We start from the raw sequence: 142,010 nt of genomic DNA, 5'->3' as shown, positions 1-142,010 counted from the left end.
TGTCAAGCTGTGGCTCAGAACAAGCTTCGTTGATCTGTTATAACGATGCTGCTTTTAAGCTCATGCTCGCTTGTGTATAGTCTGTCTTTGATTCCTTAGGGTTTGTTGTCCTTGTGTATTCTGTTAAGAGTCTTTCTTTGTTTGCTTGGTGTTGGGTTATCTCAGGTGAAGTAGGAGGAGCATGCAGTTTTGTGGTGTGAGAGGCGTATACTAGGGCTTTCAGTGACCTTGTTTTTTTGTTGGGTTGGGTTGGGTTGAGGTCATGTTTATTATAGAGAATAACGTGTTTTGGAATGGCTGCCTGTATATATTAAGATATATAGTATATCTATATATAGTCGAAGAAAAATCCCTTGTTTTCTTGAAAATGGCTATAAAACCTTTATCTTTATAATGCTGTCTCTATTCTGTTCTTCAATTATGCATACAGTTTTTTTCTATCATTCTAAACCTAATGCGTCTTAAAGCAGTTACTGACCCATCACTCACAAATTTAAAGTTCTGTTTATATGAACACGATATTCTTATATCGTGACAAATCATGAATAATGTATTACTAGAGGATCTAATGGACAAATTTTATACTGCATACGAGTAAAGCTAGATGGCTAACAAAGTCATTTGATCATAAGATTCATAAAAGAATAAGATGTTGAATTTGTGTATAAACAGGAGAGTTTCTTCCAGCTTGGTTTCTAACTTCCTGCAGATGATGCCAAGTACATGTTGATTATCTCTAGTTGCTTTCTAAACGAATTTATTTGCGCTGGTTCGAATGAGCTCATGGACAATGAGTCTGTAAGCTGTCTCTGTTGGGTGAAAACTATCCCAAAATATATATTTCGAGGCATCTTCGCAGGACAGGGGAGCCGACTTTGCACAAAGTACAGACGCCTCTAGGTTTCCAGTTCCGCAACATCCTTTGTCTACAACTTCGAAACCTAGCAAAAAATAAAGAAACACAGTACGCGTTATGTAGTAAGGAAATCTAAGCGCGTTCTCTTGTTTGAATGGAAAATGTTGCTTACCTGATTGAGAAGGATTGTTTATGAGATTGAGAAATGGGTTGTAGATGTCGAGGTACACGATTCTAGAATCCTCAAGCTTTTGGTTCAGAGAACTTAGCTCTGAAGATAGCTTGTTGTTGAAAATGCTGGAAGCTTCATTTTCTTCTTCCGCGCATGATCTTAAGATACCGCCATGTAATATTTTTTGTGATGGAAGACAACCACAAGGTGGTGCACTGAGCAAACCTATCCTTCTTGCTCCTAGACCATATAGTTCCTAAAAGTTTCAATAGTACAGTTACTATTGGCAACAAAATGGAGTAATCAAAACCTGTTCTAGAATTTAGAGACAATAACATAGCACACTAGTCAAAAAACGTATTGGTGTAACTTGGGTACGAAATCCTATGTGGTGCAATCAATCAACATCCTTTAATCAATAAAGTAATTTCAGAATCCGTTTTTATTTATTGTAATTTAATTCCGTAATAATTTTTTTTAAGAGTTATGAGAGGATTTTATAGCCACGTGGCACAATCGTTGTATAAACAATCTTCTATTACAGGTTTCCAATTCCTATGACAATAGCCTAACTACTCTGTAGTTCGTACCTAGGTGTTATTTTTATTTCTATACTCGTAATATTAACTCCTAAGTTATTGCCACAATACTCCAACACACCTAAGTCCTAATAATTTTCATGTATATTAAGTTTTATTAAAAAGAAACATCAGATTTTGGTGCAGAGAAAGTCGCGAGTAAATATTGTCCGAAATAATGGCTGTCCCTCGCAATTACCTGCACGAAAGAGGATGCCCAATTAACTAGTAAATCAGTATATGTGGAGATATCGTACTTAAATCTTGTGAATGGTAATAAGAAGTGTTAGTGATATCATTGCTTCCAGCACAAACTAGGTACACACTTTGGGAAATGATGGTCGATGTCACGTTTTCTCCTACTGCATCCTTGAGCTTGCTTATATACCCTTTAAATAAATTCAATTGGTCTTGCAATGTCATTACATTCTGCACTTGATCAAAACATTCATGTTAGTCACGCCATTTAGCTTAATTTCTCGAAGTTACGACTCTCTTTGTCTTAAAATAATTTAAAAAAAATGCTTGAAAGAGAGAAAGAAACCGCAAATTTAGCTGATGACGGATCATAACCAGCAAGACCAGACGCAAAACTAACACCAGTAAGTAGGTCACTAATTTGGAGGTTCGGATCTAGATATGGAGGCACTAGCTCTTTTATCCCAAGCTCTTCAGCTATAATAAACACAATCAATCAATCAGTTAGTTAACATGCTTATACAAACAACTAACTTTGTATTAGGGTATATAAATTAAACAAGACCTCTACTTTGGATTGTTAACCAACTTTTTTTAACTAGCTAAGAAGCTATTTACCAGATAATGTAAAAAGCCAAAAGCTATTTACCAAATAAGATGAATATCTAAAATAAAAATATACGCGTACTATAAGTAAAATTACCAATGAAATCGGAGGGGACTTTGCCATTGCTATATCTTCCGGTAGGTACACCACCAGGAAAATCCCTTCCGTAAGGTGGGAAATTAGCTTTTCCAATAGTAGCAAGGTAGTTGTTGTTTCCTGGATCTACTATTGAATCTCCAAATACTAAAAGGGCTGGTACTTTATATTCTTTTCCTCCCAACCTTATAGCATGTACAAAAATGTGTAAATGTGAGACCATGACTATACTATAAACCATAATATTATTGAGTTTTGAATAAGAGATAAATTCATTATAGCCCAATATATTATTCATTTCTATTTTCTGTTTTCTCTCGTTCTCTGTTTGTAATCAATGTTTTCAATTTTAAGCTAAGAGTGTACATTATATAGGCAAGCATATATTTGTATATTGAGTATATATACATAAAGGGTGTGTCAATTTTGATTTTTAACTCAATTTTAACTTGTGTATTATGTAGTCGACTACATTTACGCACCTTCCTAGTTAGGTGTAAAGTCATATGATTTGAGATTTATGTGAAATTTAGTGTGCATGTAGTAAATGCACTGCATATAACACTAAGCTAAGACACTGAGTGGAAGGAGTAAGGTCGCTGTATCCTGTTTGCCTAATTGCTTTAACACTACGGAGTATTTGAAAAATAAGTTCAGATAAAGTAGATCGATATAGAGTGGAGTAATATACTATATATTAGTTTTGAAAAATCCCGATAAAGGTTAATAAGGGTTACAAAAGTTGAATATGCATCTAAAATTTATTTTAAGTTTAGAAAAATTCTAATAAGTTCAATTAATTTCAATTAATTTCATTTAGATAACATTTAGGTAAATAAAAGGCATTTTTTTTCATTACATTTTCTTTTATATTTGTCTCTATTGTATTTCATTAACACACTTTGAACCCACTAAACGTTACTTTTCTTTTCACCCTAGTATAGTTTTACACCCACTCTGATTCAATTAAAAAAAAAAAAAAAAAAACCTAGTATATTATCTACTATCTCAGTATCTCCCACCACATTAAAGTGATCTTTCTTGGATTGAATGCCTTGATGTTTGATCTTCCACGTATTGAAGTAAATTTACCCTTTGATAGAATAGCATTACACAATTTGGGTTCAACCGTTCAATAAATGACAATCTAGCTCAAAATAAACCGATTCTCAACAATTTCCTCATCCAAGTTTGTATGTGCCAGATTTGTGGAGTCTTTAATATTGGAAAATTTACTCAAATTAAACCCGATCCTACCACATATTTGACAAGTATTATAACATGTCGAAAGGTACTTGTAATAAATTGAAACAAGTGATAACAAAAAGTACATAAATATTGGGACCAATATATTTATTGTAAACAATAAAGTCCAATATAATACGGAAAAACACACGATAAATATTTGTTGAATTTTTTATTTGAATCTTACTTCATAATAAATATGAATTTAGTAACATGAATAAAACAATTTTTTTTCCCACCGTTGTACGAGTAATTCCAATTTTGTACATGAATAAAACAATAAAGTTTCTTAAAACAAAATTCGTTTTTTCCCTCTAGAGTACGACTCTTGGGAGGGCTTTTCTAGGTTTCCTAGTTCTTCCTTCTTTGAAGGTGTGATCTCGATTTTTCGAGGCTGTGTGCAATGGCGAATGACGGGATTGTCCCGAATGTCAATCATGAGGTAATTAGTCCGAGCGATGATGAGGAGGGAGTTGACTGGGTGGTGGAGGGCGAGGAGGAAGAGGAAGCTAGAGTCTCTCTTGGGATAGTGGGAAGAATATGGACTGAAAGACATGTCAATTCCAAAGCTCTGATTGACCAAATGAATCGCATTTGGAACCCTAAGCATGGAATGGAGGCAAACTGCATTGAGAAAAACCTTTACGTATTCCAATTCCACCATTGGAAGGACAAGTGGAATGTTATGGAGGGCCAACCTTGGCACTTCGACAGACACGTTTTAATCTTGAATGATGTTGAAGGTAATTGTAAACCTTCTGAAGTCTCTTTATTTTTTGTTCCCTTTTGGGTTAGGGTCTATCATTTACCGTTTATGGGGAGGGGTAATTTGACGAATGCTAAGACTATTGGCGATAAACTGGGTACTTTCTTAGCAATGGACCAATCTGGTGATGCGGGTATTAATAAATCGCTGCGAATCAAAGTCAATATTGATGTGCGTTTGCCACTGAAAAGTAAGATTGGCTTGAAGCTGAGGGGTGGAGTGAAGGATTATGTGAACATCAAGTATGAAAAGTTACCTCTGTTCTGCTACGTGTGTGGATTATTGGGGCACGGGGAAAAGGATTGTGAGGATAGCAATGTTGCTGCTCCGATTGTTAGAAAATTCAGTGATGAATTGCGTGTGTCTTCTCCTTGGAAAGTTTTGAAATCGAAGGAGGGTGGAGGAGGTCGAGGTGAGGGTAAATGTGCAAAGCAACTCTTTGTTGCAAAGAAATCTCGATTTGAAGCAGGGAAGAATAAGGAAGTTGTTACCAGTGTTGCTGATGAGCTGAGTAGTGTGGTTATTTCTGATTCTGTGGCTAAGGAAATTATCACTGCTGAACAAATTTCCCCTGGCTTGATGCCCAATGCTAATGCTATTTCTGCGAACATTGTGCTTGCCAGTGTTGTTGGTGCGAGTGTGGTGAATGGTGCCCCTGCTGCAACTACTACAGGGTCTGAAAGTGTCAAAAGGAAGCTGAGAAAGGTTAAATTGCTGCATGGAGTTGAGGGGATGCATATGGAGAGGGATGACTGGGAAAATATTACGGGGTTAAAAAGGAAAGATGATAGCAGGGAGCTGGGGGAAGGAACAGAGTGGGGGGTGGATATGAGCAAGAAGGTTAGGGTGAATGAGGAGGTGAGTTTGATTTCTTCGATTCTTAAAGTAGCGGAGGTTGGCGATGACCAACCCCGCGAACAACAATGAAAATCATAAGTTGGAACTGCCGGGGATTGGGCAATCCTCGGACAGTTCGTACTCTCCAAAATTGGTGTTGGAGAGAGCGCCCAAACATAGTGTTGGTTATGGAAACAATGATTGATGCTAGGAGGTTGGAGTTGATTAGAAATAGATGCGGGTTCACGAATGGGATTTGTTTGAGTAGTGATGGTAATTCGGGGGGTATTGGGCTGTGGTGGAAAGACATAAATGCACATGTGTTGTCTTACTCGATTCATCATATTGCGGTTGAAGTGAGGGATGCTAACAATGTTGCTAAGTGGGCTGCAATTGGGGTGTACGGGTGGCCCGAGAATGGTAATAAACACCTTACTTTTGAGCTTGTTAAGAGTCTTAGGGACTCGATTTTGGTTCCTATGGTTGTGTTTGGAGATTTTAATGAAATATTATGCGAAGAAGAAAAGAGTGGTGGTGCAAGAAGAAGTGAACGAAAGATGGAATTATTTAGGGAGATGATGGAATTGTGTAGTTTTGATGATTTGGGATATTCTGGAAATGGTTTCACTTGGCAGCGTGGGACTGATCCCAATATGATTATCAGGGAGCACTTAGACAGATTTATTGCAAGTGATGATTGGTGTGAGCTGTTTCAAACTAGGTGTGTCAAGCACTTTCCTTTTACCATCTCTGATCATGCGGCCATCATGCTCCATACTGATTTTGATAAAAAAGGAAGAAGGGCAAGAAAAGGTTCCACTTCGAAGCGATGTGGCTGTCTCATGAAAAATTTCAAACTACTGTGAAGAGTGCTTGGGACAGCAATGTTGGTCTTGATATTTGCTCTAAAATTAGTGGATGCGCTGCAATGCTTAATAGGTGGGCGTGTGATACTTTTGCGGATGTTAAAAAGAAAATTGTGGCTAAGGAGGGGGAACTCAAAAGCTGGCAGCAACGTGTTCCTGATGGGGAGATGCTTGCTAGATGTAAACAGTTGGTGTCTGAGCTCGATGATTTGCACAGAATTGATGAGTCTTACTGGCATGCTCGTGCCCGTGTTAATGAACTCAAAGATGGTGATAGGAATACTTCCTATTTCCACCATAAGGCCAGCCATCGTCAGAGAATAAATAACATTGCAATGCTTGAGGATACTAATGGTGTACTGTGTGATGATGAGGGGAAGTTGGCTGCCATTATTGAGAGTTACTTTGCTGACATTTTTACTTCCTCTTTGCCTGCCAATTTTGGGGAGGCTCTTGCTGGGTTGAATAGGATGGTGACTGAGGATATGAATGAGGCGTTAAATGCTGAACCGTCGGCTGAGGAAATTCACTGTGCTCTCTTCCAAATGCATCCGAACAAAGCCCCTGGGATCGATGGTATGCATGCTCTTTTTTACCAAAAATGTTGGCACATTGTCGGGAATGATGTTGTTGCTTTTATTGCTAAGTGGTGGAGAGATGGTGGTGATCTTAGAGATGTGAACAAAACGTGTATTGTCCTCATCCCAAAGTGTGCGGAGCCGAAACGTATGACGGAATTTCGGCCTATTAGCTTGTGTAATGTCATTTATAAAATTATTTCCAAGCTCATGGCAAATAGGCTCAAGATTCTTCTTCCGGGGCTCATTTCACAACATCAGAGTGCCTTTGTTCCGGGGAGGTTGATCACCGACAATGCTATAGTGGCTTTTGAGATTTTCCATGCCATGAAGAGAAGGGGGGAAGGGAAGAGAGGTACGATGGCCCTCAAGTTGGATATGAGCAAGGCGTACGATCGAGTTGAGTGGTCTTTTCTTGAGAGTGTTTTGGAGAGATTGGGTTTCCATGCTAATTGGACTCGCCGGATAATGCAATGTCTTTCTTCAGTTAGTTACTCTTTCAAGTGGAATGGTCAGGTTTCGGGAAATGTGGTTCCAACTCGTGGGCTTCGCCAAGGTGATCCAATATCACCTTATTTGTTTCTCCTTTGTGCGGAGGCTTTCTCGTCCCTATTAGTTAAAGCAGCCAACGAGAGTCTTATCCATGGTGCTTTGGTGTGTCGGGGTGCCCCAAGAATCTCCCACTTGTTTTTTGCGGATGATAGTATTTTATTCGCTAGAGCGACACTTCAGGAATGCTCCAAAATTGCTGAGATCATCGGCATCTATGAGCGAGCTTCGGGACAAAAAATTAATTTTGAGAAATCTGAGGTGTCTTTTAGTAAAAATGTGGAGTGCAGTAGAAGACAGGAAATTTTGACGATCTTTGGGGTGAAGCAAGTTGCAAGGCACGAGAAGTATCTTGGTCTCCCTACCATGATTGGTAGATCCAAAAAAGCGGTGTTTTCGTGTATTAAGGAAAGAATATGGAAGAAGATGCAAGGATGGAAGGAAAGACTCCTTTCGCAAGCCGGTAAAGAGGTTCTCATTAAGGCGGTGGCCCAAGCAATCCCGACATATATGATGGGTCTCTTCTGTATCCCCGACGGTATCATTAAGGAAATTAATAGTATCATTGCAAGATTTTGGTGGGGGGAAAATGGTACGGAACGTAAGCTTCATTGGGTTAGTTGGGAGAAGTTGTGTCTTCCTAAGTCTCTTGGGGGGATGGGCTTTCGCGATTTGGGGATTTTTAATCAAGCCTTATTAGCCAAGCAGGGGTGGCGGTTGTTGTGTCATCCCGATAATATGGTGTACCAGGTTCTAAAAGCTAGATATTTTTAAAATGGTGATTTCATTTCGGCTAATAGAGGCTATGATCCGAGTTATGTATGGAGGAGTATTTGGGGTGCAAAGGCCCTTCTTTTGGATGGTCTTAAATGGAGAGTTGGTGATGGGAAGGATATTAGTGTGTGGGATGATACTTGGCTTCCGGGTGAGAGTGTGTTTCGGGTTCCTACTCCCAATATTGAGAGCCCTGCTGACCTTAAGGTTGCTGCTCTGATTGATAGTGTAAATGGGGAGTGGTGTGATATGGCTCTTTCTCTGCACCTTACAAATGATGATGCTGCTGCTGCCCGTAGTCTGCCATTGAGTGTTAGGAACGTTAAGGATGCTCGTTTCTGGGGCCCTACTGTTGATGGTATTTATACAACCAAATCTGGTTATTGGCTTGGAATGTTGGGGAACACTAGAAAGTGGGAGTTACAGAATGGGGGGGTTATTAAAGATGTGTGGAAAGTGATTTGGGGTGTTGGTGGGCCACCAAAGCTGCGTGTTTTCTTGTGGAGAGCCTGTTCTGGGTCACTTGCTACTCTGGAGCGTTTACATAGGAGGCATATACGAGATTCTGGCTGGTGTGGGCTGTGCAATTGTGCTGAGGAGAGTATTATTCATGCTGTCTTTTCTTGCTCGAATGTTAGAGGCATCTGGGATCATTCCCCTTTCCGTGATCTGCTACTTGATGCTCCTTGCGCTTCTTTTGCTGATAGATTGCTGTGGCTGCACTCTAAGGTTAGTAGTGAGGATTTTTTGTTACTGGTGTCCTTGGCTTGGGGTGCGTGGTCGTACAGAAACTCTGTTGTTTTTAATGAACCATGGAAGAACCGTGATATTGGTGTGATGGGGTTTGTGAAGTTGGTGCCTGATTTTAAAAAATATGTGGGAAAAGTTTCGGGAAGAGGGAGCTGTTGTTCAGCTGTTGGGTCTCGAAGCTCCTGGTTGCCTCCTGCTCATGGTGCTTTTCGTGTGAACTCTGATGTTGCCATTTTTTAGGGGAGGGGGGTTGGTCTGGGAGTTGTTATCAGAATGGGATTGTGTTGGCTGCTAAGGTGCGACGACTGAGCGTTGACCTCCCTGTCAAGCTTGCTGAAGGGTTGGCTGCTAGAATGGGTGTTTTATTGGCGAAGGAGCTGGGGCTTCAGGCTGTGGAGTTGGAATGCGATGCACTGACAGTTGCTAGTGCGATTCAATTGGATTCTCATGGCAGAACTCCGTTTGATCTGGTTCTTGAGGACATTAGGAATATTGGCACTACTTTCTCTTCTTTCTCTTGTTTTCATGTTCGGAGGGGGGGCAATTGTGTGGCTCATCTTGCTGCTAGAATTAATCCTTATAATGGTTTTGAACAGACCTTTGTTGATGTTGTTCCGCAAGGCCTAATTGCCTTGGCGGAGATCGATTCTCCTACTTAATTCTAATTAGGCTCGCTGAGCTTTGCCCTTTCAAAAAAATTCCAATTTTGTATACATGTACATATATGAAAGAATCATCTAGAAGAAATCGGCTACGTTTTTTGGAGGAGATCATGGACAATGATTTTGTAAGCTGCCTCCGTTGGATGAAAACTATCCCAAAATATATATTTTGAGGCATCTTTGCAAGTACCAACAGCAAACTTTGTACATAGTAAAGTCACCTCTATATTTCCAGTGCCACAACATCCTCTATTTGCAACTTCAAACCCTGTAAAGATAATTTTTTAATATATTAAATTTTTCGTATAAATAAGTTTGGTTAGCAGTCAAATCAGATTCATGTCCTATTGCCCTTATTAACATTAAACATGACGTATGACATGCATTTAGTAGTATGTATATTTAGCTATACATCACATGCATGTGCATTAAATAGATCAGGTCATGTTCATTTCATATTACTCCGTGAGAGTGAGGGTAGCTCAAATGGTTACTGATTAGAGCTTTTCTGTGTACAAATTACAAATGCTACAACGAGAGGTTGATTTAAATCCATGACATATTATACTCAGGTTTTCAGTCTTTGTCATTATTAGCTAGGCCAATATTTTATGAATATGTTCATTTTTAGCATAAAATATGATATAGGAAAACTCTAAACAATAGCTTTATACCTGATTGAGAAGGGTTGTTTATGAGATTGAGTAATGGGTTGTAGATATCAAGGTACACAAATTTGGATCCCGTTAGCTTTTGATTGAGATAATTTAGCTCGGAAATGAGCTTGTTGTTGAATAGAATTGAAGCTTCGTTTTCATCCTCAAAGCAAGATCTTAATAGACCGCCATGCAAGGTTCTTTGTGATGGAAGACAACCACACGGTGGTGCACTGATCACACCTATCCTCCTTGCCCCCAAATCGTATAGTTGCTGGAAGTTTCAAACATTTATTATCTATGTTATTAACACAATCTCAAGCTTTTGGAATTATATTCTTATTATATGTTTAATAAGGTGTGATCGAATAACACTTCACACAAACATACTATACCTTCGAGAGTTCTTAAAAGTCAACTTGTTACATGTAATGAAAAACAAATAAAGTATACAAGTGCGTGTATGTAATAAGTTACGTGTGCAAAAATTTTGCCACTATAAATGGGGTCAATATTCTATGGGAGTAAGAGCTCGAAGAGGACTGGCCTATAACTCTGGCTTGAAGGACCGTACCTTGCCTCAAGCTAAGGTACCGATGGGACCCACTACATCTTATGCATAAATAAATTCAATGTATGGTTTATATCTTTATTATGGAGTACTCGTATTTATATTGACTAGTCTATATCCTCTGAGTAGTTTTTAGTGAACTTATTTCATCGTTTGTAGTCTTTGTACTGTAATACTACGTACTTTACTTTTGTCTAACAAATTCAGGTGAGAAAAAAAAAATTATCTCTTTGATAAACAAAATATGTTAATCAAATGACAAAAATGTAAATAAATCAACTATTTTCTCCGTTTTTTTTATAAGCTAGAGTTGGGATAGTTAGACTATTATACAGTGTAGTTACCTGTACAAAAGAGGATGCCCATTTGAGCATCATACTAGTATATGTTGAGATATCGTAATGAAGTCTTTCAAATGGTAAAGAGAAATATGTGTTGGTAATGTCATTGCTTCCTGCACAAACTAGGTATACACTTTCGGATATGATAGTCGATGTTGTGTTTTCTCCTACTGCATCCTTGAGCTTCTTTATATACCCTTTAAACAAGTTCAACTGATCTTCTAATGTCAATACGTTCTGCACTCGATCAAAACAATCATATTAGTCATACATGTGATGACACTTAACAACTAACCACTAAAAATTGAAATCCAAAGCTGTCTTTTTTTTTTTAATTTATTTTATTTTATTTTTTTTATTTTGTTGTTGGAGGTTCACCCTTTGGGCTAATTCGGATTTGGGGATCAGTTATGGGTGGTTAGGTTCCAATCCCCTCCTAATTGTTGTTGCGGGGGATCAAACATAGGTTCTCCCTACCAAGTATAGTCCTAATTCCCACTACACCAACATCCAATTGATAAAGCTCGCTGTATGTGTTTTGTAAAACATAAAAAAGACAAATGGACAAGGGAGTCATAATAAACAAAAAATCAAGTCACACAAAGCTAAGAAAGTTATGTTTCTAAGATAAGCGAATTCTTAAGAGGGGGAGGAGGTGAATAGAGACCGCTAATTTTGCAGATGTAGGATCGTAACCAGCAGCACCAAAGGCGAAGCTGACACCAGTAAGGAGGTCACTGATATTGAGCTTTGGATCCAAATATGGAGGCACAAACTCTTTTATTCCAAGCTCTTCAGCTACAAGAAACAAATTAAGTTTAATTGCTATGTACAAGTATACATATATACTACTCATTTTGTACTAGATAACAAATAGAACTAAGGTATTATCAAATTATGTTTGTAAACCACATGCAATTCGCTAAAAGAGATTATCAATTAGGCCCGTTTAGTTCACCTTATTTTCAGATATTTCAGGTCTAGCTAATTAATAAAGTTCAGTTAAGTTCACTTTAGAAAAAATAAGTTTTAATAAGGGTTACCCAAGTACAAATTGCAACTAAAATAAGTTTTGATAAGTTCAGATAAGTTAAAGAACACACCCAATGGAACAAAGAATAATAAGTTAAATATTCGATTTTAAGGAGATATGCATGTTATGAATAAGTCAAGTCAATTAGGAAATCAAAAAACAAGGAAGCTCCAGTTTATATTTGTGATAAACAAAAAAACGTTTATCTCATGACGCTTTTGTTAATAAATCAACATAAAATCTCAGTCAGCGTGATAAATCAGTATTAATGGGCCCACATATAATAAAAATAAATTTGTTAATTTATTTACAACAATGCCACTATCTAGATAAACGTTTTTTTTTGTTTATCATGAAGATAAACTTGTAACTATCTATGGACGCTCGTTAGAAAGAACAGTCGGTACAATTACAAACCGGGCAAGAAGAGAAAAGCAGGAAGAAGGAGAAGATCAAAGTAAAAGCTAATGAATTCAACTTACCAATGAAATCAGAGGGAACTTTGCCATTACTGAATCTTCCAGTAGCTACACCTCCAGGAAAGTCTCTCCCATAAGGTGGGAAATTTGCTCTTCCAGAAGTAGCCATGTAATTATTATTTCCTGGATCAACAATTGAATCTCCAAACACTAAAAATGCTGGCACTTTTCCTTTTTGTGGAAATTCTATGGCATTTCCATAATTATGCATAAATATTGCTATAATCATATTATAAATCACTATTGTATTCATGATTGTTTTATAAGATATGAACTCATCATTTCCCGTGATTATCATCTTTGGTTTGGTTTCTCTCTCTATACTAGTCTCCTTTTTTTCGTATCCATTAATGTCACACATGCACGTATATATATAATGTACGTGAAGAGTTTATCTTTTACTCCTCACATTCCTTGATGTAGTATGTCTATGAAAGTATGAATGTTTCTATTTTCATTTTTAAATTTCTAAAACTAACTTTATTAACCACAAATTATCATTAATTAATATATACCAAAAAAATAGCTATGTGAGATATCGTTGGATATTTCTTTATACATAGTTTTATAATATCAACATTTTATAATTTTTCACTATGTGAAATTAAAGATATTGATGGTCAAAGACTATCTTGACACCGTATAATATGTATAATTAATTAAATATATACTATATTATGAGATGGAGGATACAAAATAAATACTACTTCTATTTCATATTATTCAATTTGAAACATTTGTCAAAAATGGATGTTTCTCCATTCTAATTTAGGGCCTATTCTCTTTAACTTAATTTCAGTTCAGTTCAGTTCAATTCCTAATTTCCTTCTCTCATAAACAATTCATTTGAGCTCAATTCAGTTCAATAAATCAGAAATAGGCCCTAAGTTGTTATTTCTCGTTATCTCTCTCATTATCATATGCAATTTTAGCTTTTTTTTTTTTTCTCCATTTAATACTAGATAAAATTTGCCTAAGAGTCCATGCAAACTCATTTGTTGCAATAATATGTAGTTGAGGTAGTAAAAAATTAAAATATATAAATAAAACAAAAGATAACATTTTATTCATTTTACCAAAGAGAAAAAGAAAAGGCTAAGTATTACGGAGTACCAAATTAAAGCAAATTTTCATTCAAAAAACGTGAAGCGGCTATTAAATTAAATTCAACAAGTACTTAATTAGGAATTCTGCTCTATGTGCCCAACATTTATGTAATTATTTTGATTTTTTTAATATTGGTGGACCCTAATATTATTCATACAAATGAATAATAGAATGACGAATGTAAACTTCATTATTGCCGTTATTGTCTACTTCCCATTATTAATATCTTTCTAGTACGTACTTTTATACAATTCATAAGCAAGAGTTATGATAAAAAGTTGGGAAACTATACTTTGTAGGTTTTCTTATCACAACTAATTTAATCAAGCTTTATATGGTGTAATTTTTTTAACTAGTACTTCATCGAAGAATGATAGATTTCGAAATTAACTGTCCGAGAATGGAGTGCAAGTATGTATTCCATTAATGTCTAATTATATGTAATACTTTTACAGGTTTTGTTTTATATAAAAGGCCAGTCGAGCAGGTTGCATTTTAGATTTTTGGGTGTTGAGACTTCCATAAGATCTCTCTATTACTTTGAGAAGAAAATCGTGGGTAAATATAATTACATTAGATGAATATAATGCATTTTAGCTAGGGTTCATTTTCGTAACTGCAACACTTTATCAGTCATGATAATGATTTTGGCCTGGATTTCAAGAAATTAATGCATGGCTGGAAAATGACGAAATTTTTAGAAGTTAAATATCCTTTTCACATTATTTAAGTTTGCAAAGACTTGACACTTGAGTTACATCTACATAATATTGTGATTGATTTGGATTTTTCATGCATTTATTACTGGACACTGGTGCTTAGCTGATTCTACTAGTTGTAGCTTTGACTTTCATATATGGAAATTATTTGACTTAAAGTTTTCAAATGCCTTTAATAAGCTTGTACTATTTCATGAAATATCAATAAGTTTTTCGGTTAATTGTTAATTAGTACAGTACGTCCAGCTTGACTCATCAATTAATTTAAAGAGACACAAAGTTTTTTTTTTTTTTTTTTTTTTTTAATTTATTTTTTTGGCAGAAGACACATATGTATAGTTGATTCAACCTATCCGTTCTTTTTTACTTGACCCGCTTTGACTTTTACACTATTCGCTACCCCTTCTTTGATAATCTTTTGTGAATAATATATAAGGAAAAACATATCCATGTGAGACCTTTTTGAATTCGTCTCAATAAATACTATCATAATATATAACTTTTATAATTTTTACTTATGGAGAGTTAAAGTTATCGAGCGTTAAAATTTTGCATTGGCAAACATGATAAAAGAAACAGGTCAAGTAAAAAAGAACAGAGGAAGTATCATTTATCGCTCTGTACGTACTTCATAAAATTACTCAACTGATCTATAATTGTCCTTAATTGGATCATGAAGTATGAAAGCTATAATTGAAAGTGAGGTTTAGTCTTAAATAAAGTTTTAAAAATAAATGAAAACTTATAATTAGTTAATATAATCCATTGAAAATGGGAAGAGTACTTCATCAAGCGTCCCAGATCCTCACCAGATCTTCTTTGACCACAATAAAATATTTCCTCCGTTTCTATTTAGTTGATACCGTTTTGTTTTCCCTATTTACAAACTACATTTTGACTAAGGGCCTGTTCTCTTACGTTGAAATTCAGTTCAGTTCAGTTCAGTTCAGCTGAGTTCAGTTTAGTTTAGTTTAGTTCAGTTCAGTTCAGCTCAATTCAGTTCAGTCCAGTTCAGTTCAGTTCAGTTCAGCTCCTAATTTCCTTCTCTTATAAAATATTCATTTCAGTTCAGTTCAGTTTAGTTCAGCTCAGTTCAGTTCAGTTCAGTTCAGTTCAGTTCAGTTCAGTTCAGCTGAGTTCAGTCAATGAGAACAGACCCTAACTTTTGTAATCAATAGCTACATACGATAAAACATTCAAGTAAGACCTTGTTTAAATCGTTTCAATGTATATTTTATTAATATTCACTTTTAATAATTTTATAATGTTAAGCATTAGAGATATTAATTGTTGAAATAGTGTGTTGACATGCGTGATAAAAGAAATGTGTCAACGAACTAAATAAAAACGAATGAAGGTATAGTATTACAATGCTAGCTTTTTGGGTTTGAAGTGATTTTTTTTTTATTTATTTTTTTTTCAGCTTGTGCTTGGTGGTAAAGATTTGTCATTTCAACCAAAATTTCATATTGTTTATTGTTGGCCCTATGCAATAATGATGAATTTATGAGTTTATGACACTAAAATCTATGAATAATTGAAGTCAATTGAAGATACAATAGTATCTCATGCCACCTTATTGATCTGCAAATACATGCCTTAAGCCTCGATGGCTCGATCCATTTGGCCCTTGTACAATATTTTCACAAGGTCATCACTCATCAAGAATAGAGGAGTATGTGTAATCGACAAGTTTGCTTAATGTGATGTTCTAGCCATTTTAGTTCATGCATATCCTCTAAATAATACAATTAAGTAGCTTGAGAAGCACTGAATAATAATGTTTTGATGGGATTGTATACAATGTGTGTATTTATGCCTTGATGTTAACTCGATCCTCCATGTATAGCCGCGAAAAGTATGTAACTTCACCCTTAGATTTAGTATTTAAAATAAAATAACAATACGCATTTTGGGGTCAATATACATGACAATCTAGCCCAAAACAAATTGAATCCAACAATTTCATCTAATTTAGTATTATGTATCTTTTTTGTGGAGTATATTATATTGGTACAAATTTAAATTAAAACCGTACGGAGTACTACTTGTTTCAGGTGAAACAATGGGACCTTACCGAAGGTCCTGAGAAGTGGTGAAGATTGGGCTCGGTCCAAGTGATGTTAGGCCAAGGATTTCCTGCACAGCAAACACACGTAAACTAGCCTCGGGGGTGTTGCCAAGGAAGACCCCTCCGATGCTAAAGTCAGTACAATGTGTAGAGAGAGAAAGCTATGCAAGAGAATTAATTGCTTGAGGCTTTATGTGAATGAATGTAAAATGGTGGAATTGATGGCTTTTATACCTTTGCACATATTGGAGAAGTGGGCCTAAGCCCAATTGACTTGCCACGTTTGACTGACCTTGACTTTAGCACAAATGGAGAGTTGAACCTTGACCTTGGGCTTTTAATTGGATCATTTATGGACTGGACTCAATTGGACTAAATTGGACCCAAACAACTTGCCCCCCAGACCCGATTCGGAAGGATGACGGGTCGGGTTTAATTAACCAGAAAAAACGAGGAAAGTAAATGATTTAATTAATCCAAAAAATTTGAATTTAAACCGCAATTAATGAAGTAACTGCAGTTGAACGGATAATTGAGGAAGTTGGACGGATAATGGGTAGTTAATTAGGAGGGAACGTGTTTAACGGTTACTTAATGAGGGATTTAAGAGAAAATTAAAGCGCGGACTCCCAAAATTCCCACTTTTGGAAATAAAACAAAAGGGGTGCACTATCTCTCCTCCTTTCTTCACAAACACGAACTCAAACTCGCGGAAAACCCCAGAACCCGCATCAAAACTTCACTGATTCCCCGAGAACTGAGCTTTGAAACTGAAATTCGTCACTCCGAACTTGTAGATCGACAAATTCCACCTCAGATTAAGGTAATTTTCCTTGATTTTTGTTTGATTTTCTTCGAATTTGAACACATCCCCCTTTTCCGACTTTTCTCTTCAAAAATCCGACAATGGTGAGAGGTGTGAGAGGTAGATCACGCCAGCCACGGCGAGCACGACAAACTTCGGATCCGAGAGACCGGATTGAAACATGGAATGGGGAAAGGGTAAGACCTGACCCTGCTGAGGGGATTAGAGCAACCCCGATCTCTTCGGCGCCTCCTGAGGGAACGGAGGAGCCGAGCGTCTCTGGGCAGGACGAAGAAGTCCCTGCCATGCTTTGGGATATACACCCCGACTTTGAGGAGTGGGAGAACCCCGAAGTGATCTCGGCGATGATGAAGAACATGCCTTACTTTTGGTGGGTAAGGCACGCCGAAGTGTATCGGTTCGCCGAGCAAATTGAGTTGCACTACGGCATTCTTGAAGCCGATGGGTACTGGTGCCGAATGCCTACGGCATCAGACAGGATTCATCGTCCACCCCCTGGGTATGTGGGGGTGTACACAAGGCAGCTTCAGTACGGGCTGCGTTTCCCTTTGGACAAGTTCGTTAGTGGTCTCCTGATTCACTACAAGATTTCTCTGTGCCAAATGACCCCCGTTAGCATCCGAAGGGTGATGACTTACTTATGGGTTTGTAAGTTCTTCAGATACACACCGAACCTGCACTGCTTTAAAAAGCTCCATCGGCTGGTGCCGAATGCTCAAAGCAGGTATGGCGAGCATGACGCTGGGTGGTATCGGATCGAGTCCCAAGCCCAGTACCTAACAATGTGGCCGAATGACTCTTCAGATAAGGACTGGAGAGGGCAATGGATTTGGGTTAGGGCACCCACAGATCCAGGCCATCCCTTCTTCTTCAGCGCTCCTCGGTATCTCTCCGAGCCTGACCCAGACATGTCGAGTCTAGGCCCTTTAGAAAATGATGGCCAAAGAGACTTTCATCTCAATCAGGCATATATCTTCGGGAAGAGAGACTACCCTGGAGGGATCGGCCGAATGAGATTTGTCCCGGAGACTTGGCTCCCAGATAACCATTATGTCTTCCAAGAGAATATGTTTGCTGCTGTCGGCCTCAGCCGAAAGTTTAGAGACGGTAAGCTCCTTCGACTGGGGCCGAGGCCTTCTCCTTTTTCTTTTTTTTTTTTTATTTGCACTTTTTCTTTGGAGTTGTCAAGCGTTTTTATTTTGCTGAACTAACTTCTACTCATTTGGGTGTTCAGAGCTGAACGAGGCCACCGCAAGAATCAATTACAAGCGTCTCGGCGTCAACGTTGAGAGGACCATCACAAATTCGGTTCCTCCCATCACTGATCCGAAAGACAGGGAGGCGCATCTGGACCATTCTCACCTCCAGATTGAGGCTGCTGCACTCTATCAGAGGCAGAAACCCTGGTGGAAGAAGCGTGACCCTTGGTATCGCTTACTTCCCGAAGAGGAGGAGGCTACTCGGACAGCTGAAGAGGTTGCCCATGCCATCGAATCCTGCGAAGGAGGTGAGGGGACCTCCAAAGCTGCTGAAGACGAAGCAGTTGCTAGAGCCGAGGCAGAAGACTAGGCCTTAGTGAGTTTTTTTTTTTTTTTTTTTTAACTCAGTCCTTTCTTGCCCCCCAATTCTGCAGCCTGAAGGAGGCAGAAGGAGAGAAGGCAAAGCTCCAGCCCGTCCCGAAGACCTTTCGGACAGTGAATCCTCGGACTCAGGGGACATGGACGATCAGCCTCTCGTCCGCCGAAAGAGAAGAAGAACGAGTCCCGCTGTCGTGGGTCCCGATGGCTTCGAGCTGAGGCCGATGCCGGGGGTTGTTATTAGGGACCCTGCCCCTGGCCGAGACAGGGCTCGAGGTGCAAGAAGCTCAAGGGGTCCTCCACCCCCAGTTCAGCCACCACCAAGAATCCCATCTCCACCAAAAACTCCTCCTCCAGAAACACGAGAGATGGAGGTGGATCAAAGGACTCCTGAGCCGAAAGAGGCGGTTCAAGAGGAGGTGCTGAATCAGGAGAGCGCTTCTAAGCTCTCCACTGAGAAGGATCCAGCTACTACAGGGGTAGCTGAAGAGACAGTGGCAGCCAAAAACATAACAAATGCCGCCACTGTTGTAGGATTTGCTGCGGAGATTCAGCAAGCTGCTGACGCTCTTCTGACGCAGCCAGAGGAACATCCAGTGGTTGAAACAGTCAACCTGGATGAATCTGCTAAAGAGACGAAGGACCAGAATGCTGAGGTGCCTTCATCTTCAATTCCCTCAATTCAAACATTCAGGTCTGAAGAAATGGGGTTCTCGGCCCCCCGCATCCCAATTCCCGAGCACATCTGGGACTTCATTTGGGGCCAGAACAGAGAGGGAGCTGCTGCCTACTTCGGTAATTTTGCCGGCATGTCTGAAGTAGACAGAGCAAGGTTGTGGTCGCTGAAGGCCACTGCTGGGATGGGAGAATCCAGTAGAAGGGTTCCTGACCCTGCTAGATCCAACCAACTGCTGATGATGCCGGTAAATTTTTCTGTCTTGCCTTTACTTTCTTTTTACTTCAGCTCTTCAGTTGTTTGTTTGTTTTTTTTTTACTGACATGTGCCTCTGTTTCCAGTTTGTGCACAATCAGACTCTCACTGTAGAGCTGATAGACGATCTCCAGGACAAGTTGGAGATTGCTCAGGCTGAAGCATCCTTAGCCGAGGAGAAGGTAAAGGCTGCTGAAGAGAAGCAGACTGAAGCTCAAAAATACGAGAAAACAGGCTGCTGAGGCCCTCAAAAAGTTCTCATTGCTATGCAGGATGAGATCTTCCCCACCCTTCTTGAAGGGGAGCAACTGATCAATGAGTATGGGGCCGTTGACATTCCCAGCTTCAGGGCGGCCGTTGAGCGCCGAATTGCTGAGGAGGTTAACAACAGAGCTGCCCCTCAGATTCAAGAGCTGCAGTCAAGGGTTGAGGTCCTTGAGGCTAAAGAAAAGAATGCCGAAGAGGCAATGCAAGCCAAGGACGCTCAGATTTCTCAAGCTAACACCACTGCTGAATATCAAAGCCTGAGAATTGAAGATTTGGAGGGGCAGCTGAAGGCCGAGATTGAAGAGCTGTCTCAAGCAGAGACTACTATTGGCTTGGTTCGGGACCAGCTGAACAACACCAACACTGCTGCAAGCAGAGTTTAGCTGGATTTGGACGAAGCCAAACAAAATTTGGTCGATCAGCAAGCCGCTTCTCAGCAAGCCCTTGAAGGTGTCCAGAAGCAGCTCGCTGATGCTGAGGGGTTGTTGGCCGTGAGGAAGTACACTGAAGATCAGTATGCCACGGCCTTCCACCAAGGGTACAAAGTGGCCCAAAGATTGGCTCTTCATCTGGCGCCTGAGCTAGACTTTTATCAGTGCGAGCTTTGGGCTGAAGATCCAAAGCATCCTCATATGCTGTTTGCCAGTCAGGCTGAAGTGGACTTGGAGAATCGTCTCCAAGCTGAGGAGCTTGAGGCTGCTGAGGCTGAAGAAGCCGAGAACCAAGAGAGAGAAGCCCAAGCTCAAACTCAGCCTGCACATTCAACAGCTGGAACCGAAGCCAGCACAGAGCCCAGTGCCACTGAGAAGCGTGATCCTTCAGCTGAAGCCTAGGGAATCGGGCAGTCGTCTTCAGAATCTTGCGGATCAACTTGTGTTTAATTTCTGACTTGCCGCTTCTGAATTTTTGCCTTTATTTTGCTTCAGCTTGCCTTGATGTACAAACTGTTAGTTTTTGTATTTGTACGTACTTCGGCAGCTGTAATTTTCCGCTTGTGGGCGGCTGCCGATGCTTTACTTTATGTTTTAGAACACTCGAACTTGTAGCTTGTTTCCTGAGCACTTTTCTCATTTATCCAATGCTTTTCTCCCATTTCTTTGCCTTAATTGCATGCTTGTTTTTCTGAATTTTGAAATTTTTCGCAAAATTTGCTAAGTACAAAGCTTTCGGCTTGAAGATTAGCTGAAGACAGTCTGCCCCCCAGAAATCTGAAGACTTGGTCTTTGGATTTCTAAGTTGGGTTTTGTTTTCTTTTGCTTTCAGACGAAGCTAAGTAAAAATTTCTAACAGTTTTGCTATTTATTCTTGGTTTCCTGTCTATCTGAAAGAATAGATATCTGAAACACAAGGCCAACTGAAGGCAATGTTTCAGATAATGGCCCTCTGGGATACAAGGCTCAGCTAAGGCAATATCCCTGATTTGTCCATGGACTCATTGTCTTGGAGAACAAGTCTTGCTGAAATTTTCATTTCAGCTGAAAGACCAGAGTTCTTTAAAAGACGAGTTTGTCAGCAATCTGAAACCCGGTGCCCTGAAGGCGAAGGTTTCAGACAAGGCTGAATAAAAACCCTTAAAGAATAGATAGAATAAAGAAAAATTGAAAGAACAAAAAATTACAAATATTTATAGAAATGGTGGTTCTGAGGCCTTTCATTAATAACTCAAAATGTACTTACAAAGATTGTTCTGCCCCGAAGGGTTTACACATGATATTTCTTAAGTACATCAGCATTTCAGCTCAGTTCCATCTAACTGCCGAAGTCGGTATGTCCCTGGCTGAAGCTCATCATAATTTCATAGGGTCCCTCCCAAGCAGCTGAGAGTTTCCTATGGATTCGGCTTTTCTGAACTGCAGCAGCACTCCGAAGGACAAGGTCTCCAATTTTGAGAGGCCTCGCATGGACTCTTCGGTTGTAAAACTTGCTGATTCTCTGCTTGTAAGCAGCCATTCTATCTCGAGCCGAGTCTCTTACTTCGTCAAGGAAATCAAGAGATTCCTTCATAAGTTGCTCATTCTCAGCCGAGAAGTGGTGCACTTGGAAACTTTCAGAACCGATTTCTACTGGAAGAACTGCTTCGGCACCATACACCAACTCAAAAGGTGAATAGCCCGTAGCCTCTTTTTCGGTTGTCCGAAGTGACCAGAGGGTTCCTGGGAGTTCCTCTATCCACTTGGACTTTTGATCTTCAACCCTTTTCTTCAAAGCATTGAGGATCTGTTTATTTGCAACTTCGGCTTGGCCATTACTTTGTGGATGACACACTGCTGAATATGCCAACTTAATGCCGAACTGATCTGTATGCCGCCTCAGCGGCAAATTATCAAATTGCCTCCCATGATCGAAGACAAAAACCTTCGGAATACCGAAGCGAGTAATGATGTTCTGCCAGATAAATTTTCTGACAGTTTGCTCTGTGATATTCGAAGCTGCTTCAGCCTCAATCCATTTGCTGAAATAGTCGATGCCGACTATCAACCATATTTTTTGGTACGGTGCATCTGGAAAGGGTCCCAAAATATCCAATCCCCATTGAGCAAATGGAAGCGGATTAAGGATTGGCTAAAGGTCTCTGGCTGGCTGATGGATAACTGGTGCGAATTTTTGACATTTTTCACACTTTCTGACCAGCTCCTTAGCATCCGAGATCATGGTGGGCCAGTAATATCCGGCCCTCAGTGCCTTGTGGGCTAAGGTCCTCCCCCCGATGTGGTCCCCACAGACGGCGCTAAATTGTTTCGGGTGAAACAATGGGACCTTGCCGAAGGTCATGAGAAGTGGTGAAGACTGGGCTCGGTCCAAGTGATGTTGGGCCAAGGATTTCCTGCACAGCAAACACACGTAAACTAGCCTCGGGGGTGTTGCCGAGGAAGGCCCCTCCGATACTAAAGTCAGTACAATGTGTAGAGAGAGAAAGCTATGCAAGAGAATTAATTGCTTGAGGCTTTATGTGAATGAATATAAAATGGTGGAATTGATGGCTTTTATACCTTTGCACATATTGGAGAAGTGGGCCTAAGCCCAATTGACTTGCCACGTTTGACTGACCTTGACTTTAGCATAAATGGAGAGTTGAACCTTGACCTTGGGCTTTTAATTAGATCATTTATGGACTGGGCCCAATTGGACTAAATTGGACCCAAACACTACTAATTGCGAGATTAAAAGTATAAGGAAAATTTGTAAGCCACTGCCATTTACTTTGTACTTTTTGAAAACAACTACCATTTAAGTTTTATTTTTATTTTTATTTATTTTTTTATTTTTTTGAAAAACAACTACCATTATTAGAAAATTTGTTGGAGTACCACTACCATTAATGAGATATCTATGATATATTTTTGGAAAGATTATATTTTGGCAAATATTATCTATTGTATTTTAGTTAACTTCCAAGGATTCTAGTATATCTTTTATTGCTATTATTAGGGAGTGTAACTATTATATATTGACATTACGATCAATGAGAAATTCAAGCGATTCTATTCTAATTCTTCTCTAATTTATCATGGTATCAAGAGCAGGTTAATTTTTTTTCATCAACATAAACAATTATGGCCGGCGGTGAGACATCATCTCCGTCCCCTTCACTTATAATTATGGGTAATGCAAAAATTCCTGAAAATTATCTATATCGTCAATTTGATGATACTTGTTGGAGTATAGACACCGGAGCCACTCATTATGGTACCGGCACCAAATCTTGGTTATTTGATACCCACAACATTGAATGTCCGGTTGGGTTACTGAATGGCAAGAGTGTACTCGCTACTTTGGAAAGATCGATTCGTCTATCAGATAAAATCACCGTCAATGGAGTTCTTTTTGTGCCACATTTGACTTGCAATTTAATTTCTGTTTCACAACTTAGTGATCAATTAAAAGTTGTTGTTCAATTTAATTCATATATGTGTGCTGTACAGGACCAAATGAAGGAGCTGATTGGAAAGGGGCTTCGACGAGACGGACTTTATTACTTTAGCAAACCGGATATGGTGCGGCAACGTGTGTCTGTGATCGAAGCAACATCAGATTTAGAGCTATGGCATAGAAGAATGGGTCATCCTTCGAAAAGAGTGGTAAAGCTACTTCCTCATATTTACAATAATAAAGGTAGCCTAGATAAGGGATGTGAGGTGTGTTTTCGTGCTCAACATCCCAGAGACAAGTTTCCTTTGAGTGAGAATAAATCATCTAGAATTTTTGAGAAAATACATTGTGATTTATGGGGTCCGTATAGACATGTTTCGTCATGTGGAGCTCGTTATTTTTTAACTATTATTGATGACTTTTGTCGAATAGTTTGGATTTATTTATTGATTGATAAGACGGAGGTTTTCGGATATTTATGGCGTTTGTGACTATGGTTGATAGACAATTTAATCAAACAATTAAAATTGTGCAAAGTGATAATGGAACCGAGTTGAATTGTTTTCGTGATTATTTTGTTACAACTGGTATTTTTTTCTAAACCTCGTGTGTAGGGACTCCTCAACAAAATAGGAGGGTTGAGAGAAAACACAAACACATTCTTAATGTTGCTAGAGCTTTGAGATTTCAAGCCAAGCTACCTATTTATTTTTGGGGAGAGTGTGTGTTAGCTGCGGCTCATTTGATTAATCGAACTCCTACTCCTATTCTAAAAAATAAAACCCCTTTTGAGATTCTTTTCAATAAACAACCCTCATTTGATGCTATTCGAACTTTTGGTTGCTTATGTTTTGCTCACAATCAAAAGAATAGGGGAGATAAGTTTGCTAGTAGAAGTCGTAATGTGTTTTTGTGGGGTATCCTTTTAGGAAGAAAGGATGGAATCTTTTTTACCTTGAAACAAAGGAATTTTTTGTCTCTCGTGATGTGAAATTCGTTGAAGATATGTTTCCCTTTGGTAATCCGGATGATGTGAACATTGATGCAAATTTTGGTGATACGGGTGAAGATATACATGTTGATTTTGATGAATTTGAATTGGGATATGTTGATAATGGTGCACATGATATTGACAGTGCAAACAATTCGGGGGAAGGAAGGGAACCAGTCTCCTCCGCAACCACCCCGCGGCATAATGCTGCTGACCGCAGGGGGGCTGCGGAGTCCCCTGTCCCAACCCGTAAGCAACAGCAGCAGTAGGCAGAGGCTGCCTCTGCCTAGCCAATGCAGCAGCAAGCAGAAGCTACCCCTACTCACCCAATGCAGCAGCTAGCCAAGGCTGCCACTACCCAGCCAACGCAGTCAGAGTAGCAGCTAGCCGAGGCTGCCACTGCACAGTCCCAGCAGCTTGGGAAGTCTACGGTTGAGCATCACACAGACCCCACGATTAAGCAGCCACACTCGGAGTTGGGTCGTGGTTTTAGGGAAAAATATCCATCGGTTTTGCTACGGGATTTCATTACACACACGGTTGTTGCTAAGAGTCCGTCTCGTCCTTCCAATCAAACTCCAGGTACCCCGTATCCCCTAGCACATTATATAAATTGTAACACTTTTTCAGTGAATTATCGGAAATTTATTTCAGCCGTTGTTCAAACCAAAGATCCAACATCTTTTAAAGAAGCTATGAAGTATGAAGGGTGGCGCAAATCCATGAAAGAAGAATTCGGGCTTTGGAAGACAATGGCACATGGACTTTGGAATATCTTCCTCCGGGAAAGAAGGCTCTTGGAAGTCAATGGGTCTACAAGACCAAGTTTTTGTCGACCGGTGAGGTGGAGCAACTTAAATCTCATCTAGTTGTGTTCGGAATCATCAGAAAGCAGGCATTTATTATGATGAGACGTTCGCTCCGGTGGCTAAAATGACAACAGTCGGAACTGTTTTTGCTATTGCAGCTTAGAAGAATTGGGAACTCCACCAAATGGATGTTCACAATGCCTTTTTACATGGTGATCTTGATGAAGAGGTTTACATGAATTTACCTCCCGGGTTCGAGTGTTCGGATCCTAACTTGGTTTGCAGATTGCGCAAGTCACTATATGGTTTGAAACAAGCTCCTAGATGTTGGTTTGCAAAGCTAGCCAATGCTTTTAAATGTAACACCCTAGAAATTCCTTTCTTTTAAAATACCTATTTTGCCCTGTTTAAAACTTTAAATAGGAAAATCTAAGACATTACCGCCACCATGAAAACGGCTAAGGAAACTATCAAAGACACACAGCGGAAGACTAATTTCAAAACCATTCAAAACAAGTCAACTTGAAAAGACAATCTACGAAAGTAAAGTCAAACCAAAGTTAAACGAAGTAAAAAAAAAAAAAAAAAAAAAAAAAAAAAACAATCTACAACTTGGAACCATTATAGGCCCTTATTAAAACCAAACCGAACTCAAAACCTTTGCGTTAGTCATGCATAATAATAATGTCATAAATAATCAAAACAATAAACACATCATATACTTATAGAAACTAGCATGATTCGCTCTTCACTCATGCCCATTCATGAATATGCTTCATCACCTGAAAAGCTTATCTCTACCTATTTCCACTACTCTCCATTAAAAATGGGTCATCATAGGGCCAAGATAAAGACAAGGCCAACAAACACACAAAACACACAATCAGCAAAGCTGAGTACATAAGCGTAATTAACACACTAACATATAATTTCCTACCAACACACAACTTACCTCGTTGCACCTGTTTTTCAAGCATACAACATTCAATAAAAATCCTCACTAGACACTACATAATTTATTTAATGTCGACTACGCATCGAACGGGTTTCCCACTCTACCTCCCCCAAATAAATTGAGGTTACTGACACGGGAGCTAACCGTGCCAGCATCAATAACCACTCATAGGTGGCGGAATTCCTGCGCATAATAATAATAAAAGGAATATACAGCGTCCTGTACTCCAGTAGAAGTTATGATCAAATATAAAGTCACATAACTCCCCTCATATGTTCATACTCAAGGTATATACGTTCTAAGAGTTTTGGTGCGTAATCTCTTTCACTTTACGTTATTTACAGATTATTAAACTTGGTGATGACTCTCAAAACCATAACCATTCAATCAACAATAATTATTCAATCAATTAAATGCACCAATTTAATTTTTGAATAATTAGTGACCACATAATACTTAATGTTGAATCCCTTTTTAATTCTACCTCAGTGCCAATGACACCTTAAACGCGTAAAGCGCCACAAATCCTATCCCTCGGTGTTAAAAACACCTTAAGTGCACTAAGGCACCAACATACCATTTATTCCTCGTGTACATAAACACTTATATAGCTCCTTCCTCATGCTTAAAGCATCAATAAAAATTATATGAACCATAATAAAATTCCTTTTCAATATCCCAGACCAAATTAAACATTTAGTTTAATTAAACATGCTCTCTAACATGCCATAAATAAATATGTGGTTCATAAATAATATTCCAAACTATTATTTTCCATTCAATAATCCATCACAAATAAATCATGCTTCATAATCCAATCACCAATAACATCCAAATCATAAATTCCATTCCAAACCTAGCATGATACTACTTGTAATCAATCAAACACATTTAGCATGCTACTACATCAACATAATTATGCTAAGTACGCGAACGTACCTTGTATACGATCTTAAAATCGCCATGACTAATAAAAATCGCTCACTTCAAAGTCTCCTACAATTTAAAATCATAGAAGAGTATTAAAATCCACTCTACACAAATTTCCAGCAATATATACTATTATAAAACCCCTCATAATTTATTTAAAATAAGCTGAAATTATATTTTAAACATCATACTTTAATCCCAATTAATGGGTAATTAAAATTACTTGAAGAAACTTGATTTTTAATGCTCTACCAAAATTTCCAGCACTATATTTTAATTAAAACATGCTATAATTAAGCCTTAAAACACTTTAATCAAAGGTCTACACTATTATATATCATAACCCTTCAATAATTTACAAATCAAGAACCTAGAGTTTCAAAAATTAGGGCTTTTTAATTAAAAACATAATCTGAAAATTAATTAACATAATACTTATAATCAAACATCAAAATCAAATCCCAAAACTCATAATTAATAATTAGATTTAGGCATAGATTAGTTTTTAACATTAAAGGTTAAATTATATATATATATATATATATATATATATATATATATATTCGAAAAAGGGGGAGAGAGAAAGCAGCGGCAGCCACCACGCCGGCTGCCTGCTGCCGGCGGCTGACGCTGTTGGCGGCCGTGGCCACCTGCTGCCGGTGGTCGGCAGTGGTGGTGGAGGGGACAGCCGAAAAAAAAAGAAAAGGGGAAGGGAAAAAAAAGAGAAAGAAAAAGAAAGAAAATAAGGAGAAAGGAGAGAGAAGTTTACCTTGCGTTTTCTCCACTCTAGACAAAGTTTGATTTGCCTCATATGGGGGATATTTATACCCCTTCTCTAAGACCCTTCTCCCGAAACTTTCCTCCTTTAATTTTCCTAATCCCATCCCTAATAAAACTTTACTAAAATAAAATTTTTCTTAAATTAAACCCCAACTTAATTAAATTAATTAATTAAATATACTTTCCTTTTATAAATGTTTTCAAACTTATTAAAAAAATAATTAAAATACTTTAAATAAAACATTTCAATTTAATTAAATACTTCTCAAAATACTTATTTTAATTAAAATACGTATAAAAATACGAGGTATTACATCAAAACAGTATGGTTTTCTACAATCTTACTCTGATTATTCATTGTTTACATATACTAAGGCAAGTGTTCAAATAAATGCTTAGTTTATGTTGATGATTTAATTATTTCTGGGAACAATTCCGCTGCACTTACTGTTTTCAAAGCCTATCTAAGTGACTGTTTCAAGATGAAGGATCTAGGTCTTTTGAAATATTTTTTGGGCATCGAGGTTGCTCGTAGCTCTGCAGGCTTGTTTTTATGTCAAAGGAAATATACATTGGATATAATTTCAGAAGCTGAATTGTTGGGTGCTAAACCAAGTGGGTTTCTGATGGAGCAAAATCACAAGCTAGGCTTAGCTAGTGGAGAGCCACTTTCGGATCCTGAGTCTTATAGAAGGCTAGTCAGCCGACTAATATACCTTGCAGTAACACGACCCGACTTAGCCTATTCAATTCATATTCTCTCTCAATTTATGCAGGCACCTCGCATCAAGCATTGGGAAGCGGCCTTGAGAGTGGTCCGCTATTTAAAGGGTACTCCAGGACAGGGTATTCTATTGAGCTCTGATTGTGACTTAAATCTGCAGGGTTGGTGTGACTCAGATTGGGCCGCATGTCCTTTTACTCGGAGATCTTTATCAGGGTGGCTAGTGTTTCTCGGAAAGTCACCTATTTCATGGAAAACTAAAAGGCAGCCCACAGTGTCTACTTCATCCTCAGAAGCTGAGTACAGGTCTATGTCAGCTATTACTTGTGTGCTTAAATGGTTAAAAGCTCTACTGTTGAGTCTAGGTGTTCAGCACCCAAAGGCAATAAAATTATTTTGTGACAATCAATCAGCTCTGCACATAGCTAAGAATCCAGTTTTTCATGAACAAACAAAGCACATCGAGGTCTATTGCCACTTTGTTCGAGATGCGATTACAGATGGCTTAATCTCTCCCACTCATGTTCCTACCAATTCACAGCTTGCCGATATCTTCACCAAGGCGCTAGGCAAAGCTCAGTTTGATTATCTTCTTTCCAAGTTGGGCGTTGTCGATCCACACGCTCCAACTTGGGGGGGGGGGGGGGGTAATGAGATATCTATGATATATTTTTGGGAAGATTATATTTTGGCAATATTATCTATTGTATTTAAGTTAACTTTCTAGGATTCTAGTATATCTTTTATTGCTATCATTAGGGAGTGTAACTATTATATATTGACATTACGATCAATGGGAAATTCAAGCGATTCTATTCTAATTCTTCTCTAATTTATCAACCATTTAACAACAACAGTTAAAAAAAATCGTATTGTAGGGCCCACTTGAACCCTAACCACCCACGACTCCCTACCCAAACCAAACCCCAACCACCTACCAATCCCTTACCTGAACGAACCAAACCACCCACCACGCCGCTATCCAAATTGAACCAGTCGCTCACCACTACTCCTCGAACTTGAATTGAACTAGCCACCTGCCACCCCCCACCTAATTATGCGAGTGTGAGTGGGTGTTGAGGTGAAAAAAAGGTGATGCGTGGGGTACGTAAGATTTGGCAGCGAAAGGCGCGGAGGAGAGAGAATAGGAGTACATCAAAGTGAAGTGGTGGTTGGATAGGTTTTGGTTTATAGCTAAGGGCTAGTTGAGTTGGTGTTCTTGTGGGGTCTGTGGTGGTGGTGGACTGGTGGGGAAGTGGTGGGTGGTTAGGGTTTGATTAAGGTGGGTCCTACAAGACGATTTTTGAAATAGTTACCGTTAAATGGTAGTGATCCTCAAACAAATTTTCAAATAGTGGTAGTTGTTAAAAAAATAAAAAAAAAATAAAAAAAAATAAAAAAAAATAAAAAAAAAACTTAAATGGTAGTTGTTTACAAAAAGTGCAAAGTAAATGATAGTGGTTCACAAAAAATCCAAAGTATAATGAAAGGTACCGATGAAAACAAGTGACATTAATTAAAGAGTACAAAAAATTGGGACAAAGAATTTTGTTGCAAACAATTAATTACTGTAAATCAAATAATTTATGTGAAACACATTACAAACAATTGTTGAATTTTCTATTTGAATCTTAATGAATACTTTGTATGAATTTATATAGCACGAATAAGTAGTAGTTCAATTAGTTCAAAAACTTTACACTCCATGACACTCTTGAGTCTAGATCACAACCAATCAAGTCCACCAATTTCGTCCCATTTTGTATGTGCCATATTTGTGGAGTCTAATATTTTGTATTAGTTCGAGCTAAAACTAAAAATCTTGCCGCTTTTTTTGGAAAGTTAAAAAATAACGTATCATTGAAACTTTGAAAGGTTCTAATTACTACAAGTGAGAACAAAAAAAATATGGGACAGAATTTTGTTGCAAACAATAAAGTTAAATACAATAGATACTTTTTGTTGAATTTTCTATTTGAATCCTAATAAATACGGAGTAATACAATTTGTATATCATGAATAGAAGATATTTTTTTTCCCACCTTTGTACGAGTAATTCCAATCAAATTTGTACACTTTTTTTTTATGTATGATATAAAAATCTAGAAGAAATTGTCTATGCTTTTTTGGACGACCTCATGGACTATGACTTTGTAAGCAGCCTCACTTGGGTGAAAACTATCCCAGAATATAAATTTTGAGGCATTTTTGCAAGTCCCTGGATCCAATTTTGTACAAAGAAAAGAAACCTCTAAGTTTCCAGTGCCACAACATCCTCTATTTACAACTGTGAATCCTGTAAAATTAAAAAAATATTGAATCAATATTCGTGATTAAACTATTAAAGTGTAAAAGTGATGGTTAGTATTCAAATCAGATTCATGGTCGTATTAATTGGGAAAGGGGGGTTCAAAACTATGATTTATCGTACCTAAACCTTGATTATTTGTCATTACACGTGATGCATGAGACATGCATTTAATAAAGCAATGAAAACTCTATAAAATAGTACGTATTTTAATTATTACCTGACTGAGAAGGGTTGTTTATGAGATCGAGCAATGGGTTGTAGATGTCTAGGTACACGAATCTGGATCCTACAAGCTTTTGATTGAGAGAACCGAGCTCAGTAAAGAGTTTATTGTTGAAAAGAATCGAAGCATCATTTTCATCCTTTACGCAAGATCTAAATAAACCGCCATGCAAGGTTCTTTGTGATGGAAGACAACCACATGGCGGTGCACTGATCACACCTATCCTTCTTGCCCCCAAAGCGTATAGTTCCTGAAAAGTTTCAATTGTGTAACCAAAATTTTGTGTCAGTAATAACACAAAAAATTATTTATGTTTACATAGATAAAATTTTCCCACTAAATTAGGGCAATCTAAATTCAATGCATGGGAATGGAAGATGTAGAGGAGTGGCCTATTACTTTGTCTTACTTCCGGAGCCTTAATTGCCCCAAATTTGATCCCTCACCCAAACCGACCAACTCAACTAAAAGTTTAGTGATGATTGTCTATTGGTTGAGGTCCATAACGATTAGCAAATAGATTTTATACTTTATTAGATGAGACTCACGCATCATCTTACACAAAAGAATACTTTCATTTGTTTTTATATAAGCACTGTTTATAAAATTTAATAACTAAATTATAAATTTAGCTATCGTATTATTTGTCCTTTATAGTTACCTGCACAAAAGAGGACGCCCAGTTGACCATCGCACTAGTATATGCTGAGACATTTTTGTAACGAAGTCTAGCAAATGGTAATGAGAAATACGTGTTGGTAATGTCATTGCTTCCTGCACAAACTAGATATACACTTTCGGAAATGATGGTCGATGTTGTGTTTTCTCCTACTGCATCCTTGAGCTTCTTTATATATCCTCTGAACAAATTCAATTGATCTTGTAATGTCCTCACATTCTGCAATAATCATACACATTTATGTTAATTAATAAGTCATACCTTTTAAAAATCAATAAAGATTTGTAACTTTGATTGTAAATTCTCTCTAGCTAAGCTTGTAAGACGAGAAAATACAACTTGGTTAATAAATTTGTCTCAATATAAATTTCATAGTATTTCGTATTTGTATTAGATGAGAAACTTATTGCAACCCCGACCCCAAGACAAATTGAAAAGTACAACTGTTAGGAAGAAGACATGATATGATCAATAGAATTTGACAAAATCTTAGTCCGTAATAACTTATTATAATGCATGATTGGAGATATTAATGGTTCAAAGCGTGCCTTAGCTTAGCTTGAAGATCGTAAAGAGACAAATGTATTAGATTAAGAATAGACTGATGTTGTATTGATTAGAATCAACAAAATTATGTCACATCATATCATATATATTTTGAAGTAAAATAAAATAGTAAGTCATAATAAAAAAAAATAATTCTATGATAAGTGGTTTTTTGAAAGGGGCAAGCTAAGAGAGGGAGAGATACCGCTAATTTTGCAGAGTCAGGATCATAACCAGCAGCACCAAATGCAAAGCTAACACCAGTAAGGAGGTCACTTATATTGAGCTTTGGATCCAAATATGGAGGCACAAACTCTTTTATTCCAAGTTCTTCAGCTAAAAAAATAAGAAACAAATAATTAAGTTAAATCACTATACATGCGTACGACTCATTTTGTATAAGATAACATATCAAGGGACTGCCAATCGGAGTTAATGAAGAATTTAATACATATTATTATATATTATCGCATAGTACCGAGTATTATATAGGATGGACAAGTTTCTGACACAATTTATTTGGAGCAATGGGATTAATTAGTAATTTGGTTTTATGAATTAGTGGCAAATATCCATCCTAAATAAATTAGGTTTGCAACATAAGAACAAGGGCAATCGAAACCATTTGAATCACATGGATAATTATGATCTAGAGGAGCCAATAAGAAAAAGTAAGATATAGAATTAAAAACCATGTATAGAACGACCAAAAAACGCCTTATTATTACTAGATATGAATCAAAACGGAATAATATCATAATTCATAAAGGTGTAACTTTTGTACAATATATGGTATCACGATTTATTCTGATTACGAGTGCTCATGAAGTTAGGCTAGCTCATATTCTACTTCTAAGGGATCAATATGATAAATCGATAAGTAAAGTATATTTCTGTAATTAAACATTTAAAAGTCAAGGAATCACATAGCAACTGTTGGAGGATCGATGGACTAACTAAATCAGATCAAAAGATTGAGCTGATGGTTGAACCTTAGGATTGATATTTATACTATCACGTCCCCTCACATGAAACCTCGTTAGGCTTAGAATGTGGATGCAGCATAAGTCTTTCCATACTCAACGCTAATTATTCCACTTAAAAGGAGGGGTGAATGATATTTAAGTATGTGACCTTATTTATCATGTTGACCCTTGTACCATGTTAAAGGAACAACTTAAAAGGTTAAGCTGGTCTCATGGACACTCGTTAAAAAACCCATCGGCATATATTCAAAACGACATAGACCAAAGTAAAAGCTAACTTACCAAAGAAATCAGAGGGAATTTTGCCATTACTGTATCTTCCAGTGGCAACACCTCCAGGAAAGTCTCTCCCATAAGGTGGGAAATCTGCTCTTCCGATAGTAGCTATGTAATTATTATTTCCTGGATCAACTATTGAATCCCCAAATACTATGAATGCTGGCACTTTTCCTTTTTCTGGAAATTCTACGGCATGTCCATGTATTTGCATAAACGTTGCTATAATCATACTATAAATCACTATTGTATTAATGATTTTCTTGTAAGATTTGATGAATAATAACTCATCATTTCCCATGAAATTTTTCATCTTTGATTTCTCACTCGATTCTCCCTTTTGTTTGTATTCCTATAAAATGTCACCCATGCACGTGTATATATATATATATATATATATATATATATATATATGACGAGTTTATTCTAAAATAAAATACTTCGTGTAAAATGAAAAACGTGAATAGTTTATTAAATTAAAGTCAATTGCTTATGAATTCTGCTTATGTGTGAACCTAGCATTCTTTTGATTATTGTGGTTTTTTTAAATATTATTCGTGGGCCCTAAATTTATTTATACAAGAATAATAAATTGAACAAACTTTAATATTGATGTTCAAAAAACTTTAATGGTGATGGGTTTATTGATTGATTGATAATTATATACAAACCGTTGAGAGACGGCAAGAGTTATGAGCATGTCATGGACATGCATGTTTAAATGTTTAATGTATTAATTATATCATTATCAATTACTTGTAATCCTTGTCAAAGACAGGGATTGGCCTGGTAACGGTTTGAGTATAAGGTTAATCCAACTATTTACTTATCAACGATAAATATATATGGAGCAATAGAACATTGGTTATTCTTTTTCTAAAATATTATAATGCGTATCTTTTTGTTAGGAAATCAACTAAACCAATCATTTGAATTGACGGTTTGTTAGAGTGGTAAAATTGGTTTTATATGGTACGAATTGAAGTACCATCCCTCACAAAATTTTCACTGTCTCTAATGCCACTAAGCTACGGTGCAAGGAAATATCAAAACCAACTTAAATCAAATTACTCGTAGAGTCATAGAGCACATCTAATTTTGGAACGGAGGAAGTATTTGACAAAATCATACGGTTTAATTGCAAATATCTTACGAATTAATGATATAGTAAAATATTTGGCGTGCTAAAGTCTCAATGTTAAGAGAAAGCAATTAAACCATCCATTAGATAGATGATCAAGTCATAGATTACATTTCCCTAAGATAAATTGTGTGTTTAAATTTACTACATGTATTCCGACAGTAAGATCTATGGATAATGTCAAATTCGGACCTTGATGCCTACTACACTACATTATTGCCGTTATTGTCTACTTCCCATCTTAAAGCGATTTCTAGTACTTAATACGACTCATAAGAATTATGGTAAAAACTTGGGTAACTAATCTTTGTACATTTCCTTATCACAACTAATCAAGTTCTATAGATTTCTATAAACTTTATTAATTGCTAGATTTGGAAATTAACTCTTTGAGAATAAAGTGAACGTAATAATTCGTTTAAACTTTAATGATTTTGTTTCATATAAAAAAAATTATTAGGGTCTATTATTTTTTTTTTTTTTTTAGGTTCCACCGGTTTCACCTTTTGGGCTAATCCGAATTCGGGGATCAGTTCTGGGTGGTTAGGTTCCACTCCCCTCCCAATTGTTGTTGTGGGGGATCGAACACGGATTCTCCCTACCAAGTATAGTCTCAATCACCACTACACCAAGTCACCAACATCCAATTGGTAATAGGGTCTATTATTATGTAGGATATGTACATCACTCTATTGTATACATTATTCTAGAGATATGAAGTAATTGCATTATTTGCAATAAATTGTCTGTCATTATATTGATCAATTTTGGCCTGGCTTTCAAGAAACTAATGGCTGAAAAATGACGAGATTTCTAAAAATTAAAGATCCTTTTCACATTATTTACAACAACTTGAGTTCCATTATATGTGTGATTAATTGATTTTCTAGAAATTAAATATCCTTTCCACATTATTTTGCAACGACTTGATGAATTCCATTATACTGTAATTATTAATTGATTTGGTTTTTCATGCGTTACTGCTGTATTCTACAATATGGATTTACCAAGTCTAAACTAATTGACTTTCACCAATCTTAGCTTGAGAATCAATTTTCAACTTTTCATTTAGTCTTGATTAACCTTTAGTAATATCATCAAGTACAGTAACAAAAAGGTTTTTGCTTAATGGTTTGTCCAACTTAACTCAAATAGCTCGAAATAAATTTGGTTCAACCAATATCATAATCATCAGATCATCCTAGCTGTACATTTATAAAACTGCTCATCTAAATTGTCCTAAATCAGATCTTGAAGTATGAAAGCTAAAATTGAAAGTGAGTTTTCGTCTTAAATTTTTAAATTATACGACGATTTATAATCAGTAAAAAAAAACATCATTTTTTGGATCAATAATGTGAAAGTCTATCACAATTCGTCGAAAAAACAAAAAAAGTTGTGGATCACATTGCCATGAATTCACATTCGTCTAAAAGTACGTCCATACAAAATTGCTTTTCAAGCTTCTCTTTTAGCATGGAGACGACAATCCAATTGATAAAATTGGTTCAATTTGGATTATCATATCATGCACAACGGTACGTCCATACCTTAATTATATGGCCCATAAATTTATAACCTTACAATATTTTTTAAATTGTGTGTAATGACAGCAAGGAATTACAATCACATATATCGTCACTCTTGTATAATTGCTTACATTAAATTATAAACCACTAAAAAAAATGTTATATTCATTCTCTCTAGTAACTTATATTCGTAATAACAAGATTTGTTATCAGCCAAAGTTGACTTAGCAAAATCAAAACATTATTTTCAGCTCATCATATAATAGTAGTAGCCTGGTGTAGATTCAAACCAAAAAAACTTATAAAATCCCAAAAATCATTCTTCTTGATTCAGCAAGCAATTAATACCGTATGTGCCACTCAATTGGTTGGATAATAATTTGCAATTGTTAGGTTATTCATTCGAGAACATACATAATGTGCATTATGCTTTCAGATACTATTTATTTCAATTTTTACTATATATGCATACGTGTTATTTAATCGTTGTTACTTATTATTCTATGTTCTATAATTTTAAATTTAGTTCACCTTATAAATGAATATGCAAATCATGTTTTGTACTCCTAGTTTATATTTTGAAATGTTTGAATTTTTTTTTTCTTACATTAATTTTCTTTGTATTTTGAAATGCATGTTCTTTTAAGAGCACATTTATAATTGGGTGTAGGATCTAAATTACGCTTAGCACGTAACTTACATACTCCCTCCGTTAGAAATTATTTGACCGATAAAGAACTAATTCATCACGATTCTAACCATTATAACTATTCCAACAATTTCTTTCAATCATCTCATCCACTATTATAACGATTAATCAGCATCTACATTCAGCAGTTTCTCAAGATTACATTTAGGATATAACAGTACAATTCATAATATACAGATTTGGCTAAACCGACCACATTAGCTGGTGATAATTAAAAGTAGATTAAGCATTTAACCAAATTTGTATTTGCGTGAGATTATCAAAATCAAACATACCATATGTAGGTTAGATGAGACCTTTTTTTCCACGTAGTAACCTATACTTGATTTGGTCAATTAAGTACAACTAGCTCTAGCTAATTAGCTGGTTTATTCTATCAAACATTTCCACCACTCACATCATTCACAAGGACGGTCTAATTACTTAGTTTATTTTAATGCAAAAATATATCTTCAAACCAAAATCCCGTATAATTTGCTTCTAATTTTAGAATTGCAAAATTTGTGAACTTAGAGAGTTGGTCCAGTTGGATTACTCGGATACACGTGTTAAAACTTCAATATAATATTGGGTTTATGTTTTTTAGATAGTACCTTCATACTCCCTTATTCCTTTAAGATTATTATATTTAAAGTATAGAGGGAGTAATGTTTTATGCATTTAACGATAATTTGTAAATTTTATAATCAAGACTAATCACCTTATATCGTTTTCTCATCTTATATTTACTCATATTGTAATATTGTTTATTTTATAACCAATGATGATGATTATCCTACATAATTTGTGGAATCGTGTCTAGATTTATGATGCTTAAATAAAACTACTGGCTTTTATCTTTGAGCATGTATATGATTACGCCAGTGATTGATTTGTTCATTGATTCCACATCTTCAACTCCTTGTACATACAAAAACTGCAAAGTTTTTCCTTTTTTTTAATTTATTCTTTTTTGGTACATTCATCACTAATCTAATTATCTAGAGACTTAAGAACAAGAAGAAAAAGACACATGGAGTAATAGATAATAACAATAAAGCGATCATAGTATACCTCTTAAGAACAAGTCTTTCAACAAAGATGAATAAAGAAAAGTGGCAAAACATTTTTACAAGCAGACTCAAATCAATTAAAACGAACTACTCCATGATTCTTAATCAAATGTAAATGAACGAATTTATTTATTCTATATTATTAAAAAAAAATGTTTATAAACACTTTTGTCTATTAAAAAAAAAAAATTTGGTTGGAGTTAAATTTTTTTGGATATTTATATAAAAACAAATGATGAAAATATATAATAAATCTAACATCTCAATAGAATATTTGCATTCACTATTACTTCTACAGCAAATACGCAGTCTGATCACAACATATCGACACATCACCCATGTATTAGTAAACCTTTATCTTGAGTTATATGAAAATACAAACTATACATATTAAATAATCCAAGAAAAGATATGCATCCACAACTATTTCCACATAAAGAGTTAGATCGATCTGATCATATGTATGAATTAAAGCTTACAATGTTGTCTAATTTAGCCGCTTATGTTCAGGGATGACGACGCTTAGTTTGGGCCTACTTAAAAGGGCTATGCCCCCTGTGGTGCTTTGTCTTACTCGATCATATGTATGAATTAAAGCTTACAATGTTGTCTAATTTAGCCGCTTATATTCAGGGATGACGACGCTTAGTTTGGGCCTACTTAAAGGGGCTATGCCCCATGTGGTGCTTTGTCTTACTCGCGCTCATTGAATTGACCCTCATGAGGCCATGACCTTATATTTTTACTAGACCGACCCCTTCCTCAATTAAGTCTGGCTTCACCCTTGCTTATGTTAACCTTTTACCTTAACCAATTTGATTGGGCAACACAAGAAGGATGTCTGAAGTTGGCTTTTAAGTCATGTTGACCTTAAAAAAGGGTATGAAATAGCTTTTTATCTTAACTAATAAGTGTTGAGGATGGGGAGTTTCTAGCCTTCGAAGTGGTTGGAAACTAAGGGAGTGTGGGCTTGCCTAGTTGCCTGGCCATAAGTCAAAACCCAAAAATAAAACAAAATGGAATATAAATTGACCAAATTAGGAGTACACTAATATATAAAAAAAAAAAAAAAAAAACACAGCAAATATTTCCTCAAAAAAAAAAAAAAAAAAAAAAAAAAAAAAGCGAATAAAAAGCAACTCAAACTGAAATATTCTGAAAAAGATGAATCATTTGCAGTTTGGCTGGGAACTACTAATTGATAAGGAGTATATCCAAGTAATCCAACCATAACAGAATAAAATTATGAAAATGTATGTACACAAAATGCAATCACGTAACATTGTCTTTGTACACAAAATGCAACCTCATAAAATTATGAAAATGTATGTACATAATTAAAGCATATGAGAATACTGAATATCATATATTTACATTGGTAAAAAAAAAAAAAAAAAAAAAAAAAAAAAAAAAAAAAAAAAAAAACACTAAATTTGCATGGTACAACACTATAAGCTTCAAACAAAGAAATGTATGGAAAAAACAAGCAACCCATACCAAACATTTATTACAAGGAACTCATTTCAATCAATTCAATCGTGAAATTCTTGATACTGTTGCAAAACAATATATATAGTATGTATATTATTTTTTACAGGGGGTCTAAATGGCTTTCATATATCAGTGGGCGTTTACCAAGAAGGGATGTTGACATACACTGCATTCTATCGTCTCTGAACCTGATGCTGGAACTTCAACCTGCATCCAAATCCAATCAGTTCCTTGTTGTCTACAAGTATTTTGTAAATATTTTGTGCAACCAGAGATCCCCAAAATAGAAAGCTAATGGAAGGTAAAGTAAGATTATCACATGCAGTAGCCCTGATAAAGAAAATGTAATTACAAACCTGCAGGTGAACTGTGCATGTAGGACAGGCAACATCTCTCATCCGTGTCTGAGACCCTTCAGAAATTAAACCTGTTCATGTCCCAAATTAGTCATATACAATACACGGAGTAATATTTTAAAATAATGAATGAACCAGGTATAAGCTAAGGCATTTAAAAGTTGTTATAATTTAGGAATATCTAACCATCTTCAGATTTTCTAGTGAAAAACTCCCTTTTAAAAAATAATTTTACAATGGAAAGTTGGTAACTATGAATACCTGCTGATGACTTCGAATTTCTGCTCATCTCCTCCTGATCAAATCAATGTGAGCAACTGTCAGTATTCCATTCATATGATCATATCTATCACAGTATTACTACACTTGAGATATGTCATATGTTCCACAAGAACTAGAATAGAATAAACATCCAGTACGAGAAGCATGAACTATCCAAAAGGTGCATAACTATGGAAGCTATTGATCAAAGAATTAGTAGCCAAGACAGGTGCTGCTTTATACTGTATGAAGTAATAAATTACAAAAGCAAGACATCACTCAATGTATTGTAGACACGTTGCAGAACCTATGCTTCACTGCTAGGACAACTAAGTACATGTTTATGTATTCAGACACAGCCACAATAGGCCCCTAATTAGTATATTCCATATTTGGGTCCATAATAAGTTCTGACATAATTGTCACCGGATAAGTGGCCAACAAAGATAAAGATGGACACCATTACATGAGAAAATAAACTAAAGAACCATACAACTAGCTAGATTTTCTCATCAGTTTAATTGTTGATTATGTTGAAACTTCAAAGTAATCCAGCTAGCAAAAAAAAAGACTCAATTGGTACTCAGAAAGTATAGAATGGGCAACATTTTAAGAAACTAGACAGTGTCACAGCGAATTATTGAGGAGAACTGCATAAAATATTTGCCTCAAACACAAGTTTGTGATATTATCAAAACACAGCACAAAAAGTAAGATATAGACGTAGAAGTCACCTTAAGTTTTTTAGCCAAATCCTCATGACTTAGCAATGAGCCACTTCTATCAGCAGCCTCCCTAGAATTGGTAAGCCTATGGGTGACTTCTGCCTGTAACAAATCAATATCAGGTAACAAGTATACGAGTCTATATACAGAAAATAAAAATACACTTCAGTCAGATAACAGGGAAGATTCAGTTCTGAAAAAATGTTATCAAAATACATCACATTTCAAATAAAGTGGAAAATGGATTTTAAAAGGTACTACGTAAACTGTTACGCATGGGTAGCATTAGATATCAAACAGAAACAGCGAGTATATGAATAACATTGTGACTACACTTCAACCACTACTGACTACTGAATAAAAAGTCTTAATTACGCAGCAAAGCTAGCATTTAAAGAAAATGAGCACTTGACTATACCATGCAACGATCACAAACTCGAACTGGTGGAGCCTGGTCATCCGTTGTAAGAGGAGTTCTTCCTTGAGTACATTTGTCACAGAAAATCTCACCACAATTTCTGCAGTGATGCTATGGTGGGTATAGAAAGAAAAAAACATGAAAACACAAGTCAAAATCATGAAAATGTCGACCAAAATCATGAAAATGTCGACGCTTGAATTGAATCATAATCATAAATGCTGAAAATACAAACCTTTCGAACAAAGGCATTAAAGTTTGTGCCGCAGGAAGTACATTTATTGACTGCTTCATCAGGTACCTGTTATGTACAAGGTTGAGAACGTTTTAAAATATAAATAACTTAAAGAAATCTAGGACTTTACACTAATACTGGCTTTCCTGATTAGCATATGGACGGTAAGCTCGAGTTTCATGCACATAAAAGTGAGAAAATTGAACACTAAGAGCAAATTTTCTATCCTATTACACCCCTATTCCCATTCCAATTCAAGGATAAACTTTGAGCCTGAAAAAAGCTGTTTAAGGCAATGACCGCCGACAAAGAGAATCAGGCCTCATAGGTAAGTGTCATAGGCAGAAAATAATAATGTCAAAAGAGAGGGAGAAGGGGTAGGGTTGCAGGGGTAGGGGTAGTGGTAGTGGTAGGGGTGGGGAGGGGAGGAGGAAGTAATTTATGCAGCAGGATTATATAGTTCAAACTACTCTCCTCATTCTTCAATGGTTCAGTAAAGTAACTTGGTTAAGATGCTAACTCCACATTCAAGAGTGAAACACCAATCAAAGTTCTAATTAATATAATATAATGGCAAGAACCCACCCCTTCTTTTCTTTCTTCCCCCCCCCCCCCCCCCCCTCTTTCTTTTGGTTGCAAAACCCACTTTACAAGCAGGGGAAAAAAAGGTAAATTGCATTTCAAGGGATGCATGATGGGTATCTAAATTTTTTGTAATTGTACTATTGTAAACAGAACAAGAAACAACTTATTAAATATCATCATTATGCTTCTCAGTTCAACAGGGGGGAAAAAAAAAAGAAATGACTAACCCAGTAATCTTTCTCCTCATTGGCAGGTTTAATCAAGTTCATCCAGTCAAAACCTTTCTTCCTCTCAGCAAGCTGTTCAGAGGCCTTGGATGAGTTGGAATCTTTTCTTTCACCGATCTCCTTGAGCTGTGTCAACAAGTTTGCATAAATAAGTAAAAAATAACGAGCAACTAAGACAATCCTACTGTATAACTATGTGACACACAGCTAAAAAAAAAAAAAAAAACAATTTAGAAAAATCATCATATTAAGTGGTAAAATACAGGCCCGAATCTAATATTTGAATTGGGGAAAAGGTGTTGAGTATGACTACAGATCTGAATAGTTGATAAGGTCAATCTAAAAAGTTAAACAAGACGACATCATCTCAAAATTGGAAATTGATTAAGGGACACACCATTTATGAAATAAAATATTACATATTCACAGATAAGTACTGATCAACTCCTTGGAGAAATAACAACTGTAGTGTTGAGATATACACAACTAAAAGTCACTTTAAAAATATTCAACATTCATAACAATAATTACCTCAAAACCCAAGTTGAATACATTTCAAATGTATGGACACGCATGATGTCTTAACTTAGCTAACATCGGAAAAACTTGGACCTGAAATCCATACACGCATAATTGACTGAATTTTGAACACAGTGACCCTAATTTAACATAGTGACCCTAATTTTTATATAATAAGATTAGTAAACTTTATTAAAATTTGTGTGACCTTTAATATTATTGTGAATATGAAGTACGAAGTTATATTGAACACAGTGACCATAATTTTAATATAGAGACCTTTATTATTCATATTGACATACATGACTTTTATCTTAACATAATAACCTTTATTTTAACATAATGACCTTTTTTTATTAATAAATTGAACCATAGCGTCTCTAATATTAATGGTTCACAATACAGGTCTATTTAAGAGTTAATAAGCTAACATATGTCATTCAAGACTCACATGATCAATCATCCCTCAAAATAGGCAACATTGCATGCTGCCAGACAAAAGAAAAAGCAAGAAGGCATACAATCCAATCAATATCCAAAGTGTATAAGGTCGTATATCTTTGCCAGCAACCATTCTTTGTTTGATTACACTTCACCCCCCTTCTCTATTTTAAAGGAAGAAAGAAAAGTGAAAAAAAAAAAAAAAAAAAAAAAAAAAAAAAAAAAAAAAAAAAACATCTTTTGGGTTAAAATTAAAGATTCATTTAATTTAAGATTAAATTTTATGAAAGACTTCACAATTTCAGTATTCTATACTACCATCTTCCATAATAACAGGCTGCCAAAACTGTGCAATAATGGAAGTACACACCGTTGAAAGAGTTTCATAACTAATAAGAAATCATGATACCATGATTACCATCTACTATATCTAATGATTCCCCACATCATAGCCCATATTAATCACTTGATGCAATGCAAAGACAAACAAAACTACATGCCATATAACATCTGTGCAGGCCAAATAATACATCTGTTAATTTGTACGTCTGTACATTAAATTAAATCTGAACAGGAAGGTCTTGGAAGGAAGAAAATACACTGATAGGAAATACACCATTGGAAAAAGGCATCAACGCTATATGTAGAAACATGTAAGAGGCTTCACAATTACCAGAACAGTAATAGTCTAATACAATAATACCATAAGTAATTTTTTCAAAAAATATAATAATATCATAAGTAATCAAAAGTTCCAAGAACACAGGTGAAGTACATAAATCTATGAGAGCATCATAATATGATACTACATAAATGTCACTAACCTGCACACTAGCTGCTGTAACTGTATCCAAAATTGTATTAGTGGTATAGCTGCTCGACTTAATCCTTATGCGTTTTGGTTCAATATCAACAGGCATTTTGGCCCAAAATGCAAAGATGTAGGAATCCAAGACCTACAGAGTAGAGCAAACAGAAGGTTTGAATAACATATAGTAAAGCAAATCAAAATAAAACCTTCTTCAATTTACATTAATGCAACCATCATACCTCCCATCTAGTCAATGTTTCAAAAGGATAAATTCTCAGCGTCCGACCTGTAGCAGGATCGAGCATTCGAATCCCATCCAAACCAATCTGTTTTACCATGTAAATCAAGTTGTCACAAAAGCTAAGATTATACATCCAACAGAAAATGGTGAACCCAAAGATCAATATGCATACAAACTAGACGATGGGGTGTTTTGGTCCCCAAAGTGTCAAGCTTTCAACAATATTCATCACTCAATTGCGCCAAAACTGAATCACAAGGATGAAACCTATATGTTTCTAATTCCAATCATAAGTAGCTGAATTATTACAATATCATCATGCTTCATTCACAAGAACACAAATCATTCACATTGATAATATACTAAAACATGTATACCCAAAGTATATATGCAAATACATAGAACAAAAACCATCCAAAACAGCAATGAAGAGAACAATTAAGCTAAAACTATACCTGGCATAAAACATCCAAATCATTCTGCCCATAACCCTCAGCTAAGACTTTCACACGAAACTTCTGCACTCCACCCTTAACATCCTCCTCAACATCCACCTTCGGAACCGCCTTCACCACCTTTGGCGCCGCCTTCATTCCACCCTGATCACTCCTACTTCTATTCCCACTGTCATTGCCGTTTGAAACATTAATAGGCCGCCCATAATCATCAAACATAACCTGCGAAGCCGACCCCGAAAACCCAGCCGTTCCTCGAGCTCCGTAAGGCTCCACCTTCCCACCCTCATATCTATAAACACCATCATCATCATACCCCTGCGAGCTATAACCCACCTGCTCCTGCTCCCCAACCCCACCCCAACGATCAAATTTCACACCACCATCGTCATAAGTCGGCGGGGGCGAGTACTGAGGAGCCGAAAACGATGAATTTGGATTCAAATTCGAAATGGGGGCAGCTTGATTATGATCATAAGGGTAATACGGAGGTTGATTATGATCATAGGGGAAATTTGAAGAAGGGGGAGGAAATTGGGGATTAGGGTTTGGAGGGTAAGAAGGAGGAGCAGTTGGTGCAGAATTAAGAACATAATCGGAACTTGGTGGGGCATAAGGAGGAAAATTAGGGTAATCGGAAGGTGGGGCATACGAAGAAGAAAGAGGAGGAGCAGAAGCGGAAGATTGAGGCCATTCATTAGCGTAAGGATCAACAATTGGATTGGGATTAGGGTTAGGGTTTTGAAAAGGGGGTTGATGAAATTGATGGGGGTAGAATGAATTGGTGGTAGTGTCACCTATGTTTTGATACATGATTGTTGAAGAATTAATTGATGGAATTGAAGGATTAGGAATTGATGGAAGAGATTTTTGGTGGGTGATTGAGGGAAATTGAGGAGAGAGAATTCGATTGAGTTTTGGGAATTGGAGTAAGGAAGAAGAAAGAAGGATGAAAAAGTGCAGGAAGATGATGGAAGAGTTGAGGGAGGAGAGAGAAAGAAGAAGACTTGAGCGTTAGGGAAAGGAAGGAGGAGATGGTGGTTCTGGTAATTTCGTTCCGCCAACCGACACCCGCCAACTGACAAGAATCTCCGCGTTGGGTTCAAATTTTGCAATTTCTTACTCCATAATTTACTTTTTAAGTTTCACAAATATTACGAAAATCACAATTTTTGCGTAGTCAGGGTTATTTTACTTAATTATTCAGGGTTACTTATTCCGAGGTTACTCGGTCATAGGTTACTTATTTATGGGTTAATTCGGTCGATCAGATATTACTCTCACACAGAAAATACGTTAACTGACTGAATAATCCCAGAATACGTAACCATTGACTGACTAAGTAATAACCCCTAAATATGTAACCCCAACTAAAATGTGCTAACTGACTGATTAACTACAAAATAAGTAACCTTCGATCGACTGAATAACCCCTAAATAAGTAATTTCGACCACACGTTGTGGCCAGCCACAGAAAAAGCATCGTACAACAATTTTCATTTTAAAAGGTTTCACAAATATTGCAATATTTTCCTATTTATACATATTTTCTCTCTTTTTTTCTCCTCCCCTATGTTCATTTTCTCTATTTTTCTTAAAATTCGTGTCTTATTTTCATGTTGCAATATTAAAGAACAGGAAAAGTTATATTAAAGATAGAATTGAGCATGTGGCTCTAGCAGGGATCGAACAAGTATTGTCTCAACATTTTTATGATCTGAAGTGGAAATTTAAAAGACCTTATATTTTTATTATACGTTTGCTTTGCTTTTTTTTTTTTTCTATTTTTTTTTTTGGTGAAACGGATATACTATGTGCATGGTACATCCGCCATACGAACTAATGATTATAGCACGAAGGCTTATGCTGTACACAGGCTAACATTGTGAAAATTTCGGCACGTATAACCACTATTTGGATTTGGATAGGAATGAACAAGACTACAAGAAAGGCAAAAAGTCTCAAAGTCAATTATAGTAATACAGTATTATTGAGCTGAACTAGAAGGTTCGTCAACTTTCTATATCTGGGAGAAAAAACTAATACTGCACTTATTTCTTTGAGGTAAACTTGTAAACCTTAAACTCATACAATTTCAGCTTAGCAAATTTCAAAGCTAAATTACTTTAGAAGTTGCAAGCTAATTAGTCATCGATCAGTGTGAATGAGATGAGAGCATTGGACTATTTATTCGAGTGCTGGGAATGGGTTTTGGCTCATCATCACAAGATCACAAGGAAACCCTTTAAGGTATGTATTTGCTCTCGTTTTTTCGTCATTGCTCACATCACTTTAGCCTCTCTGTTTGGTAATCGGAATTAATAATTACGTTGATAGTACTTGATAGTGTAGTGTCGTGTCGATTATATATTTTCAAATGGCCTATAGATTAAAGGATCCTCTGTATTATGTATTTGCTAGCCAAAATGTCTTTTACTCAAGCAAAATGCTTTGGTATTAAGAACTTGTGATAGATGTCATTGATACAAATAATAACGAACAGTGTTGCTATAGGAAAACTTAGAAAGTTTAAAGGCTACTGCTTGGGTTTTCAAACCGACTGTTTCTTGTAAGGACGATGTTACGTAGGTTTATTTATAAGGTTTGTATCATTGAAGCTACTAAAGCTTCTTTGGGTAGTTTACTGAACTTACTCCATATTATGTAATTTTTAAATTTGATTAAGCATATGTCAAAAAAAAAAAAAAAAAAAAAGTTTAAAGAGGAGTGTTCTTAGCGTATTGGGTACACTAGAGTTTAGAGAGTGATGTACCATGATTTTGCATTTCGCAAATCAAATCGATGCAATCATACAAGTAGCAAATTTATGGTTAGATAAGGTATAAATTACGCGGTAGATTTTCATTGTATGTACCTCGCAAGTTGTTTGTCGATTTTTAATTTATTTAATCTTTTTTCTTTTTTTGAAACAATAAATTTATTTAATCTTTTATCTTAAGATCCTTTATCTTATTTAGATACATGTGCAAAAAATACATTTTCATGATCTAAGTATAAATAATCATTGGATTTTTTAGATTGACTTTAATGATTTTCGTTATACTATATATTGTAGACTGTGGAGATAAAGGTAAGGATGGATTGTGAAGGATGTGAGAGAAAAGTGAAGAAGAGTGTAGAAGGCATGAAAGGAGTTACCCAAGTGGATGTGGATCCCAAGTTACATAAACTTACAGTTATGGGCTATGTTGATCCAAATAAGGTCTTGAATCGGGTCAAGCATCGAACCAGGAAAAAAGCGGAGTTTTGGCCATACGTACCATACGATGTTGTTGAGCACTTAGTCCACCCATACACACCTGGAGTTTATGACAAAAAGGCCCCACCTGGTTATGTGCGGAACCCTGAGCTTACAGACCCCGAAGTTGTTGTTATGGCACTTGAGAGCCCTACTGAGGTCAAGTATACAACTGCTTTTAGTGATGAGAATCCTAATGCTTGTGCGATTATGTGATTGTACGTGTATGTAGCTTGAAAATTTATGTTGTGGAACACAATCAAGTTTTGTTTATAAAGATATGCACATTGTTAAAGAATTTTGATTTATTTTGTATTGACGTGTATTGTTGTTTTCGTTAGAAGTCTATAAGATCTCCAATGTGTATTTAGTGTAGGGTTGCCTTTTTTTATTTTACATTGGGATAATATAGAATTTGTTATATACACTCGGGTGTACCGTACACCTAACTAACCCAAGGATAGTTTTTGCTCTTCATTTGATGATTAAATAATAAACAATTATCAAAATAAAAACAAAACACTTATGGGTGTACGGTACACTCGGGTGTATATAACAAGCTCTCGTGATAGTAAATTCACATTGTTCAACCTATGAGGTATTTTACAATGTGAAAATTAAACTCATAATTACCTCAAGTTGTAATATGAATAAACTCAAAATTCCTAACTCTGCATGTAAAAAAAATGAGTAAGTATATTATAACTATAAAATGTTGATGTAGATTCTTTTACACAAAAATAAACAAAATTGCAATATAAAACTATAAATGGATGTCAAAGAGTTTAGTTGGTAAAGTTATGTGGTGGTAGTTTTGAAATCAAATCACGTTTACATTATTTGTTCTTTTTTAACTTTCTCCGCTCAAAAAAAAAAAATGGAATCAAATAAACTAATTAAATCAATCTTGATCACAAATTCCATAACTAAACATTTTTGAGTTTCTGATGAATTTCTCAAATGATTAATTTTCCCTAGCACACGAAGATAAAGTCTTGTACATACACATACCAAAGAAGAAGTAACTCCAAGAATACTACCACAATTCTTGCTTAAGGAGTACTTGTAAATAGAGGTGTGAAAATCGAACCAACCCGAAAAAAATTATTCGTTTTGAACTGTAACCGATCCGATTTGATTCGAGAAAATTAGGACCCAAATTCGATCTGTAACCGAATTGAACTCGACCCAAATCCGAACTTGATCTTATCTAAATTTGACCCGGCACCGATTTGATCTGAACTGAACACAACCCGAATCCGATTTGACCCGACCTAAACTCAAATCGAACCGATTTGACTCGACCCGAGCTCAACCTGATCCGAAATTGACCCGAAAAATAACTGATCTAATCCAATCAATTTTGACCCAAACTGATATCAACCTGACCCGATTTTAACTCGATTTGATTTTTACCCAATCCGAATATAACCCGACCATAATTAATTATCGACCTTTTTATTCCAGTTCTTATATTAATATATTTACTAATTATTAATAAGTTAACTTATTTTACTATAAAGAAATAATTCGAAGTAACAAGTTTACTTCATGTACATATCAATTATATAAAATTACTTTCTAAGCTTTATATTTCTCTCATCTAAAAGATGACATTGAAGATTGTACAATTGAATATTTGTAATAACCTTAAAAGGATGACATTCTTATTTGTATATATCACCATATGTAACTATCATTTGTCAATATATCACTAGCTCATTATTTATCGTTTAACTTATATAGGTATGATAAGTCATCGATAATTATTCAATCTCAATTTGCCTCAAATATACAAATTACACACAACTTGATCAAATGAGAAAACTAAAACTTCGTAATTAATAATCAAATGATAAAAATATATTATACGACTTGATATTAACCCAATAATAAGGTAAAAACTCACTAATAACTCTGGTTTAAAAATAACCTTATTTGGATATGAATTTGGTCAACTCGACCAAAATCCAGCCAAACACAGAAAGGAATTGAATCGACATTGACCAATTAATGAATCAACGGATCAACCTTATCTTAATCAAACCAAACTTGACTGAATCGAAATCATCCCAATCGAAATCAACCCAACCTAAATTCATCCGACCCGAAATTAACCCGACTAAACCCGTTTTGAACCCGATCTGAATTTATCCGAACTGAAAGTGAATTGTTCTGGAGTTGACCCGACCCATGTCCGACCCGGAATCGAGTGACCATGACCCGAATTTGACCCGATCTGAGTAAAAACAATAATTTTGACCCGAACATATCCGATCCGAACAGACCCGACCCAAACTCCATCCAATTATTCGAATTGACACCTCTACTTGTAAATGAATCATGGAAGTCTACTTTATGTCAGATTCATTGATTTTTTATGAGAATTTAAGTCATGTCAATTCGCATAATCACTCAAATCATATTAAAATTTAAAGTTCACCTCAAAACTCCAATAGTTATATAACATCGCTCTTAAATGATTGTATCAAACAACGATAAAAATTTTGGTCTGATCCAAACAAGCTCGTTTCGGTTTTAGACTAGCACACAACTGACCGTAATGGCTCGAGCGGGATAGACCATATTCAACAAATACGACGGTATCTCCTCTCAGAGGTTAAAGAAACAAAGACGACGACTACAACAACAACGAATCCTGCAACAACAAGATCCAAAGAGGAAAATTCAACAACCAACGAAGCAATAAACCGCTGTTCTACAACGCTAAGAAAAAAATCAGTTAAACCAAACACAAAAAACATCACACTAGTCAAATCAAATTCACTCTCTTCACACATCGTCGTCATCGAGGAGAGAGAATGATTGCAGACGGTGTCGAAGACGAAGAAAAATGGCTTTCTGCCGCCATTACCGGCCTTCAACAGAACGCATTCTACATGCATCGTGCTCTGGTAATCTTTCTCTCTCCTTCAATTTCCCCAATTTGATTTCCGAAACCCTAATTTTCCCGCATTGATTGATTGTGTGTATTGATTCTTCAAGGATTCGAATAATATGAAAGATGCGTTGAAGTATTCTGCTCAGATGTTATCGGAGCTTCGTACTTCTAGACTTTCTCCTCATAAATACTACGCTCTTTGTAAGTCTGTGATCTGGTTTTAGAATTCATTGGATGACGATCATAATGCTGTTTTTTTTTTTTTTTTTTTTTTTTAATTTTTAATTTTGTTTATATTGTGGAATTTATTTGGAGTAATTTAGATATGCGAGCGTTTGATGAATTGAGGAAATTGGAGATGTTCTTTCATGAAGAAACGAAGCGAGGCTGTTCGATTATTGAACTTTATGAGCTTGTACAGCATGCTGGCAACATTTTACCTCGATTGTAAGTGTCAATTTTTTATCATTGGAAACAATTGTTTGGTATTATTGAAGTGACAAGGTTTAAATTCTAAATTAGTTGTTCAAGAGTACTATTTTACTATTTAGGTTGCGATTTGTTCTGTTTCTTCTGTAGTGGATGCTTGCTCCAATGGCTATTAGTATCCTTATGTTCTTGTTGCTATTTCTTTGTTTGCAATGCGTGCAGAGAGTTTCTAATATAGCTTAAAATGACTAGGAATAGTGCTTGTAATTAGTGTGATATAGCACAAACACTGATTTAATGTACAGAAGTGCATGCGGGATTTTTATTGAAAGTTGGATTCTTCCTCGTGTTGCTGTTTGTGTTAATTTAGAGATACTAGTGGCTAGGCAATTAGGATTCACCGTTGCTCATTCTTTCATCTTTTATCTGTAGATTGTCATCCTAAAACATTTAAACCATGCTGGCAATAGTAAGTTATACTTAGTTTGTGGTTTGACTCTTTCTTTTGTTTATCCAATGGCAAGTTGATTGGGTATCATCTTTAATTGTATCCAACTTTTACTCACTTTTTGCATATGTGCTAACGTTAGGTCTTGTTAGATTTATCTCAATATGTGTTTTTAAAACATCAATTTTTTTATTTTTTTTATTTTACAAATATAATTAGAGATATTAGTGATTTAGTGCTCAAAGTTTTTATATTGACAAGCATAAATAGGTTCAGTGTTGACATCTTTTAGATATGAAGGTTTGTTTTCTTCACCTTATTTGTATTACTTGTTTTTAAAATCTTATTGACAAGACCAGACCACATTATAATGATGATAATCAAATTCAAACCACACCAAACTACATCAGACCTTGAAAAATTCAAACCAGAAAACCTTAAGTAAGGTGAAGAGAACATAGCCTTAGTTCGTATTTCATTACTACCAAGCTTTACAAAAAAGGAGTTGTAGAACATCGATAGTTATCAAGCTGAAGAAGGTAGGAAAGGATATACAGATTACAGTCTATTTGATTGCTTGACCCATTGTACTCCAGCTTTGTCTTTTATTTTGTGATCCAGATAAAAATTTACGTTGTTGCAAATAACAATATCTTATGGGGATTGGATTGGATTGCAGTCATTGCACACTTCGTCTGTTTCTACCTTTGGTGTTATAAGTGAATCATGTTTATCTTGTTCCTCTTACATATTTCTTTTAAGTCTTGTTTACAGAGGGCATCAGTGTTTTATCTCCTGCTGGGTGCTATATGTAATATGTTTCGTTAATACTATGCATGTATCAGATTATTGAATTTTGCACTTAACTAAGGAAAGCTAGATTCACTGAGTATTTCCCCTTTTTCAGGTATCTTCTCTGTACGGTTGGATGTGTATATATAGAATCAAAGGAAGCTCCTGCAAAAGATATTCTCAAGGATTTAGTAGAAATGTGTCGTGGAATTCAACATCCTTTGCGAGGACTCTTCCTGAGGAGTTATCTTTCTCAAGTTAGTAGGGATAAGTTACCTGATATTGGTTCTGAGTATGAAGGGTAAGAACTAAGGAAGTCTTGAAATTTCTAATCCCAAAAATTAGCTTTTTGGTGGGTGTAAATGTGTTATTTCTGCATTTCTGTCCATTTATGATGGTAAGCAGCTTGGTAGCTCGATTATTGCAATTTGCACCAAGTTGGGTTATAATGTGCTGCATTTTGAATAAAATTAGAAGTCATACCACTGTTGTTTCTTAGCATTGTGATCTTGACAGTAGTTTCTTTGGATATTGTTCATTCTTAAGCTGTTAACATTGAAAAGAGAGATCGACTTCTTAGTAGAAGGAATGCAAATTGCTAAACATGGCCATACTTGGTGCCAATTTGCAATGGCCACTTCTAGATATGTATCGTAGCGTTGAACTGAGCAACTGCATCAACTATACAACATGAACAGGCAATTGACTCTGAATAAATCATAGGCGAAAAGCCTATGGCAGGTTCTTCTGTTACTGATTTCCTCCTCCACAATATATCGTCAAAACAAATTGGAAAATTTGGGACTGGTATTCTGGACAACTACAGAACTACCTATAAAAAGACACCACAAAATTGTCCTTTTTGGCTGTGGAATCTGTGACTAGTCACTGTTTGTTTTACCTTCATTACTGTATGCATGATTTTGTTGTGAAGCCTTTAACTAAGTCAAGGATGTTACTGTGCATGGTAATTGTTAAGGATTAACACTTCTTGTTTCTTGCAGAGATGCTGATACTGTCACGGATGCAGTTGAATTTGTGTTGCAAAATTTTACTGAGATGAATAAACTTTGGGTGCGAATGCAGTACCAGGTTTGTTAGCTTTATATCCTTTTAAGTCATCTTGTTTAATTGTGCATGTGACTGCATGCTGTGAATAATGTGTTCATTTTCTGTAGATCTGCCAATGAACTCTGTCTTGTTAATTTGCGGAAACTTTAGTTTTATCCTTTGCTATGTTTTGGTAAAATATGGTTTTTGCATTCTGAATTGCACTTTTTGATTGACTTACCAACAAAAAAAAAAAAAAAACACACGCACACACACACACACACAAAATAAAAAAGAATTGGTGAAGGAGCTGATGCAGTGACAAGTTTTGTATCCTATTATTGCAATGTAATTTTTTGTTTCCTGTCTTGCACATCTTAGTACTGAATGTGGATGCAACTAAAATAGTTTTAGATATTTTAGTTCTTCCCAAGGTTAGGAATATAGCTGTTTATCCCAGGTATGCCCTTTGATGTTTCCTCTCAGCCCTTGCATGCCATGAAGGTAATTTGTCAGTCATGAGGGCATGATTTGTCATCATGCAGGTTATAGTGATTGAATGATTCATACTGTTTGCTGATCCTGAGTTGAGGCTTGCAATCGGGCTTTCTGGTCTGCAGGGACCTGCGCGGGAGAAGGATAGAAGGGAAAAGGAAAGAGGCGAACTTCGAGATCTTGTAATTCCATTAACCTTGAACTCGTTGTCATGGAAGCAATAGAGCTGTGGATCCCTAGTGCTCTCTCATAAAGACTGCTGGTTTGTTCCTTGAATTTTGATGTGCAGGTTGGGAAAAATTTGCATGTTCTAAGTCAGATTGAGGGAGTTGATCTGGAGATGTATAAGGATACTGTTCTTCCTAGAGTCTTGGAACAGGTTTGTTTTTGTAAACGGATTTTTTTAATTATGATTGCGCTTTAAAATTCATTACTTACAAATGAATTTTTTTTCATGATTGCTTTCAGGTAGTCAACTGTAAGGATGAGCTTGCACAGTACTATTTGATGGATTGCATAATTCAAGTATTTCCTGATGAGTACCACTTGCAAACTCTAGATACTTTGTTGGGTGCCTGCCCACAACTCCAGGTTATCCTTTGTCCTATACTTGTTATGATTTGCTTCTTTTGGGATTTTTTTTTTTTAAATAAATTAATTATTTTGTTACCTTGTTTTGTTGTGCTCTCATAGTGCCCATACGTTTGTATTAGAGTATCTCTAAAAAGTCATTATAATGTAAAACATTTCAGCTGTACTGGATTCAAGTCTTTAAAAAGTATTCCGTATCAAATTAATTGCTGTTTGGGATAATCCTTTCACATTCCTATAAGAATGAGTGAGTGACATAATTTCTTGCACACTAGAGGATCTTCTGGATAATTGAAATGTGCTTTTACAATTGTAATTGGAGCTCTAGTTTATTTCGTTTGGTTATTTAGACTCTAGCTTCATAGTGATCTCTGATCTGTCGTAATTCACCACAGTGCACACTGCACAGTCCATATGCCATTTATTTTATTATTTACATATACAAAAATGCCGTTTTCTTGTTAGATGACCATCAAATACAATAGATAGGTTTAACTTTCACATTGCACCATGTCCTTAGATGATTAGCCTGAGGAGAAACTGTCATTATTGTCCCTTCCGGCTGCCTTATCTTTCTCCGTTCTATGCATCTTTCTTTTTAAAAATATTTCTGTGCTTATTCCATTTTGTTTCAGGTTAGAATATGGTACAACTTTACTAAGAAGAATCCTTTTTCCACAGGGATGATGGCAGCCCCTAGGAAGATAATAATTTATTTATTTTTACTTTTTTCTCAAAGATTTTATGTGTGAGATTTATTACTTTTATAAGGGTGTAATCATTGAAAAGAAGCTAATTAATAGTATGATAGTATAGTGGGAATAATGAAAGTTGATTTGGTACACATCCAGTTAGTTACTAAAGAGGACAGTAATTTAGACATAAAAGGAGGACAATATGTTTGGGTCAAAGGATTTATTCAAGATAACACATTGTTTTTAACTAATGCTGAATGAACTATAATATTGACGGGATGTATTTTTGACACTTGTTTTGAATGATTATGCCATTATTTGGTTTTTTTTTTTTTTTGGAGTAAAAAATTCATTTTATTTTACTTTCTATAGAAGCTTTCTAAAGTTAAGCTATGGCCTCTTCACCTGAATTATGACGTGTTGGTCTGAATTCTCTGAAATTTCGAAGGTCTGGTGATCTTGTCTTCTCTTATTTCTTGATATGACTAAACTTAGACTATATTTGTACGCTATTATAAGTTTTATGTTGCTTAAATAAGGTGAGGCTGCGAGGAAAACATAGCCATAATGTATATCTCTTACCTTTGAAATGTGTTATGTTGTCTCATTTTTTTTTTAGTAAGTATTTAATAAATTTGCCTGTAACCTTTTGTTTTATTTTCCTCTTCCAGCCATCAGTTGATATCAAGTCAGTTCTCTCCAGTTTGATGGAAAGGCTTTCAAATTATGCTGCCTCAAGTCCAGAGGTGAGTTTAGTGATGCCTCTATTGGATTTTTTTTTATTTTTTTATTTTTATTTGGGTCACTAATATGATTTTCCAGGTATTGCCGGATTTCTTGCAAGTGGATGCCTTCTCGAAATTAAACAGTGCAATCGGGAAGGTTAGTTGTAATCACACCCGGATTGCTTCCATTGATGTTGTGCAACCATGTAGAAATGCTAGCCTCATGCTTTTCTTTCTTGAATTCTTGGCATCTTTATTTTCTTTCCATTGATATGTTTTAAGTTAAATATCAATAGATGAAAGGAGCAAAGGGGGAAGAAATATTCTGTATTATTGTACTAGTAATAGTATTTGTATTTTTAAAGTTCACTGATTTTGTATTTTTATCAAATGCAGATCATAGAAGCACAAACTGATATGCCCGTTGTTGCTGTTGTGACTTTGTATTCATCTCTTCTTACCTTTACCCTGCATGTCCATCCTGACCGGCTTGATTATGCTGATCAAGTATTGGTATGTTTGTTCACAAGTACATTACAATTGATTTTCTTTGTCTGAGATTATTTTGTTTCATATTTCTGATAAGCTGCATTAGTATTTTCTTTTTACTGCTGTAAGATTTGCATTATTTATTATTAAGTTGAGCATTTGGTGTTTGTGTTTCTTCCATCAGTGATTGCAAAATTTTCTTTTTTGCTCTTGTATTCTGCTTGGAGAATTTCATTTGTGTAATCTATTTAAGTTTACAGTGTGAAAGAATAGGCGTTTCTATGATATGCTTTTTAGCTATGCGTGTAATTGGAAGCCATGACTTCATCTCTGTGGGAAGCATCATCAAATTGGCATCAATATGTTTTTTTCATTTTTTAACTATGTGGAAATCAAATTTCACTGCTCCTAGAAATTTTGCTGTGTACCTGCTATAAATTTTTTATTTATTTATTTTACTTTATTATAATCCAGCACGGCCAGAATTGATTTTTTTTTTTTTTTTTGGTTACAATTAATTAGCCAAAAAGAGTTGCAATAATTCAGTGTCCTAGCAGCCTATTACGAAGCAAGAGTGAAGCTAGAATCTGCAGAGAAGTGATTGAAAGCTTTGTATAACTTAGGATGCTTTTTTGAATGGTGCTGAAATTTTAGATGCTTAAAGTTTGAGTAACAACATGTAGAACTTTCTGAGGTAAATGGGTGTGTAAATCTTGGAAAGACCCCCTTTACTGGGCCCCCTTAATAATTTAAATAAATAGGCTGATAACTTTTGTGTACAATAATAGTTGAACAGATCCCATTGGTGGTTGAATATACCATAAAGTGGAAGGCTAAAAGGTTAGTGTTGCCAAGATCCATCAGTTTTCAGTTCACTAGTATCAATATTGGACCAATGCCTCCTTCCTTTTTTTTTTTTTTCTACGGGTCTTTTGGAACCATCTCCTTACCAGTATACTGGTTTGTGTCATCTCCAGAATCGGGAAAGCAACAGTAGTTTTTTGATTTCAGAACTTTCCAAATATCCAGTATCCTTGAATTTAAATCTTGACTAACCTCCTGTCTGGGAAGTTCCCTCCAGCAACTGAACAACTTCCTTTGTATTGTGTATTGATTATTGCCCTCACTCCACTCTTTTAATGTGAAGCTTTTGTGCAGCTTAATGCTGAAATGCCAGGCCTACTGATTTTCTTCAAATTTTTCTTTAATGCTAAGATAATTTTTTTTTGGTCATTTTGTTTCTAGCGCTGATATATATCTGCTCCTATGTAAGTAAGTGTTTTGGTTTGTCACACCAAAACTTTGGGTGATTGGCCTTAATTTTGTGAGATAGTTTGATGCTTTTTCTTATTTAGTTCCATGCATGGACTCCCTTATTACTGGTCAGTATTCTGCTTTAGATTGTTGTTTATTCATATAATTATCATTAATTTTGATGAATACAAAGTCTTGCTCTTTTCTCTTTACATTCAGGGATCCTGTGTCAACAAACTCTCCATTATTGGAAAACTTAATGACAGCAAGGCAACAAAGCAAATTGTTGCACTTCTGAGTGCTCCGCTGGATAAATATAATAGTGTTATTACTGCCTTGAAGCTCTCTAATTATCCTCGGGTGATGGAATACCTTGACAATGAAACAAACAAAGTCATGGCAAAGATTATTATTCAAAGTATTATGAAAAACGAGACTTACATATCTACGGGTGACAAGGTATATATTTAATTCACATTTCTAATTTTTGCTTTGATATTGCCTGCCTAATGCTGTGGTATATCTTGTATGTAGGTTGAAGCATTGTTTGAGTTAATAAAAGGGCTTATCAAGGACACGGATGGTGCTGTTGGTGATGAGGTCAGTTAGAGTAAATTACATATATATATTATGTATTAAGTGTGACCTAGTTGCCTAGAATCCCTGGTATGCTTATAGTTGGTTGTCTTTTTGATATGTTTATTTTTGTTGTTTCACGTATCTTATTTAATTTGTGATTGGTGCTCTTAAACTTAATAATTTTGTGATGCAACTAGCTTACTGGATTTTGAGGCTGTTGAACAAATGATTTGCATATGCCCAATATTCTGCATGGCTAGTTAATACCTATTATTTGTTAAATTGAATGTTTGTCATATTCTAGGATGATGAAGAAGACTTCAAGGAGGAACAAAATGCTGTAGCACGCCTTATCCAAATGTTGCACAACGATGATCCAGAAGAGATGTTCAAGGTACTTTTCACTGATGAGGTTTCTTCATTTATTCTTTTTAAAATAGGTGTCAACTCAACAACTCAGCATATTTAATGTTATTTGTTGCTAAAGTTTCAATGTGTTGTCCTTTGTCAGTTTCAATTGTGAATGGGATACTACTAGTTAGTTTTGAATACCATTGTAATAACTAACCCAATGTTATCTGCATGCAACCTGACAACTAAAAAAATGCTGATGTTGGAATGGAAGGAGTATACCAAAAGCCAGTCATGACATAAGTATATACGGTTTGCTGAATTAGCTCCGATGCTACTACAATACCGCTGTAGTTTATCTTGGTTAAAATAAAAGATAGGTTCACATTCTTGTAGTGACATTTATGAAAAGTATAGCTCATTGCTATGTGGAAAAGTTTCCTATTGCAATGTTTGGTCGAAAAGTTGCATTTTAATGTCGTTTTTTTCCCAGTTGCTTGGGTAGTATACACATTTCATTTAAAAAAATGTTTGCCAAAAGGTCCAAGAGGAATAGAGTGCTTGTTATTTTGCTGACATGTATACCTAATTTCACTATTGTTGATCTGCAGATTATAAATATAGTGCGGAAGCATATATTGGCTGGTGGAGTGAAACGTTTATCATTTACTGTTCCACCCCTTGTTTTTTCCTCTCTTAAGGTTTTACTCAACTCTTGACTCCTAATAGGTCTCTTTCATTTGTTCACATGTTATTTCTCAAAAAAAATCTTATCCCTCCCAAGTTGTAAGACTTGTAACTTATGACTGTCATGGTCGTCTCTGGAAGTTATTTGGTACCTGTAAAAAGCCATGCTTAGTCAGCCAAGTCTATTAGAAAACAAATTTACAGGTCAATTGCTATACTCTGCTGAGCCTTTCTAATACTCATCTTTTGCTTTAAACAGTTAATTAGAAGGCTTCAGAACCAAGATGTGGATAAATCTGGATATGAAGTAGAGGGTACGCCGAAGAAAATATTTCAGCTTTTGAATCAGGTATCTTTGAATATATATCATGCAAGTGCCCGTGCGTTATGCCTTTTGATGTTTGAGAGTTTAGATAACTCTTTGTTAACATACATCAACGGTAACATCAGCTGTTTGTTCTGTGCAATATTAGTAATTTAGTAAGAATTTTTCTTATAAAAATTTAATTTTTTTCATATACTTTCCTTGGCTATTATTTCTCTACTATTTATTATATCCTAAGATCCTTTTATTTTATTAAATGTTTAACTATCTTCATCCCAAAGTATGCCCTTTTTTTCGTTGTTGAACTGACAGCTGGTTAGTGTGCTTGGTGTGTAAGGGGTGAGATTATTTTAATATTCCCCGTCTCTTTTACATATAAATCATGCTTATTTTTTAACAATGTATGATGAGATAGAGGGGAAAGTAACATCTTTTATTAAATTTTATCATCCTTACAGTGTCTATGATTTCAAATTTTACAGCTGATAACAATTAAAATTCAAAACTGAAGGATGATGTGTATGGATTAACATTACATCGTTTTGTGTACTCATATATACTTTTTCTATCTTATGTTGAAAGTTTGCTCATTGTCATTTGTTTGTTTTTCACTTTCTGTATGAGTCCTTGTATCTAAGATGTCTGGGCGAATATTTGCCTTTTCTTTTTCAGCTTATTGAGACTCTTTCAAATGTTCCAGCTCCTGAGCTCGCATTGCGGTTGTACCTGCAATGTGCTGAGGTAAGTTTAAATCCTCAACGTAAATTGCTAGAATGAATTTATGTGAAATCTGTCATTAAGTAATCTGTTGTCTTGCAGGCTGCAAATGACTCTGATTTGGAACCTGTCGCCTGTGAATTTTTCACTCAAGCATATATATTATACGAGGAAGAAATTTCGGTAATGGAATTTGCAGTGGATGGGTATCTCGGTAATTAGGTTTTCCAGTCCATCTATTCTTATACTTTGTAGGTTCATTTTTTCTCTGTGCTTTTGTGTTCTCTAGGGCTCCAGAGAACAGGTGACTGCACTATACCTGATTATAGGTACTCTTCAAAGGATGCATGTCTTTGGTGTTGAGAACAGAGATACTTTGACGCACAAAGCAACAGGGGTACTATTCAAAGCCTTCTCTTTCCTTGTGCTGTTAAATGACCTGTTTTATACTGTGTATTTGTGCTAAGCTAGTACCCATTTGACTTGTGCAGTACTCTGCAAAGCTTTTAAAGAAACCTGATCAATGTAGAGCTGTTTATGCATGCTCACATCTCTTTTGGGCGGATGATCAGGATGGTGTTAGAGATGGAGAGAGGTATGTTTCATTATATTTTTACTCCTTGTGGGGATTTTTTTGTTGTGTATGGCATTTATAGATTTAGTTGAGTCATTTACCTATGCGCATCATACCAAGTATCATTGCTGCCCCATGCTGGGAAATGTGGCAGATAGGTTTATCAATGCTTTGCCAATACCGTTACCCAGAGTGTCTCTTTAAAGTTTATCATATTGTCTGAAAGAGATAAGGAAATCCAAAACGTATGTATCTCCAGATCCTAACTAAGCAACTGCTGGGATGGATAACTTTTAGTTTATGAGCCATAGAACTAAAGTTAAGCTTATGTTGTCAGAGGAAACAGAAAATGATGCCCTGTATGTCGGAATTTGTAGCAGCCACTGAACCCTAATACTCTTTGAAGAATAGCAAATACAAAACTGAATAAATGAATATTGATGATTAATTATGACTTTTACTTCTTTTGTAATTTCTTAAATTCAATTTAATTGGTTTTCCTATATGCAGGGTTCTACTTTGCTTAAAGCGGGCTCTAAAAATCGCAAATGCTGCTCAACAGATGGCTAATGCTACACGGGGCAGTGGTGGATCAGTTATGCTCTTCATTGAAATCCTCAATAAGTAAGCTCTCTCCTTGCTAGAAAATTTGTCGTCTGTGTGTACTGGATTTCTGAACTTCCATGATAAATCACGGCATACCTTAACTTCGGAGTTTGCTTTCATATTTAGGTATCTCTATTTTTTTGAGAAGGGGAACAACCAGATCACTGTCAATACAATCCAGGATCTAATGGAATTAATTACCACGGAGAACCAAAGTGATAATGCTGCAACCGATCCTGCTGCCGAGGCTTTCTTTGCAAGCACTTTGCGATACATCCAATTTCAAAAGCAAAAAGGTGGCGCAGTTAGTGAGAAATATGAACCTGTCAAAGCTTGAACCTGTGATTGCATGTAATTAGGCATTTTCACGCATCACAAGTTAATTGCATCGAGTATTTTTGTAACCAGTTTAGTTAGGTCTCCCTGATGGGAGACTTGTTTGCTTGACCTCTTCCTGAGGGCATGGTTTTAGGTCTCTTATGCTAACTATGATCTCACTGCATCTGAAGTTTTCTTTAATTTGCGGGTGTCTGCAAATTGCTTCATTATGCGGCATTACTTTGGTTGCAATAACTGGTAAAATGGTGTATAATTTCCCCTTTCTATCTTTATCACTTTTTGGAGGAATTTTCCATTTATACTTATATATACACGACTGCATGGTGCCGATTCCAAGTAATTTTCCCACTCTTTAAGTAGTAAGATAATTGTTGTTGCCGTAATCAAAGTTTATAACATTATATTACTGCAGTGCTGTTGTGTGAACTCAATTTATTCATTGACTTGGAATTTCTAGGTACGTAAGGTGAGACTGAAGCAAAATTTGGTAATTAAATTCATTTCTTTGCCATAGAAACAGGCTTTTTTGAATTTGAAGTGTTACAATGGGGGAAAAATATCAAGAAACTTGATGCTTTAAGGAGAGACTCGAGGGCTTAATTCATGGCATACTTGAGTGTCCAGCTCTGAGCTGTTGTCTCGTACTTGGTTCGATCCTTCTTGTACATGTGAGCAATCTCTGGAACCAGAGGATCATCAGGGTTTGGGTCTGTAAGTAGAGAACATATTGATAGTAAAACCTTGGATATAGTGAGAGCAGGGCTCCATTGATCTCTGAGGATGTCCAGGCAAATATTCCCGTTATTGTTTATGTTTGGATGAAACACTTTAGTTCTGAATGCAACCTGTCATCAATTTTACAGATTTTCATGCTCATGAAAGTTTTAGTAAATATAAAATCACTATTACAAAGACAGAGTTTGTTATAAACTGAGCAATGAGTTACCTTTGGTGGTTTGAAGGGATAATCACTGGGGAAGTGAATACTTAGAAGGAAGACGCCGCCAGCATAGGGGCAATCAGCAGGGCCGATAATTGTTGCTTGCCACTGGTATAAGTTTTCAGACACAGGACCTGAATTCATCAAGAAATGCACAATATAAGTACACACAAATTAGCTGAGATTGAGATCGAGATTCTCTTCAATAGCTGGGCTGAGTGAGGAGAGTCCTCTCTGGATAAGACAAGATTACTTGCACGGCAAAATTATGTGTTAGGAGTTTGTAACAACCTGCACTACATGATGTAGGAGGATCTCTCCTTATATCTTGAAGCTCTTTTAGAATCCTCTTCATCGCCATCTTGCTGATACCTAGATGGTTATCAGTTCTTTGTATTTAGCAGTTTTTTCGTTTCTTTTTCGAGTAGGAACAACTGAACAAGGGAGGTTTGCTTGCTAAAATGTAAGCGTGTTCATGTCTATTATATAAGAGGACAAAAGAATATACTTTATGTAGGAAGAGAATTCAAATTGTTTTAACTAATGGACTGAAAGCTGGAAGGTATATATTCTGAATGAAATTTTCCTACTAATAGTTCAAGGAATCGACCGACATACCAAATTGCTCATTATTGCTGGATGTTATTCCTTTCAAAGTTTCAGATGAGCACCAATGCACCATCCATTAATTTAACCAGCAATTGGTAACATGAAAAGTGTTTATTTAAGTTCTTTTGTTCAGAACAGAGATGACGTACATGTTGAATATAATTAATTTATATTCTCCTTATGTCAAATCACAATCTAAACCTTTTGCTATATGATTCTGTGGGCTAATTCAACGCGCAAATTTATAGAGGTAAAAAATGGATTGTTCATATTGGTTTGCCTCAATTTAATCTATTTGGTTTGCCTCAATTTAATCTATTTAGATGATGAGTCTTTGAGTTCAAGACAATAATTTTTTTGGCAAGTTTACTTTCTCTGTTCCTTTTTGTTTGTCTCATTTGACTTTTTAAACCGTTTCTAATGCATATATAAAAGTTGAAAAGATATCTTCAAATTAGTATTTTTTTAAACATTATAAAAGTTACATAAATATATTGAAACTAAATATCGAGACAATTCTAATAAGATTCTATAGGGAACAGTTTATAGCTCTACCATCGTTTCACCCTTTAGCAGTTTATGTCATATTTCTCATACTCTTAGTGAATAGTGATCCGGCTTACTCTAATATGGGTGAACAATACATGCAAATTTGGTTATCTTTTCATGTCAAAGCACGATTCATTTGCTCTTTGCTAGAAACCTCAGACAGTTAAGCGAGGCCAATATGGCAATATTTGGAGAGCCAGTATTAACAGAATGAACTATTTTCCTGCTGTGGTTTGGATTATTGCTTCGATTCGATTGTTTCGACACCCAAACGGCCAGACTTTAGTGCAGAACAGCCTCATGTAGCACCTAGGAATATCAATATATCATACTTGTATACTTTTTGTTTCACACATTGTCACAGACAAAAATGCTGCTTTTTTTATACAACGATTAAATTCAGGATTATTGGGTGTTTACAGAATAGAATCATTTACTCGTATCATAAGCGATAGTTTATTAAAGGAAAAGTCAATGCCACATGTTAATCTTTTGGACATTGATTTTAATATGCTTTCCTTGTTCTGATTCTCTAAACTTGTCTTTTCTCTTTAGCTTTAAACTTGTTTGTTTTACCAACAGATTGTTATATTCTAATGCTTTCCTTGTATTCTTATGTTTTTAAAAGTACTGTACTTCTCAAAGATATGAAAGAAGTTGAAACATACAAAAAAATAATCAAAAACATCTTGGATAGATATTTGCATTAGATATGTCTCTCATGATGTGTGCATACATAATATAAGGTGTTTATTCACATTTATAGGAGGTTACCTGAATATAAGCTAGATGGTAAGAATTACTACGTTCCCTAATCACAATGTTATTCACATCTCACCAAGAGAGTAACAACAATGGCAATAAGAGGGTTGTGGAGAGCTTGTTTCCTCTTTTTTTAGTAAACTATTGCTAACGAAAATTACAAAGTATGAGGTTATGACTTTGTAAATAGTTTGTGAAATGGATTTTCTCAAATTAAGTTTAAGATGAGTGGATTCCGCCAGAACATAATATAAAATGTAATGTAATAATGAGTTCAGGACACAAACCTTTGAATAGATTTGTCTATTTGTAGTTAATGATTGTTATAAGCAAAGTTTGTATAACAATGATGAGGCATAATTATACCCTCATTAACATTTGTTGCATAATCATTGTCCTAAGGATGGGATATACAAAGTACTTCGTTTTATTTTTAGGCAAATGATTGAATGGTTGGCTACCTATAGAAATATTGAATAGTCAAAACTTGGTATGCGAATATGCGATTGATACTTCAGCCAATCAAAATAAGCCTTATTTAGCCAATTAGCCAGTCTCAAGAGCATACGTGTCCTGCTTCAAAATAAACCTTTTTTTTTTTTTTCAAGGTTAGGCCTTACATAGCACACAGCTCGGATCCAGCTAAAAAACATCACTAATGGATGCTAATCCAGCTATATATCTTGCTAATCTAAACAGTACATACTACCAGATTGTTGATAATGACCATGCTACCAGATTGTTGATAATCACCATGCCTGGTGGGGATAAGGAAGCCTCACATGTCCCTTCTACTCTCAAGCGTTGACCTGTGCAATCAAGTTAGTTGACCTATGAGAGTTGCTAGTTCGGTAGGGTTTTTTTCCTTAAAAAGAAAAAAAAAATCTGAAGTTGTAGAAAGACGGGCTAGATGCTCAATCTGAACTTCTCCCAAGCGTATGAACCTCTATAGCAGAGTCCTTCCAATAATAATGAGCATGTACTCATGAAAGGTCGAATCATGTAGGTCATTCAATCACCAGGCAGGGGGCGATCACAACCTTTTGGTTTTCATCACCTCCCCCAGCCAAGGCAGATCACTTTTAAACGTTTTTTTTAACCGGAAACCATACAATATAGCAAAGGTATTATTTATTTCAGACATACAAAATCGGCCATAGAATATGCGCATTTCAGAAAATCAGCAACGAAGAACGTGGGCGGCTAATAGAATAAGCCAACATAATCAAACATTCCAAGACCAGCCAAATATTCTACATTAACAATCTATCTAATCATGTCGTACACAAAGTATCATGATCACCATAAATTAATATACTTATAATCTGTGGCTCAACCAACACAATGTTAGTTGGAGTCAACCTCTGCAAACAAGATTCCCAAATGGTGAGTGGTTCAGCCAACTACTATGAACTGTTTGGGCACCAACTCCAGCATCAACTAATCAAAAGGGGGCAGAGAAAAACATCATACTGAAAAAATAGCACCATATTTAAACTTTAAACTACAGAAATCAAAGAGACATAAAAAATGTAGCCAGAGGCAATCATCTTCATAACAAGTAGTTGTGAAGAAATGAATTTAACTGCTCTGCTAGGGTTAAGGGGGAAAAATATCGGTCCTTTCCTAAACTGGGATCTTCCAGTACCTTATATTTAATACATAAAGACTGAACCAAAACCACGAATTAGATGGTAATGTAATGCCAGAAAGCAACAAGAAACAACCTGATGCTCCACAAAAGAACCTAAGTACAATCAGTAAGAAATCATACGCTAAAAAAGCCTGCCTGTATCCTCAAGATTGATTGTGAAAGAAAAAGGTCGAACGCGAGATGGAATGCTCGAACTAGGGCTTGTTTCTCTTTACAACTGACACAATTACAATATGGAGCAAGCCTTCTGTGCCTTCGACTTCTTCTTCTTTGTCTTTGGTGGTTGAAGCACAACCTTAATGGCTGCATCGAAAACTGCCTTGACATTCTGCATTTTTAATTCAAAGTTCAAAAGTTAGTGACTCAAAAGGCACAAACAAATTGGAAAGTGAAACTATCTCAACCTGAAAACAAATATCCACCTGCTGTGTTTTTGAACTACATTCGATGTAAGCAGGAGCACCAATCAGCTTCCTCAATTCTTCACCCTGAACAATAACAGAAATATTTTGGTCCATGTGATTTCTAAACATTACAGACCACAGGGAAACATAAGCAGAGTACAATTCTATTTTACCTGAGCTGTAGTGATTGGAACTGCACCAGGGTGATCTATGAAAAATTGCTTGTCATCCCGAAGATCTAATGTCATGCACCAAAAGTAGGAATAACTTCTACGTCAGAAAATAAAATTAAAAGACCCTTTATCAGAGACAGAAAATTAAGCTTGCTAAAAGAGTACACAAAGGTTCCAACAACCAGAAAAACTCTCAACCAACTAGATATAAAAATAGCACATATTTACCGAAATCAAAACTCAAATAGTATAAGGTAACCCAAAAAAATAGCTAAATTTCCAAGGGTGATCAGAACTTCTAGATGTGTTACTCCACTAAAGAAATGACAGTATAAGACAGAAATGCAAAATGACAAAACAAAAGAGATAAGTATGATTCTGACCAAGCTTTGTTCCAACAAGAACAATGGGGACACCAGGAGCATAATGCTTCAACTCGGGAATCCACTGAAAATTAAGTGGCCACAACAGCTCATTAGCAAACACCAAGAGTCTCATTCACATTAATGCTTCCTTATCAGTATTCAACTATTCAAACAATGTTTACCTTCTTAGAAACATTTTCATAACTAGCCTTGCTAATGAGGGAGAATGCAAGAATAAAGACATCTGCTCCACGATAACTCAAAGGTCTTAATCTGTTGTAATCCTCTTGTCCTGTAACACAAATAACAATTTGAGTCGTACAAAGAGAATAATTAAGCACACAACCAAAGAGATTAATCAGCAGATATAAAGCCATTACCTGCAGTATCCCATAACCCCAGATTAACTGTGGCCCCATTAACGACGACATTTGCACTGAAGTTGTCAAAGACAGTGGGCACATAATCCTGTTTCCATCAAAGATTTAAATTTAAGAGAATAAAAGAATAGCAGAACAGGACCAACAGTTTGGGAAGTAGAGCTCAGCACAATTCACAAACTACTTGCATTATATTTCATATTCTATTTCTGTTGTTGACATTCAGACTCTTCACAAATTTAAGTATATCTGACATGGATACGTCATGTTTTCTATATTTTGCAATCCCTCGAGGGCCATATCTGATGACGGTTTTAAACACGTAAATGACACATGGTACCAAAGGAAATCAGAGTAACAGAATAATCTGATTTCAATACATCAAAGAAAAACCTTAGAAACAAAATGTCTTAGCAAAAGAGTTTGCAGAGTAACCAAAAACCCAAGGAATTCGACAGAAAAAATCATATTAATGTTCTGAGCAAGATATTGCCAAAAACAAATAATCTCATCAAATCCAGCTAAACAGAAACTTCCCAACCACAAACTAAATAACTTACAATAGAAGAAGCAAAGGTACAAACTACAATCACAATTACGAGAAACTAATACATCTCCTACTTTGCAAGGTAACCAAAAATATATCCCTGACAGGAAGATCCATGATTGTGTGATCATAAACAGAATTCTATCACAAAACTCGAATCCAATCTTCAAATGAATTTAACAAAAAATTTGCAAAAGTATATATCGAGACGAATTTAACAAAACAATCAAATAATTTCCATGAAATCAAAGCGAAATTCCGAAACGAGAGAGAGAAGCAGACCGTAGGGAAGGTGTTGCTGGTGTAAGAAATCAACAAGCAAGTTTTACCAACGGCACCATCACCAACTGTAACACATTTTATGAACCTCGAAGCACTCATTTTTTTTTTCTCAACAATCACGATTTCTTCTTCTCCTCAAAATTCAACCCCCTCAAATTCCACCTTGATCAATCAAAAAATAAAAACAAAGCTAATTTTCCCCCAAATTCAAATTCAAAAAAATTGGAAAAAAAAAAAAATCAAAATCGCTTCTCAATTACAACACCACATGAAGGAACCTGTAAAAGAAGAAATTGAAACCCGATCACAACATCAAACATTGCGCAACAAAAACACAAATGAAACCCTAGAAAAACGGAGCCCTAATTTGAGGAAATGAAAATGTGGATGAAAATGGAGAAAATTGAGAGGAAGAAATGACGAAAAATGTAACCCTAATGTGAATAGATCTGGTAATAAAGATTAATCAGAGAAAAAATTGGGGGAAGAAGATTGAAGAAGAGAGAGAGAGAGAGAAAATAGAGAGAGAAGGTAAAAGAGAAGAAAGGAGAGGAGTTACCTGAGAACCGGGAAACAATGCCGTTGAAGCGTTCAATGAATGAATAATGTGTGTGTGTGTGTGTTTTTTTTTTTTTTAAATTTTTTTTGTGGGTGATTGTTTCTTCTTCTAACGTGTTTTACGCTTTACTACCCACGCCTTTCCCCTCTTTCCTCTCGTTTTTATCCCCCTTGCATAACTACCGTAGAGATAGACAAGGCGTAGAGGTGGCAATTGTATTGTTAGAATAGAACTAGAGAATGATCGGTCCTTAACAAAACGAGAAAGGATAGACGAATTTAGGTAGATTGGGAGTTTGGGACGTGTTTTAATCATAAGACATGAGTCTTTTACATTTAGGTTGGGTTAGGTTTGATTAGGTTGGGTAAGTTTTTAATCTGTAAATAGAGCGGATTAATTTTCGTAGATTTTTGTAAAATTCTAGTCTTTAATTTCGTTGATGTTTATTTTAATTTAAGTCACCTAGTTTCGAGAATTGATTAATTGTTCTAATTGAGTCGCTCGAATTTTATGTCCCAAAACTTAATTATGTGTCATACCTTGGATGATACAAGATATAACCACATGTAACTTCATTGACTTTTGTATTTGGTTGTTAGTTGTTACTAAATGCATTGACTTCTAAAATGATTTATAAGTAGTCAAGCATAATTTTGGCGGATAGGACATTAATCAAGTTTGAATTACTAGGTACATTGATGGCAAGTAAAATTTTATCCAAAACACTACTAATAAATTTTGAAACACAAACTTTATTTTATTTACTTACCAGATGAATTTGAACCGTCAAAGTTTTTTAAAACAACTCAATCTCAATTCTCAAATGATTTTTCGTCATCCCATGCAATCATTGCCACCCTTAATACAACAACTAAAAACACGGGAATCAAGAGTTTGAAAACTGGAAATTAGACCTCAAGACTCTGAAAGTAGCTTGAAACCATAAGTGAAGATTAAGAAGGGTATAAGTAATGAGTTGGGGGGACCATAAACAGTTCATCCGTGAAATCGGGTTAATATCACTCTCAAATGCTCCAAATTCATACGGATTATAATAATATTCAAAGTTTCTTGTCAATTTATTAAAATGGACTGTATAGTATATACTGTTAATAAGAACGGGCACGTCGTAATCAATGATCAAGTTGTATGCATGCACAAGTGTTTGAGAATAAATATACAGCTACCACTTGATGTGCCCATTTTGGTGTAATTGCGTAAATGAATGATCCTTGTTTGAGCTGTCCTGTGTAGGTTAGGCATCGAACAATGGTTAGTATACACAGTAAACAGCTAAACATCGAGTAGTAAGGGTACATGGTGAAATTTATTGAAACTCAGGGTAGTTCGATAGAGAAGCTTCCCGTAAAGAGAAATGCTAATTCGAGAACTTCTACTTGATAATTATTAGGGTTATACTACATCGTGTATCTATCATCACTCTATCGGGTATTTCATCTCACAACAGAAGCTATTTCCGTTTCTACAGATATAAAAACAACAAATGATTCATATAGTTGAGTTGATACACTTTTTATGGTATGGTTGCTTGACCATCCACTGGTTACAAAAAGAATAGTGGGTATATACTAATATCACGAATCAGGACTTGGAAAAGGCACGCAGAGTTTCGTCCAGTGCTTTTTTATCGTAATCTGAGGTAAATACACAGTTTCCAAGGGGACCTTTCAAAAGGATGAGCCTCAACACACCATCAGCTACCTTCTTATCGACCTGCCAGTTAGATTTACATGGACATAGATAAGTTTATGATAGGTATATAATTAGTAATCCTTCTGTCTGGAAGAAATGGAGCTGGCAAATAGTCTAAATCTCCCATAATGAAAGATATGACATAATTCTAACTATATGATATGTCCTTCACAATAGGTGAAATAAATTTAAGCATGGGCATATTATGAATTTTCAAATGTTTAAAAGTACTACAATAGTACGTGTCATCTAAGCTTACCGACATAATGGACTTGAACATTTCGACAGTCATGCTTTCAGGAGGTGCAATAGGTAGCTTAGCCTTTTTTAAGATGTTATGAACACGCCCAACTAGTGATTCATCTATCCAACCAAGACGGTGTGACATGTCAACAGCCATGACCTGAACATAAAAAATCCAAATCAGCAGAAGATGATGAAAACGTAAGAGCCAGTGAATAGGTTGACAGAGACATACCATTCCAACTGCAACCGCTTCTCCATGAAGCCAGTGGCCATAGCCAAATCCTGTTTCTATTGCCTGCAAAAGGGATTCAAAACAGCCAAACTGATCAACACCAATGAAATTTACATGTACATCACAAACCAAAACTCTTTCCAAGGTGAAAACATGTGGTCCCACATCATATGGTTACTGGGTCTACAAACTTTACAGGATTCATTTAGACGATGAATACTGAAACAACTCAAACTTCAGTTAACTTGTACAGTTGAAGTAAATATTGATTGAAAGAAAATCTGAGTTAGCCTAACTATAAAGTACTTGCAAGTGTTTACAATTTAAGCCCAGGTTTCAGACTTCAGAGCTCAGGCTTGAAATTTCAATTTCAAAATTCTCAACAGGGTGTATCTTAGATATGCAATACTAATTGCTTACATATTTACATGTTGTTCAGTTCAGCAATTGCTTGTAATGGATTTAAGGCACGTTTTACAAGTAGAACATATAAGATACTTCACAGATGCCCGACACTGCCTCAAAAGTTTTCTTCTCCAAGGTGTTAACAGCTTGGCTAAAATAAATTTCAATAAGAAAGAATTTGAAAAAGATATCACGGGATTATAGAACTCACATGTCCAAAAGTGTGACCTAAGTTTAATGTTGCTCTCAGTCCACCTTCCTTCTCATCCAAAGATACAACCTCGGCCTTGTTTTCACAGGAGCGTTTTATTGCATATGCAAAGGCAACATGATCCCTGCAAATCAAGCCAATTGACATAACCTTTTAGTCAGCCATGATGGATATAAGCTCAAACTCTAAAACCACATCAACATCCAAACAATGTCAAACAAGCCTCTTGTCACTTACTATCATCATTCATTAAAAAAAAAAAAACTTCAAAAAATGTAGTATAGTTATCTACCCAAGGCATCAACATCCAAACTATGTCAAACAAGCCAAATTGTCACATAGCATAGTATTTGGAATCCTGACGCGTTCTTTAGCACGATAGGTTATCTTTTTGCATTCTAATAACCAATAAATATATCCTTCAGTAACTAGGAATAAAAATAAAAGACTGAAAAGCCAAAGTTTGCCTAACCATGATCCTTAGAATACAACCATTCGGACACCTTGGACAAAAGGGGATGGGCAAACTGTTAGCTTTCTCGATGCTTTATAAGTTATAATTTTTAAGCAGACTAATGTCTCATTTTTCACCATGAAACAATATATTTTGCGAAAATCAATTTCATTGGGTAGCAAGTCTATTTTGCGGATAAGGCCTGACAAGTTTTAAAATGTTCAGATAAGATGATGTGAAAAGTATGAAGCATAAGCAACTAGTAAGACAACCATTCTTCAGCCAGCTCAATGATGCATCATTACTAATGAAAGCTACAAGTTGTTTTCATTTTGTAATTACTAATTTCGTTTGGGTACATTCCCTCAAAAAGGCTTCCTGAATGTTGAAGTTACCAGCTAAAAGTGCACATTGTCTTTCTCTAGCCTACTACAAAGCCCAAAGATCCCATAGAGTTACATAACCTGTACAACACAGTTTTGATTTCAGGGTGGAAAAATAGACAAATTGCAGTGTTGGCTAAAGGCTTTAAATACCATATAATGCAGTTATTAAGTTAATGTGATCTCCTTCAAAGAAGTCATAACCAACAGTTCCATTTGTTAGAAGGTAAAATTAACAGGTGGTGGGGTAGGGGTGCTGGTGAAAAAAATTAGGAGTTGATGATTGATTCAAATACCTTGCCATCAATGCATCCATGTTCTTCTCTTGCCACTCATAGAACTCAGCATCCCTAATAAGACCATATTTTATTACCTCAGCGAGCCCAGATGCCAATTCTCTGTCAGGCAGTGTGTCTAATGTGTCAGTGTCAACAAGTACACATTGAGGTTGGTAAAAAGCCCCAATCAAGTTTTTTCCCAGCGGATGGTTTATGCCAGTCTTTCCACCCACTGAAGAATCCACCTGAACATGAATGTCATCAGCACAAACACATACACATAGCATTACATAGTAATGTAAAACAATAAATAGGTCAGGATTAAACCTGGGCCATAACAGTGGTTGGAATTTGAATGAAGTTAACTCCACGCAGGAAAGAAGCTGCAGCAAATCCACACATATCGCCAATCACACCACCTCCAAGGGCCACAAATGTGGACCGTCTATCCAACCTTGACTCAATAGCTTTGTCAAAGATTTTCATTAGAGTATCCTATCATACCAAAAAGAATCATGTATTAAAAGACCAAGTCAATCACTATTAAGTAAACGTCGAAGTCAAAGACACATACCATGTCCTTATACTGCTCTCCATCCGGTAAAATCACAGTTTCTACTGATACGTTCGGGTTATCTTTAGTTAAAGCATTGATAACTTTATCCAAATACAAAGGTGCAACAGTGGTGTTCGTAACCACAAGAACCCTCTTTCCGTGCACATGCCTAACCAAATAATAACACATTGATCAGTTGAAACAAATTCAAAGCATTCAATCAAAGCATTAATTTACTACGTAGTAATTTACTATCAATTTGATAGCTATATTGAAGGGCGTGAAAGGGTATAATTTTTGGTTTTCCAATCTCTAAGCTCAATGATTGAACATATTTCAAGTTTTGGGGCATTAATGTGACTGCTCCCCCTAATCTACTTCGTGAGTTAATTCCCAAATATTGTGAGAAGTGCTAAACATCCATCAACCTGATAATAATTTTGAATTTGTTTCTCATATTTGTCATATAGAGATAGAGAATAGAGATCTTTGGTTGCTCATGCTCTATGTATATTTCTTAACAATAATTGGCCCCAAAATGATGTTATTTTTCTTAGAATATTTTTTCCATTATTTTCTCAATTTTCTTACATTCTCCACTATGCTCTATACCCTAGAAGGATATGAATAACAAACAATTCATCAAAGTTGAAGTTCATCACTCTATAGGCCCCAAAATGAATATGATTCTACAAACAATGTAATCCTAATGCCAGTAAACAAATGTGTGCATGTGTCTTTCTCACCCTCCCTCACTAATTTGTTCTAAATCACGGTATCATCGAAATCCAATCCTTACCATTATCATTTTAGAAAAATGGCGAAAATTTTCCAGCATCAAACAAAAAATACATGCGAGTAGCTCATAACAACAGCAACATATAATTCATAAAAAATAACATTTATTCAACATATTTGCGCAAGTAAAATCTGTCTTTAGAAAATTTAATGTCGCTAATTTCCAACAAATAAGAATTCCAAATTGTAAAGTGCGATTCAAATTATGAACATTATTCAACAAAACAAAAATCAGTCTTTTCGCCAATTTCCTTCAAATTAAAATTCCAAATCATAAAATGCGATAAAATACCTTTGAAGAAGTTCAGGTTGATCAAGAAGACCAGGTCCGATATAAATAGGATAACTCCGATCACCCAAATTAACATCGACAATGTTAGGAACCCTAGAAGAGCTCGTCATCTTACTACTACTGGGTGACTCAGCAGGAGTTAACTGAGTCGAACTCGCATGAATCGCCGATATAACCCGTCCAACACTCACTGCAATTCGATTAGAGCCCAAATTATCCGAATTCAATTTGACGGAAGACCCACCAACAACCCCAACAAAGAGGTTGGTTGACTTTGAAATCGAGGTTTTTGATGAGGTGGGGTTGAGGGAGAAGCAGAGAGAAGAAGGGTGAGCTGAGGCCGCCATGAAAGTGGGAGGTTGGAAGAAAGAGAGAGAAAACGGAGGGAGAGTGAAGAAAGTTTCTCTCTCCTAATGGTGGGAGGAAGAAGATGTAGTAGTTGAAGAGAGGGGGTTGGTGGAAAGAGCCCGCACTTTTTTTGGATTTGTGGTGGCTGTGGGAACGAGACGTTTGGTAGGTGGAGTTGTTTTTTTTAAAAAAACAAAAAAAATTACTTTTTTTTTTTTTTTCACTAAATTTCCAAAAAAAAAAATTAACAAATTATAGGGCCTCTTCTGATTTATTGAACTGATTAGAGCTAAATTAAAATGAATATTTTATGAGAGGAGGATATTAGGAACTAAACTAAACTTAAGTTGAAGAGAACATGCCCTTAGTCAGTGTTAGAAGGTTTATCTTTTTCTTTGACAATTGGTCATATGGTGTCAAAAGTCCCACTCAAAACATGTTATAATAATAAATTCATATAAGTTTTTTTTTTAAAAATTATTAATTAAAATGAGTTTGGATAATATAAAGCAGTGACTAAAGGCTAATAAGTTCAGATAATACGAAATATAATATGTATAAGGGTTGATCCAATAAGTGTTTCTTGCTTTTTTCGGCTTCAAAGTTAATGGGGATAAACAAATAGTGATCATTAGATGTGATTATGCTTCGGGGGTCATCAATGGTTTTATGCTATGTTTCATAAGGTTTCCCTTTTTGGTTTGTATGTTTGGTTTGATGTGTTTGGTTGTAATTTTCTTAGTTTCTTTTACCCTTTGTAGGTTATAAGCTGTTATTCTTTTAATGAAATTCTTGTCAAAGAACAAAAAACACACAACAAACAAATGGGAAAAAAAAAAAAAACACTGTTATAGCTTCTTCTAAAACCAACAAGAGTTGGCTCAAGTGGTTAAGTACTTAAGTAGCTTAAGGGAGGTTTCGAGTTTGAGCCCACCAAACACAGATAACTCTTGTTAGATGTAGTCGGAGCTAAACTCCAGTGAACCGGACGGGGCTGATTTAAAAAAAAAAAAAAAAAAAAAAACCCTTCTTCTAAGGTACGCCACGGATGGAAATTGGGAAATACAAAATGACACCCGCGCTTTTTCGAACCTAAACTTTCCCCACTCTCTGCACTCAGTTACCCTATTTTCTCCATTTTCGTCTTCCATTTTCTCTCTCCTCCATTGCCATTCACCATTTGTGCTTCAATCTACAAATTCGCGCTTAATTTCAAACTAATTCTATACCTCCACAACTCTGATGATGTTCCTTGTCAGAAAACTAGGGTTTCTGATTGTTTCAATAATCTTCATCAACTAATTTCGCAAACAATTCGTTAGGGTTTGCACTTTCGATGGGAAAAAGACGCAATACTGTTGTTGTTTTATCGTCAGACGACGATGAATTCACCCCTGGTAGAAAATGCTCAACTTCAAATTCCAAGTCGAATCCTAGAAATTCAAAGTCTGCATCGAATTCAAAGTCTAGAAGAACTTCTTCTGTTAAAACGACGACGGCGAAGAAGGCGCGACTCTCTCAATCTCTTGCTTCTTCCGTTGAATTGCTATCAAATTTTGATGAGGTGAATTTCTTTTTGATTGATTTAGTTAATTAGTTGTGTTTGTTTTCTTATTAATTGAGAGTTGATGTTACTTGTGTTTTTTTTTTTTTTTTTTTTTTTTTTTTTTTTTTTTTTTTTTGAAATACAGTACAAATTTTTTTCTGGAGATTTGGCCGAGGATTTTGCTGGGTGTAAGGTATCTACTGGTATGCTATGTACTGTACATCTATTTGTTCCGTTTTAAAACATAAAAAAAATGATAGAAGTTATAATTTGGACTACTGTTTATATTGTGATCAAGCTGGAATAACATAAGGTGATAATGAAATTGGTTAATTATGATGATATTCGTCTATTTTCTTATTTGTATAGAGATTTTGTGTTTGTTTGGAAATTGTATTAGATTCTAGGAGGCTCGACGGGTTGGAGTCTTGGGTTGATAAGTATAGACCGCGTTCTTTGGAAGAGCTAGCTGTTCATAAAAAGAAGGTAAACCAAGTTTTTAATGTAATGATTGAATGTGATACTGTTGTTTGTTGTGTATTCATTGATGCTGATTGGTTATGCCCACAATTTGTTAATTTGTAGGTGGAAGAAGTCAGAATGTGGTTTGAGGAAAAATTGATGATTCCAAAGGTAATTTAGTGCTTGGAGAATACTGATATGATGTAATGTCTTGCTCTTCTGTTACATGCTAAGATTTTGGATCTCTTTTTTTATACATGTATTCGGTGTTATTGCTTGTTGCTTCTAAGCCATAGAAGAAATTGACTTATCTTAATCAATTAGATCCTCCATTTTGCTTTCTACTAGCGATGATTTCCTTTGATTCAATAATCATATACAAGCCTTAAGCTCCCAACTAGTGTCCTATAGATTTCTTGCTATGCTTATCAAGGCAAAAATGTGTCCACTAACCTGGATGATATCACGTGTGATAAGATTAATTTTGACTTCGAGTTTTTGAACTGTTAGCAACCTCATGGCCATGGCCATGGCCAATGGGGATGATTCGGCAATGTAAAAACTGTGCTACCAGTGACAGTAAATAATTCATTATGTCTAACGTGCCCTGCCATTGGTTGCATTGTTTGTGTTTAGTTACTTTAGTTGAAGCAGTGAGTTGATAATTATGTTTTGTTAATCTGCATTGCAGCAAGGATCCCAAAATTATGCTCTCCTCATCACAGGCCAAGCGGGGACTGGAAAATCTGTATGTTGCTCTACCTCCTGTCTTGATCTCTTCCTCATTAGTATTTGTTGTGGTGCATGAAGTCCTAAACAGCTGTATAGATGTGAAGTAAAGGCTAAGAGTAGCCCCATGACATTCCATTAATCTTATGTATGAAATGCTATCACTCATATTAATTGTGACTGTCTATTGATAGTTTGAGTTTGATTTCCATATCTTGCCTTTGCCCGTCTGACCAGTACTCTTGGCAATGTGTTTCCTTCATTTGTGTGATCATCAGTGGCATTCTTGTCTTTATATGTTGCTGGTATGCATGATCATCAGTGACATCTGTCGTTGTTTGCAGCTGGTAGGAATTGGATATGTGTTTCCATTTTATTTTCTTAGGTTTTATTCAGTTTAGCTGATCTCTACTGAACTGAAGTTATAATTACTAATTAAAACTGAATATACTAATTTCTAAAACGGTATATTGATTCACAATGGTCATTATTGCACTGAGGTTACTGATTTTTGCCGATTTAACCAATCTTTACTTATTAGGATTATTTTTGCTGATTATAACTTATTTATGCAGAAATTTTTGTAAAGGTGAACTGAATAGTGACTTGGTAATTACCGCATATTGTGGGGTCTTTAGTGGTTTGTACTATCAAAGTTGGGTTGTGGCATATGGAGTGCTTGTTAAAAGAAGATACTTCGACAACTTGGTGGTTGTGGCATATTCTAAGATCCGTTTAATACATGTTATTGTTGAGGGCACACTTGGATTAGGCGTAATCTGTATGAGGGTTGAATGAAAAAAAAGAAAGAATGGTGATGAGTTCAGGTGGTGCTTTAAGGGATTATGTAGTAATTAATGGACAAGGGGGAGGGAAGGGGACCAAATACCATTGTTTTAGATGTAATACCTCACCTCAGTGTGGTAGTGGATAACCCCATATGAGGGTGATAACTCCCTCATTCCCTCCCCCTCCCTCCTCTGTCTTATACAATAACTACTTCATTTGTTGTAATTCCATGCCCTTAGTGTATTTGAAGCTGGACAGTTTTCTCTAGACCTTGTGTAGTTTTGGAACATGTTATTCTTATCAATCATCAATGTAGCTGAATGCCTGCACATTTTAATGTAATAGGATATCCATGTTTGCGTTTGAGCAAAATTGTGCTCAATTTACATCCACTATTTGTCAGTGATGACTCCTTGTAAAATTTCATTTATATTTCCTGTGAATAGCCTTGCTCATTTTTTTTTTTTGGCCTAGATGTAGCCTTGCAGTTTAATCGAACTGTTTGACCTCCTCCATCTGCTTGTGGCTTTGGATGTGTAGTTATCCTTAATCGTGTGCTGATTAGTAATTTCGTGACTAGGCAACGGTCCGTGTTGTTGCATCTCAATATGGAGCTGAAGTTTGTGAATGGAATACACCTACTCCTACAATTTGGCAGGAGCATGTTCATAACTCGAATGCAGGTAACCTTTACTATTATGTCCATAGTTTTTTTCTACAGTATTTTTATCTGCTTCAACAATTTCTTGATGTAGCATGAGGTGTAAGAACAAGTTGACTTTAATGTAAGGTTTAACAGAGTAAATTGTGGTAATAATTGATTAAATGTAGTAGCTGAGTATGCTGTTTTGAAATGTGTTTTATTATTTCTTAAATGCTGAGGAAAATTTTAGTTGTTCAAAGCAATTGCTTCCCCCCCCCCCCCCCCCCTCTCTTCTTCTGCTATTGGACTAAGTAGGGAATTTGTTTCTTAAGCTTAAAAGGTGGACCTTGATATTCATGTACTTGCAATTATTGCATTTGGTTAAGCATATAACAAGTTACTTGTCTACTTCTAGGGGTACGTTACATATCTAAGTTGGATGAGTTTGAGAATTTTGTGGAGCGAGCTAGGAAATATGGGATGCTTTCATCATCCCTTAATAGGTCAAAGCAGCCCATGGTACTCTTGATTGAAGATCTTCCCATAGCAAATGGAAGAATTGCTCAAGAAAGACTTCTCAGCTGCTTGCAACTTCTTGTTAATTCAGTACAAGTACCGACAGTGATTTTGATTACTGATTATAGTGTAGCTGACTCTGCTGATGCTGGCATGCGCTTTTGGGAAGAACTTTCTTCATCTCTAGAGGGTGCTGGCGCCTGCAAGGTTTCCGTTTCTGAACTGTATCTATCTTTTCCTGGGGGATAGAGTTAGGGGGGTGGGTAATAATTCAGGCAATGTTTGAATTTTTATGTATTATTTCTGCTAAAATTTTCAGGTGGCTTTCAATCCAATAACAGTAAATTCAATTAAGAAGGTGCTTTCCAGAATATGTAAACTAGAAAATTGCAACATAAGCCGTGAGCAGTTAGATTTGATAGCCAATGCAAGTGGAGGTGATATCAGACATGCTATCACTACTTTGCAGTATGCTGGTCTGAGACAAGAGAATAAGAATCTTGTGATGTCTGAGAAATACACCTCTGATTCAGAAGTTAAAGCTCATGATCATGGTGAAAAGGATGTTGTATCATCTCTGGCATCTGGCAGGGATCAAACACTATCTTTATTTCACGGCCTTGGGAAGTTTTTACACAACAAAAGAGACGCTGAATGTACCATGTCACATTGTAAGCATTTATTACAGCTTAAGTTGTGTTTGCTTGCCTGTTGCTGCTGAAAAAATGATTGTGCAACTAAGTGCAGATAGTAGCAACTACACAAATAGATGATTGAAATTTGCTCCTGCCCAAGACCTCTCCTTAACTGTTTTTATCATGGGTTTTATTTATTTATTTATTTTGGTTGGATTGGGTTGCTGGTGGATGGTTGTGCTGTGCAAAGGACGTTTAAGAGCTTACTGGGATACATCTTGAGAGATCTTCATAACTATATTCTATGGACTTCAACCCTTCAAGTTCAAGATGATAATCTGCCTACAGCCTTTTAGTGTGTGTAATTATTCTATTTCATCTTTTCAAATCATAATGCCACTTACTGCTGTAAATTACAGTTCTTTTTTACAAAGTACAACGGACTATGTTGAAAGGACGTGAACTGCTTGTGTTAATGTATTCATTGTGAGTTTGGAATTGTGCATATTGGATGGGGGTTTAATTACAAACAAACATTTGGTTATTAACAGAAAGTTAACTTGGTCTTCCTTACCAAAGGCTGGAGCTTCTTTACAGGCTTGGTGTAATGCTTTCTAGGATACTTGGAGTATAATTGCTCTATATAAAGATCACTTTGCATTCAAATTTTAATTGTCTTGCATTCAATACTCCACCCCAACTAAAAAAAAAAAAAAAAAAAAAAAGAAAACCTCAAAACTAAGACTGTTGAAGATATATATCTTCAACAGTACAACTCTTAGTTTTGAGGGTTTTTTATTTTATTTTATTTATTTATTTATTTATTTATTTTTATTATATATATATATATATATATATATATATATATATATATATATATATATATATATTCCATGCTTGCAATAACTGTTACTTGCTTTGTAGGTGAAGATGGATTTCATCTGAAAGAAGAATTTACAAGATTACCTTTGAAGATGGATGCTCCGGAAAAGGTTCTTTGTCAAGCATATGGGCAAGCAAGGCCAGTAGCTGAATTTCTGCATGAAAATGGTGCGTTTTTTGAATTTTAACCAGTGCTTTGTATTTTGTGGTTATTCTAGGACTTGTGAAATATTTTATGTCCGTGCCAAAGTAGAGAGCACAGCATAACTCTTCAGGCCAAAGTGGAGAGCACAAGATTCTTCTTCTTCATCTTAAATACTGAGTAAACTCCTGTAACTCCTGGAAAAAAAGTGTAAACTGAAATACTAAATTGTGTGAGAATCGTTTTCCTAGCTTCAGCTCAGTTCTCAGGAAGTGGAATAGCATCCCAGGAAGCTCAGGAGTCCCACACACTCAGAAATACTAAATTGTGTGAGAATCGTTTTCCTAGCTTCAGCTCAGTTCTTAGGAAGTGGAATAGCATCCCAGGAAGCTTAGAAGTCCCACACACGCACTCTTAAATAACTTACATGATTAACTGCTGCTGGAACAGTTGTTTTCTGCTTCCAGGAGAAATTTCTGCACACAAGTGGATTTTAAATGCATTAGGTCTGTTGAAGATTGTATTGAGAACCGTCATTGTGAATTATGCCTATCTGCATGGAATAAATGTATGTTCGAATGTCAATGCCTTGAAAACTTTGAGCAGTCAAGGTTAATTATTAGCTAATCCTAAAATGGATGGCACCCAAATACATTTTCTGACAGTAAGTTCTCGTTTCTTGCACCTTTTCTCGCAGTTTTAGATTTTCTCAGTCAGGAAGCAATTGAAGATGCATGGACTGTGGCATCATATTTGAGTGATGCTGACTGCCTTCTTTCCTCAGTTCATCGAACTTTGGCCAGAAATTATGAAGCAGAAAATGTTATTCAATCAGCTGCTGCCTCAGTAGCTGTCCGTGGGGTGCTCTTTGGAAATGCTCATCCTTCCCCTTCCAGGTGTGACAATCGTGTTATGTATTTCTTATTACATTTCGTGCAGGTTGCCATTCATACATCTACTGAGTTATTTGCCAATTACCTTTGTGTTTGATAGGTGGCACTCTATACGTCGCCCTAATCTTTGGCAGGCAGAGAAATCAACAAGGCGCAATATGGTGAGTTCTGTTTATCATTGTACTGTTGTGGTATATTTGGAAGACACCCCCCCCCCCCTCTTTTTTTTTATATATATATATAAAAAAAAAGCTTTTTGGTCTGTCATATACTCCTTACTTGGTATGATTAGTAGCCATGGAACCAAAAGCGGTTGATTCATTTTTCTTCATATAAGCTTGTGGATTATGATGGGAATATTATTCTTTCTGTTGGAATCTGGTGGTAAAAAATAATCATTTTACTTTTTCTATGGCTTTTTAGCACCTTTTTATCTTGCCATTTTGTAGTAGAAGAGTGAGGCTTTTATGCAAGAAAGTGGCAGATTAATGGTACTTGATAAAATTCTTGGAAAATCTTTTGGATTCTTTTTTTTTAATGGTACTTGATAAAATTCTTGGAAAATCTTTTCATCTTTCTCGTTCATGATATATTGATATTACAATTTAGAATCTGTAGGGCCATAGCGGCTTCTTTTTGGAGCCTTATCTGTTTTCTTATGTCCTAAATAGAGCTTATTCTTGTCCAAAAAAAAAAAGGAACTTATTGCTGTAACTGTATTAATCAATTCTCAATTTTGTCGGCAGCATGAGATGGAGAGGCAAAGGCTTGACCATTGTTATAGTATAGGCTTGTCCAATGTTTCTGTTATCTGCACTGATTATAGGCCGGCACTTAAATGGCTTGGTTATAGAGCATCTTCGCCTTTAAACTGTGCTAATGCTAACAAAAGCTTAGTACAAGATTATTCACTTGAAGTTGATGAACTTGATCAGATGAATCCCCAAAATCAAGCTAGTGACTTAACTGATGATGACATTGAAGAATGGTAATTATTATTTCATGGTTGTACCTGAGGTAGTCAGAATCTGCCATTATTGGCTGTTTCTTTTTTCAGCTCATATCACAATCAATTTTGAAGCGATCATATCTGGAGGAAGAATCTCATCGCAAAGCTTCAAGGGAAGCATTGCTCTCTATGAGGGAAAACCCGAAAGCATTGCTACTTATGTTTTGGTCTTGAGGAAGCAGGTCATTAGTAAGTCCCGCACGTATGGTTTTTGGGGGATCTGGTTAAAAGATCGGCCAGCACCCTAGAGGGACTGAGAAAATAGAGTATTGTATTATAAGTTGTATATAAAATGAAAATATTAGGTTGATCTGATGGGGGAGTCACGTTTTGATGACTCTTGTATACATCTGTGACCCATAACTTATGCAGATGACAAGCTTGCATGAAAATTGATGTGATGCTAATCAGAATTGGATGCGATTGATGTGTTTGATGAAGCCATGTTTTGGAAATTATGCAGCATGTAATTATAATACTGTTCTGCTGCAAAGTTAACTATAAGTTCCCTCATTTTCAGAAAAGTTGTGTCAACATCTTGGTTCTTTGTTAAAGTTTCATTGTAAGATTGGTAACACACCAGATTTACTACTCGTATAAAGTTATAACCAACCTTTATAACCAACAAGTAGAGCTATCAAAAACTGATCCGACCCGAGAACTCGACCTGAATTGGCAATGATCTGAACCCCACCTGCACCCTGACAATGGGGTGAAACTAGTGACCTAATCCGACCTGAACCTGACCATATGTTAACCGACAACCAATTTGATCCAATACTTTTTGACCTGAACCCAAACCTGCTCCCGACCTGAAATTAACCGTCAATCAATTTAATCCGACCCAACAACAATCTGTACCCGAACTAGTACCCGACCCAATTAGAACCTGTACCCGAGTCATAGAAGGTTTAATAAAATTTATATGCCTCTTGTTCAACTTATATACTAGTACAAATCTGTAAACCCACAATCCGTTTAGCTTGTATACCTTTTGTTCTCTATTACTCATATATAGGTTTAATAAAATCTTGATAAAGCTGATCAAATTATGGAAGGCGTAATTATATAGGTTCAACTTGAGCACATCGATATTTATTAGAATTGAACTTGAACCAAAACCCAACTCAACACTAACTCGAACCCGAATGTACCATCTATTAACCAACTCAAACTTGACTCACACACAACCCGACTGAAATTGAATCTGATCTGAATTTGGCTCGAATTGAACCCGACATATATCCGTAAAGGTGAACGACCCAGAATAAACTCAACTAAAATTGACCCGACCCGAACTTGAACCTAATATGAGGCTAGATTGACCCGACATAACCAGATCCTAATTTAACCCGAGACATGATTTGACCCAACCCAAATCCGACTTGAATACCCGAATCGACAACTCTACTATAATACACGAAATCGGAGCGATTTAGAAGGTGTCGGGAGCTGGTGTTGGAATTTCACGGAACACTAGGGGATGAATCCCGGGATCATATAAGATTGTGTGGACCCATATATGACCATTATCCAGCAACGTAAAGGCCTCGTGAGTGCTTATAACCAATACAAGAGGCACGTACAAAAACGGGTAAAATGACCATTTAAAGGCATATTGGATGGTTCCACCCACCCAATTAAACTCTCGAAGGGTATTAGGGACCATGGTAAACATCTCGGCAATTTTTATTTCCGGGCGAAAAAAGGTCAAAAAATTACAAAATTAAAGGCTATATAATCAACATATTTTTGAGGAATTTTTGAGGTTTCAGGGCCCGGTAGTGAAAAGTATTGAGACCCTAAAGCTGTAAAAAAACTGACCCGACCCAAGGACCAGACCTTAACCGACAATGATCTGAACTCAGCCTGTAATCGAACAATGGGGTGGATTATAGCCTTCAATTTTGACACTTTTCGCCACAGGCCCTAAACCTCAAAATTTCCTTAAAAATCGTGGATTATAGTCTTTAATTTTGTATTTTTTTTTTTTTTTTTTTTTTTACTTTTTTTTGCCCGTAAATACAAATTGCCGAGATGTTAACCATGGTCCCTAATACCCTCCAAGAGTCCAATTAGGTCGGTGGAACCATCCAATACGCCCTTAAACGGCCATTTTACCTGTTCACAACTGAAAGTGAATTCGTAAACTCAAGCCTACCACAGATGTTTATGACAACATATAATGATCATATGTGGTTTCAAACGGAATTATATAACCCCGAGGTGTATCCCTTAGGGTCTCAACGCTTTTCGCCACCAGGCCCCGAAACCTCAAAATACCACAAAAAACGTGGATTATAGCCTTCAATTTTGTAACTTTAACCTTTTTTTGCCCTTAAATAAAAATTGTCGAGATGTTTACCATGGTCCCTAACATACTCCGGGAGTCAAATTGGGTCGGTGGAACCACCCAATATGCCCTTAAACGGTCATTTTACCCGTTCACAACTTGTAGTGATTTCGTAAACTCAAGCCTACCACGGACGTTTATGACAACATATAATGATCATATATGGTTTCAAACGACATTATATAACCCCGAGATGTATCCCTTAAGGTCTCAAGGCTTTTCGCCACAGGCCCATAAACCTCAAAATTTCCTAAAAAAGCATAAATTATAGCCTTTAATTTTGTAATTTTTTTACATTTTTTCGCCCGTAAATAAAAATTGCCGAGATGTTAACTATGGTCCCTAATACCCTCAAAAAGTCCAATTGGGTCGGTGGAACCATCCAATACACGCTTAAACGGTCATTTTACCCGTTCACAACTTGAAGTGATTTCGTAAAATCAAGCCTACCACGGACACTTATGACAACATATAATGATCATATGTGGTTTCAAACAGAATTATATGACCCAAAGATGTATCCCATAGGGTCTCAAGGCTTTTCGCCACCGGGCCCGAAACCTCAAATTTCCTCAAAAAGCGTGGATTATAGCCTTCAATTTTGTAATTTTTTTTTACCTTTTTTTCGCCCTAAAATAATATTTGCCGAGATGTATCCCTTAGGGTGTCAAGGATTTTCGCCACCGGGCCCTGAAACATCAAATTTTCCTCATAAAGTGTGGATCATAGCCTTCAATTTTGTAATTTTTTTACCTTTATTTGCCCAGAAATTAAAAATTGTGGAGAGGTTTACCATGGTCCCTTATATCTTCCGAGAGTCAAATTGGGTTGGTGGAACCGTCCAATATGCCCTTAAACGGTCATTTTACCCGTTCACAACTTGCAGTGATTTCGTAAACTCAAGCCTACCACGTACGTTTATGACAACATATAATGATCATATATGGTATCAAACGGCATTATTTGACCCCAAGATATATACCCTAAGGTCTCATTACTTTTCACCACCGGGCCTCGAAACCTCAAAATTTCCTCAAAAAACGTGGATTATTATGGCCTTCAATTTTGTAATTTTTTGACCATTTTTCCTAGAGAAAAAAAATTGCCGAGATGTTTATTATGGTATCTAATACCCTTCAGGAGTCCAATTGGGTCAGTGGAACCGTCCAATATGCCCTTAAACGGTCATTTTACCCGTTCACAACTTGCAGTGATTTCGTAAACTCAAACCTACCACGGACGTTTATGACAACATATGATGATCATATATGGTTTCAAACGACATTAGTTGACCCCGAGATGCACCTTTAGGGGTCTCAAGGTTTTTCGCCACCGGACCCCGAAGCCTCAAAATTTCATCACAAAGCGTGGATTATAGCCTTTAATTTTGTAATTTTTTGACCTTTTTTCGCCCGGAAATAAAAATTGCCGAGATGTGTACCATTGTCCTTAATACCCTCCGAGAGTCCAATTAGGTCGGTGGAACCATCCAATATGCCCTTAAACGGTCATTTTATCCGTTCACAACTTGTAGTGATTTCGTAAACTCAAGCCTACCACGGACGTTTATGATAACATATAATGTTCCCATATAGTTTCAAACGGCATATTATGACACTGAGATATATCCCCTAAGGTCTCAACACTTTTCGCCACCAGGCCCTGAAACCTCAAAATTTCCTCAAAAAGCGTGAATTATAGCTTTCGATTTTGTAATTTTTTGACCTTTTTTCGCCCGGAAATAAAAATTTCCGAGATGTTTACCATGGTCCCTAATATCATCCGGGAGTCAAATTGGGTCGGTGCAACCGTCCAATATGCCCTTAAACGGTCATTTTACCCGTTCACAATTTCCAATGATTTCGTAAACTCAAGCCTACCACGTATGTTTATGACAACATATAATGATCATATATGGTTTCAAACGGCATTATATGACCCCGAGATGTATCCCTTAGGGTCTCAAGGCGTTTCGCTACTGGGCCCCTAAACTTCAAAATTTGCTCAAAAAGCTTGGCTTGTAGCCTTCAATTTTGTAATTTTTGACCTTATTTCGCCCGAAAATAAAAATTGCTGAGATGTTTACCATGGTCCCTAATACCCTTCGGGTGTCCAATTGGGTCGGTGGAACCATCTAATATGCCCTTAAACGGTCATTTTACCCGTTCACAACTTGCATAGATTTCGTAAACTCAAGGTTACCACGTACGTTTATGACAACATACAATGATCATATATGATTTCAAACGGCATTATATGACCTCGAGATATATCCCCTAGGGTCTCAACACTTTTTAATTTGCACCGGGCCCCAAAACCTTAAAATTTCCTCAAAAAAGTGTGGATTATTGCTAGAGCTGTCAAAAACTGACCCGACCCGAGAACCTGACCTTAACGGACAAAGATTTGAACCCAGCCTGTACTCGAACAATGGGGTGAAACTAGTGACCTGTAACCTAACTTGAACCTGATGTGATCTTAACCGAAAACCCATTTGATCCAATCTTTATGACCTGAACCCGAACCTGCCCCCGACCTGATAGTAACCGTCAACCGATTTAATCCGACCCGAAAACAATCCGAACCTGAACTAGTACCCGACCCAATTAAAACATGAACCCGAGTCATGGAAGGTTTAATAAAACTTTATATACCTTTTATTCAGCTTATATACTGGTATACTTCTGTAAACCCTTAATCCGATTTAATAAAATCTTTTGTTCAGCTTATATAACTTTTGTTCTCTATTACTCGTATATAGGTTTAATAAAATCTTGATAATGCTTGATCAAATTATGGAAGGCGTAATTATATAGTTCAACTTGGCCACATCGATACTTATTAGAATTGAACTTGAACCAAAACCAGAACAAGAACCCGACTCAACACTGACCCGAACCCGAATGTACCATCTTGTTAACCCATCCAAACCCGACTCAACACAACGCGAACCTGAAATTGAACCCGATCTGATTTTAACTTGAATTGAACCCGACCTATATCCGAAAAGGTGAACGACCCGTTATAACTTCAATTGAAATTGACCCAACCTGAACCTGAACTTGATCTGAAGCTAGATTGACCTGACATAACCTGATCCTGATTTAACCCGAGAATTTTGACGTTTGTTACCACTAAAAACACCACGCTTCACATTTGCTACCTGTTTAAATTTTTTTTTTTACTTTACTACCACGTAAAATAGAGTTTGTTAAAAATCACTACCACATGCCTTATTCTGTTACTATTTCCGTTAGTGGGCCCACTCCATCGTTTAGCCACCTCTCCAACCACCTTGCAGCCACCCCTCCTCCTCACTGCCACCCCTCCCCTCAACTGACCTCCCCCCTCCCGATGTCGGCGCCGACGCGCGAACCCACCCCCTCCCTTTCCCCCACCCTATGCGCAGCCAATCCCCCCTTTCCCTTTCCCCGTTCTTGAGCCCCGACCCCCACCCCGAACCAAAACCACCCCCTTTCCCCTTCCCTCCACCGGAAATTGGCCCCCCTCCCCTGATTCCTCCACCGAAATCGACCCCCCTCCCCTTCCCCTACCCTTTTCGGCCATCCCTAACCCTAAACCACCACCCCAAAACCACCATAACCGAAACCCTAAAATTCGTTTAGGGTGGTTTTGGGGTGGTGGTTTAAGGTTAGGGATGGCCGAAAAGGGTAGGGGAATTTCGGTAGGGGAATCAGGGGAGGGGGGCCGATTTCCAGTGGAGGGAAGGGGAAAGGGGGTTACGGTGGTGTCGGTGGTGTTGGTATGGGTTTGGGGGTTACGGTGGTGGTGGTGGTCTGGGTTTGGGGGTTACGGTGGTGTCGATGGTGTTGGTATGGGGCGTCGTCGGATTTGGGGGTTACGGTGGTGTCGGTGGTGGTGGTCTGGGGGTTCGCCGGCGTCAGGGGAAGGTTTGGGCGCCAGGAAGAGGAGGGGGGTAAGGTGGTTGTTTGGTGGTTTGGGTGGTTGGGGATTTTGTTTTAAATTTTTTTTTTAATAAATTAAATTATTATTTAATGAAATATTGGGTCCCACTTAACGGAACCTTAACGGTTTCTGTTAAGTGGTAGTGATTTTTAACAAACTCTATTTTAGGTGGTAGTAAAGTAAAAAAAAAAATTTAAACAGGTAGCAAATGTGAAGCGTGGTGTTTTTAGTGGTAGCAAATGTCAAAATTTCCTTAACCCGAGACCTAATTTGACCCGACCCAAACCCGATTTGAATACCCGAATTGACAGCTCTACCAACAAGGGTATTATTTGGCTGACAATTAAAAACATGGGAAGTTGAAATTCTTTGGAGTTGTTTGGTTGACAAATTCATGAGAAGTCTTCCCACAAAATGGAGGTATTTAATTACCTAGGTAAGTTGAACTTTCTAAGAGCATTTCTACTTTTCATGGTTAGTCAATCACAATTTAACATTTCTTAAAATTCTAATTACATGGGAATATGAATTTTTAAGGAATTTGCATTTCCCACATCCAACCAAACGAGACCTAAGTGTTAGCTTACTTGATAAAGTGTTTAACCCAAATCCTTAAAGTTTGGGATTTGAATGTTACCAATGAGTATTTAGTAGTAGGTATTTTCTTATCCTCTCCTATACTCTTGAGTGCATGACTTGTGAAAAAAATGAATAACTACGAAGTAAATAAAATACAGTATTTGAGGGTTAAGGTAAAGGGGAAAAAATACATTATCTATACAACTAATAGTATAAGAAATCATTTGTTTTCAAAAAAAACAATAATACTCGTATAAGAAATCATTTGGGTATAGGTTTTGGCCCAACACTGTAGCTTTTAAGTTTTAACCCTATTTTTCTCTCATTCGTTTTAAAAACTTATTTCCAAATTTCCCCATCAAAAAATAATAATTTTAAATTCCCCTTTCTCTTTTGCTTGATCGCTCGCTTGCTTGGTGCCAAATAGCTGATGAACAGACAAATAGTGTGGTTTCCATTGTCAATTTCACAGGTTTGTAAAAATAAAATAAAAACCCTTAATTTCCCTTAAATTTGCATTTACATAATTTCTATACATCTTCTGTTACTTTCTACGCATATAAAAAAAAAAAAAAAAAAAAAAAAAAAAAGAAAAAAAAAAAAGCACTTTCGAAGATTCTCGATCATACATTTTGTTTGAAGTTAATTTCACCGTGATCACTTTATGGCCCAGAATTCCTATTCTTTGCAAAAATCAAAATTTTTGATTTAATCAGATAAGATTATAAGAATTTCTGTTAGAATTGCGTTTTTTTTTTTTTTTTTTTTTTTTTTTTTTTTTTTTTTTTTGTGAATATGTTGTAGAATTGTGTAGGTAATTCATGCTATACGTGTTATTTTGTTAAGTTTTCATCTGATTATCAGCTTTTTAGATGGTAAAATGCAAAATGCACGGCAAAGAAGTTGCAACGTTTGCCTTTCCACGGTCTTAAAGAAAATAAAAACATTACATTTCCAAGTTTATTGTAGTTAACTACTACGGTCCTACGGAGTACCGAGTATGTGTCTATGCCCTCTTAATTGCAACGTTTGTAATTTCACGGTCTTTAGGATGTTCTGTCCCAATGTACATGGTTTTTTCTTGACACATTGATGAAATACTAGGAATATCATGGTTTATGTTGTATTTCTTATACAACTTTAGGTGCACTGTCTGATTGAGCATGTCAAGTGTTACCAACATTTCTTGTGATTGTACCTGTGTAGGGTCTTAACTCAGTAGTCATCACTCGACACCCTATTCAAAATTTGTATGTCTAGCCCGGCTACACGATCAGGGAGGCTGTCGTCCACGCAGCATGAACAACCGGGAAGGGCAAAGTGGACAATGTCCCTTACTAAGGTGCTAGTTGATTTGATGGTTGATCAAATTAATCAGAGGAACAGTCAAAAGATTTCGGTGGGTAACAAATGGAAGTATATGTGTGATGAGTTTTACAGGAGAACTGGCTTGAGATGGGATAGAGAGCAGCTGAAGTATCGATGTTCCGTCTTGAAGAAGATGTATGCTACTGTGAAGTCACTTCTTGATCAAGAGGGCTTCTGTTGGGATGAAAATACTGGTGCTATTACAGCTGAAGATAAAGCATGGGATCAGTACATTAAGGTACAGCTTCATCATTCGAGTTTATTGGTTAAGAAATATTTTCAAAAATGTTGTCTGGAGTCTTACATATATTAGTTGCATTAAATTGTGCATTATAAGTTCTCGGCATTCCTTCCCTCTTGTCCCTCCTTACCGCGCTTGAAGGTTCTTCTTGGCAGTGGAGTAGTGTGCACTAGTGATACACCCTTCAATCTCAGGAAGGATTTACGGTCTTTTCATGTCAGAACTTCTCACATTCTTTAACTAATGTAAAGATGGACAATACGAGTATTCATTACCTGCTGTTGGTGTTTCATTTTCTTCTTCCCCTTCTGTTAGTATCACTAGACGCGTGCTTTTCTGTTGATCTACTATATGTTGGTCTGAATTAGGAACTGATATTGTTCATCATTTTCTTTATCAATTCTTCTAGGGTCTTGTGACATGTTTTACAAATTAAAAAGAAGTTGATTTTTTCAACTTACTTACATTGTATGAGTAAAGGTGTAATGTAAGTTATCATTTTGTGAATGATGGAATCCTGTTAATGCGCAGGAACATCCTGATGCTGATACTTTGAGAGCCACTGGCTGTCCAATCTATAAGCAATTATGCATATTATTTTCCGAATCTGTCAAAAGTGAAAAGAGTAATGGACTAGCTGAAAAAGGAGGTCTGGATCCTGTGAGCAACGTTACAGAGGACTGCTCAGCAGAATCAGAGGAAGTGGCTTGTGTGGCGAATGAGAAAGAGAAGTCTCTATGTGTTGAAACCCCTAACCAAATCAACCGTAAGAGAGGACGGAAGGGGCTTGAGGATGTTATGGCAGATGCTATATTCGAGATGGCAGCTGCATCAAGAATGAGGGCAGAAGCAATTCAGCAACGCAGTCAGAGATATACCATATCCGAGTGTGTAAATGCTTTGGATGAGTTGGGTGACATTGATAAACAGGTCTACTTTGGTGCTCTTGATCTTTTTAATAATCCAGGAGCAAGGGAGATGTTTTTGTCACTGAAAGCTGATAAGCGACTGATGTGGTTACAGGGTAAGTGCAAAGTACCCTCTAGTTCATAAAGATAGGTTAGCTTGCTGATATACATACACTCAAGTACTAAGCTGTGGCTTACACCGGACTATGGTTAGTACATAGCCGAGACTTAACAAAACTACAGCACATAGGAATAATTCATCCAATGGCTAGCACATAGCACTTGCATGCTTCATTGTTCATGTCAATAGATTTTGTTCCATTTGAAGAACTAGATTTAGCCCGATACCATTGATAGGGTCTATAGGTGGATCATGGATGAGCGAAAAAGTGATATTCGTAGAAACTAAAAAGTAAGAGCATAAGATTTGCTCCTCACATGCAGGAGACTAGCATTCTTTAGCTGGTTTTTTTGTATGCCTATGGCAACTTTTACTCCATTCTTTTCAGTATATTGGATGGAATAATTGGGGAAATATAAAAAGCGAGGCGGTTAGTGCATATAACGTGTATATTCACGAGAAAAACACAAAGTTCTGCACTTACCAGAAAGTTAGTGTAGTATAAATTTGTTAGTACTAATCAATTGCTTTTTAAAACGGTGCAATTTACAAATCTGACAGATTCACAGTTATGCAATTAGATTCTGTACTGCTGCTGGTGATTGTTATTGCTCATAGCACTCTCAAAACTTTACTAAAACTTGATTTAAATACATAATAATAATACTAAGTTTAAACATCTAAAATTCTAAAAAGCAGTAAATACTAATAGGTCTCCAATTTGCTAATACTAAAGCTTTTCATTTGATCAACTAAAACATCCTCCTAATGCTAAGATGGAGCTATACAAAGGGGGCGGATGGGGGGCAGGTGAAAGATTTGGGGAAAAAAGGTCACCTATTACTTGGTTTTAATGGCGTCCCTGAGTCAGCTTCAGCTTCTACGCCATCATTAACCTTTTGACATCGAGCTCTTGATCCATATTTTTGGCCTCGTTGTATACCTTCTCGAAAGCTTGCTTACAGACGCTTGAGAAGCCTGTCATTGCCTGAAAAACATGGGGAAGCCCCATCTGCATGTTGTTTAGTGTCATGGCCCTAGATACACTAACTGCCTTTTCATGCTTAGCTTTCTCCTCCTCTGCCTTGGCTTTCAACATGTCCACTTTTGCTCGTTTTTCTCCTACAGGGTCCCGCCCCTTTCTTGAACTTGACATCTCAGGCATTGAGTATGGTCCATACTTTGCCTCTAATGTCCTTAGCTCAATCGCCCTTTTCTCGAGTTGCTTATTGGCTGTCTCTGATCTCTTCTTCTGTTTAAGTTCTTCAGCTTGTTGAATCACAATGGCATGGATCACAGTCCACAAGCTTTTGATTCCCTCTGATGCCACTTTGTCAGGGACATTATCGATTTCAAGCTGCCATTGCTCACAAAGGGAGTAGATTGTGGAGTCTTGGATTGATCTCATTAGTGGGTTTTTGTTGAACTGAAAGAGGCTCAAACGAAGCCACCCAGTGAGAGAACGGATGTAGTCCCGTTGAGCTTTTACTACGCTGCAAAAGGATTGATGCCATTGTTGGAGCTCCACCTCGAGTTGCAATGTGGACTGGCGATGGATCTCAGATGTGGGTTCGTTGGATGGTATGGCATTGAGGAACTTCAGCTGATCAACTATGTGCATTTGGACTTGGTGACATTCGTACATGCTCCTCCACATGCACATAAACCTAAATATTGTCCCAAAAAAAAAAAACTAAAACTATTAGCATGTGGATCAAAGAGATTACAATAGACTATGAAACAGGAGCATTGATCAAGGCACAGGAGTTAAATTGGATTCTCTGAATGTAACTTTAAAGGACCCTCCAAACCTCGAAACAAACTATTACAAACACAAAAATCACGACATTACCTATTAGTCGATACTTCATGCAAACATGACATAAATTACCTATTAGTCCATAGTGATTTCACTGAATACAACCACAAGAATCAGTGTACAGGGCACAAGTGCTAAGACCTGAAAAGGACTAAACAGAAGAATGCTTTGAAATGTTAATTACGCTTAAATTAAGGCTATACAATTACTATGCAAGTAATTTTCTTTCATCTCCATCTAATTCAAGTATAATTAGAGAAAACAATGGTCGGAGTTCAACCCCGTCGTTGAATCAGAAGTTAATCCAACGACGGGGACATAAAATTGCGAAAAAGACTAGACCATGATGCATGTGGACAAGTCAGACCACGTTTCTCCAAAGAGTACAATTCATTACATCCTTTACACATCAGAAGTCCGGATATAAAGAACAAAACACCTCAATAAGATGCAAAAGTGCAACATAAACAGTCAAGTTACATTAAATTTTTGTGTTTTTTTACAGAATGGTCCAATTCCAACCCATACGTAGTACTCTATATGACTGCACGCTGCAACAATATACTTATATACACCTCAATTATAGTACGGACTAAGAAGTACTTGTTTTTATTTTAATTTTTGTTCTTAAATCTCTAAGATGTGTTTTATGGTTTACCAACCAGCAATCTTACGTATTTCAAACCTAATTTTGTCTATTTTAATTTTCTTAAGTACTGCTAAAAAACAGGAGTATATTTTGGATTATATGCAAAAAGTGGGTCAATTCAAGTCTTAGGAGTAGTAAAAAGTGAAAATAAAGGCAGTCAAAAGTCTTAAAATCAAAGTATCTCTTTCTTCAGCATGGGATCTGTTAGTACTAACCTACTGTGGTAAATAATGAACAACTAGGTTAGGTCTCGTGCCATGCACGGTAATTTTTAATAATTGTTTCATATTAAAACTACATTTAGTTATCAAATAAAAATTTGTCGAAAATATTATGCTGAATTTATGAAAGAGCCTGTTAGCCAATATATTTTCTCTAAAATTACTTTTGGCTACACATACCTATATGTGCACTCGGTAATAATTGGCCACTGGCAAGACATGATTTTAAAATAAGCTTGCGTTAATATATTTTTGTATATATATATATGATTTCACTAACATATTACATTGGTATCATTTATTAACTAAATTAATTTCCTAAAATGTAGGACATTACAAATTATGTTAAGAAAATTTTATATATATATATTTTTTTTTGCTTAAATTTAAAATTCTTAATTTTTTTTTGAAGGATACGTTAAATCTTTAATTTTAAGTAATTTTTTAATATTTGACATTCGAATTATTTTCTTTGAATATATAGTTGACAATATATTATGGAAATATACATCAAATATTTTATAATGTTCTATATATGTATAAATTTATTATCTTTTATTTATTTATTTATTATTGTATAAGATTTCTTATCAATATAATTTTTTTTAAAAAAAAAAATAACTAAAGACACCAGAAAATAGCTGGTGTGTCTTTTAGTATATAGTTATTGATGGCATATCTTCTGACGTTGAAAATTTTCCAAACAGTTGACCTCACCCATTTTGTTTCAAATTAATTGCTCTATTTCTCTTTTTAAGTCGTTTCAAATTAATCGCAACTTTCCTATTTATGGATAAAAAAATAATTATCTCTGCCTTTTTAGTTTTTACTCAATGGAAACCCACACTTGCTTTCTTTCACTAATTTTTAAATCTTTACCAAAGCATAAACTGTAAAGAAAAAAGTGTGCTTAGAGAACTATAGCTTTATTACTTTGCCTCCAAATTTGTTATTTGATTAGTAATGAGAAGCGCGCAAAGATTAGCAAAGTATAATCAAAGTCTCTAAACTAAAGGCATAATCTCATTCCATGCATTAAATGGGTTGTAGCCGAGGAGGTAGTCATTGCTAACAATGTAACGTTTCTTGATGCTAATACAACACGGTATCATATGGATTCCTCTTACTAATCCTAATCCCGGAATCTCAGATTAGATTCATTGACAATTAAGCATACCATGTGACATTTATCATCAACTATTCAAATTAAAAAACGTTAAACTTATACCGATTGAGATCAATGTTGGAAAGGTAGTAATTTAGCATTAATCAAGCAAAATGACAATCAACTAAGGACAACATAGTGCACGTGAATCACAATTATACATTGGCACTACCTCTGCCTAAAACATGTGATCATACATTCCAAAATTAAGCCTAATAAGACCATATTTCTATTTTTAGGCCAATTGAATTAAAATTATCACTAATAATACTACTAAATTTGTTAATTAGAAAAAGAAATTAGTAAGAAAATATACCCTTTAACAATGTCAAGGAGTTGAGGGTAAAGCTCAGTTTCCCTTAATTTGATGATCTCATTAGAAGTTGTTTGAATGGCTTGACTAGCAACCTCAATTTGTGACTCTAATTTCTCCACTTCTTTCTTTGTTTTCTCCGTTTTAAAATAATCTGCTCTCTTCACCTCCAATCTCCTTAGTTGTTCCACCCTTTTCTCATGCTCCATCTTTATTTTCTCCGCATTCTGATCCAATCAATAAAAATTCAAATCTCATTAATAATAATGTCTCGCGAGCGCGTGTTATCCAAGACCTGAGATCAAATCACGGCTACATGAAAGTTGAGAATTGACTAGAAAACTACCTTGACTTCATGAAAGAGTTTCTTCTCCCAAGCATAGAGTCTCTCAATAGTAGAACAATGACTACTACCATTAACATTATTAACCATTCCCATTCTTCCAACCATTATATCATCTCCTAATAACTTACCACATCCTAACCCATTTAACTTACCACTTGAACCCCACAACATTGGGCTCCAACTTGAACTTAAACTCCTCCCATTATTATACATTTTCCCTACAAAATCGATAACACTTACTTTATCATCGAAACAATTAACCAATTACATGAAATCATTTCAAAACAAGAATTCAAAAAGATAAATAAATACCTGAGGAGTTCAATTGATGGTAATTAGTAGAAGAAGTAGAGGGATTAGAAAAGGTATGAACCTCTAAAACCCCATTAACAACACTAGCAGCATCAGCAGCTCTTAGAAAATACTCATCTAACTCCTTAATAATCTCAACTAATTCTTTCCCTTGTCTCGAAACAACCACCGCCATCTCACTCTCTTTGGAGAACCCACTAACCACAGACGGCGGCGCCGCCACATTCGCCGCCGCTCTCATCGGAGTCACCGTAACATTAGTAGTATTAGTGGCGGAAATCGTATTAGTAGTAGTACGAGCCTCCTCTTCCCACTCCTCCTCCTCGGTCCCACTCCTCGGACCCGAAGACGGAACAAAAGGGTCCCAGAAATCCCACGTGGAACCGGCAACCGGCGGCGGCGGTGGCGGCGGAAGAGCTGAGGTGTTTGTTGTGTTTGAAGTGGTGGTTGTCCATGTATCGGTGCTCGGTGACATTGATGGTGGAGGTGGTGGTGTTGGTGGGAGCGGCGGTAGAGGCGGCGGCGACGGTGGGATTTCACGGCGGTTGAGGTGGTGGTGGTGGTGGAGGAGAGAGGATTCTCCGGTGGAAAATTGGAGGAGGGCGGAGCCGGTTGAACGAAGAGAACGAAGGTAAAAAGAATGAGAAGATGAAAGGAATAATCTAGCTTCAACTAATTGTTTCATGTATCGTTTTCTTGCTCTGCATCTTGATACCATTTCTTGTCTGTCAATTCTTGATACACAACACCCCATTTTTTGATTTTGGATTTTTAATTTTTTGGTGGAATGGGGTTTTTGAGTGAAATTGGAGATGGGGTTTTTGAGTTATGGAGGGTACGCCATTTTTGAAGAGTAAACAACAAAAGGAAAAAAAACAAAAGCTCTGTTTTTTAATTGAGAAACTCTGTTTTTGAAGAAGAGTGAATTGGAAAGAAAAGGGTTGAATCTTTTGAGAAGAAGAAAGGGATTCAAAACGCTGGGTTTTAAGTGTGATTAAGGTTGCTTTGTGTGTTTTCTCTCTCTAAAATTCTGCTTTTTTTTTGGAGGATAGAGAGAGAAAGAGAAACAGAGGAGCACAATGAAGCATGGGGCAGAGTGCCGTTAATAGTTGTTTCTTATACCAGTAATTTGGATTTTTTTAACTTTCTTTTTTACTGACGATTTTACCCTTGCTTGGTTATGCATGGATGAAGAATGTTTAATGAGGTAAAATGACAAATGAGGGTTTGTTCTCATACGTTGAAATTCAGTTCAATTCAGTTCAATTCAGCTCAGTTCAGTTTAGTTCAGTTCAGTTTAGCTCCTAATTTCCTTCTCTTATAAAATATTCAGTTTACTTCACTTCAGTTCAGCTGAGTTCAATCAATGAGAACAGGCCCTGAGTCCTCTCGCAGACAGTGGTAATGTTAGGAGTCTCACAACAGAAAGTTTGAACCATGTTGACTACTACACTGTACGTCAAATCTTCAATACGCTGTATCCTCATATAGTCAACATATAGTCAAATGCATTAATGTTACTCGTAGTCTCGCATTTATCTTATGATTCTCAATTATTTTTCATGATAGGTTAAAATTTGGAGTATTTTATACTGGTGTTGGGAGTAGTTTATAGCTTACAATACTTGAATCGTGTCCAAAGAAGACAAACTAGGGTTGATTGTTGCCAAAATTGTATAGAATCATATTTGAGATTGGATGCTTGAAGTTTCGAGATTATAATTTTTTTTTTTTTTTTTGAAAACCTGTTAAGGTATCATTATATTGCTAATTTGTCCATCAATACATACGGAGAAAACTCACAAGGATCATGGTTCTCCCATATTTGCTCCATACCAAAAGGTGTTAAACGAGCTACGTTATGAGCAACAACATTGCCTTCTCGTTTAACATGACACCAAACAATGAAATTGAAAAAACAACAAGTAGCTAGAACATCATCAAGAATATTATCAAGATCAGTGAAGAAAATCGAACCCTTGGATAGTCGATTGATGAGCACTTGGTTGTCTCCCTCAACAATAATGTCGGCCAGGCCGTGGCTCTTTGCGAGTCTGATAGCCATGGCAGCTGCCTTAGCTTCAGCAATGATCGAAAAATAAATTAAAAAAAAAACTTATATTGAAAAATAAATGCATACTCAATTGAAATAATCAAATGTTAAAGTTAAAGGCTAATATAATTATAGTATAATTATCTTCTAACATTGTAGAAGGTGAAAATAAATGGTTGTAGTTTTTTTTTTTTTACATAATTAATAGACGGAAAATACAAGTTAATATGCCAGATTAACAAAATTTATGAATCTGGTGGCATATTATGTAAATATGTGCAAAAGCTTAGTCAATAGTTTTGTACTTTTTATGCAACTTGCCTTTGATACTATTATTTGGCCATCTAAAAGACCATGTAGCAAATGATGTATGTGTCCCTCACTTGGTAGATGAAAAGACGATTATACACCCAGATAACAAATTTTGTTGATTTGGCAGATCAATTGGGTACGACTCATTAACAAACTAAAACCATTTTGGTTTAATATTGATTTTAAAAAGGATTTTACACAGGATAGAACGTATGAACTATAAACCAGATTCTTATACCTTTTGGCTCAAAGATTGGATCAATTATTTTCTTTTTACTTCAAACTATATTTCATTTTTTCTAGTTCATATCATATTTTGTACACCTCTTATTATTGTCAGATAATAATGTCAAATTTAGAGATATTTTACGCAACATTAAAAACAAATTGATTATAAAATACAGAGTACAATATTTTATTGGATTTAGTAATGTAAATGAAACAGTAGTCAATTGATCACATAGTTTTCTCAAAAAAAATACGGAGTAAAAATTAAAAAATTGACCATAAAGTCCAAAATGTGTGAGATATTTATCAAATATTGTAAAAGGTTTTCAAATAAGGAAATAAATTAAGTATTTAAAAACGGTCGAAAATAAAAGATGGAGCAAATATTTATAAGCAAAGGCAACGTCCCTAAATTTTGAAGAGTATTTGTACAAGTGTACAAACTACAATCAAGTCCAAGAATGCATAATGCACTTAACTAACCTGTGAACAAAGATTTGCAATGAGACAATGAAAAATATTTTTCTTTAAATAATTTAATTTAATTTAATTTGGGCGTTAGGGGTATAGTTGTAAATTGATCATTGCAACGGGCATAGCTAGCCTATTTGCCTATTTGGGAATGTTTCAGTTTCTGATATTAATGGTGTTGGGTGCGACCACATTAATGTGATGACGCGGATTACAAAATTATGCATTTAAATACCAGTTTTTAATGAGCCATCAATTTTTATTTTTTCCCCATTTTTTAAGGAAAGTCGTCAATTGTGTACTTCGTATCTATTTAGGGTCTGTTCTCATTGACTGAACTGAGCTGAGCTGAACTGAACTGAACTGAAATGAAATGAATATTTTATAAGAGAAGGAAATTAGGAGCTGAATTGAATTGAACTGAATTTCAACGTAAGAGAACATGCCCTTAATTAGGTGAATAAATACTTCATTTGTTCCTAATTACACCCTATATATTTTAAGGCAAAAGCTAATGAGCGTCTTCGGGGCGTTAGATAAGAGAATTAAAGTGCAAATACTAGAGTAAAATTAACATTAATTACACCGAACGACGCGTGATTTTGTCATGAATTCCTAACTTAATACTATTTCAACCAATATAATTTATCCTTATCTAATGCCCCGGGGCGCTCGTTAGCAAGATCGGCAAAAGCTAACGAACGCTTCGGGAGCATTAGATAAGCTAGCTAAAAGTAGAAAGATTAAATTAAAATTAACATTAATTACATCGATCGACGCGTGATTTTGTCATGTTTTTCCAAATTAATACCATTTTAAGTAATACTTTAAATGCTTATCCAATGTCCAGGGGACGTTCGTTAGCAAGATCATTTATAAATAGATGTATTTTTAAAAAAATTTACACGATTCATATACAAATGTGGGATGGTGATATATGAGTATTAAAATGATGAATTGATAAAAAATTTGCAATATTCATACACGCATTGTTCATCATTTTCCTCATTTTATTTGCACTTTTTGAGTGTGTTCTCTTGTACAAGTATCTTATTTTGACTTGTAAGAACTTAGGGAGTATTTAACTTCTTTTGCTTGTTAAAAAATGAAATAAAAAACTTCTTTTGCTTGCACAAGTGTTTAGCAACTTATTGAAACTTATTTTGTCTCAACTTGTACATTCGGATTTTTTTATTTTTATTTTTTTATATTTTTTATTTTGATACTTAATAAGTGTAGATAAAAATACTTAAATTTATTAAAACATTGTGGAAGAATTTGTCTTCTCTGAACTTTTTTTGTTAAATTTTATTTAAATCTAACTAACTAATTAATCTATATATGAAAATGTAGAAAACATAAACATATACATATACTTCGAATCTGATTTTAACTTAATTAAACTAATTTTGTCTAATTTTTCTTCTAATTTAGGGCTTATTCTGATTTACCGGAATGAAATAAACTGAAATGAACTGTTTATGAGAAAAGGAAATTAGAAATTGAATTAAACTGATTGGAGTTGAACCGAACTGAATTAAAATGAAATTAAGCAGAAGAACATGCCTTTAGTATCATAACAAATCAAAATAAATCAAATACAACCTTGTATGTATTATACTTTATACGAAAAATCTTTGTACATTTAACTTGCAAAATACAAAGTACAGTCATCATGTTGACAGTACAATATTAAATTCAAGCTATAGTGAGCTTAATTAATACAGTAAGAAACTACGACATGCATGAGAGTGGAGGAAAATTGAATACTCGTATGTACTCGTACTCATTAACTGACAAACTGGATCTCTACTCTCGACTACAATGCAGAAGTTGCCAGCATATTTGCTGCCATGTGCTTTACTGTTAACATGCACATATTATGATTAACTTAAGATGTAATATTGTATGTAAAAATCATCATGCTAATGGCTATGCTAATGCATTTTCATTTTTGAACATGTAATTTCTTCAATAATTTATAAAATACCCTCTTAGTGCCTAGTGGTAATATGTAATTAATAGATATGAAGTAAACGAGATATATTGAGCTAATTTGAATTACCAATGCCACAAATATAATACAGTCTTATGTGAACGTTTCTTTTTATAAGCTACTTGTATGATTAATAGATAGTTATAAATATCTCCGTTAAAATAAAAAAAATACAAATATCAATCATTAAAATGTGGATTGGCATTTTTGAAAATATCAAATTGATGCAAATATTCAATTTTGAAATAAACAATGTATAAACTTATAAGTCAGTTTATAATTTTTAAAAATATGGGCGATCATAAAAACGTTATGACTATTATATACGTGGTATGAGGAATTGAGGATGGTATGTTGCCATATTGGTTGTATGTTACACAAAGTGCAAGTAGTGTGGGTCAATGATCACGATCTATCACTTCCATGTGCTAACAACACCAAAAAGTTGAGTGCAGTGAGCATTCCTTCCCATTCTTGAATCATGATCTAGTTTTTAGTTTTTTACTCACTTTGTTTATATACTCATAAGTTTACATTATTATTCATAAATCATACCTCTTCTTTTGATCATCTTTTATGATTTATACATATTAGCAAATATAGTTATGTGCAATCTTATAAGAGTAACTCATGAACCAAGCAATAGAATTAGGATCGGAATCCATTTCATATTGAACCAAACAGATCAGATTTAGATATTTATGGGATCTTAAATCTGTATCACTCTAGTATGGATCTTCAATCAAGTCCATACAAGGTTACCAGCTCGTTGAACCAAAAAGGCCCAATTTTAGAATTAGCCGGCCTTAAAGATTCTAAAAAAAAGGGTCAAGCTGCAACCTGTACTAGCCCGCTATGTAGCCCATTACGTAGCAAATTTCACTTTGTATAAAACGAGAACATCCAATTAAACCTGAAAACAATCAAGACTTGTCTATGGGTTGGGTTTGGTGTGTTGCCCGTTTGTGGTCCATCATTTTCTTTCGTTTCTTGTTTTGTTTGGTATATGGTTTGTTGTTGTTGTTGTTGTTTTTTTTTTTTTTTTTTAGCCTTGTTAGGATGAAATTTGTTCTTCATTTAATGTATTCTTTGTTAAAAAAAAAAAAATAAATAAATAAATAGCATGAATATTGAGTAAAACAGCATTACTCGTGTAGTTGGTTTGGGCTCCTAATTTGTAAGAGATCATAGTCTAACAAGGTCGTCGTTCTTCTTATCAGAAGAATAAAGACTATTTCTATACATAATGTGCATCAATAATAAATCGATTTGCATGCTTCTAACTTCACCAATACAATATGTATTAGGACCCTAACGATTTGCTACTTAAAACTAATCAAATAAGTTCTCTCCATACCTTGATGACAGGATCACCTAATAGTTTTATCCATTAGGGTTGAAAGCTAAGAAGAAAAAAAAAAAAAAGTAACTGAAATCGATTGCTATTGTTTAACTTGTCTTATCATCAGTTAAAAAGACCATTTATTTAAGCAAAACATTTAGTTAATCGAAGAAATTTATACAATTTGCAGAGGAAATTTATATGAGTACTCCATATATTTAGCCAAATTTTCAATAATATTTTCAATATTACGAGTATATTGTGAAAGGCTTTCTAGAAAAGAAAAAAAAAAGGGAAACGTAGATATTCTAGATAAGAAACCAATACCAAAGGTCAATTAGAATTTGATTCTGCCTTAGTGGCTGATCTAATCAAGTTGGATAGCCAATAGCTTTGACACCAATACATTAATACATTACATGTTCAATATATCTATTATTATTATTATTATTATTATTATTACTATTATTATTATTATTATTATTTTCTCTCGTTTACGATGTGAACGTGTAGAATTGAAGAAATTTAATAGTTTATCTATCAATACCATGATAGGATTCGATAGAATTGATTCCATGTGTTGTGTTGGTGCATCTATGATTTTCCTCAGAAATCTTTTGTGTATTATTGCTACAAGCAATACATATTTTTTTACATAAGTTTTTGGTAAGACTATTCTGTGACATGTTATTAATTGATGTTGAATAAGACCACAACAAATACGGATTGGACCGGGGTGTAATTTTGGAGTCAGATTGCCAAGTGTATTATTAATACTACCTCCGTTTCATAAAATGTGCAACAAAGAGGAAAGTACATTTCCCAAGACAAAATTTGGTAAAAGTAGATTAGCAAAAGTTAGGATAAGTGATTAAAAATTTGATGAGAGAGAAAGTGGGAACCAAAATCAAAACCCACATGCTCTCTGCCAAAAAATTTACAGAAATTGGAGGGAGTAATTTTGTTGGAATCAAAACCCACATTCCTAATTGAATGAAGTCAGCACTTCAAGCTTCCAAAAAACCAAGGCTTCAAGCATCATCTTCTACCATCTGTTAGGGGTGGGGGGAAGGTCCTCTGTTCCTGCAGCATCTGAAACAACAGCAAGAGAAACAAAGCACAAAAAAAAAAAAAAAAAAAAATAAAATAAAAAATGGATACATCAAATGTTGATGAATACTTCAACATAGAGTAGATTTTAATGGAGGAAGATCTTCTCCAAGAAAATGAAAATGCAAATGAAGGCAACGATCAGCAACAAAGTGATAGAACCCACCTCACTCTTGCTGAAAAACGAGGTATTGTTGATGAAATCTTAACACAGCTTTGGGAGGATGACACATTGCAACGGGGGATGCAAACAAAAATTGCAGCCAAATTTGGGGTCCACAGATCAACATTTAATCGATAATTCACCGATGTAATGAAGCAAAAACAGAGGGGGGAGCTGATTGATGTCAGGAATAAAAAATTAGGCAAAGTTGGTCCCAAATTCAAGCAATATTCACAAGAATTTCTGCTGTCATGCCCACTTAGGTTGAGAACCACGGAAAGAAGTTATGCAGGTTACTTAAAAATTTCTCATGTAACAATACACAGGCTAAGGAAAAGGGGGCTGCTCAGAACTCATACAAGCTGTAACCATCCCAAGCTGACAGACAACCACAAGATAGAGAGACTAAGATGGGTGTTGGCACACCTCAGTCCTGCCACACAAACACATGACCCAATGTACAATGACATGGACAATGTCATTCACATTGATGAAAAGTGGTTCTACTTGAACCCAGAGACAAGAAAGTTCTATCTGCTGCCCAATGAGGAAAATCCTTATAGATTTGAGCAGTCCAGAAGGTTTAAGGTTAAAGCCATGTTCATGGCCATGATAGGAAAGCCACAACACAACACAAATGGGGAAATGATCCATGATGACAAGTATGGAATATTTGGGTTTGTTTATGAGCAAAGGGCCAAAAAATCAAGCAAAAATAGGCTAGCAGGAACATTGGAATTGAAAGCATTGCAATCAGTAACTAAAGATGTGATCAGAGACGTGTTAATCAACAAGGTCATTCTAGCCATTATACACAATTGGCCAGCACAATTGTCTAAGGAAGTTTTTCTTCAATGGGATAATGCAAGACCCCATAAAATTCCTACTGATCCAGAATTTGTGGCAGCTTGTACACAAAATGGATTCAACATCCAAATGGTGTATCAACCCCCACAATCTCCAAACCTAAATGTGCTAGACTTAGGGTTGTTCACAGTGATGCAATCAATTCAATATCAGTCATTCCCCAAAAATGTTGAGGAGTTAGTTAAAGTTGTGGAAGAGGCATACAACACATTTGATCCATTATCAAACAAATTCACATGGATCACATTGCAGTCTTGTATGACTGAAATTCTAAAAAGGAAGGGAGGCAACAACTTTACTCCACCCCATATGAAAAAGAGAAGATTGGAAGAGCTAGGGATTCTGCCAAAGAGGTTGACTGTCAGCCTTGGGTTGGTGGAAGAGGCTATAAACCACCTTAATGAAAGGTTCAGACTAGTTAACCAGGCACAAGCAGAAGAAGATGCTGAAATGGAAGTAGATGCTGATTAAGAAGAACAAAGCATAATTATTCTGTGTAAGGTAGGGACTAAAATTTGTGTATGGTTTTTTTTTAGGCTTTGTGGGTGTAAGATAGTTTTTGGGCAATCCTTATGACCTACATATAAGGGTGGACTGCCACTCATAACCATTTTCTAATGCGTGGGACTTAAAAATTGTGGTTATGTGTAACTTTTGTGGGACTGTATCTGTAGTATGTATGTATGTAATGGCATGCTTTTGTGGAATTCAACAGTAGTATGTATGCATGTAATGGCAGGCTTTTGTGGGACTCAACTGTAGTATGTATGCATGTAATGGCATGCTTTTGTTAATCACCAAATGGAAGTATGATTATTATAGTTGTATTTTTATTAAGTACTTGAACAAAAAAATATGCATAACTTCTTTTAGGTTCTCAAAAGTGAAAAGGAATTTCATCAGAGGTTTTTTTTTTCTCATCACAACAAAATACTCTTGTTTGTTACCTCAACACTAATTGATTCTGAAATGGATAAATCAAATAGAGGAGCAAATCAAACAAGATTTTGTTACTCAATTGAGTCCCTTCATCATATGGAATGTAGGGTGTAAGATGATCTCTCTCCATAGGTCATTGAGATCTATTTGAGACTCAATTAAGGACTACAACCAACAACAGCAAAAGATCTCTCCACACTGGTCATTGAGATCAAGGGGGACTCCATTTAGGCATTCAAATAGCAAAAAAAAATAAATAAAAAAAAGTTGAAACACCTATCATCATCCATCAATTAGCATCCCCATCAACGTATCCTACTCAGCCAACATATCCAACTTAGCCAACAAATCCAACTAAGACAACATATAAACAAAGGCAAGAGCTGAATACAAACATGAACAAGAACAATCAAACTGATGAACAACAACATAGCCACCAGAGCAAGATGATAATAGGCAACAAATGGGACTCACACCATAGCCATAAACCAGAAAAATGTAGCCATATCCAACTACACCAACATATCCATATCCAACACACCAACATATTCACATCCAATTAAACCAACATATCCAATAACAATACCCAAAGCAGATCAATATCCAAAGCAGATCAATATCCAACAACAAAACAGAATAATCTCCAACAACAAAACAGAACAATATCCAACAAAAAAACAGAACAATCTCCAATTACAAAACAGAACAATATCCATGAACAAAACAATATCCAACAAAACAACATCCAACACCATTATATCCAAAACAATATCCAACCCATTATATCCAACACAACAATATCCAACAACAAAGCCAACAGAGCAAGAGCATAATAGGCAACCAAAGGGACTCAGAAAATTGACATAAACCATAAAAATCGAGCCAATTTCAGGGGATAATGCAACAATAGGGACACATTAAAATCAGAAATGATAATAAAGTTAAGGGTCAGAGAATTATATGCGTCTGAATCACCCAAAAGGGTGGAATTTTCGATCCAGAAACTTGAGGAACTCGAGATACGTTGGATCAAAGTCCTTTTCATCAAACTCAATCCCAGTACTCACCCTTTTGCTCCCAACCTTTGCATCTTCAGAGGGGAAATACAGCTTCGGTGGAGGATTAGACATGGTATAACCATACCATTCCTCTTCCTCTTCAGCTTCTCTTTCCACCTTCTCCTTCCCTTTCCCTCCGTCATTTTTTTCAGCTTCAACCTCCTTCTTCTTTTCCTCTTCCTCTATTTGGTCACTTATCTTAACCCCCCTCCCACCAATCTTCCTCAGTACTTCACATCTACCCATTTTCCGTGGTCTGTAAGTAGGGCGTTCCCTTAAGAGACTGGTAGGTTCTACATCTGGCACATCGAGCAAGTTTACACCCCCCTTCGCTTCCTCAATTGAATTCAAGACCTTACCCAGAGCTACCAACCAAGCGTCAGACAGAACCAAAGCAGTTTCACCAGATTCGGAAAAACGACGAGGCCACTCAGAATCCGTCTCAGGGGACATGATCAGATCAGAAAGTACACCACCCTCCTTGTCATCGGTGGTTGCACAGAAAATCTTCTCTAAGGGACTCAAGTCAGCGATTTTCCGATTATCCATGGTTAAAAGTTGTAGATCTGCGAAAAATGAAGAGAATTATGGTAGATCTGAAGGAGAAAAGAAAGAAATTGAGAAGAGGAGTTGATGAAGGAGATGGAGTGAAGAGAGAGAAAGAGAGGCGTGAATTGGGGATGAATAAGGTTTAGGGTTCTTAAATTGGTTGATTGCTGTTGAATCTGAATGTTAAAAGAAGAATGGATGTAAGAAATAAATGAGAGTAGTTGTGAGTTGTTTTAATTTTGGTGGGAGAGATTAGGTGACAATAATTAGCTTAGTAATTTAATCAGAGTTGATTAGGAATTGTAAGTGTAGATTAAACAAAAAAAATAAGGGTATAAGCGTAATTTCACACAAAAAATTTTACTAAATTTGGAAAGTTTCTACTTTGTTGCACATAATGTGTAGCTTCCTCTTTTGGAAATTGTTGCAGATATTATGAAACGGAGGTAGTATTTGTTTTATACTTTATAGTTGTAGTCATTTTTTAGTAAACCGACTTGGCATTTGGTGGTAGACGGGTCTTTTTTTTTTTTTGTTTTTTTTGGGTATGTTTATATTTCAATTGCTTGATTACATTTGAAATTGAAAGAATAATCGCCCTATATATACTTAGGGTCTATTATGATTGACTGAAGTGAGTTGAACTGAACTGAAATGAAATGAAAATAATCTGAAGAGAATAGACCCTTAGTTACTTTACTTACGGACTTGTCACTTTGTTAAGTTAGTGCTCGGCCTTGAAGTTTGAACAAATGATATAACACCGGTTACACCAATTTGTAACAAATTTTAAGATACCATATTTTTTTTCCTTACAAATTTTTTAATTTTTAATTTTTTTTACTATGGAGCATGAGAATCCTTGCTTTTTTAGCTACAGGGCAGATTAGAATTTATGAGCACACACTAAAAAAAGTTGCATATTCGGACGCCACTTACTAATTATATCATCCATGTACTGGCAATATTTTTAAAATATGTCTCCTTGCTTATTTAAACAGACGGGTGATCCAAACAAAGAATAAATCAAAATTATATAAAAAAAATTGCTTGAGTTAAAAATTTGATCAAGGCAAAAATGGGAAGAGTACCAATCGTGAATGAAAACTATTGGAGGGTGATTGAGGCTGCTCGTCGAGACCTTCACCAATCTCTCGTCCAAAACAATAACAACTCTGCTCCTATTCTCCTTCGCTTAGCGTAATTTCTCTCCTTTCGATTCAATTATTTGTTCAATATGTTTTCTTTATATTTTCATTAAGGTCCAGGAATATGTTTATACACTATAAAAAACATACACATTTATGCGTAGTTTTACAATACCGATCTAGTTAAAACCAAATCATCATACTAAGCTACTTACTAAGTTGGTATGGGAATATTGTAGGTTTCATGATGCAGTGAACTATGATGCATCAACAGGACAAGGTGGTGCAAATGGCTCCGTTAGGTTTACTCAGGAGTTGAGCCGTCCTCCAAACAAGGGAATCGAAAATGCTGTTAGATTTTGTGGTAAGATTATCCAATCCAATTCTCTACTAGCTTCATTTTTTTTGACAAGAAATTTTCAAACTTGTGAAGTAGCTAGTAGGCCATACATATATAAAACTTAATAATAACAAAGAACATGTACGTAATTTTTTAGAATAATATATTATCATGCAAAGCCTAATTTAAAACTTAATAATATATATATATATATATATATATATATATATATATATATATATATATATATATATATATATATATATATATATATATATATATATATATATATATATATATATATATATATTTGTATGCAATTTTAATATCTTCCCCTTTTTACAGAACAAATCAAGAGAAGGCACCCTGATATTACATATGCTGACCTTTATCAGGTACGAAATTTAACAAAATTTCTAGCTAAAATTATTTGTAGTACATATTATTGCATTTAACAAAATTTCTTACAAAAATTTGAGAACACTTTTCAAATTTTTCTGTAATTTTTTCTAGCTATGTGGTATTAGACTATTAGTATCACATGTATTCCGTGTTAGATTTTATTTTATTTTATTTATTTATTTTTTTTTAAATGTGGGATTGGAGTTGAATCTTCTACTATAGGCCTGTTCTGATTGACTGAACTGAACTGAACTGAATATTTTATGAGAGAAGGAAATTAAGAACTGAACTGAAGATAATCTGAAGGGAACAAGCCCTATGTTACGTTAATTCCTATAAGGCAAAGTTTACTTAAATTTTGTGTTTATACTTGTATTTAATTTGATGATTCCATAATTACAAAAATGAGTCATCTTAGTGTGACTAACTAATTGTTTTTTTTTTTTTTTTTTAAAAAAAATTTTTTTAAAATTTTTTTTTTTTAAAATTACTGTTTCTCTCAGCTTGCTGGAATTGTTGCAGTTGAAGTAACCGGAGGTCCTGCTATTGACTTTGTTCCAGGTCGCGCTGTAAGTATTATCATAACTTGTAGCCGTGACAATTAATTTTAGTTCATGTAATATTGATTTTGTTTTTGGCAAATAAGCATTACATGTAGCACCTTATAGTTATCATTTTTCAAATAGGACGCTGATGCTCCAAACGAAGACAACATCCCAAACCCTAGAGGAGGTACACCATACTTCATCCGTCTCTTTTTAGTTTGCGACTACAGTAATTATATACATACTCTGTATCTGATTTTTACTCACACATGGATATGGGTTATAATTAGGTTCGGATCATCTGAGAAATGTGTTTTACCGAATGGGCCTCAATGACAAGGATATTGTGGTACTTTCCGGGGCCCATGCACTGGTGAGACACTCTAGTCCAACTATGTATCAATCAAATATGGGTATAAAAAGCAATAAATAAATACTTAATTTTTGTATTGTGATTTGTTTTGAAAATTGAAGGGTGGAGCACACAAGGATAGATCAGGCTTTGAAGGCAATTTCACTCGGAACCCTCTCAAATTTGATAACTCCTACTTTGTGTAAGTACTTTAAATATCAACTTGTTCAAACATTTTCCTTTTTCGATCCATACAATGCATCACTATTTTATGATTTTATATCTATCTTGTACGTAATACACTCCAATTTGTATATCATAGCACCCTAAACTTCTTTCACATACATGTTGATTGTACGTAATACACTCCAATTTTTAGTTAGCTAATAAGAATAAGTTGTGTACATCTGAACATTCTTGAATCAACATGACACATCTATAATGGGCTAATATCATGAATTTGACTATTTTTTGTGTGTGATTTGATCAGAGAACTACTAAGAGGGGATACCCCAGGATTGGTGAAATTTCCAACTGACAAGGCTCTTTTAACTGACTCTCGCTTCCGTCCCTTTGTTGAGCTCTACGCTAGGGTATGTCAACTTCACTAATCACTATCATGCACAAATTAGTCTACTAAAATTTTATTTTTTGCCACATGTTTTCTCGTATGATGATCCACTTTGTTAAGTAAATATCACATTAGGTTTATTTATGTTATTAGAGGATCAACTCAACTAAAAGGTTAAGCTGATGGTTGAGGCCCAGAAATATGTTTTATACTCTATCAATTTCTGTAAGTAAATTTTGGTTTATAAAGATGATATTGTTTGAAATTGTCAGGATCAAAGAGCATTCTTTAGAGATTATGCTGATTCACACAAGAAGTTGTCCGAGCTAGGATTCAATTATCAAGGATCCAACATGTATGAAGACAACAGATGCTACGAGGAGGTTGATCAGTGTGCTAAGCCCTACGGCGAAGTCAATGATGGATGCTGTCCCGGACAATATGGATACGCTCAACCCTATTCGTCCGGAAGTGGCTGCTGTCCAGGCTACTGCTAAGTTGCTTGCTATACATATATGGCCATATATATATATATATAGGCCATATAATGGCTGTTAACTGTAACAGTCTTTACAATGAACGTTAAAATTAATTTTTTGGAGTTCATATATATGATATATAATGACTTCAAGAATTAATTGGCAATGTTGTACTATATCTATTATGGTATGAATTTGAGGTGTGTAATAACAACTTGTTGTGACGGGGAATACTGTACGTGCTAGGAACTTGCTTTGAGAAAATCAGCGTTCTTGGCCTCCCTGCATGCAATAAATGAACCTTACGTAAACGTTACTCCGTATGATATTTATCTTGATATGACATCGATATTTGCTTGACTGTGTTGTTTATTTATTTTTGTTTCTAATTGATTTCGGTTTGTCTTTTTAATTTATTTGATTGTTTGTTTAGCTAGAATGGAGCAGATTGGTATAAACTATGGACACATTGAATTCCATAAATTATATTTTTCTATGAGTAAGCTTAATTTGTGGATGTCAACTAAATTAATCGATAAAAGTATTTATGTTGCACTTGAGATAAAATTTTGTTTTTATTCTTATTGAATCTCTCTATGCCAAAAAAAGTAAAATGCATGTAGACTAATAAAGATAAGTAAGCTTAAGTTTAATATTTATTGTTACAGATTGATTACCACGATTCCTATTTGATTAATCTCAAATCTCGAGATCATAATAATAATGTCTAAGTGTCTATCCACTATATGATTTTAATAACCAATCAAACAACACATGAGTTGAAGAATTACTAATAATGTACTCCCTCCGTCCCTAAATTACATTTCTATTTGGAAATTTACACTGAAATTAAGGAGGAAAGAATAAGACAAATAACGATAATTAGATAATGCAATGGGAAATACAAAACATTAAATAATGTTTTTGAATAAAACAAAGATAGATTAGTGATTACTCATGACATGTCATCAATCCTTTGCAAAAAAAAAAGGACCAATCACATGCTCCTAATTGTAAATTTTTCTAACCAATCATATTCATTGTAATTTGGCACAAGGATTCTGAAAAATTAAAGGCTGAAAAAGTACATTAGCCAACCAAACATTAAAAGTGGAATGTAAATACATTAATTATACATTAAAAGTACAACTGAAAAAGAGAGTGTATTTAGGATATTTAGAAAAAAAAAACTTACTAAAAATAGAAAGGTGGAATGTAATTTTAGAATACCCAAAATAGAAAGGAGGAATGTAATTTAGGGACGGAGGGAGTACTACAGATTATAATATTAGGGGTTATATACTTATATAGTTTAAGATATTAAATTTTAGTATAGATTTTAAGTTTAAGATATTAAATTTGAGTATAGATTTTAAGTTATGAAGTGTATACTAAAATATTAATCTTAAGTTTTGAAGTTAGTTGATGCTGGCCCAAATTATATGCCATTATAGCTTCTAAATTCGGTTCATACTACTATACTAGTATATTTCTTAAAAAAAAAAGGTTCATTTATTAGTTTTAATAAATTGTTCTTGATATATTCATAAAAAAATTTACGGAGTAAAATTTTACTCATTGTTAGACCATTTTTATATATTTGTTTGACTTTATTTTAAGGTTTACACTGGACTTTAGGGCGAATGGGCTTAGTGTTAAGTCATGCGGCCCAAATTAACTCATTATTTATTACGAATCTGATTTTAGAATAAAGAATGATGTTTGGCTCCGAAGGAGAAAACTGCATGGGTGAAACAGTCACCAATCAGTCAATCACTCTATGTAAGCAACGAGAATCACACAATCAAACAACACTTTACATAGCTTTAAGCTTTCTTAGTTTCCTTAGTTAAAATTCTTGTCTTAAATTAGTAGCCTACATTATATATGCTGTAGTATATTTTAGCGATAGTGATTGTATGTTGTACCCGTTCTTGGAGTAGTACTAGCAAACGCGATTAACCATGGAGGTGATTTTCCCTCGTTATTAGCGATTTAGCGGGTTTTGATTTTGTATTGTAGCCTGGTGGTACAAAACGATGATTGACAAGCTAAGGAAGGTACTTCCTCTGTTACATATTAGTTGCAACTTTGGAGTATTATAACAGTGACGGATGTAGAATATTTAGTGTGGAGGGGCACTAAATAAAAAATATAAATAAAATGCTTGTATAAGCCCGGGGCTTGAACCTAAGACTTTTAGTCCAAACTCATTACATTACCATACCACTATGACAAAGCTAATTTGATGTTATTTTTTGCATAAAAATTGTATTTAACCTATAAATATATATATTTACTTAAATAAAAAATAAAAAATTTGGGGGGGGGGGGGGGGGGGGGGGCGGTGTCACCCAGGCCCCTTCATAGATCCGCTAATGATTATAAGTGAGACATAAAAATTTTCAAAGTTCAATATGTAATGGAAGAAGTAGAAGGAATACAAAATTGAATTATAGCAAAATTAGCAATAGCTAGTGGTGGATGGTTCTTGAGGGGGAAGGGTTAGTGTGAGTGGGAATAGAATTTGGCTAAATGTATTGCTGGTCCATATGCATTTATAAAATAAACAATTGGAACTGCAGGAGGCTGAAGGAAGAACATTTTACTGATTTTGGCTGTCATAATCTAAAGATTAAATATCAAGGAAAAGAAATGGAAAGAATCAAGTGACAAAACATAAAAATTTAGACATTGTTGGTCCATTGATACTAACAACGCACTAAATGTACCCCTCCGTCACTTTTTACATTTTGAATATTTTTGTACGAGAAAAATGATCAAAACTAAAAGATTAAAAATGATTAAAAATTGACGGTGGAAGTAGCAATAAAAGTCATTTGCGAACAAAGTTTCTAAGTATTTTTTTTAGTGTTCTCACCCGATTCACCCTTAAGGCTAATTCATATTTGCGATTTAATTGTGATTGGTTAGGTTTCAGTCCCAATTGTTGTTGAAGTGATCGAACATACAATTTTCCCTATTAAGGGCCTGTTCTGATTGGCTGAACTGAACTTATTAGAGCTGAACTCTACTTAACTGAATATTTTATAAGAGAAGGAAATTAGGAGCTAAACTGAACTGAACTTATTAGAGATAAACTAAACTGAAAATCATCGTATCAAAAGAGACCCTAAGTGCAACTCCAATCACCAATACACAACCGCCCATAAGGTACTAGTCGTTGTAATATTCCGCATTCCATGCATGTGTTTGTCCACATCCCTTAAATTACGTACTCTACCCCCTGGATCTTCTCCTTAACAATTTGACCACACGCATTTTACCAATCCAAATCAGTTTATACCTTGTTTGTAGGAATCTTCCTCAACCTCTCTTGACAATAATTTGGTCAATGATAGCAACTTGCATTGTTATTTCTTCCTTTTTGACTCTTTCAATAGTTTTAAACCTTATACTCGTTTTTTGTTTTTTTTGTTTTTTTTTTTTTTTTTTTTTTTTTTGTTTTTTTGAATAGCAAACCTTATACTCGTTCTATGTTAGACTATAGGTTGCTTATTTGAATAAGATGACTCTCTTGTCTGATCTAATATATGGCAAACTAGGTGAACTCAACTAATTACGTTACATTAAAATATTTTCACCCATTAATTACGGAGTACTGTTTTGAAGAAATAAATCAATTGAAAAATGCTCATATAGTGAACATACTCAAATAGAATTTGATACTTCTATGTTGCCTATAATGACTATATATATATATATATGATGACCAAGTTGTAATAAAAATTTAAAGTCCTAAATCTATCAATTCATATTGGAGTGTAATGTAACAAAATTTTGGAATAGAAGCTTCCATTAATATGATTTTGGCTCGAGTTCTTTAAATTCATAGTGGGGTGTAATGTAGCAAAATTTTTGGAATCGAAACTCCGTTTAATCTGCCTTCTTCTTCCCTTTTACAAACTTCTTAGACAAGAATTAGTTCGGCCCCAAATCAAACAATAGTGGATTTAGATATATATATATATATATATGATAGAATTTGATTCCTATAATAATATGGATTTGCAACTGGTTTTACAATCTTTCTTTGTCACAATACAGTGAATACACTATTTTTAATAAACTTTAATCGATCTACTCAAGTGGGTAATTAAAGAGCTTAAAAGGAGACCTAAATAAGCTAATAAAAAAGGTTATCCAATAGGAGTATTTTTATTTGTATATATAATTTATACCTCATTTGTTTTTTAAATATTGCACCACTTACTTTTTAAAGAAGTTTTGCAAATATTACATCATATTTATTTTACTAAAATAAATATGTGTTTACACATTGCAAATAACTAGTATATTCTTACTTTTAACACTGGATTTTTTAATTCATGTTTAAATCACATGGATACTTTTGTACTTTTGCCCATCTCTCTTTCTTCCTTTTTCCCACTACATACCAAAATTGGTACGCCCAACATACATGATGCAATAATAAAATAACGGAGGAAGTATTTAAGATACAAGGCTAGAATACTTGGATAGTTCTCCGATTTCTAGACACAAGGTTCGAATCTCACCAAACTCGTAAGAGTATTATTATGATGATAATTATTATTATACCTTTGATCTGTCGTATATTATTAAATTGTTTTGAACCATAATATTTAAATAGTTGATTTGAATAAATGAGACACATGGTAGTTGAAGACTTGAGGTCAAGATGCTCAAATTATTAAATCAATATCTTATACCTATGCTACTTTTGTTCCATAATATAATAGTGTACCACTCGCTAAATCTCAGTGATTAACATCTTTTCGTTTTTTTTTTTGATTTGTGCTAATTCCATATCCTCTTCGGATAATTTTATTAAAGCAATATTCCGTACAAAAAAATATGAGCACATAGTTTACAATAATTTGCACCTACTATATTTCAAAGTCAAATTAAACGACGGTCGGTGAACGATGTAAAAAAGTCAGGCTAAATATATTCTTTTTACCAATGCTAAACGATCTATGCAACTTATTTTATTGAGCAATGCTATAAAAGTATAGAAAAAATAATTACATAGGCAATAATTGGAGCCATGTATTAATCGTAATTAATAATATGTGCAAAAGCTTATTAATAAACTTAATTATATTGTTCATGGAATAAATTTGGTGGTGAAGCATTTTGATGATAAAATTTTAATTTGTTAATTTTTAACACACACCAAAATGTATACTCGTAGGCGTCTTCCTTATAAAGCAAGGCAAGTATTCGGGCTACAAGCGGCCAAGCGGGTACCTTAAAGCAACTCGCTTCCCCACCACAAGGTGTTTCACCTCAAAATCATATAGCAATAAGAAGAATTAGCCCCTTAATGTTATAAAGTGAACACGACTTTTACTTTTCTTCAATGTGGGATAAATGTGGGATACACATTTCAATACTTCATTTTTTAAATGAAAGAACACTTTTACTCACATGTAAATTAGTTCATGAAATCAAATCATTCAATAGCAAGTCACCAACCTTAAAACATCTTAACCTATACGTTGTATGTGTCCGAAACGATAGATTTATGCCTAAATTTTCTTCAATAAATAAATTAATACTATCTGGGCCAAGAGAACTTGTAAGTGGTTACAGTCCGATAGAACCCTTCTCCTTACGAAAAAAAAAGAGAAGAGAGACGAGGATAAACTTTATTTTTATTTTTTTTAATAGAATAAAATGCTTTAATCAAGAGCCGCCCATGAAAATGTAACATATCTTGCATTATTTTACTAATGTGAAAATCGATTGCAATGCATGTGGCAACTTGGAATAAAATTTAACGACTTTTACTATTCGTTTTAGCCTTCCTTCGTACTTGATACCTTGTATAAATACTCTATCCACGAAGCCATATTTGTATATCTTAGCTTATCAATCATCTTCTATTTTTCCTCTTACAAAAAAAAAAAAAAATTGAAGTTATTATTAACAAGGTACCATGGCAGCCACAACAAAGAGCGTAGTTGATGTAGATTATCTGAAGCAAATTGAGGGTGCTCGTAAAGATCTTCTTGATCTTCTTCAGAAGAACAAGAATTTTTCTCCCATTGTGCTTCGTTTAGCGTAATCATCTTTCTTCTCTTTTCTCCCCTAAATTTCTTATGAAGTTGCTTATATAGATCTATTCACTATTGTGTGGAATGGATACCTACTAGTTTAGTCGGATATAATTAAATCATAAAATGGTACTTCGTATATAACTGTATTACAACTGCATTATCATGATATTTTATAACTAGCTAGTACTTGTACAACCTTAGTCGTGTATATAAAAATGTAAAATATCTCAAAATAATTAATAAGCCTAAGCTATACAAGTGTATTATAAGGTCCATCCTAAATTGGTTTTGGTGTGTAGATTTCATGATGCAGGAACTTACGACGCTAAAACAAAGACAGGAGGTCCAAATGGTTCGATTAGACGTGAGTTGAGCAACCCTCCTAACAATGGTATCAAAGTTGCTGTTGATTTTTGCGGTGAGTAGTCAAACATGTATACTACGTACATAAAAATTAACCATCTAGAATAATGCTATACTTTGCCTTCTTATTATTCCCCTACTCCTTGTGTGTGTATGTGTACGCGCGTGTGGGTATGGACGCTCTGACCTTATATTCTTATATATACAACTTATTACTCCGTATTGACTTGTGGTTTTCTTAATATCTTATAGAGCAAGTGAAAGCTAAATACCCCAAGGTTACTTATGCCGACTTTTATCAGGTGAAATTTCTTTGTGATTATATTACTTGTACATACAATAAATTAAAATTTGTTATTATCTCTCTCCGTTCTTGGATGTTTGTCGTTTAAATTAGTAATTACGCACATTTATATATAATACTTGAATATAGTACAGTTAACTTATCATTGGTTACATTGTTGTTGATGTTAGCTTGCTGGTGTGCTTGCGGTTGAAGTAACCGGAGGTCCTAAAATCCCATTTATTCCCGGTCGTCCAGTAAGTGTTACATGAAACTAACATAGACTTTTAAAATGATTTTCTTGTAACTTTTATTTTTATTTATCGATTTTGCTGGCTTTAATTAGAGTAATTTTTTTTTTTGACAGATTTAATTAGTGTAATCTCACCCTACATTTTATTTTTGTGACTGCTTAAATAGGATTCTAGGGATCAACAAGACAGTGGTGCTCTTCCAAATCCCAATGGAGGTACATAACAATAATATACTAACTCTAGATTATTACTTTGTATTATATAGTTTACGTATAACATGTTATGCACAATTTTAAGTCAACATACCCTATTGGTAAAAGTTTGATTTTATGATTACAAGATCATGGATCAAATTAAACATTACTAATAATAGATGTTGATTCAATAGATTCATTCACCTTGTGGTTAAATTTAAATATAAATATAAGCTTGTGTATTATATTACGGACTATAAAATATGAGTATACATTTAGGTTACATGTTGAGTCCATGAGCAAATTAACATATGGTTGGAACTTGGAAGTGTCATCTCACATTAATCAAGTGCATGTAAAAGTAAGAGTGAGTATTAAAATGTGCGTCAGTCATTAAATAAAAAAAAAAATTTTGTCCCCTTAATTAATTATAATGCTAAAATGCTATTATCTTTATTGTCATATGATTTTGAAGTGGAAGCTCTTTGAACTTATAAAGTGTACAATCCTAAAGGTTGTGGCCTAGGCCAATTTAATACTCCGTACTATACTCCCTCTGTCCCCTATTTTTTTTTTTTTTTTTCATCACATTTATATGACTATGGTATGTATAAAGCGCAATTGATAAAAATTTGGATTATTTGTGCAATTGATAATAATTTGGATAATTTGTTTTTCAGATGCCAAACATCTAAGAGACATATTTTACCGTATGGGTTTGAACGATAGAGATATAGTGGTCTTATCGGGTGCTCACACACTGGTACGCCAATAATAACCTCTAGTTCTTCCCTTCACGATCAACAATTAATCTACATACAAATTTAAAGTTGACGTACATATACTTTTAAAATGAGATCGATGAAGAGAACATTTAAATTACTAATTCAGGCAAGTTTAAACCTTTATTTTGTATGTACTTAACTTACAGGGTCGAGCAAACAATGATAGATCTGGCTTTGACGGTCCTTTCACAGAGGACCCTTTCAAATTCGACAATTCCTATTATGTGTAAGATTATATGAGAATTAGTTCCAATTATTGTACTTTTTTTAAATGCTTTATATTTAAGATTTTTTCATAAGATTTTAAACTTAATTTATGGTTGATCAGAAACTTGAGGAAGGAAGACAAACCTGGACTGGTGAAATTTCCCACTGACAAAGTTCTCGTCGAGGACCCTGCTTTTAGCAAATATGTTCAACTGTATGCCAAGGTAACACATTCTCATAAAGAACATTAATTATGTATTGGGTGCACAATACATGTTACATGTACTAGTTATGTACGTATCATGTATTTTGAGACAGAGGAAGTTAGTACGAAGTATTATATGTTTAAATCATGTAAGAAAGGTTGTGAACACTAAAGTCCTAATCTTTTGAGCTGAGCTGAATTGAACTGAATTAAGTCTACAAGAATAAGATAGTTGATCAATATAGTATGATATAGGTATTACTTGTGAGTTTATGGATCATTTCTTGTGAAGATAGTTGATCAATATAGTATGATATTTGGTAATTTGTCAAATGAACTGATCAAGAGTAAATTTGTTTAACAATGGCAGGATGAACAAGCTTTCTTCGCACACTATGCTGAATCACACAAGAAGATGTCCGAGCTCGGGTTCCACCCACCCAGCCCTGGTGTTAAAGCTTGAAGTCATTGCATATTCATGCATGATTACCTAATAATAAGCTAGACTGATATCAGTGATCTGATATGTATTATGGATCGATGTTCCTATATGTAGTACTATGGTTTATTGTATGTATCCTTAATTACTTGTGTTTAGGGGTGCTTATCGAGCGAGTCGATCACGAGCTGAGGGGTGCTCGACTCAATTCGAAAACTTTTTACATGTGCTCAACTCGTTCTCGCTAAAGTTTCGAGCAAATAAAACCTGCTCGACTCGTGCTCGTTAAAGTTTCAAGTCGAGTCGAGTAGCTCACAATCTGCTCGTTAAAATTTTGGTCCTTTTATTATTATATGCCTTTATTTATTTTTTGTTCAATTTATATTGTTTTCCTTATTATATATAGATTTTATTAAAAATTTACTCTTTCTTTTTTTATGATATAAATTAAGGCTTAATAAGTGTCAAATTTGTTTAAAGATAGTAACTTTGTTTGTAAATTCTATATTAATATTATATTAACGAGCTGCTCACGAGCTTATCGAGTTGAGTTAGAGCTTGCTCAACTCGTGCTCGTTAACATCTCGAGTCGAGTCGAATTCGAGTCGAGCTAACTCGAATCGAGTTTTGACCGAACGTTGACCGAGTCGAGTACGAGTTGCTCGCGAGCTGCTCAACTCAATTAGCACCCCTACTTGTGTTAGTTGATGTTGTATTTGAGATTTCAAGTTTGAATAAATCCTTTAAGTTTTACTAGAATTCTGTAATACTACTACTATTTTATACTACGTATAAATGGTAGCATGTACTAGGGTGTATTACTATTATTGAATGCTAATCATAACTTCTACTCCGTATTAATGTTACCAAGTGTACATGTTTGAGATTTCGTTTTTTCTTAATTGCAATCGATTGGTGCAATCCCAACCTATTCGATCATCATTTCATCTGTGCATATACATATATATATATATATGAATATATGATCACAATAAACATTATCTTGTATATAATAATTTGTTGTAGACTTATTTGGAAAAACTTAGGGTATGCTTGAATTGAGAGCAATGTGTCTGTTAAATTTTTGAAACAATATGAAATGGACCTGGGCAACTCGAATAAGGAGGAGGAGAATTTGATCCATAAATTAGGCTTTGGAGCTTCCACACTAAAACCAATTGGCAATAGTAGGAGTAACTCCTCTATCTTATAAAGTGGAACCACCTCTCCTCTTTCTCCAATGTGGGACACTCACAAGTGGGTTACAATGGGTTTCAACACTCCCCCTCACTTGTGAGTGTCCTTAGAACTCAAAGCACACCAGAAGGTACAATATAAATCCTCTTTGGGAATGAACATCCAATAGAGGCCCCTTAACCAGTGGCTTGACAAATACCCAGTTATAAACGGCCCAACAAACCTGAGCTCTGATACCATGTTAAATTTTTGAAACAATATGAAATGGGCCTGGGCAACCCGAATAAGGAGGAGGAGAATTTGGTCCACAAATTAGGCTTTAGAGCTTTCACATTAAAACCAATTGGCAATAGTAGGAGTAATTCCTCTACCTTATAAAGTGGAACCACATCTCCCCTCTTTCTCCAATGTGGGACACTCACAAGTGGGGTACAATGGGTTTCAACAGTGTCACTAGGGTAATAAAAGTAAAATTAAACTAAACAAAACGAATGTAAATACAGGGGAGGAGGAGATAGTGATGGAATGATTGCAAGGAGTTTTATGTAATGGTGGTGTGGTGATAGGTGAAGAACACTAGAGAGAAGGTGGGTAACTATATTATCCTCATAATTAATGAGGATAATGATTCCTCCACCTCTCTCTTTTCCTCATGTTACAAGTTACAAATACTTGTACTTATTTCATTTATAAACACCTTATCTCCGTACACCATCACCTCTAATTACTTATGTTTTTCCTAACTTGACTTTTATCACCCTTTTTTTATATATTACCCCCAAGGCCCCAATCCAAGCATGACCTTAATATAGTATACAACATGGACATAGTTAAATGGAAGAGATTAGAGAAAAATCTACAAAAATAACAATAACCAGCGTAACATTTTATCAAATCGTTTTTTTTTTTTTTTTTTTTTTAACAATTCAAATCTTTCAGTTGTTAATAAAAGGATACGACACTTAAATAATAGACACTATGGGTAGATTTATTTGATACGTCATCTTTTGATAGATAAGAAAGTTTGAGTCATAAAGCTGGGCATAGGCCAAATCGGCCCACAGGCGCACAGTAGAAGCCCGACACGGCACGAGCCCGTTAGCGGCACGACACAGCACGAGGAACAAGGGGTGGACCTTGCCATGAACAAAAAAAACTTTTAGCACGAACTCGGCACAAGCCTGTGGCCGACACATTTTGGCCCACCAACACGACCCATAATAATAAAAATAATTTAATAAAAAAAACTATAAATCATAAAAATAAAAACAATAAAAATGAATATTATAAAAATATAAATAATAAAGTAAAAATTGACAAGAATAATTCCAACTTTGCTCCATTCGCCCAAATAATCCCAACTTTTGATTATTTTTTAATAATCTGAACTAAGATATGAATTTGCTTCTAATGGTCCCAACTGGTCACATTTGACACGTGTCGGCACCTAATTGGTTAAAAAAAGTTTAATTTTTCAAAGAAAAATAAAAAAACTATAATAATTAATTAAAAAACCAGGCTCAAAAAAATAAAATAAAAAACCACCTCCCACTCCACTAACCAAACCACCTTCCCACCGCCCACCACGCTAGCCGAACCCCTGCCCCCTTACTCTGGCCGATCCTAGACCCCTTACCCACCGTGCCGACGTCCTGCCAAGTCGCCAAGACACCAGCCCCCTTCCCCACGAATTTTCAGTCCCGATCCGGTCGATCCCGGCTCGTTCCCTTCACCCGTCCCGCTGATTCCGCCCCCATCCCCATCCCCATCATGATTTCGACTAGAGTTGTCAATTCGGGTAAACGGGTTGGGTTTGGATCGGGTAAGAGTGGGTCAGGTCAACTCTGGTCGGGTCAATTAAGATTAATCCCATAACCTATGCGGGTTGGGTTTAGGTTGGGTCATGCTTGAATCGGGTCACGTCGGGTCATACTTCTTATCGGATTTGGTCCGGGTTTAGGTTGGGTTAATAATAGGTCGGGTTACATTTGGGTCGAGTGAACAATATGTCGGGTTTAATTCGGGTTTTCACGGGTTAAAACGGGTTAGGGTAATTCTCGGGTTCGAGTCGGGTTCGCTTCAAGTCAATAATTTGCGGGTTAGACTCAGGTCGGGTCATTCTTGGGTTTGAGTCGGGTTCGGTTCAAGTCAATAATTTGCAGGTTATAATCAGGTCGGGTCATTCTTGGGTTCAAGTCGGGTTCGGTTCAAGTCAATAATTTGCGGGTTATAATCAGGTTGGGTCATTTCCAAGTCGGGTCATTCTCAGAGTCAAGTCGGGTTATGTTCAAGTCAATAATATGCAGGTTACAATCAGGTCGGGTAATTTCCAAGTCAGGTCATATTCGGGTTCAACTAAACATAAATATATTATTATCATTTTTATCAAGCTAATTATTTTCTTTGACTATAATATATATGGCAATATACTAGGGAAGTATAGTTTATAATTTAGGAAGATAATTATCTCCTTTGACCATACAACAAATATATACTATATTTAAATCCTAAATTTGAGGATGATGCTCCTTTCTTTTGCTGGCCTGGACCGACTTGGTCTCCCTAGACAAAATATTTTGATCAACAATAATAAGGTGGTCTAAATTGCATTTAAGATGAATTGAAATCGGGTCAGGAACAATTTGGGTTGAATTTAGGTCGGGTCAATAACAAGTCGTGTTAATTTCGAGTCGGGTTAGTAACAGGTCGGGTTGAATTTTTGGGTTGGTAAAATTCGGGTCGGGTCAATAACAAGTCGGGTTGAATTTGGGTCAGGTTAATAACAAGTCGGGTTGATTTTGGATCGGGTTTGTAATAGGTTGGGTTAAATTCGGGTCGGGTTGAATTCAGGTCAGGTTAGTAACAAGTCGGGTTAAATTCGGGTTTTGATGGGATAAAATGGGTTTGGGTCAATTTCGGTTCAAGTCAGGTTCGATACAAGTTAATTAAATTGGTCGTTGTAAACCGGTAAATCGATGCAAGTTGTAAACCAGTAAATTGGCCGTTTAAAAGCAAATTGAATGGTTCCACACTCCCAATTGAACTCCCGGAGAGTATTAGGGACCACGGTAAACATTTCGACAATTTTTATTTGCGGGCGAAAAAAAAGTCAAAAAATTCCAAAATTAAAGGCTAATATCCACACTTTTTGAGAAATTTTGGAGGTTTCGAGGTCCGGTGTCGAAAAGTCTTGAAATTCTATGGGATACATCTCGGGGTCATATAATGCCGTTTGGAACCATATATGATCATTATCTGTAGTCATAAATGTTCGTGGTAGGCTTGAGTTAATGAAATCGGTGTAAGTTGTAAATCGGTAAATTGGTCGTTTAAAGGAAAATTGGATGGTTCCACCCACCCAATTGGACTCCCGGAGGGTATTAGGGACCATGGTAACATTTCGGAAAATTTTAATTCCGAGCGTGTAGGGAATATTTCAAGCATTACCCCAAACTTGAACCCCACTGTGATCATACACTTAAGTATGGTGGCGTCCAAAGGGAAGGAAGCTAGAGTAAAAGAGTCGCCAACAAGTTTTAGGAACTTGTAAACCGTTCACAAGGGAAGATTACACCCCTTAACGATCCATGAGATCGTCAATTCCAAAAGGTCTTGAACCAAATAGGGTTCGGGGATGAAGGTACAAATCCAACCTACACTAGGCGAAAAAAGGGGTTGGCCACCGGTTCAAAACCCCCCTTTGCCACCGGTTTTGAACCGGTGGCCAGTGGGGGGGTGGCAAAACCTAGGACAAAAGGCCACCGGTTCAAAACCGGTGACAAATTAATTAATTGCCACCGGTTAACCGGTGGTATTAATTAATTTGGCCACCGGTTAACCGGTGGCAATTTACCTTTGCCGCCTTTTTTTTTTGGAGGGATGGCAGGTAATTGCCACCGGTTGCATGGCTGAACCGGTGGCCATTAGAGTAATTTTTTTTTTTTTTTTTTTTTTGTGTTTTATTCACTTGAAATATAAAACGGTGGATACTGAGCTGATTCCATTAATGAGTACTCTTTTTTTCCTCCAACAAATGCAAAAAAAAAAAATAAATAATAATCAAACAATTAGAAACGCAACATCATAATTTTATTAATGATGAGTTTTCGATCACAATTACGGACATCAAAATTACAATTTAATCTAACAATTACAACATATAAATCAAAAAAAATTACAATATAAAAAAAAAAATTACAACAATAAAATCAAACAAACCCCATACAACATCCAAATCAATATTCTTGCATCTTGATTCTTCGATCTAAGATCTAAATCGATATACCTGCATCAATTAAAACAAAAAAATAAATAAGCTGCGGAAAAAAAAAAAAAAAGCCATAAACCCAGAAATTAAACAAAACCCAGAAAATAAACCAAACCTAGAAAATAAACAAAAACCCATAAAAGAGAACCCAGAAAAGAACCCAGAAAAAGAAAACCCAGAAAAAAAAAAACAGAAATTGTTAGAGATTATAGACCAAGCAAACCCAGAAAAATATTAAAATTAAAAAAAAAATTGCGAAAAAACCCACAAATTATTAAAACTAAAAAAAAATGCGAAAAAAACCCAGAAATCATGCATGTACCCACAAACTTTCGAAAATCTGATTTAAAAACTGGAAAACCAATGAATTAAAAACTTTCGAAAATCTGATTTAAATTCGAATTAAAATCGATTTAAATCAAGTAAAAATAAAAAAAAAATCTGTTTAAAAACCCAGATAAATTCAATTTAAAAACCCAGAAATACCAACAAGAATCGAATAAAATCGATTAAAATCAAATAAATATCGAAAAATCGAATTAAAATCAGATAAAAAATCGATTAAAATCAAACCTTAACCTCGATTAAAGTCGGTGTTGCTCATGCATGTGTTCGTGGTGTTATTGTAGAGGTGGTGGTGTTAATGTTGCGGTGGTGGTCTTGGTGGTGGTGGTGGATTCATTCCCGTCGTGGTGCTGGTGCTCATGGTTGTGTTCGCTCGTGGTGCTGGTGTTCGCTCATGGAGATGAGAAAGAGAAGGAGGAGAGGGAAGAGATGAGAGAGAAAGAGAAGGAGGAGAGGATGAAGGAGAAGAGGGGAGAGGGGATCGGAGCTGAGGAGAGAGATCGAAAGAGAAGGAGGAGAGGTGGATGATGAGTTTGTGAGGAGAGAGGAGAGAGGATGGAGAGAGGAGAGAGAAGAGATGAAACGGCTGGTGGGAGTGAAATGGTAGGGTTTGGGGTATATAAAGGGCCGGGTTTTTTTTTTTAAAATATACTTAGTTATTGCCACCGGTTCAAAACCGGTGGCCTTTCAAATTTTTGCCACGGGTTTGGTTGAACCGGTGGCAATAACTCTTTGCCTCATCCCGCCACTAATTTTTGCCACGGGTTTTCAAAAACCGCTGGCCAATGAGCGTTATATTTTTTTAATTTTTCTACTAGTGCTAAAAGAGATTGAACCTGCCCTAAATAGGCCTCTACTTCATTCTTCTCGTATTCATGTGCGCTTTTTGACTAACATGCAACCAATAGGTTAACCCTAAACCTGTTTATCTATGTTGGTTGAATTTAATGCACAAATAAAACTATTATTGGCGATCACTTGAATTATAATCATATTAGCCCTAAACAAGATTATTAATTATCTTATTAAGCGTGTTTACAAGTACAAATTCCCTTTAAACATGCATAAAAGGCGTGATCAAGCAATAACAATAATATATATCAAGCAACATAATAACAATCATCATAATAATCATAACAATAATTATAACAATAATAATCATGTTAATAATAAAGCTTAAATATAATAGCAAGATCCTAGGCATGATACTAACAAGATTAATAACAAACCCTAGCATGTCACTAAGCAATAAAGATCAAAGCTTTAGCCCTAACACGATACTAACATGATATTGATATGATATTAGAAAGCATAGGAAGCACCCTAAACATGATACTAGAAAGCAATAATAACATCCTAAGCATGATGCTAGGAATTAAACAAATTTAAATATGCTTTCTACAAGAATAAAGCAATAAGATTACATACTTTGATGCCTCGTATCTCTTTCTAATAACAAAATACACGCGTTAATAACTTCAAGGAAAATAATAAAACCAAACAATCAAATTAAGTAATTGAAAGAGAGATTTGGGACCAAACCCTCAGAAATTATAACCTTTCACGTCTAGGGCGAAGGCAACTTCGAACTCGGCTAGGTGTGTCTAGATCTCGTGAATGCGTAATTTTGTTTATGAAAAACTAGAGAGATGAGAGTATAGAGAAATAGAGAGATGATTGATGATAATTGATGATTGTGAATTGTTGATGATAAAAAACAGAGGTTCAGGACCCTATTTATAAGAAAACAGTCCGAAAATAAGTAGAATTTGATAAGGAATAAAACTTCACGTTGTCGCTGCAAAACCGACCTTGTCGCTTGGCGAAAGCCTGGACTTCTACGCGCTTTCAAACACGGAGTCCACTTATCAATTAAAATTGACTTGTAAAGTCCGTATGGAAATTGAAATCGTATTTTCCATAAAATAATATTTTATTCCAAGTAAAACTTATCAAAATATAATTATTAATTCTAATCTTATTAGGATTTAAGAGAACCTTCTAGAGAATTCTAGAAGACTATAATTAATTCTAATAACTTTAGGAATAATAATTATCATTGGGCCCTCCCCTAGATCATTGGGCCGCATGTAAAGATCAAACCGGACCCATTTTAGTATTTTGGCCACAACTTCCTCATTACTCATCGGAATTGGGCTTATAATATATCGTTGGAAAGCTCTTTGCAAGCCCCATCCAACTACACTATTATTGAACCCTTGTAGTAGACCAAACTAAACTGGATTGGCTGTTTTCATAAAATAGAGTTGTTTTTCGAAAACAGAAAGAAGAATTTTTTTAATAAAAACCAACCGCAACACGTGACCTTTCACACTTTCACCTTATTCGATTATCATTCGACGCAAAAGGTATTCAAAACTGGGTTTGGTTTTGGGGAGACATATTTGGAGTCTACAGAAGCCCCCACTTTGACTGAGTTTGGAGAAACGCATGTTTCGAAAACGAAAGTCAAAGTATCGATAGGGACGGAGAATGATTCAGAACGTTCTGCGATCCTAAATCATTCTTGTAACGCCGATACCTGCAAACTAGCATTAGTTAAAATAGATAAAAGAGTTAAGAAACGCGTATCTTGCACCGTCGAGCACACGTCTCTGAAGGTAACCGATTTGTTGCATTGTTGTTGAAGACCGTTCTGCTTGTATCTGCCTCCTATTTAATCGAAGATGACTCTTCTTGTAGCCATTCTCCGCCGCTTGTGACCATCTTCCACATCCTAGGGAATACGATCGAAGATAACTCTGCTTGTAGCCATCTTCAGTTGTTTGTGACAACCCTCCACAATCTTAGCGAATGCCGTCGAAGACCGCCCATCTCGTGCTATCTTCTCAAATCTCGGTGACAACCTCCACAATCTTAGCGAATGATGTCGAAGACCGCCCATCTCGTGCTATCTTCTCAAATCTTGGTGACAACTTCCACAATCTTAGCGAATGCTGTCGAAGACCGCCCATCTCGTGCTATCTTCTCCAAATCTTGGTGACAACCTCCACAATCTTAGCGAATGCTGTCGAAGACCGCCCATCTCGTGCTATCTTCTCAAATTTTGGTGACAACCTCCACAATCTTAGCGAACGCTGTCGAAGATAACTTCACTTGAAGTCATCCTCAGTTGTTACAATAATGTTCCAAAGAAAATTACCGAAGACCAATGCTTGTCGATCTTAAAGCTCGCTTGAACTTTGCTGTAATTTTCGCGGTGCCAATACGTCGGCGCATTTTTGCTGTTTGTTGCTCGGTTTCGCTCCGAATTTTGAACTTGGTTGTTTCCTTTCAACCAAATCCGCTCAAATCTTTTGTAAATTAAAGCTCTTCATCTCTAATTTACTGATCTATGTAACTCCTCTCATCTTGGAAGAATCTCATGTGTCATATTCACGGTTTTTCGAAAAAATCCGGGAATGTTCTTGCTTGTTGGGATGCACCTCCATTTATATTTTGGACTATAGGACTTTGCTTATCTTTCTTTAGGGTTGACCTTAAGACTTAGTATTGCTTGACTCGACGTGTAACTTGATGTACTCAAATCGACTCGTGTGTGTAGACTTAACTCGATGTGATAACACGACATGAATCAATGTGTACATGACTCGTGTGTGCATTGTAATGTGATCATGCGACTCGAAAAAGCAATATTTTCCGTCATTTTTGTGGAGGGTACTGACTTTCTCCCAAAAAAAAAGACGCGAAAAAAGAAAGAAGCGAAGTTTTTGATGGTGCATGTTGAATGAGCTTATTCCGTTAACGTTGTCTCTCATAGTATAAGGATTGTAACATCTTAGACTATCCTGGTTGACTCGAGAATGAAAGTATTTAGGTAACTTAGGGGCGGAGGCTAAGTACTTCATACTTTGTGATGCAATGATGAGTGATGAGTGATTTTGTTATGACAAAGTATGCTTCAACGTTGTGTTAAGATTTTCATGACAAATGGTTCCTAAGGGAAAGACTATTTGTTCATGTATCTGTGTAGTGTGTGAAAGTGACACTAAGGTTAGGTCGCAAGGGCTAACGGTGGAAAAATGTATTGAAAAGAGTCAAATGGTGGTGACTCTTAGGCTGGGTAGGCTAATAATGTAAGGATCAAGCCCCCAAGTCTAGCTCTAAGTGGAAAAGGATGAGCATTGGAAATTCCTTGATATGATCAATTATGAATGTAAATATGAATGCATTTTTATTACGGCCGCACCCCAAGGTGAGGTTGCCTACGTATCCGTTAGGAATCAGGCCGAATGTAGCTCTAGCCGAGCCTCGCACAAGTGTGTGTATACCTCAAAGAGGTCTTTTAAGGATTGTAACGTGGTTAGGCTAAAGGTTTGAAGAAGAAGGGGATAAAAGGCTCAAGACCCTAGATAAGCTCCCAAGGTGTGCAACTTTGCTTTTGAATCTTTGTATTTTTATGCTTGAGTGTTTTAACTCTTTTTTGCTTTATCATTTTTTCAAATGGATAAGTGTGGGCAATCCCGATCATGCGGTCTATCACTCACTTGGCATTCATGTTTCTCAGGCACGGTACCGAGCACTCGATAAGAAACGCAATTTGAGACGTGTTTATATCAAAGACATTTTCATATCAAAGACATTGGAACACTTGCCCTTTTGTACACTTTTATTGTTTTTGCTATTTTATTTATTTTGATCTTTTGAAATCACTCAAGCTTTTTAAAATTGCATAAATTGCACACCATCCCATCCCAAGGTTAAGTAGATGTGGGTCGAAGAAGGGAAGGTCTATCAGTAGACGAGGCTCAAAGTGGCTTGTCAAGAAAGGATTTATATTTTTTAAAGGGTGAAAGGTGATATGATGTGGCTACAAGGGGTGCCTCAAATCATTGGTATACCTTGTGCTTAGTTCGGCGTTATTTTTTTTTTTATGCAATGCAATGCGATAATCATATGCAAGAAAACAAATGCTCATTTTATTAAAAGGAAAAAACCTACAAAGTAAATCTAAGGGAAAAAAAAGTGTCTATGCTAGACTTATTGGGGAAAGGAAAAAAATGAAAAAGAAATAGAAAAAGAGGTCATGAAATCTTGTCGTTGAAGCTCGCCTCTTGTCTTGTGTCTTTATCATCACTCGCTCTTCTTGCTAGCTGGAGGTATGGGAAGCTTGTTATTATCGATCAAATGTTGGATAACCTCTTTTAGCTTCCAACAACTCTCAGTAGTATGACCCCTACCTTGATGGTACTTGCAATGTGAATCTGGGTTCCAACTAGGCAATCTCTTCTCAGATGCGGGATCTTGAATAGGTCCAATGGTAAACATTTCGACAATTTTTATTTCCAGACAAAGATAAGTAAAAAAATTCAAAAATTGAAGGCTAATATCCACACTTTTTGAGAAATTTTCGAGGTTTCGGGGCCCGGTGTTGAAAAGCCTATAGATTTAAGTGGGTACATTTTGGGGTCATATAATGCCGTTTGGAACCATATATGATCATTATATGTTGTCATAAATGTTTGTGATAGAATTGAGTTAATGAAATCGGCGCAAATTGTAAACCGATAAATTGGCCGTTTAAAGGCAAATTGGATGGTTCCACCCACCCAATTGGACTCCCGGAGGGTATTAGAGGCCATGGTAAACATTTCAGAAATTTTTATTTCCGGGCAAAAAAAGTCAAAAAATTCAAAAATTGAAGGCTATATACACGCTTTGAGAATTTTTGGAGTCTACGAGACTCGGTATCGAAAAGTCTTGAAATTCTAGGGAATGCATTTCTGGGTCATATAATGTCGTTTGGAACCATATATGATCATTATTTGTTGTCATAAATGTTCGTGGTAGGCTTGAATTAATGAAATCGGTGTAAATTGTAAACCGGTAAATTGGTCGTTTAATGGCAAATTGGATGGTTCCACCCGCCCAATTGGACTTCCGGAGGGTATTTGGGACCATGGTAAACATTTCGGAAATTTTAATTTCCGGGCGAAAAAAATTCAAAAAATTCCAAAATTGAAGGCTAATATCCACGCTTTTTAAGAAATTTCGAATGTTTCGGGGCCCCGTGTCGAAAAGCATTGACATTTTAGGGGATACATCTTGGGGTCTTATAATGCCGTTTGGATCCATATATGATCATTATATGTTGTTATAAATGTTCTTGGTAAGCTTGAGTTAATGAAATCGGTGCAAATTGTAAACCGATAAATTTGTCGTTTAAAGGCAAATTAGATGGTTCTACCCAGCCAATTGGATTCCCGGAGGGTATTAGGGACCATGGTAATTATTTCGGAAATTTATATTTTCGGGTGAAAAAAAGTCAAAAAATTCCAAAATTAAAGACTAATATCCACGGTTTTTGAGAAATTTTGGAGGTTTCGGGTAGAGCTGTCAATTCGGGTAAACGGGTCGGGTTTGGGTCGATAAGAGTGGGTCGGGTCAATTCTGATTAATTCCATAACCTATGTGGGTCAGGTTTGGGTTAGGTCATGCTTTAGTCGGGTCACGTCGGGTCATACTTCTTATCGGGTTTGGGCCGGGTTAAGGTCAGGTTAATATCAGGTCGGGTTACATTTGGGTCGGGTGAACAATAGGTCAGGTTTAATTTGGGTTTTCACGGGTTAGGGTAATTCTCGGGTTCAATTCGAGTCGGGTTCGGTTCAAGTCAATAATTTGCGTGTTAGAATCAGGTCGGGTCATTCTCGGGTTTGAGTCGGGTTTGGTTCAAGTCAATAATTTGCGGGTTATAATCAGGTCGGGTCATTTTCAAGTCGGGTCATTCTCGGGTTTAAGTCGGGTTCGGTTCAAGTCAATAATTTGCGGGTTATAATCAAGTTGGGTCATATCCAAGTCGGGTCATTCTCGGAGTCAAGTCGGGTTATGTTCAAGTCAATAATATGCAGGTTACAATCAGGTCGGGTCATTTTCAAGTCTGGTCATATTCGGGTTCAACTAAATATAAATAGATTATTATCATTTTTATCAAGCTAATTATTTCCTTTAACTATAATATATATGGCAATATACTAGGGAACTATAGTTTATAATATAGGAAGATAATTATTATCTCCTTTGACCATACAATAAATATAAACTATATTTCACTCTTAAGTCTGAGGATGATGCTCCTTTCTTTTGCTGGCCTGGACCGACTTGATCTCCCTAGACAAAATGCTTTGATCAACAATAATAAGGTGGTCAAAATTGCATTTAAGGTGATGTGAAATCGGGTAAGGATCAATTTGGGTTGAATTTAGGTCGGGTCGATAACAAGTCGTGTTAATTTCGAGTCGGGTTAGTATCAGGTTAGGTTGAATTTTTGGGTTGGTAAAATTCGGATCGGGTCAATAACAAGTCGGGTTAAATTTGGGTCAGGTCAATAACAAGTCGGGTTAATTTCGGATCGGGTTTGTAATAGGTTGGGTTAAATTCGGGTCGGGTTAGGAGCGGGTCAAGTTGAATTCAGGTCAGGGTAGTTACAAAGTCGGGTTAAATTCGGGTTTTGACGGGATAAAAATGATTTCGGTTGTCAATTTCGGTTCAAGTCGGGTTCGGTGCAAGTTAATTAAATTGGTCGTTGTAAACCGGTAAATCGGTGAGAGTTGTAAACCGGTAAATTGGCCGTTTAAAAGCAAATTGAATGGTTCCACACTCCCAATTGGACTCTTGGAGGGTATTAGGGACCATGGTAAAGATTTCGGCATTTTTGATTTGCGGGTGAAAAAAAATTCAAAAATTTCCAAAATTGAAGGCCAATATCCACATTTTTTGAGAAATTTTGGAGGTTTCGGGGTCCGGTGTCGATAAGTTTTGAAATTCTATGGGATACTTCTCGGGGTCATATAATGCCGTTTGGAACAATTTATGATCATTATTTGTTGTCATAAATGTTCATGGTAGGCTTGAGTAAATGAAATCGGTGTAAGTTGTAAACCGGTAAATTGGTCGTTTAAAGTCAAATTGGATGGTTCCACCCACCCAATTGGACTCTCGGAGGGTATTGGGGACCATGGTAAATATTTCGGCAATTTTTATTTCCGGACGAAAAAAAGTCAAAAAATTACTAAATTAAAGGCTAATATCCACGATTTTTTGAGAAATTTTGAAGGTTTCGGGGCCAGGTGTTGAAAACAAATGAGATTTTATTAGATACATCTCAGGGTCATATAATGACTTTTGAAACCATAAATGACCATTATATGTTGTCATAAATGTTCGTGGTAGGCTTGAGTTAGTTATAGAAGTGCAAGTTGTAAACCGGTAAATTGGTCGTTTAAATGCAAATAAGATGGTTCCACCCACCCAATTGGATTACCGTAAGGTATTAGGGACCATGGTAAACATTTCGGAAATTTTTATTTCTTGGCGAAAAAAAGTAAAAAAATTCCAAAATTGAAGGCTAATATCCACGCGTTTTGAGAAATTTTTTAGGTTTTGGGGCCCGGTGTCGAAAAGCTTTGAGATTTTTGGGGATCCATCTCGGGGTCATATAATACTGTTTGTAAACCAAAAATGATCATTATATGTTGTCATAAATGTTCGTGGTAGGCTTGAGTTAATGAAATCGATGTAAGTTGTAAATCGATAAATTCGCCATTTAAAGGCAAATTGGATGGTTCCACCCACCTAATTGGACTCCCGGATTGTATTTGGGTCTAAGGTAAACATTTCGGCATTTTTTATTTAGAGGCGAAAAAAATTCAAAAAAACTCCAAAATTTAAGTCTATATCCACGCTTTTTGAGAAATTTTGGAGGTTTCGAGGCCGTTATCGAAAATCCTGGAGATTTTAGGAGATACATCTTGGGGCCATATAATGCCGTTTGGAACCATATATGATCATCATATGTTGTCATAAATATTATTGGTAGGATTGAGTTAATGAAATCGGTGTAAGTTGTAAACCAGTAAGTTGGCCGTTTAAAGGCAAATTGGATGGTTCCACCCAGCCAATTGGACTCCCGGAGGGTATTAGGGACCATGGTAAACATTTTGGCAATTTTAATTTCCGAGCGAAAAAGGTCAAAAAATTCCAAAATTGAAGACTAATATCCACGCATTTTGCGAAATTTTGAAGATTTCGGGACTCGGTGTCGAAAAGTCTTGAAATTCCAAGGAATACATCTTGGTGTTATATAATTCCGTTTGGAACCATATATGATTATTATATGTTGTCATAAATGTTCGAGGTAGGCTTGAATTAATGAAATCGGCACAAGTTATAAATCGGTAAATTTGTCGTTTAAAGGCAAATTGGATAGTTCCATGACTTCCACCCAGTCAATTGGACTCCCGGAGGATATTATGGACCATGATAAACATTTCGTCAAATTTTATTCCCGGGTGAAAAAAGTCAAAAAATTAAAAAATTAAAGGCTAATATCCATGCTTTTTTAGAAATTTCGAAGGTTTCGGGGCCCGTTGTCGAAAAGAAATGAGATTATAGGGGATACATCTCGAGGTCATATAATGTCGTTTAGAACCATAAATGATCATTATATGTTGTCATAAATGTTCGTAGTAGGCTTGAGTTAATAAAATCGGTGCAAGTTGTAAACCGGTAAATTGGTCGTTTAAAGGCAAATTGGATGGTTCCACCAACCCAATTGGACTCTCGGAGGGTATTAGGGACCATGGTAAACATTTCGGAAATTTTGATTTTCGGGTGAAAAAAAGTTAAAAAATTCCAAAATTGAAGGCTAATATCCACGTTTTTTGAGAAATTTTGGAGGTTTCAGGGCCAGGTGTCGAAAGGCTTGAGATTTTAGGAGATACATCTCGGGGTCATATAATGCCGTTTGGAACCATTTATGACCATTATATGTTGTCGTAAATGTTCGTGGTAGACTTGAATTAATGAAATCGGTGCAAGTTGTAAATCGGTAAATTGGCCGTTTAAAGGCAAATTGGATGGTTCCACCCACCCAATTGGACTTTTAGAGTGTATTAGGGAATATGGTAAACAATTAGGCAATATTTATTTCCAGATGAAAAAAAGACAAAAAATTCCAAAATTGAAGGCTAATATCCACGTTTTTTGAGATATTTTGGAGGATTCGAGGCCCGTTGTCGAAAAGCTTTAAGATTTTAGGAAATATATCTCGGGGTCATATAATGCCGTTTGGAACCATATATGATCATTATATGTTGTCATAAATGTTCGTGGTAGGCTTGAATTAATGAAATCGGCGCAAGTTATAAATCGGTAAATTGATCATTTTAAGGTGAATTGGTTGGTTCCACCTACCCAATTGGACTCTGGGAGGGTCTTATGGACCATATTAAACATTTCGGCAAAATTTTATTTTCGGCCGAAAAAAGTCAAAAAATTCAAAAATTAAAGGCTAATATTCATGCTTTTTTAGAAATTTCGAAGGTTTTGCGGCCCGTTGTCGAAAAGAAATTAAATGAGATTATAGGGGATACATCTTGGGGTCATATAATGCCGTTTGGAACCATAAATGATCATTATATGTTGTCATAAATGTTCGTAGTAGGCTTGAGTTAATAAAATCGGTGCAAGTTGTAAACCGGTTAATTGGCTGTTTAAAGGCAAATTGGATGGTTTCACCCACCCAATTGGACTCTCGGAGGGTATTAGGGACTATGGTAAACATTTCGGAAATTTTTATTCTCGGGCGAAAAAAAGTTAAAAAATTCCAAAATTGAAGGTTAATTTCCACACTTTTTGAGAAAATTTGGAGGTTTCGGGGCCAGGTGTCGAAAGGCTTGAGATTTTAGGATATACATCTCTGGGTTATATAATGCCGTTTGGAACCATTTATGATCATTATATGTTGTCGTAAATGTTCGTGGTAGGCTTGAATTAATTAAATCGGTGCAAGTTGTAAATCGGTAAATTGACCGTTTAAAGGCAAATTGGATGGTTCCACCCACCCAATTGGACTCCTAGAGTGTATTAGGGAATATGGTAAACAATTAGGCAATATTTATTTCCAGATGAAAAAAAGACAAAAAATTCCAAAATTGAAGGCTAATATCCACGTTTTTTGAGAAATTTTGGAGGTTTCGGGGTCCGTTGTCGAAAAGGCTTAAGATTTTAAGAAATACATCTCGGGGTCATATAATGCCCTTTGGAACCATATATGATCATTATATGTTGTTATAAATGTTCGTGGTAGGCTTGAATTAATGATATCGGCGCAAGTTATAAATCGGTAAATTGATCATTTTAAGGCAAGTTGGATGGTTCCACCTACCCAATTGGACTCTGAGAGGGTATTATGGACCAGGAAAAGAAAGGGAGGAAGAGGTGAGCTCCATTATTTTCCCTCCAAATCTCTCCAATATAAAAGGGATTATGCTTATTAAAAAGAGAAGGAAAAAGGATCTCTTCCACTCTTTTCCCTTCCTTCCCCCAATCTTTTACCTAAACAAGAGAATTTGTCCTCCTTCCTTTCTCTTCTCTTCCTTTTATTTCTTTCTATCCAAACAAAGTGGATAAAGTGCTGAAATTTTAACATAACTTAATGTTTAGAATTGTACTCAATAATAGTAATTCAAAGGGAATATTTGAATATTTAATAGTTGAATTGAATTTATGAGACACATGGTGCTTGAAGACTTGAGGTCAAGATGCTCAAATTATTAAATCATTATCCTACTTATGCAACTAATGTTCTATAATAGTGTACCACTCGCTAAATCTTAGTGATTAACATCTTTTCGTTTTTTTAATTTGTGATAAATCTAGATCCTGTTAGGTTAATTTTATTAAAGCAATATTCCGTACAAAAAATAATGAACACACAGTTTACAATGATTTGCACCTACTACTATATTTTAAAGTTAAATTAAATGACGGTCGGTGAACGATTTATGAAAATTCAGGCTAAAGAGTAATTTTTATCAATGATACATATTCTAATTACCAATGCTAATCGATCTATGAAAATTATCTTATTGACAATGCTATAGGTTAAATAATTATCGATCTATGAAAATCTATAAATATTACTATAGGAACAACCGCTGACATCATCATTTTTTTCAAACTATACACGTGTCAACTTTTCCTTCTTTTTTTCCCCTTTCATATTTTTTTTAAAAAAAATCTATTGATTGCAAAGTATTTTAATGCAGTACAATAAACTTTTTAGTTTTCGATTTTTCATTACTTTTTTTTAAGAACTTTTTAAAAATCTTAAGGAAAACAAATATCAACCTTTTATATATGTGATTATCCCATCCAATTACAAAGTTCGCTAATTTTTATGGCAGACGTGAATTTTCTTTTGTTTATAGTATTTTAATTTTTGTAGTTTGGTGTATGTTAATAATTCCGTATGTAATACAAAGATTTTACATATTTTAACTGATATGTGTTTGAAATTTACACAATTATAAATTCTTTTATTATATCCGTGCATCGCACGGTAATTAATCTAGTTATCTATGAAAATAATTACTTGAGTTTTTCGAGGTTACTTGAGTTTCTCGGTCAGGAGTTGCTCGAGTTTTTGGGGTTAATTGAGTTTCTCGGTCATGGGTTACTCGAATTACCGGGGTTACTCGAGTTTTTTTTGTCAGGGGTTACTCGAGTTACAGGGGTTGCTCGAGTTTCTTGGTCAAGGGTTACTCGAGTCACAATTTATTGTATGCGGCCTGACCGAATAACTCGAGTAACCCTTGACTGAGAAACTCGAGTAACCCCTAACTGAGTAACCCTTAACCGAGTGAACCCCTCGAGTAACCTTTATCCGAACCCCTCAAGTGACCTTTGTCCGAACCCCTCAAGTAACCCCTGACTAAAAACCTCAAGTAACCCCAAACTGAAAAAGTCAAGTAACCCCTAAGAAAAAAACTCGGATAATCCCTGCCGCATGATGTGGCTTGCTGCACCAATCAAAATTGTTGCCCTATATTTTAGTCGTAGTTGATCGAATTGATCACCTTTAAGTAGTATGCATGTACTCGTCTTAAAAAAAAAAAGGTAATATGTACTCGTTTACTTATATTAGTGAGTACGTTAAATTTATTTCCATAATTGGTGTGTTTCGACTTTTTTTTACACAAAATTTTAAAAAAAATCGAGTGTACAATAATTACTGTACATCTATAATAAAGATCTCTTAAAGTGATAAAAAAATTACCCTTGAAATGAATAAAAGGTACTCCGTACTAAATCGGTATAAATGTAACCCAATTCAAATAAAAATAATCTACGCTTTATTGGTAAAAAAATCACATTTTAAATGACTAAAATTTAATTTTTTTTTTTTTTTTTGGTGTTTAGAGAGCCACAAGGGCGAGATTTGTGATTAAAAGTAATTTTATTACCCATATATTATGTTCAAATTACCCAAAAAGGGCAAAAAGTTATCCTGCATTGGCTTAAAGTTATCTTTATACTGCTCGATGTACACTAATATTAGTGTTTTTTTTTTAATTTTTTAAATATAAGTGTAAATTAAAATTATGATCTTTTTCCATAAACAAAATTCCTTGATACTTCATGATGAGTTTTACTTGACTAGGTTACCTCCATGGGCTCCGTCTTCTATCCATGAACTTCCAAGAATATCTGTACTTGTTGATAATTCGATTTAAAATTTGGCAGTGAATTGAAGCATTATGATGACAAAGGAAAATTATTGTTAATTTTAGATGGCAAATTAAACAATAAAATCTACAAAACATAGCAAATATTAAGGAGTGTATACTGGTTTGTGTTGTAAAAAGAGAGAATTGGTAATAGATTATACTCTCGTTTTGCGTAATTATTTTTATTTTTGTGACAAGAGAATTACTTTTTAATCTCACACAAAAATTTTAACCCGAGGTAGGCGAGGGAACTTCGCAATAGTGCATGCCACATGGTCACCAACCTTAAGTTGTATACTTGTATTAATCCAAAATGATAGGTTGCGCCTAAATTAATTAAATAATACGAGTACTTCTTTATTTTATAAATGTTTCTCACTTAAAAATCTTGATATTATTCGATTCATAAGATAAAAGAATCTTTTAAGTTACACTTAATACATACTCTATATTATATAAAATATTCTGTATAACATATAGTCATGTTATGTCTTGTTTGATTCGTCTTAATGAGTAGTTTATTACAATTTAATTGTTTTATATATTATA

The 142,010-nt window shown here is 35.6% G+C and overlaps 14 protein-coding genes and 1 pseudogene across 17 annotated transcripts in view; 8 read left to right on the top strand and 7 right to left on the bottom strand.

Annotated features, from left to right (window-relative positions):
• Positions 1–418, top strand: part of LOC145562141 (F-box protein At4g35930-like) — a 3,138-nt gene extending 2,720 nt beyond the window's left edge. Inside the window, exon 5 of the mRNA XM_081622331.1 lies at positions 1–418. This exon is cut by the window's left edge and continues 217 nt beyond it. Within this exon, the coding sequence (XP_081478457.1) occupies positions 1–33 (33 nt within the window). The 3' untranslated portion in view covers positions 34–418.
• Positions 418–12,915, bottom strand: LOC145564704 (uncharacterized; annotated as a pseudogene). The gene is made up of 11 exons (XR_014094887.1): positions 12,618–12,915; positions 11,770–11,900; positions 11,106–11,339; positions 10,209–10,464; positions 9,628–9,802; positions 5,010–5,194; positions 2,508–2,831; positions 2,151–2,281; positions 1,806–2,035; positions 1,029–1,284; positions 418–941 (listed from the first exon to the last, which is right to left on the bottom strand). The product of XR_014094887.1 is annotated as an uncharacterized LOC145564704 (transcript).
• An 18,219-nt stretch (positions 12,916–31,134) lies between these two features.
• LOC145563381 (GDSL esterase/lipase EXL3-like) lies at positions 31,135–34,545 on the bottom strand. Its single transcript, XM_081623826.1, has 5 exons — positions 34,199–34,545; positions 33,136–33,266; positions 32,367–32,603; positions 31,700–31,955; positions 31,135–31,467 (listed from the first exon to the last, which is right to left on the bottom strand). The coding sequence occupies exons 1-5, from the start codon at positions 34,503–34,505 to the stop codon at positions 31,274–31,276; spliced, it is 1,125 nt and encodes a 374-aa protein (XP_081479952.1). The 5' UTR covers positions 34,506–34,545; the 3' UTR covers positions 31,135–31,273.
• Positions 34,546–40,095: 5,550 nt separating this feature from the next.
• Positions 40,096–46,504, bottom strand: LOC145563380 (protein FREE1-like). The gene is made up of 10 exons (XM_081623825.1): positions 45,389–46,504; positions 44,932–45,018; positions 44,706–44,837; positions 42,922–43,047; positions 42,110–42,175; positions 41,875–41,985; positions 41,466–41,558; positions 40,732–40,765; positions 40,471–40,541; positions 40,096–40,321 (listed from the first exon to the last, which is right to left on the bottom strand). The coding sequence occupies exons 1-10, from the start codon at positions 46,199–46,201 to the stop codon at positions 40,244–40,246; spliced, it is 1,611 nt and encodes a 536-aa protein (XP_081479951.1). The 5' UTR covers positions 46,202–46,504; the 3' UTR covers positions 40,096–40,243.
• A 1,011-nt stretch (positions 46,505–47,515) lies between these two features.
• LOC145563379 (heavy metal-associated isoprenylated plant protein 27-like) lies at positions 47,516–48,875 on the top strand. The gene is made up of 2 exons (XM_081623824.1): positions 47,516–47,638; positions 48,465–48,875. Exons 1-2 carry the CDS (start codon positions 47,558–47,560, stop codon positions 48,861–48,863), a joined length of 480 nt encoding a protein of 159 aa, XP_081479950.1. The 5' UTR covers positions 47,516–47,557; the 3' UTR covers positions 48,864–48,875.
• A 2,397-nt stretch (positions 48,876–51,272) lies between these two features.
• On the top strand, positions 51,273–63,006 carry LOC145562140 (vacuolar protein sorting-associated protein 35A-like). The gene is made up of 22 exons (XM_081622330.1): positions 51,273–51,562; positions 51,654–51,750; positions 51,873–51,996; positions 53,334–53,519; positions 54,223–54,310; positions 54,889–54,945; positions 55,053–55,142; positions 55,232–55,354; positions 56,721–56,795; positions 56,872–56,931; positions 57,171–57,287; positions 58,737–58,976; positions 59,052–59,117; positions 59,401–59,490; positions 60,059–60,148; positions 60,394–60,483; positions 61,132–61,200; positions 61,279–61,359; positions 61,466–61,573; positions 61,668–61,771; positions 62,261–62,374; positions 62,483–63,006. The coding sequence occupies exons 1-22, from the start codon at positions 51,470–51,472 to the stop codon at positions 62,691–62,693; spliced, it is 2,373 nt and encodes a 790-aa protein (XP_081478456.1). The 5' UTR covers positions 51,273–51,469; the 3' UTR covers positions 62,694–63,006.
• Positions 63,007–63,162: 156 nt separating this feature from the next.
• LOC145563378 (ubiquitin-conjugating enzyme E2-17 kDa-like) lies at positions 63,163–64,093 on the bottom strand. The gene is made up of 3 exons (XM_081623823.1): positions 63,927–64,093; positions 63,642–63,769; positions 63,163–63,540 (listed from the first exon to the last, which is right to left on the bottom strand). The coding sequence occupies exons 1-3, from the start codon at positions 63,994–63,996 to the stop codon at positions 63,292–63,294; spliced, it is 447 nt and encodes a 148-aa protein (XP_081479949.1). The 5' UTR covers positions 63,997–64,093; the 3' UTR covers positions 63,163–63,291.
• Positions 64,094–67,046: 2,953 nt separating this feature from the next.
• On the bottom strand, positions 67,047–70,065 carry LOC145562139 (rac-like GTP-binding protein RHO1). Of its 2 annotated transcripts, XM_081622328.1 has the most exons (8): positions 69,920–70,065; positions 69,361–69,638; positions 68,532–68,619; positions 68,334–68,443; positions 68,170–68,233; positions 67,787–67,851; positions 67,632–67,697; positions 67,047–67,537 (listed from the first exon to the last, which is right to left on the bottom strand). In XM_081622328.1, exons 2-8 carry the CDS (start codon positions 69,457–69,459, stop codon positions 67,436–67,438), a joined length of 594 nt encoding a protein of 197 aa, XP_081478454.1. In that variant the 5' UTR covers positions 69,460–69,638; positions 69,920–70,065; the 3' UTR covers positions 67,047–67,435. The 2 variants fall into 2 exon arrangements, with proteins under 2 accessions (XP_081478454.1, XP_081478455.1); XM_081622329.1 differs by lacking the exon at positions 69,920–70,065 and having other exon boundaries at positions 69,361–69,884.
• A 1,192-nt stretch (positions 70,066–71,257) lies between these two features.
• Positions 71,258–75,954, bottom strand: LOC145562137 (3-dehydroquinate synthase, chloroplastic-like). The gene is made up of 8 exons (XM_081622326.1): positions 75,488–75,954; positions 74,416–74,566; positions 74,169–74,336; positions 73,860–74,086; positions 72,727–72,850; positions 72,111–72,173; positions 71,892–72,035; positions 71,258–71,653 (listed from the first exon to the last, which is right to left on the bottom strand). Exons 1-8 carry the CDS (start codon positions 75,832–75,834, stop codon positions 71,522–71,524), a joined length of 1,356 nt encoding a protein of 451 aa, XP_081478452.1. The 5' UTR covers positions 75,835–75,954; the 3' UTR covers positions 71,258–71,521.
• A 1,024-nt stretch (positions 75,955–76,978) lies between these two features.
• Positions 76,979–84,499, top strand: LOC145563377 (cell cycle checkpoint protein RAD17-like). Its single transcript, XM_081623821.1, has 12 exons — positions 76,979–77,399; positions 77,527–77,584; positions 77,782–77,867; positions 77,967–78,014; positions 78,535–78,591; positions 79,942–80,044; positions 80,420–80,727; positions 80,840–81,191; positions 82,080–82,205; positions 82,877–83,075; positions 83,173–83,233; positions 83,819–84,499. The coding sequence occupies exons 1-12, from the start codon at positions 77,172–77,174 to the stop codon at positions 84,062–84,064; spliced, it is 1,872 nt and encodes a 623-aa protein (XP_081479947.1). The 5' UTR covers positions 76,979–77,171; the 3' UTR covers positions 84,065–84,499.
• A 6,750-nt stretch (positions 84,500–91,249) lies between these two features.
• LOC145563376 (L10-interacting MYB domain-containing protein-like) lies at positions 91,250–93,999 on the top strand. Its single transcript, XM_081623820.1, has 3 exons — positions 91,250–91,412; positions 92,147–92,546; positions 93,081–93,999. The coding sequence occupies exons 2-3, from the start codon at positions 92,193–92,195 to the stop codon at positions 93,600–93,602; spliced, it is 876 nt and encodes a 291-aa protein (XP_081479946.1). The 5' UTR covers positions 91,250–91,412; positions 92,147–92,192; the 3' UTR covers positions 93,603–93,999.
• Positions 94,000–94,177: 178 nt separating this feature from the next.
• LOC145562138 (protein ALTERED PHOSPHATE STARVATION RESPONSE 1-like) lies at positions 94,178–99,488 on the bottom strand. Its single transcript, XM_081622327.1, has 4 exons — positions 98,404–99,488; positions 98,092–98,309; positions 97,749–97,972; positions 94,178–95,245 (listed from the first exon to the last, which is right to left on the bottom strand). Exons 1-4 carry the CDS (start codon positions 99,155–99,157, stop codon positions 94,459–94,461), a joined length of 1,983 nt encoding a protein of 660 aa, XP_081478453.1. The 5' UTR covers positions 99,158–99,488; the 3' UTR covers positions 94,178–94,458.
• Positions 99,489–106,228: 6,740 nt separating this feature from the next.
• LOC145564703 (uncharacterized) lies at positions 106,229–107,416 on the top strand. Its single transcript, XM_081624931.1, has one exon. It carries the CDS (start codon positions 106,229–106,231, stop codon positions 107,414–107,416), a length of 1,188 nt encoding a protein of 395 aa, XP_081481057.1.
• Positions 107,417–110,476: 3,060 nt separating this feature from the next.
• LOC145562134 (L-ascorbate peroxidase 5, peroxisomal-like) lies at positions 110,477–113,688 on the top strand. Its single transcript, XM_081622320.1, has 9 exons — positions 110,477–110,691; positions 110,879–111,003; positions 111,325–111,374; positions 111,885–111,950; positions 112,068–112,113; positions 112,217–112,299; positions 112,401–112,480; positions 112,769–112,871; positions 113,122–113,688. Exons 1-9 carry the CDS (start codon positions 110,570–110,572, stop codon positions 113,344–113,346), a joined length of 900 nt encoding a protein of 299 aa, XP_081478446.1. The 5' UTR covers positions 110,477–110,569; the 3' UTR covers positions 113,347–113,688.
• A 5,543-nt stretch (positions 113,689–119,231) lies between these two features.
• Positions 119,232–142,010, top strand: part of LOC145562136 (L-ascorbate peroxidase 3-like) — a 26,126-nt gene continuing 3,347 nt past the window's right edge. The window contains exons 1-9 of one of the 2 annotated variants that reach the window (XM_081622322.1): positions 119,237–119,397; positions 119,693–119,811; positions 120,009–120,058; positions 120,231–120,296; positions 120,460–120,508; positions 121,168–121,250; positions 121,419–121,498; positions 121,601–121,703; positions 122,055–122,273. In XM_081622322.1, coding sequence (XP_081478448.1) covers positions 119,273–119,397; positions 119,693–119,811; positions 120,009–120,058; positions 120,231–120,296; positions 120,460–120,508; positions 121,168–121,250; positions 121,419–121,498; positions 121,601–121,703; positions 122,055–122,147 — 768 coding nt within the window. In that variant the 5' untranslated portion in view covers positions 119,237–119,272 and the 3' untranslated portion in view covers positions 122,148–122,273. Of the gene's footprint in view, positions 119,398–119,692; positions 119,812–120,008; positions 120,059–120,230; positions 120,297–120,459; positions 120,509–121,167; positions 121,251–121,418; positions 121,499–121,600; positions 121,704–122,054; positions 122,274–142,010 lie in introns of those variants that run through there. The other variant, XM_081622324.1, reaches the window with a different exon arrangement.

The sequence above is a fragment of the Chenopodium album genome, chromosome 10 (genome assembly GCF_948465745.1).
Source record: "Chenopodium album chromosome 10, dcCheAlbu1.1, whole genome shotgun sequence".
NCBI lineage: Eukaryota > Viridiplantae > Streptophyta > Magnoliopsida > Caryophyllales > Amaranthaceae > Chenopodium > Chenopodium album.
The sequence above is the reverse complement of the archived record's forward strand: the minus strand, read 5'-3'. Positions and strand labels throughout refer to the sequence as shown.

Excerpts from the sequence above, each read along its gene's own strand:
- LOC145563381 (XM_081623826.1), bottom strand. The coding sequence starts at position 34,505 with ATGAAAAATTTCATGGGAAATGATGAGTTATTATTCATCAAATCTTAC. Across the intron at positions 33,267-34,198 it reads AATTCCCTCTGATTTCTTTG|CTGAAGAACTTGGAATAAAA; the intron begins GTAAGTTAGCTT and ends TTATTTTTTTAG. Across the intron at positions 32,604-33,135 it reads CTGACTCTGCAAAATTAGCG|AATGTGAGGACATTACAAGA; the intron begins GTATCTCTCCCT and ends TGATTATTGCAG.
- LOC145562139 (XM_081622328.1), bottom strand. The coding sequence starts at position 69,459 with ATGAGTGCTTCGAGGTTCATAAAATGTGTTACAGTTGGTGATGGTGCC. Across the intron at positions 68,444-68,531 it reads GGGGTTATGGGATACTGCAG|GACAAGAGGATTACAACAGA; the intron begins GTAATGGCTTTA and ends TTTGTGTTACAG. Across the intron at positions 67,698-67,786 it reads TTCCAATCACTACAGCTCAG|GGTGAAGAATTGAGGAAGCT; the intron begins GTAAAATAGAAT and ends GTTATTGTTCAG.
- LOC145563376 (XM_081623820.1), top strand. The coding sequence starts at position 92,193 with ATGTCTAGCCCGGCTACACGATCAGGGAGGCTGTCGTCCACGCAGCAT. Across the intron at positions 92,547-93,080 it reads CATGGGATCAGTACATTAAG|GAACATCCTGATGCTGATAC; the intron begins GTACAGCTTCAT and ends GTTAATGCGCAG.
- LOC145563379 (XM_081623824.1), top strand. The coding sequence starts at position 47,558 with ATGAGAGCATTGGACTATTTATTCGAGTGCTGGGAATGGGTTTTGGCT. Across the intron at positions 47,639-48,464 it reads TCACAAGGAAACCCTTTAAG|ACTGTGGAGATAAAGGTAAG; the intron begins GTATGTATTTGC and ends TATATATTGTAG.
- LOC145563377 (XM_081623821.1), top strand. The coding sequence starts at position 77,172 with ATGGGAAAAAGACGCAATACTGTTGTTGTTTTATCGTCAGACGACGAT. Across the intron at positions 81,192-82,079 it reads TGAATGTACCATGTCACATT|GTGAAGATGGATTTCATCTG; the intron begins GTAAGCATTTAT and ends CTTGCTTTGTAG. Across the intron at positions 83,076-83,172 it reads GCTCATCCTTCCCCTTCCAG|GTGGCACTCTATACGTCGCC; the intron begins GTGTGACAATCG and ends TGTGTTTGATAG.
- LOC145562137 (XM_081622326.1), bottom strand. The coding sequence starts at position 75,834 with ATGGCGGCCTCAGCTCACCCTTCTTCTCTCTGCTTCTCCCTCAACCCC. Across the intron at positions 74,087-74,168 it reads CAACCACTGTTATGGCCCAG|GTGGATTCTTCAGTGGGTGG; the intron begins GTTTAATCCTGA and ends ATTCATGTTCAG. Across the intron at positions 72,851-73,859 it reads ATGGATGCATTGATGGCAAG|GGATCATGTTGCCTTTGCAT; the intron begins GTATTTGAATCA and ends CTTGATTTGCAG.
- LOC145562134 (XM_081622320.1), top strand. The coding sequence starts at position 110,570 with ATGGGAAGAGTACCAATCGTGAATGAAAACTATTGGAGGGTGATTGAG. Across the intron at positions 112,481-112,768 it reads TTTGATAACTCCTACTTTGT|AGAACTACTAAGAGGGGATA; the intron begins GTAAGTACTTTA and ends TGATTTGATCAG. Across the intron at positions 112,872-113,121 it reads TTGTTGAGCTCTACGCTAGG|GATCAAAGAGCATTCTTTAG; the intron begins GTATGTCAACTT and ends TGAAATTGTCAG.
- LOC145562140 (XM_081622330.1), top strand. The coding sequence starts at position 51,470 with ATGATTGCAGACGGTGTCGAAGACGAAGAAAAATGGCTTTCTGCCGCC. Across the intron at positions 54,311-54,888 it reads GGGTGCGAATGCAGTACCAG|GGACCTGCGCGGGAGAAGGA; the intron begins GTTTGTTAGCTT and ends TCTGGTCTGCAG. Across the intron at positions 55,143-55,231 it reads TTCCTAGAGTCTTGGAACAG|GTAGTCAACTGTAAGGATGA; the intron begins GTTTGTTTTTGT and ends GATTGCTTTCAG.
- LOC145563378 (XM_081623823.1), bottom strand. The coding sequence starts at position 63,996 with ATGGCGATGAAGAGGATTCTAAAAGAGCTTCAAGATATAAGGAGAGAT. Across the intron at positions 63,770-63,926 it reads TCCTACATCATGTAGTGCAG|GTCCTGTGTCTGAAAACTTA; the intron begins GTTGTTACAAAC and ends TGATGAATTCAG. Across the intron at positions 63,541-63,641 it reads ATCCCTTCAAACCACCAAAG|GTTGCATTCAGAACTAAAGT; the intron begins GTAACTCATTGC and ends AATTGATGACAG.
- LOC145562138 (XM_081622327.1), bottom strand. The coding sequence starts at position 99,157 with ATGGGGTGTTGTGTATCAAGAATTGACAGACAAGAAATGGTATCAAGA. Across the intron at positions 98,310-98,403 it reads CCATCAATTGAACTCCTCAG|GGAAAATGTATAATAATGGG; the intron begins GTATTTATTTAT and ends TCGATTTTGTAG. Across the intron at positions 97,973-98,091 it reads AACTCTTTCATGAAGTCAAG|AATGCGGAGAAAATAAAGAT; the intron begins GTAGTTTTCTAG and ends TGATTGGATCAG.
- LOC145564703 (XM_081624931.1), top strand. The coding sequence starts at position 106,229 with ATGAAGCAAAAACAGAGGGGGGAGCTGATTGATGTCAGGAATAAAAAA.
- LOC145563380 (XM_081623825.1), bottom strand. The coding sequence starts at position 46,201 with ATGTATCAAAACATAGGTGACACTACCACCAATTCATTCTACCCCCAT. Across the intron at positions 43,048-44,705 it reads TTACAGCAGCTAGTGTGCAG|CTCAAGGAGATCGGTGAAAG; the intron begins GTTAGTGACATT and ends TTGTTGACACAG. Across the intron at positions 41,559-41,874 it reads GAGTTTGTGATCGTTGCATG|GCAGAAGTCACCCATAGGCT; the intron begins GTATAGTCAAGT and ends GATTTGTTACAG.